A 144,179-nucleotide genomic window follows, 5' to 3' on the forward strand; every position below is an offset into this window, starting at 1 on the left:
GGTCCCATAGGTCATATTTGACCTCAGAGAACGATAAGAAAATCAATCTCTCTCTCTCTCTCTCTCTCTCTCTCTCTCTCTCTCTCTCTCTCTCTCTCTCTCTCTCTCTCGTGTGTTTAGTGGGCGGGTAGCGCCCACTAAACGCACTTTGACAGGCTAGAGTAAGCTGATTTATCATACTTACCATACGCACAATGCTCACATGGTTAAATTTTGAAAAGTTGAAGATATGCCAGCTAAGCTACCCAAACAAGAAAGATCTTTCATTCTGTTCTAGCTCAAATGGCCAAATCGGCTATGCCTCAAAGAATTATTCCGTTGCTCGGTTGTGTAAACAACATTATCTTGGGTTGTAGACACATATGAGGGCTAAAGAGTACCACCATTGTATGCTCTAGTCAAGATCAAAGAGCCCTTCTGAATCTTCCAAGTGGCATTGTCAAAGCATGTATGATAGCCACAATCATCTAACGACCAAATGAAAATTAAACTCTTGGTGAGAATAGGCACATGTCTCACATTCTTGAGCACAAATGGAGAACCATTAGCAAGATTCAAATGTATGTTATCCTTATCAGCAATATCAGAAGAAAAATTATTTCCCAAATGTATGCATCCACTTCAAAAACCACACCTAATGAGAAATAACATGAAAGGATGCAGCACAATACAAGATCCAAACTTGGCAAACTGAGCCATCTTCAAAAAACATGCAAGTAAAGGAGACACAAATATAATGTCATCATCACTACCGGCAACTTTGAACTCCTCTATCTTTGCTTTGTCCCTTCCCTTTTTCTTGCACGCTTGTCCTTCTTCTTATCTTTCCATGAGTTTTACTTATTCCTAAACTGCTTTTTTCCTCTATCAACATTGTGGATGGCACTTTGCTTGCCTTGATCCATAGGCTTCCATTTTATCTCCTAAGAAAGCAAGCTACTAACTACATATTCAATCTTTAGGGAACTAGTAGCCCGAATAGAGTTACTAATAGCGCTTGCATGTGTTCCATGACGAAGGTAATAAGCATAAAAGAAATATGTCTTTTCCTTCATCATCCAACCTCAAATTTTGACCCTAAAAATGACATTAACTCATTCAATGAGAAACAAAATAAGTGCCTTTTTTCATCCTCAAATCAAAAAGTTTTTCATAAGATAGATCTTATTCATTGCAGTTTCCTTCTCTTGAATACTACAGAAACTTTTCCATAAATATGGTCTTCTCATTGATCACAGTAAATTAAACAAAATCTTCCAACTGAAACCTAATTCTTAACTCAAACCATTCTTCATCAGACATGGTAGCAAGCTTTCACTCAATGCCAAAAAAATGGCTTTAGCTTCTTTTTTTGGACAAGAACATCTTGAATTTCTCTTTCTAAAAAGAGGATTCTACCATTATCAAGCACAATACTATGGCAAACTCACAAGAAGATTTTGATAGTGTTGTCGGTAGTAACTAGATAACATGTCAATCAAAAACAAAGAGAGAGAACTCAATACCCAATGTCAAAACTATGGTGAGAAAGACTAGTTAAATCTCAGTGGGGTTTTGGCACAAAATAGACAAGTCAATCAAAAATTGTGAACAAAGATGTATAAGTTGAATCACTAACTGACAAAAAACAAACAATCTCCTTTGCACAAAGAAAAAATATCAACCCAATACAATCAAATAAATAGCATGTAAATAACACGGATCACAATCGGTAGCAACATCAATAAACCTGACCAATCTCTGATCGCATAAGGAAGTATACTCAATGCATGAGTGTCAAATGCCAACTAGGCTATAATGAGACCTATAACCACTATCATGCATAGCCTATGACAGAGTGTTAAGTTTTTTGATCCTAAATGGGTGCTCTATTGGGTCTACGGTCTGATTAACCGGAATCTCGCCAGATCCTTCAACAAACAAAAAGATGTAAAATAATCTCTCTCTCTCCTCTCTCTCTTCCATCTTTCCTCTGTCTTCCTCTGCGTGGTTCGCCATCGCTCCCTTCTGTGGTCCCGTGCTTCGCCAAGCGCTGCCTGCACAACCATCGAGAAAATCTCCATCGCAAGTGAGGGCAGCCCCCTTCCCCCCGCACAGGACCTTCTGCAACGCTGCCCGCCTCCTGCTTGAACGCAATGCCCTGCACTCGCCTTCTCTTCTTGTTCCCATGGTGCTAGGGCATGCCATCACCTTCCTTGGCTGCCTCACACCTTCTTGCCTCTATGCCACTGTCTCCCATGCATGGCTTGCCCTGCGATGTCTCCTGGTTGCGAAATCTCCAGCCTCGACCATCTTGTTCCCACCTCAGTCCCCTAGCCATACCGAGTCAAGAAAAACATTCACAATGTCTACCGCACTATCTGTGAGACAGACAGACACACACACACACACACACACAATGTTGATCCATCAGCTAAGACGTCTGTCCCGGAGCCGCAGCTCGCGCTGACTGTGTCAGTGCTCTCATAGCAGAAAAATCGGCCTCGCCTCAGGACAAAACTCTCTCTCTCTCTCTCTCTCTCTCTCTCTCTCTCTCTCGCGTGCACGTGTTGGCTCCCTGTATTTTTACTTTGGAGAGATGACAACATCTCTCAATATTCTTGCTAAACAAATTGATTCAGAATTGGGAGGACCTACTGGGTGCATCTTCTACAATACAAGTTCTCAAGATGGATGTGATTGCGTTTTCAACCTTGGAGGGATCGCTCTTTCCAACGGGATGCATGATCAATCTCCCTCCCACCAACTTCTTTGGTTAAAATTGCATTGATCCACCTTTTCTTCTTTAGCGCTAACCATTTGGGCCCTTTTCATCAAGGAAAGTGTCCATGCTTCATTCGCACTTTTCGCAAGTGCTAGTGTTTTTCTTGGCGTTCTATGTGTTTGTAAATCACTTTGCACTTCCGTGCATGAAGAGAAATGCAAACCATTAATCTAGCAAGCTATACCTCCTTCGACCCCTTGGCTACACATCTGGTGCCTTGATCGACCGAGATCTCATGATTTTTCACTTATTTTTGTGTGTATTGGTGGTCTTTTTCTTTTCTTTTTTATCCCTCCTATGGCTATGCATCCAGAGATCTCCCCCACTTGGGCATAACAACTTACACTTGCCAAATTGGCTACCACAAAGCAACAATGCAGAGAGGGTTAACAATATGTTGGCATTGGTGATATTAGGCACTTCCCTTGTGGAGGGGATCTACAAATAGTTCAAAAATCTTGCTAATTTGGAAAATTCAATTAGTATTTTCGATCTGCATCATTACAGGGAGGAAAACCTAGCCGTTTAGGAAAAATGGCTTTCCTAGACATTTGGAGGGGAAGTGGATTGAGCTCACAGCTGCCTTGATGTGAAACGAACGCTCACTTAATCTACGGTGACACATGTTTTGCTTATAGGCATGAAGTTGAGCTTTACAATAGCTACTTTTGACTCCCTACGATCACATTCCACACAAAGTTCGAGCCAGGTGACCCTAATAGCACTCACAAATGTTCATTGTATCATGCAAGCGGGAATGTTGGTGCTACTGCCAAAAAAACGATTTTTACTTCTAGTTGAGAACCAATTCAAAGCTAGTTCACACCAAGCCCAATTCACACTCAATCCACACCAAGCTCGCACACAAAAGGACGTCGGTGATCTTTGTTGCCTACTTTCTCATGTCCCTTAATACTAACACAAGAAGATTTAGAAATTTTCTGATGTACAAAAAGGGAGCCTTTTTCAGTGTTTTTCATACAATACAAAACATCATGAGCTTTTGTGAGGGAGGCACGACATACCTAGCTAGGTACGATTGGGGGCAGGGGACCTAGCTAGGTATGCCGTGCCTCCCTCACAGAAGCTCATGATGTTGAGGTACGTCATAATGTGGCTTCTTGTGTAAGGTAGGGACAACTCGTTTTGCGTTTACGGTCAACCACATTCCTCAATTCAAAGAGCCAAAAGCATGTTTCTTTGTGAGCCTATGCTTTTGGGCATATGGAGAGTTTCTTCAACCTTGCAACAAGGCAAAGTTTAGTGAAGAATCAAGACCTTGGTTGTGCGAGCACACTTTGACTATTCAAGCACTTCCACCAAATTGATCTACACGTTCTAATTTCTCAAAACTCGTTTTGATGAATCTATGATTTTTTTTAAAGTCAAAGTCATTAGGTCTCTCCAATCCGGGAAAAACAAAAAACCTTTCAAAACATATAAGTGCATAAGTGCATAAGTAAAGGGTGAGTTTACCAAGTGCATAAGTCAAGGGTGAGTTTAGGAGATGAAAAGCCCCGTGCAAGTGGAAAGTCAAAAGACTTTTCATACTCATATAATCTTAATCTTATAAGAGTAGTTTAGTTTGCATTGTGTGCATTGATACATTTCTATATTCCTTCCTTACTACCGTTTCTTTAGCGCTTTAGAGTTTTCATGGTCTAAGATTTAGCCAGGGTTATGTAGCTTTGTTGTGGGGAATATTGTAGCCTAGGAGCTACGCAAGAGGCGAGCTATAGTAGGGCGGGGCTATTGGCAATGTGAGCTGATCCAACAGGTGCTCTAGGGAAAGGGAATGCCCAAGGCGTTGGGATCGCCTTGAGAGGGAGGCCTCTGCAACCCCGCCCATGACACTTGGTTGTTTCTAGTCCCCCTCTAATTTTTGCATGCCGAGAGAGGCCACCCTCCCGCCCCTCTTATGAGGGAAAGTTTGGCAGCCAAGGATCTATTCATTTGCTTTGAGGTGCTGCTTCTCGACGACAGTTCGACAAGTTGATAGCGAGTGATAGTTGCTTTCCATCTGGTGGCATCAATCGTCATCGGATGGGGGCTCGTGTGTTGCTTCTCAAGATGGTGCAAGGCTCTTCCATAAAAGCATGGTGTTTGGCGTATGTTGGTCTCTCGGCCGCCTCTCGAACTCAGCTCTTAGCAGGTGGTGTTCGGTTCGGCTTCCTGTGGCTTGCATATGGTGGATGTTGTGCGGCTTCGGCCTCGGTTGGTGATGGAGCTTCTAGGATCCCCCCATAGTGCGGTATGTTATTTTCTTGTCGAGCTCAGGTTCCATGTCATCGATTAATTTTGTAATGCTTATGGTATGCCTTGGGTCATCTTGAGGGAGGGGTGGCAACCCTATGGCAACTTCAGGATGAGCTTTGGTGGGTATGTTATTGGCCAGTTTTTTGTATGGGTGGTTCCTTGCAAAGCCGGACTTTACTAGTGTTGGTCTGGCTCCTGTTATGATTACGTGATGCCATTGCTCATGTTGAGCATGAATACCTATGCAATTCTTTTTAATATTTAATATATCTTCAACTCACAATTGCGTGTTTTTTAATTAAAAAAAAATCACAGTCAATATGATTGAAAACTTCTATCATATACAACAAATTTCTAGTATGACTTGCTTTGAAAGGTCAACAAAAAGGCTTAATATTGAATTTTGTTCCTCTCGTTTGTACTATTTTCTATAAATATACAGCTTTTTATATGGGTAAGCACTAGGAAATGCGTATTTATATAGTTTAGTATTTAAACTACATAAACTAAGCTATAACACAAACACTTCAAAAGATTACACTTTAGAAGCACCAATGAATTTGATGTCCATCTTCCCTTCTCGAGGCATTGATTTGAGTACATCTTCCATTCCTTTTCTTTATGGAGCTTGAGAATTCCTCAAGCAAAGAGATTTGCCATGCGTCAGTGTATGGAGAGTTTCACTCGATTGTCCATGCATGCGAAATAATTGCCACCGCCCCTCACTATCCTTAGGCGAATAGTAATCACTTCTCTTCCTTATGCGTGAAGAGGCTCACCTCAACCTCAACACAACCATGTGTGTATCCATGAGAGAGAGAGAGAGAGAGAGAGAGAGAGAGAGAGATTCTGTCGGTCACTTCGTACCAAAGAGAGAGAGAGACGCTCCCTAAATCAGAATGTTGATGTGGTGTGTGTGTTTGTGCACACATGAAAGAGAGAGAGATTTAACAATTTTCATCGTTTGCTCAACCAAAACACTCAGACCCGTGTGTGTGGGTGTGTGTGTGTGTGTGCGTGTCTGTGTGTAGCTGGTTTTACTTAAATAATAATACATAATTGAACTTTAACATTCAAAAGGCAGCTGGCTTTAGAAAAAAGGCAATGATAAGTATAAAAACAACTCAGTCTTAGAGTTATCTTTGTACAAAGCTTATGAGCATGAAGCTTCATTCCAGTATAAACTGATATTAGAAGTACTTCCCAAGCAATAGGAGCAAGTGTAATCATGGATAGACATTTGCTTTAAGCCAAAAAAAAAATCCAAAAAAGGATAGAGTCCTCACCTGCATCCATCCAAGCCTTGGATGTGTTTAACATGTGTCAATGGACTATATCTGTTATCCATGTCCAATTACAACCTTTTTAACTTAAAAACCAATCTCCAGAGTTTTTTTGGATTTTCCAGATTAGTTTGTAAGAAAGTTTTATTTATAAGTTTGGTTCCTATCTTTTAGTTGTATCTTAAACAAAACATATTACCAGAAGGTCACCAACCTTTCCAATCCAAGCAACTCAGTATTTAATATCAGATTTTGCCACATTTGTCAGGTACTAATTCTTTTATTTTTTTAAAGTATTATGAAGCTATGAAGTAACAAAAAAAAGTGCCTCTTATCAACTCAAACTTCTTATCGGCAGTAAAAGGTAACCGACTCCGCCATGTTTATCTAACTCAAAAATATATAAGTCCCCTTGGGCTAACTAAATCGTTCTTCTCAAGTTTGTACGTCCCAAGTTTTTTTAACAAAAATTATACCAATCTTTCCATCAAGTATATTGTATCAACCTATTGAACGAGGTGTCAATCCTTCCCAAAGACAAAAACCAACCCAGTACCACATCTTTCTATGTCAAAAACGAGCCAGAGCTAAGATGTTAGTGCATATAAAAAAACCTATTTACAGCTTGTCTAAAAAAAATACCCATATTTGTTTATAGTATTGTCATCGTATATTTCAGATGTTACGCTATATAAGACAGTAAGCGAGTTTTGTGGTATATACAATAATCCCAAAATGGCACAAGGAAAAAACCCATTATACCACGCAGTAGTAGGCAAAGTAATCCTTGTGTCAGATACATAGTTCGGAAATCAGACAGAAAATGCATCATTAGTGTTTTTGTTGTATCAAAAGGTTTGAGGTCCTACTAAAATACCTAGTATCAAAGATGTGTATAGTATTGTCATAGTTCAAGCCATATGAAGAGTTCCCTTCTAAAGTACAGGCATATCATATCAGTCGCGAGTAATGAAACACTCCCCCACCATGTGTGATTCCTCCATTAGGGTAAGAAGGTTACCTAATCAAACTAAGAATATGCAGTACGTTTCTTTTACGCAGGGCTACGTAACAAGCCATAGTAAGTTTCAATTATGCATGGCTCAGACCAAAGTACATAGCAATGTCAAAAAGTGGGTAAGGAACAGAACAACCCTACCTAGTTTTTCCATTAACCCAACGCCTTTTAAGGCAAGGAATCAACCTCAGCGCTATTAAATCAGCCTTAACAATCAACCATTCCAAGTGTTTATTGCATATATACAGAGCTAAAGATACCCATTTATGCCATTCAATGTCGGAAATTTCTGTCAACCACACACACAATGGGCCTTACCAAGCCATGCCATTATCACAAATGTTTCATTAATGTATACGAGAAGAGGTGATTACATCACCTTAGAACCACCCTTTCAAAGAGAGATTACCATACTATAATGCAAGAGTGATTTTGAGTCAGTTACCAACCTGCGTGGGCTGCACTGTGAGCTCCATACCACCACGAAAAATAGTACAGCACACAGTCCTCTCTTTTAGTTTCTTACACAAGCCAACACACACAAGGCTAAGTGAGAGGCAAAATGCACCCTCACCTGTTTAAATAGAAACAGGTTGATCATGAAAAACCATGGCGTGTAACGAGAAGTATACTCCATTATTCCAAGCTCGAGTTGGCAAGGTGCCACTTTTATTAGGGAATCAAATGTAGCCGCCTCTGATGAGAGAGAGAGAGAGAGAGAGAGAGAGAGAGAGAGAGAGAGAGAGAGAGAGAGAGAGAGAGAGAGAGAGACGTTCTCTAAGCAAGAACGTTGCCAATGGAGAGGGAGAGATAATTGTACACTACCTAGCTGAGAAAGAGCTACCAAATACATATGAGAGAGAGAGAGAGAGAGAGAGAGAGAGAGAGAGCCATTGCCAGAAACAAAAGGAGCTTCTCATTCACAATAGAGATTGAAGGGTGCATCCATAAATCCCTGTGGACAAGTTGTTGGCCTCCGCACACACACACACACACACACACACACACACACACACACACACACACACACACACACACACACACACACACACACACACACACAGAGTTACTAACAACCATCCATGATCGAGTCTCGAAAGATAAGCTATCATAGCGTGTGCGTGTGAGCCTCGTCGAAACCCATTGACCAATTTCGCATGGGCAAAGTCAGACTCCTACTCGGAATTTTATTTGCTTTACAGTGGTCTGTGGCTCCATGCTGCCTCACAACATTCATTACCCCAGAAAACGATAATATTTAAAATTGCGAAGAAGATTGTTTTCTTCTTCAGGTTGATACCACTTCTATTCCTTCTTTTATGGAGCTAGAGAACTTCTAAAGTGATGAGCACTCCCAAGTTCTTCTCTAGACTGCCACTTGGAGGAGCTCTGCAAAGGAGAACATTATGGGCGATTTAGCAACAATGCAAGTGCACCCACGTATTGCGAAGAAGATTGTTTTCTTCTTCAGGTTGATACCACTTCTATTCCTTCTTTTATGGAGCTAGAGAAATTCTAAAGTGATGAGCACTCCCAAGTTCTTCTCTAGACTGCCACTTGGAGGAGCTCTGCAAAGGAGAACATTATGGGCGATTTAGCAACAATGCAAGTGCACCCACGTGTGTGTGTGTGTGTTATGGAATTGATATTTTACTATTTATTGCAGCTGACAGGTGGAAAAGGCTTGACCGATCTAGGCCTATGCGAACGGATATATATATTTTATGTACATTCCATTATTCACGTGCTCTTTTATGAGCTTTGGCCATTTACGATCGGCCGGCCAGTTTGTACTCACTTTGACCATTCAAGAAATCTATAAAGCAAATATGTGTAAGAAGGAAATGGTCACTCTTGCACGGGGGAGATTGCACCCAGTGTCTGCGTTATTCTCCTCTCCTCTCCTCTCTTATTTCTTGTTGTGCCAACGTAGCACTCTACTCTAGGAGGTGCGTTTGCACGTGCTCGCTACTCTCTCTCGCTCTTTGTCTCTCTCTCTGCTCACGTATCATTCAATTATGTGCTAGCTGCAATTGTCCAGGTATGTAAATCTATCGTTTTATGTACGTGCATTATGTTATTTTTCTATTGTGCAAGGCCATCGCGCTTTCATTTGTAGTAGTGGTATCAGAGCCAACAAAAACATTCCTAGTAGTGTCAGAAACGAGGCAACAATGACATTCCTAATCAATCAAATTCCATGGCTAAATAAAGCTAAGTACAATCCTATCGTATCAAATAACCTCCATGTATGAAAATTCTCAATGCATTTTGATAGGATACATCTACCAACATAATTACCTCTCATGAATGTTTTCACAAGGCTATATCCAAGCAATTTTTCAATAAGTAAAAAAATCATTGGACGCTAACACATTTTGGATCTATTAGCTATATTTTGGTGTAAGTTTGCTAGTTGCAGCACTTGTGCCTCTCCCCATATGCCAACAATGGTATATATATTTTCAAATACAGTACACCCTCCTGGTTTGTACATCAAATATGTCATTCCTCTTTTCATATATCATTTCTCTGCATTGTGTTCTAAGCTGAATACTTTGCCTGGGTCATGGCTTTTAATTGTATTGAAAGGAATTTTGATTCAGATTATTTGTCAATAAGCGATGTAGCTACTCATGTGAGCTAAGGTGCTCTTGGATAGTGAACATTGACAGAGAATACTAATCACTGTGTTTGACAAGTATCGTTTGCAGATTCATACATTGCAACTAAGGACAATTGCTTTCCAACGGAGAGGTATGTTATGGGATATTTTACTATTTATTGCAGCAAACAGGTGGAAAAGGCTTGATTGAATGGATATATATTTTTTATGTACATTCTATTATTCAAGTGCTCTTTATGAGCTTTGGCCATTTATGACTGACCGGCTAGTTTGTACACTTTGACCATTCAAGAAATCTATAAAGTAAATACGTGCAAGAGGGAAATGGTCACTCTTGCACGGGGGGAGATTGCACCCAATGTCTTCGTTATTCTTCTCTCCTCTCCTGTCTTCTTTCTCGTCATGCCGACATAGCACTCCTCTCTAGGAGGTGTGTCTGCACGTGCTCGCTACTCTCTCTCACTCTCTGTCACTCTACTCGCGTATCGTTCGATTATGTGCTAGTTGCAGTTGTCCAGGCATGTAAATCTATCGTTTTATGTACATGCAGCATGTTATTTTGCTATTTCGCAGGGTCATCGCACTTTTTTTAATAGCACGAGAGAGAGAGAGAGAGAGAGAGAGAGAGAGAGAGAGAGAGAGAGAGAGAGAGAGAGAGAGAGAGAGAGAGAGAGAGAGAGAGAGAGAGAGAGAGAGAGAGAGAGAGAGAGAGAGAGAGAGAGAGAGAGAGAGAGAGAGAGAGAGACTTATGGCACCTGTGGTTGGGAAGAGACATTGAGGGCCATGTTCACTTGATTGAGTGTGTGTGTGTGTGTGTGTGTGTGTGTGTGTGTGTGTGTGTGTGTGAGAGAGAGAGAGAGAGAGAGAGAGAGAGAGGGAGGGAGAGAGAGAGAGAGAGAGAGAGAAGAAAAGAAAAGAGAAATTTTTAATGTCGTAAAAGCAATTTCAATAGACCTCAAAGATCTTTCTAGCAAGTTTGAAGTAAGAAGAAGAAGAAGAGAATTTAACGTCGTAGGAAACTGAAACAGTCTACCACACTTGGGTGATCGGAGTCAGAGAGAGAGAGAGAGAGAGAGAGAGAGAGAGAGAGAGAGAGAGAGAGAGAGAGAGAGAGAGAGAGAGAGAGAGAGAGAGAGAGAGGAGGGGGGGGAGAGAGAAGGTTTTACAATCCCAATAGACCTCCAAGATGTTAACCAAGCTACCACACTTTGAGGGAGAAGAAGAAGAAGAGAACAAGATAAGTTTTGATGTCATAGAAACAATTATACGGAGATGAGAGAGAGAGAGAGAGAGAGAGAGAGAGAGAGAGAGAGAGAGAGAGAGAAGAAGAAGAAGAAGAAAAATAAGGTGAGTACTCATGTTGTAGGAACAATCCACACACACGTAGAGAGAGAGAGAGAGAGAGAGAGAGAGAGAGAGAGAGAGAGAGAGAGCGGGGGGGGAGAGAGAGAAGAAAAGAGAAGAGAAGTTTTTAATATCATAAAAGCAATTTCAATAGATCTCAAAGATCTTTCTGGCAAGTTTGAAGTAAGAAGAAGAAGAAGAAGAAGAGAATTTAACGTCGTAGGAAACTGAAACAGTCTACCACACTTGGGTGATGAGAGAGAGAAGAGGAGAAGAGTAATGCCCATGAGAATGTGTGTGTGTGTGTGTGTGTGTGTGTGTGTGTGAGAGAGAGAGAGAGAGAGAGAGAGAGAGAGAGGAGGGGGGGGGGGGGGTAGAGAGAAGGTTTTACAATGCCAATAGACCTCCAAGATGTTTCCCACAGGGCTTGAAGTAAGATAACCAATCTACCACACTTTGAGGGAGAAGAAGAAGAAGAGAACAAGATAAGTTTTGATGTCGTAGCAACAATTCTAGGGAGATGAGAGAGAGAGAGAGAGAGAGAGAGAGAGAAGAAGAAGAAGAAGAAGGTAAGTTTTCATGTTGTAGAAACAATACACACACACACACACACACACACAGAGAGAGAGAGAGAGAGAGAGAGAGAGAGAGAGAGAGAGAGAGAGAGAGGAACAAGAAGATAAGTTTTAATATAGTAGGAACAATCCAAAGGACCTCAAACATCTATTCCACTAGTCTTAAACTCAAGAGTTGGTATTCATTAGGGGAATTGAGGAAGAGAAAAGACAACTTTTAACTTAATTGGAACAAAGCCACAAAACCTTAAATATCTATCTGGCAAGTCATGAACTTTAGAGCTTTGACCATAACATAGATTTTTTGGCCCTGAGAAGGAGGTGTTTCCATAGTTCCATGGCCATTTCACAAGCTTAAATATCAACATATATATGTAGATAGACATGAGTTACAAGAGTGTATCCAATAGTTTGTAGGTTTGTCTTAATTTCCTTGCCGTATTGGTGTTACCGCATACGTTAATGCAACATTGATTGTATAGTTTGATATTAAATGATGGGAGCAGAATGAAAGCATAGACACTTTTACAAATATAAGTAGATAAGAGCTTTGTAAGATTAAAAACCATGTTCTTTTTAGCCGTAGGAATGCGCAAGCCACACACTAGTCTGCTCTTAAAGGAATTTTTTTTTGTCGTGTGAGTCCATCATTACAAGGGCTTGCCCTTCTATATGGAAGGGGAGCATTGCTAAAAAATAAATAAAAAGACTAATTGTCAATGGAAAGGGAATATGTTAAGTTACTGAACACAAGCATGTTATAGCATTGAAATTGAGAAATGAGTATGCAGAATAGAGTCTATCTAATCTTCTTGTTTTGTTCAACAGACATGTTGCCTTACGACATTCTTCACCAAAGATGCCGCTAAGTTACAAAAACTAATGTGTAATTTCATGATATTTTGTCTTGAGAAGGCGAATATGAAAAAATACATTTCCATATGGAAGTGTATTGCTAGGAGGATGTACACCCTGGGCTATACATAAAAATTCACCACACCATACCAGGGGATCTCTTACAAAAAGCCTGAGCACAAGCAACTCATTTAGGGTACAACATCGATCAAGGCTTGTACTGAGTTTTTAAACACATTTGCTTTCACATTGCTCAAGCCAAAGTTTAAATTGATGTGGCCATATCCCCAATCCAATCACACAGCACTAGAATAGTAGTAGCCTTCACTAAGAGTCCGGTAAGCCTTCTCAAACAAAAAATTCTTGCAAATGACCCAAAGAAATTCATTTCGACGGGTCATAGGCAAATCCAAGGAAAGAATTTGCATTAAGTCTCGTAATAAAAATTGTTTCCAATTAGTAGAAAAACCCGACTTTTTTAAGAAGACCTAATATAAGAACGGAAAAAGAAAAGTTCATAAAAAGAGGAAAAAGCAATCTTCCTAGAGCATCTACAATTCCATTGGCCTACCATGCTTGCTAGCTTCTTTCACCATACCAGAGAGCACAAACAATAATTGTATATTGCTAAGTACGAGTGCATGACTTGTCCTCCGGATGAGGGAGAGAGAGGGACACATGGAAAACAGCGAGCTATATACTAAACTCACCATTTATTATATAGGTACCCGAGTTTGAAGTAGGTTTTTACCTTGAGAGTATAAAATGGTTTACTACTCAAAAGGACTTGAAAGGTCGTAAAGCTAGATGGGCGGAGATCCTTCAAGATTATGATTGTAAGCTACGATATCACAAGGGGCGATATAATGGAGTAGCGGATGCACTAAGCCGGATGCCTCAGATTAATTCACTTACTTTCACGAAAATAAAGAGTGAATTTTTGGAGTCATTATGTGGCAAGTGTGCACAAGGTTAATCATATGCTAAAGTGTGGAGTGCAATTTTAAGAAAGGATCCCTCACACTCACATGTCTTTGCACAGCCAGATCAACATGTTTCTGCACGCGGAGATAAAAACTCCAACACACAAAGCTCCACCCCTACTCAGGAAGAGCTTAAGCGATGGAAGAATTTTTCCATTGACGATGGCTACTTACTCCACAAGGGTAGAGTATGTGTGACAAAGGACTCAGACACTACGCGCAAAGTATTATTTGAGTGTCATGATAGTCCAAGTGTTGGTCATCCAGGTCTTCGTAAGACGTATAGCTTAGTTTGACGAAAATTTTATTGGCCATGCTTACATCATGATGTTCAAGAGTACGTACTAAACTGCCAACAGTGCCAAGTTAATAAGGCAGAGCGCCTCAAGGTAGGTGGCCTTTTACATCTTTTAGAGATTCCACAAGGTAAGTGGGAGAGTATCTCTATGGATTTTGTAGTAGGACTACCTAATACAAATCGTGGCCATGATGGCATATGGGTAATTGTAGACCGTCTAACAAAGATGTGTCGGTTCATTCCCACTAAGACTACGGTTAAGACACTGAAATTAGCATAGCTATTTATAGAGCATATATATATATACTCTATAGTCTTCCAGCTAGTATCATTAGTGATAGAGATCAAAAGTTCGATAATCACTTCTGGAGAGCTGTGTTCCACAATTTGGAAACGGCTAATCATCCGAAAGCAGATGGTCAAACCAAAAGAGTTAATTTAGTGCTAGAGGATATGCTACGAGCGTACGTTAGCAAGAAGCAAACCAATTGGGAAGACTACTTGCTTAGATTGGAATTTGCTTATAATAGCTCAAAGCATGTGACTACATGGGTTAGTCTATTTATGCTTATATATGGTTTTCAACCTAGATCACCCATTACGGTGGTTTTTGGCTACGGAGAAGATACAAGCGAAGGATTTTCTCCAAGACCATTTTGATATGCTTCGAGTTGTTTGATACAATGTTAAGCAAGCTCAAGATCGATATAAAAAGTACGCAGATGAGCATCGTCGTCTTGCTACTTTTCAAGAAGGAGACAAGGTTTTCCTCAAGGTTCCGAAGTATTTAGAAAGTCTAAAGATGGAAAAAGTTGCTAAACTTTCACCAGGACCGTTTACTGTTCTCAAACCAAAAACGTAAACTATTAGGTCAAGTGGCCTATAAGTTAGCTCTTTCCGAGCACACACGAGTTCACCTTGTTTTTCATGTTAGCCATTTACGAAAATAACTAAAATAGAATGATAATGTCATTGACTCACGTGTGTTAGTTGACCTTATTGGACCGCCAAGCATTCCTCATGAATCCGAAAAGATTTTGGATTCTCATGAGCTTCGCACCAGACATCATGTCAGACGACCGATGTTGGTAAAATGGCTAAATAGACCTGAAGAAGGTTCTACATGGAAGAATGTTTCCGCACTTAAGAAACGTTTTCCTACGTTCGTTTTCGAGGACCATTGTTGAGCAATGTTAAGCAAGCTCAAGATCGATACAAAAGCACGCAGATGAGCATCGCCATGTTGCTACTTTTCAAGAAGGAGACAAGGTTTTCCTCAAGGTTCCGAAGCATTCAGAAAGTCTGAAGACGGAAAAAGTTTCTAAACTTTCACCGAGACACTGTGGACCGTTTACCGTCCTCAAACCAAAAACGTATACTATTACGTCAAGTGGCCTATAAGTTAGCTCTTTCCTAGCAAACACGAGTTCACCCTTTTTTTCCATGTTAGCCATTTACGAAAACAACTAGGATAGAATGATAATGTCATTGACACGCGTGTATTAGTTGACCTTATCGAACCGCCAAGCATCCCTCAAGAACCCAAAAAGATTATGGATTCTCATGAGCTTCGCACCAGACATCATCTCAAGCGATCGGTGTTGGTAAAATGGCTAAATAGACCTAAAGAAGATTCTACATGGGAGAATGTTTTCGCACTTCAGAAACATTTTCATACGTTTGTTTTCAAGGACCAAAACGATTCTCCAACAAGGGGGTAATGTAAGGACACGGATCCTACGGACAAGGTCACCGACACGGCCGGGCAGTGTGTATGCTAGAGGGAGGCTATAAAATAACATGGTTGGGTGGAGACTAGCACACTACATTACTCCCGTCCTTTCAGGTAGAAAAAGAAGATAAGAAATGGCTAAATAGACCTAAAGAAGATTCTACAAGCGATCGGTGTTGGTAAAATGGCTAAATAGACCTAAAGAAGATTCTACATGGGAGAATGTTTTCGCACTTCAGAAACATTTTCATACGTTCGTTTTCAAGGACCAAAACGATTCTCCAACAAGGGGGTAATGTAAGGACACGGATCCTACGGACAAGGTCACCGACACGGCCGGGCAGTGTGTATGCTAGAGGGAGGCTATAAAATAACATGGTTGGGTGGAGACTAGCACACTACATTACTCCCGTCCTTTCAGGTAGAAAAAGAAGATAAGATACAGAGAGAAGAGGTAGACTTTGAAATATATTAGAGCGCATTTGCACTGCGAAGTTCAACTCTGTCGGCTGAGCTCAACAACAAGCTCTCTCTCTTCTCAGTCCCGCTACATGAAAACTCCTCTCTCCTCGAACTGCAGCTGCTCGCGAGCATTGAGGTAGAAAAGACGACTCAACCAACGTCCTATTGAACGCTGCCTTCCTCCAGTGCAAAACCTACCTTAACACTGAGCTCATGGCACACTTATAAAACCAATAGAGACTGAAAATTGTGCCACCATCTTTGAAATACGTTAACAGTGAGCTGGCGGCTATGCACCTCATGGCACACTTACAAAACCAATAGAGACTGAAAATTGTGCCACCATCTTCATATCTACTAGCTATGAGAGAAAGAGCGCCATGCCTGCTCTTGCTGCTGCTTGTCGTGGGCGGATTGCTCATGCAGAGAGTGGCATCAGCAGCTCTCATTGCTCGAATCACATATAAGCATGGCAATGGCTACCTTCAGCCGAATATGTATGAGGTGTCCCGCTTGAGCATGGGCACCCCCAACCCCCAGCCCTTGCAGCTCCTGCTATCCACAGACGCCACTGCCTACCCTTGGCTGCAATGCTGCTCCAACAACTCCGGCGCCATGTACGACTGGAGCAAATCCACATCCAAGCGAATCGACCACAACTGCTACAAGGGCTCTCCTTGATCCTCCCCCCTCTCTCCCTTTCAAAACTACTCCACCTACATCGCCTATGACAAGCTCTCTCTGCACACTACCAATGGTCGCTTCGAGGACTCCATGGCCACGTTTCCCGAAATCGCCTTTGCCTGTGCAGACCCGCAATCCGTCACCGCCCTCAATGTGACTGGCGTTGCACCACTCTCTGCCGCCAAGCATGCTTTGCCTGCCCAGCTCTATAAGAATGGGGGTGTGCTGAGCAAGTTCGCCTACTGCTTGCCCCACTTTGAAGATGGAAACCCAGCTCCTCTGTTCTTGGGTGATGGAAATATCAGCTACATGTTTGGCCTTGAGCCCACAAAGATCAACGTGTCTGCGCTATTGGGGCTGTAAATTTTACGAACCTGTAAAATGTACGAAGCGCACTTCTGCTTCTATGTACACCAGATGGACGTCAAGACTGCATTTCTCAACGGCGACCTCGACGAGGAAATCTACATGCTTCAACCACCATTTTATATATCCAGAGAGTTTTCTTCTAAAGTTTGCAAATTACTAAAAGCTCTTTATGGTTTAAAACAATCATCGCGTCAATGACTATTACCTTCTTGTTGCTATTTATGTAGATGACATCATCCTTGAAAGCGGTTCTCTCAGTGCCATTGAAGAAGCTAAAAGAGAACTTGCCGCTGCTTTCTCTATGACGGATATGGGTGATTTGAAGTACATCCTTGGCATACAAGTCCAATATGATCGAGAAAATGGTATTCTTCGCCTCAGCCAAAGGCGATACGCAGAGCTACTATTACAACGCTTTCAAATGGAATCTTGTCGTGGCATTGAGACACCTCTACCAGTAAACACTCGCTTGTCTTCAATTACTGGTCCCGAGTCTTTATCTGAGCAACATCTCATGGAGGCCATCCCTTATAGCAATGCAATTGGTGGCGTTCGATATCTAGTTACTGGCACTTGCATTGATATCTGTCAAGCTACTAATTTCCTATCCCGCTTTATGCAACATCCAGCTCTTGCACATTGGCGTCAGGTGAAGCGGTTATTTCGCTACATAAACGGCTCCAAAGATATTAGCCTGGTGTATACAAAAACAACCAGCATCATCCCCCCTCTTCTTGGCTGGAGTGATGCCGATTGGGGGGGCGATGTAGACACCAGGCATTCTACAACAGGCTATGCTTTTACATTAGCAAGAGGAGCCATTTCTTGGCAAAGTAAACTACAAAAATCTGTGGCACAATCATCTACAGAAGCTGAGTACATGTCTCTCTCAGTTGCTGCAAAAGAAGGCATATGGATCAGACGTTTCCTTCAAGAAACTAGGATATGCTCCATCAGTTCGCTCACACTTCATTGTGACAATAAGTCAGCAATACTCATGACTCGCCAGCACAAGCAGAGTGACAGGACAAAGCATACGGATTTTAAAGTATACTTCATACGGGATCTTGTAGAGGAGAAGACTTGTGAAGTTATCTATACACCTACAGATGAGCAATGGGCAGATTTTCTTACAAAACGAATATCCAAAGACAAACATTGGAGATGTTGTAAACATCTCGGACTTTGCTGATTGCCTTCCTAAGTGATGCAGCTTAGGGGGGCGTGTTGAAGGTTATCGAACCTTTGTATAAGCCACGTCATCATTATAATTAATAATGCGCACACAATAAACAGAAAGGGTTCCGTGAAAAGACACGAACCTGTAAAATGTACAAAGCGCCCATTCGGGCATAACTGAACAAGTTTTGTAATCTGTCTCTGTGCGCTCTGTGTATCTTCTTTCTCCTTGTCCATACTGTACTGTGTGTGAGTTTCTACAAGGAGAAGGTGAAGAGGGGAAGTGGGAAGCTGTTGAAGATGAGGATAAGCACAACAGAGCCATTTACAAAGCTGTCGCACCAAGTATATGTGGTGTTGCGCGACAAATTCCGTGAGAAAGCAGAGCAGATGGGAATGCAGAGGGTGGCAAGTCCATTGCCATTTGACACATGCTACAATGAATCGAGTGTGGGTTGGGCATCAAAAGGGTACAATGTGCCCATCATCAAGCTTGGCCTTCCGGGCTCCGGTCGAACTTGGGACGTGATGGGATACAACTCCATGCTTTGGGTGTCCCCGGGTGTTCTTTGCTGGACGTTGCTCGACGCAGGCTACAACAAGACTTCTGTTTTGGGTACCTTACAGCAGCAAGACCACCTTCTTGAGTTTGATCTCTCTCTCAAGACCCTAAACTTTCTTGACTTCTACCAGAGCAGTGCCACTTCATGCTCCAATTTCTACTTCTAGCCTCTAGCTTGGAATGTGCCTGGAATATGTGGCCTAGACATATAATATGTATTTCTGATCGAATGGAATCTAAAGCTAGAAACGCTGAAAGCCTGCCTCTACCTAAATTAGTACATCCATAGTCCAAAATATACATGACATCGTCTACTCATGGAGAGATGTAAATATGCATGATTCAGATGCCTTGGCATCTTCCTTGTGTAACGCTCAATAATAGCTTTGATCCGTCGTATATGATTGGAGTGCTTGGTTCTCTTCCTGGGTGAGGATGTGCCTGAAAAACTATCACATTCAAGGGAGGTACCATTGCTTGTTCCTGTTGGGTGATGTAGGCTGGGAACTAAAGATGTTTGCATGACATTACTATGTCAAACATGGCACCCCTAGAAGATGAAGCCTCTCATCAATTTCATGCTTCTGCTAAAGTCGATAACGCTCCCATGGTACTCGTAGTTGTCCTCCTGTTTGAACATGTGGTGATAAAAAGATCAGTAATGGTGCTATCCTTTCCTATATAATGGTAGTTCAACGTCTTTGTAGTTCCTCGAGAAAAAGATGCAAACATCTTTGGTCCACAACCTACATGACCCAACAGGAACAAGCAATGGCGTCTCCCTTGAATGTCATAGTACACCTTACATTTGTAAAAGTTATGCTCTTTCTCCTCTTGCTCTCTCGCATAGAGCTGACGCATCTTACTTGTCTAGCATGGCATGCATGCCGCATGTCTGGCCTCTCTCTCACTCAATATTTTTCTAAGTATCAAGGTCTAGATGAATTCCAAAAGATAGGGGGTTTTAACAGGGGTCTTGAAAAATACTATCGTCTTCATATCAAGATCCAACATCCAAAAACTTTGGAAGAAGCCATCGGTCATGCCCAAAGATATGATGATGACCAAGAGAGAAAGGGAAATGTTCCCTACTCTAAGAATACTTTTGCTAAGAGCAATTCGGCTAAGAGCCAATGGTGAGGTAGATATCCCACACGTTCCAAGAGGAACAAGAGACAATCTACCTCTCCGCGCCCACTAGAGGCTAAGAAGCCTATGGAATCATGAGATACTCCACGTGGGTCTCTTAGCACTCCCAATTTTGAGCGTGCAAAGAAACACAATTTGTATTTCAGATGTCTTTCGGACCAGTATAACAAGAAGGATTGTCCTCTTTTGCAAGGCAAAAAAAACGCCATGCACATGGTGCAATGCCTCACATTAGATTCATCTCCTAAATATTGTGTTGTAGAGGTTCTTCACATGGAAGAAAAGCACAAGTGTTGTGTGTCTGCTTCAATGTGGCAACCCACCTTTGGCCCCCATGAGTTGATTTGCATGCATGTCACTATTAACGGACATCGTGTTTGTATTTTAGTGGATGATGGTGCAACTCATAATTTCCTTAACTATAAGATAGTCAAGAAATTGAAGCTTACACAAACTCCCTGCTCCCACAAGTATGTGGTAGAAGATGTCTAAAAATAATAAAGAAGTATGGGACATGGTAGTTCAAGGGATTGAGCTTATTGTTCAAGTCCATACGATAACCCTTGACTTTCAAGTTATGAACATGGACCGTGCTAATGTAGTTTTAGGAAGGAAGTGGCTGCATGGTTTAAGAAACACATTGCACATTAGTTATGAACACAACTTCTTATCCTTTATGGCCAATGGTAAACATGTGCTTTTTCTTGGTGAGAAAAATATACCATCTGCATCTCTTATATGTACAGCCAAGCTTTCTATTTTACAACAGAAAGCAAATTTAATAGATGAAGTCTTTTTGTGTTACTGCTTGTCTCCAAGTCTTGTGAATTCTCAAGAGCAAAGTGTTGTGGATTCTAGTTATGGTATACAAAGTGCAATAAATTTTAATGAAAAGCAGAGTGCTAACAATTCTAAAGAGAAAAGTGCTCTCAATTCTAATTATATTGAACAACGTGCAACTATTGTAAAACAAACATTAAAGGAATTACAAAATTCTCCATCCCAGCTTAACTTTAGTTTACTTTCTTCTTTTGCACGACAAAAGCTGACTCACTTACTCACGGAGTATAGTAATGTATTCTCAAGTGATTTACCGCCTGATTTGCCTAGTCCTACATGTAATGTGCAACATGGCATAGATGTCCTGCCAGGCACTAAACCAGTGAGTAAACCATCTTATCATATGAGTGCTAGTGAGGCCAAGGAGGTTGAGCGTCACTTGGCTGACTTCTTGGCCCGTGGTCTCATTAGAACTAGCAATTTTCCTTGGGCATTTCCAATTCTATTGGTAAAAACGAAAGATGATACTATGCGCATGTGCGTAGATTATCCCGGATTAAACATCAGAACCATCAAGAACAAGTATCCTCTCCCTCGAGTGGATGAGTTGTTTGATCAACTCCATGGGGTAAGATACTATACAAAGATAGATCTTCGTTCAAGATACCACTAGGTGCGTATCTTTTTGAAAGATATCTCTAAAACTGCCTTTAGAACACAGTTCGGGTATTTTGAATTTTTGGTTATGCCTTTTGGTTTAACCAATGCTCCAACTACATTTATGACACTCATGGATAGTGTCATACATCCCTATCTTGGAAAAATTGTTACAGTTTTCCTTGATGACATTCTCATTTACAGTAAGACTAAAGATGAACACATAGAACACCTATTACGATTAGTATTCGAACAGCTACAAACTCACGCCCTGTATGCTAAGCCAAGCAAGTGCGATTTCTTTAAAACAGAGATACATTACCTTGGTCACGTGATCTTATTCTGGCATCAAGATGGACATTGACAATGTCGTTGCCATTCTTCGGTGACCACATCCCAACACGGTTGAGGAGCTTCAAATCTTCTTAGGCATGGCTAGATTTTATCGACAATATATCCGTGATTATGTCAAAATTGATGTTCTGATGGATCAACTTAAAGCAAAATCTAAGAACTTTTCTTGGGAAGAAGCCCAACAACGCAGTTTTGAACAATTCAAGGTAGCTGTAGCCACTGCTCCCATCCTAGCAATCGTTGACCCACTTAAACCGTTTGTGGTAGAGGCTAATGCTAGTGATTAAGCAATTGGTGCGGTACTTCTCATGGAGGGAAGACCTATAGATAGAGCTCCATAGAATTATTATGTCTATGAGAGGGAGCTCTATGCCATAGTTCACCTTCTACGAAAGTGGCAACACTATTTATATGGTGCCGAGTTTGAAGTAGTTTTTGACCATGAGAGTATAAAATGGTTTACTACTCAAAAGGACTTGAAAGGTCGTAAAGCTAGATGGGCAGAGATCCTTCAAGGTTATGAATGTAAGCTAAGATATCGCAAGGGGCGATATAATGTAGTAGAGGATGCAATAAGACGGATGCCTCAGAATAATTCACTTACTTTCACGAAAATAAAGAGTGAATTTTTGGAGTCATTATGTAGTAAATGTGCACAAGATAATTCATAGGCTAAAGTGTGGAGTGTAGTTTTAAGAAAGGATCCCTCACACTCACATGTCTTTGCACAGCCAGATCAACATGTTTCTGCACGCACAGATAAAAACTCCAACACACAGAGTTCCACCCCTACTCGGGAAGAGCTTAAGCGATGGAACATGTTTCTGCACGCGCAGATAAAAACTCCAACACACAGAGTTCCACCCCTACTCGGGAAGAGCTTAAGCGATGGAAGAATTTTTCCATTGACGATTGCTACTTACTCCAAAAGGGTAGAGTATGTGTGACAAAGAACTCGGACACTATGCGCCAAATATTATTTGAGTGTCACGATAGTCCAAGTGCTGGTCATACAGGTCTTCGTAAGACGTATGCCTTAGTTTGACGGCAATTTTATTGGCCAGGCTTACATCAGGATGTTCAAGAGTATGTACTAAACTGCCAAGAGTGCCAAGTTAATAAGGCAGAGCGCCTCAAGGTAGGTGGCCTTTTACATCCTTTAGCGATTCCACAAGGTAAGTGGGAGACTATCTCTATGGATTTTGTAGGACTACCTAATACAAATCGTGGCCATGATACCATATAGGTAATTGTAGACCGTCTAACAAAGCTGTGTCGGTTCATTCCCACTAAGACTACGGTTAAGACACCAAAATTAGCACAGCTATTTATAGAGAATATATATATATACTCTACGGTCTTCTAGCTAGTATCATAAGTGATAGAGATCGAAAGTTTGATAATCACTTTTGGAGAGTTGTGTTCCAAAAGTTGGAAACTACACTTAATCTTAGTACGGCTAATCATCCAGAAACAGATGGTCAAACCGAAAGAGTTAATCTAGTTGTAGAGGATATGCTACGAGCGTACGTTAACAAGAAGCAAACCAATTGGGAAGACTACTTGCTTATATTGGAATTTCCTTATAATAGTTCAAAGCATGTGACTACATGGTTTAGTCTATTTATGCTTTTATATGGTTTTCAACCTAGATCACCCATTACGATGGGGTTGGCTATGGAGAAGATACAACAAGCGAAGGATTTTCTCCAAGATCATTTTGATATGCTTCGAGTTGCTTGACTCAATGTTAAGCAAGCTCAAGATCAATATAAAAAGTACGCAGATGAGCATCCCCGTCTTGCTACTTTTCAAGAAGGAGACAAGGTTTTCCTCACGGTTTCGAAGCATTCAGAAAGTCTGAAGACAGGAAAAGTTGCTAAACTTTCACCAGGACCGTTTTTCGTTCTCAAACCAAAAACGTATACTATTAGGTCAAGTATCCTATAAGTTAGCTATTTCCAAGCATACACGAGTTCACCTTGTTTTTCATGTTAGCCATTTACGAAAACAGCTAGGATAGAATGATAATGTCATTGACACACGTGTGTTAGTTGACCTTATCGAATTGCCAAGCATCCCTCATGAATCCGAAAAGATTTTGGATTCTCATGAGCTTTGTACCAGACATCATGTCAGACGACTGGTGTTGGTAAATTGGCTAAATAGACCTGAAGAAGGTTCTACATGGAAGAATGTTTCTGCACTTAAGAAAGGTTTTCCTACGTTCGTTTTCAAGGACCAAAACGATTCTCCAAGAGGGGGGGGGGGGGGGGGGGGGGGGGGGGGGGGGGTAATAATGTAAGGACACGGATCCTAAGGACAAGGTCACCGACAGGGCCGGACAGAGTGTATGCTAGGGGGAGGCTATAAGATAGCATGGTTGGGTGGAGACTAGCACACGACATCACTCTCGTCCTTTCACGTAGTAGAAGAAGAAAATGAAGATAAGAGATAGAGAGAAGAGGTAGACTTTGAAATATATTAGAGCGTATTCGCATATCAAAGTTCAACTCTGTTGGTTGAGCTCAACATCAAGCTCTCTCTCTTCTCAGTCCCACTACATGACAACTCCTCTCTCCTCGAACTACAGCTGCTCGCGAGCATTGAGGTAGAAACTAGTTTGCCTTGATTGTTTCACTGTATATATATTAAGAAGTAAAAAGGTGATAGTGTTGTGGATTTTACCGCATGGCATAGCTCATGATGATGACTCCATAGCATATCTCTTCGAAGCTTTCGCCAAAAGCTCTATGACCTCGCAACACAAATGAGTTTTTGCATGAAACGATGTATGAACGTAAACAGTTCCACATTATAATAAAGACGAAATGAGATGCATTTTGTGCATTTTACAATGCTTGTGCCCATTAAAAAAAGAAAAAAACCATACATATGTATGGTGTGGAGTTGGCACCGTTCTCCACATTTATAATAATACGGTAGGGAACGTGCCTTTCCCCCGCCACTTTTATCCCCTTCAGTGTTGAAGGGGGACTTATGCTTCTTCTCCAGTGTTGGAGGGACTTTTTTATTGTAAAAAAACTACGGCCGTGATTTACGAAGACATTACCGATGTTTTATGAAGACATGTATCATTCCACGTTGCCTTGCCGTGGTGTATTGTCTATGTGTTCCTTTGTTGGGCATCACAAAAATTCTTCAGCCTTTGTCACCTTCATCTACAATCTTCTGAATAAAAATGATGTAAATTTATTGCTTTAATGTGTACATGATTTAATCTAAGTACTTTTGACATCACATAAAGGAAATGAAAATACAGAATATAAGTGTACCTTTGGTATTGGTCCTATCGATCAACGCACAATCTTGAATGGAGTCGCTTCTAGACCTTCCTTACATTGTTTCGCCACCTTCCCACCAGTCTACCACATTTGAGTGATTTCAACTGGGAGGCCGCATTTTGTGCAACACGACTGAGGTGTTTGAGTGATTTTTAAGGAGGTCACTTCACTACTACTAAGGGGGGTGCCATCCTCACATCAGTGAAGAAGAGTGATGATTTGTCCTTCTCTTACTGGTAATGTCACATGCCTTCAAGTCAAAAGTATAGTTGACTGAATGGTGAGAGATACTCTCGCTTGCATTTGCTAAAAACAGCCTAGAGCTTTCTGTCCCTGCTCCTGTTGCACATATCCCGTAATTAGTGCATGCCAAGAGACAACATTCTGGACAAGAAGCTCATCAAGCACTTTTTATTCTTTCTGAAGCATACCACATTTGACATACATATCGACCAAGGGAGTGCCAACCACAACCTCTATTTTCAAAAGCCTCTGACAAACAAAGAAATTGTGAATTTTTGTGCCCATATCAGCATCTTACATAGAGCCACATGCCTTCAAGATGCATGCATAGGTGATTGCATCTGGACAAAGGCCCTCACTATGCATCTACTAAAAATAGCCTAGAGCTTTCTAGCCCTACTCCCGTTGTTCATATCCTGCAATCAATGCATTCAAAGAGATGTTGTTTCGAACAAAAAGCTCCTCGAGCACTATTTGTGCTTTCTCAAGTGCACCACATTGGGCATACACATCGACCAAGGGAATGTCAGCATGACATCTCTTTGCAATAACAATATCATCGTGAATTTCTATGTCCATATCAGCATCTTGCAAAGAGACACACGCCTTTAAGATATACACGTAGGCGACTACGTCTGGATATAGCTCTCGCTTCACATCTACTGGAAACGGTCCACTGCTATCATCATGAATTTTTGTGTCCATACCAGCATCTGCTGAAAAGAGTCCGCAGCTTCCTAGCCCTACAGCAGTCAGTGCATTCGAAGAGATGCCACTCCGAACAGTAAGCTCCTCAAGCACTTTTCTGTGCTTTCTCAAGTGCACCACAGCATCTGCTAAAAAAAGTCCGCAGCTTCCTAGCCCTGCAATAGTCAGTGCATTCGAACAGATGCCACTCCGAACAGTAAGCTCCTCAAGCACTTTTCTGTGCTTTCTCAAGTGCACCACATTTGGTATACATGCCAAGACAGTGCCAAGTACCTCGTTTTTTTCCGACAACCTCTGGCTAACAACATCATCGTGAATTCTTTTGCCCATATCAGCATCTGCAAAATGCCACATGCCTTGAAGATACAAGCCTAGGTGATTGCATTTGGGAGAGCTGCCCTCTCTTTGCATCTGTTGAAAAAAGCCCAGTGCTTCCTGGCCCTGCCTTTGTTGGGCATATCCCGCGATCAGAGCATTCCAAGAGACAGCATTCGAGACAGGAAGCTCATCGAGCACTTTTTGGGCTTTATGAAGAACACCGCATTTGAGTGATTTCTGCCTCCCAGCACCGCATTTGATTGATTTCAACTGGGAGGCCGCATTTTGTGCAACACGACTGAGGTGTTTGAGTGATTTTTAAGTAGGTCACTTCACTACTAGTAAGGGGGGTGACATCCTCACGTCAGTGAAGAAGAGTGATGATCTGTCCTTCTCTTACTGGAAATGTCACATGCCTTCAAGACAAAAGTATAGTTGATTGAATGGTGAGAGATACTCTCGCTTTACATCTGCTAAAAATAGCCTAGAGCTTTCTGTCCCTGCTCCTGTTGCACATGTCCCGTAATCAGTGCGTGCCAAGAGACGACATTCCGGACAAGAAGCTCCTCAAGCACTTTTTATGATTTCTGAAGCATGCCACATTTGACATACATATCGAGCAAGGGAGGGCCAACCACAACCTCTATTTTCAAAAGCCTCTAACGAACAAAGAAATTGTGATTTTTTGTGCCCACATCAGCATCTTACATAGAGCCACATGCCTTCAAGATGCACGCGTAGGTGATTGCATCTAGAATAAGGCCCTCACTATGCATCTACTGAAAATAGCCTAGAGCTTTCTAGCCCTACTCCCGTTGTTCATATCCTGCAATCAATGCATTCCAAGAGATGTTGTTCCAAACAAAAAGCTCCTGGAGCACTATTTGTGCTTTCTCAAGTGCACCACATTTGGCATACACATCGACCAAGGGAGTGTCAGTATGACATCTCTTTGCAATAGCATCTGAGTAACAATATCATCATGAATTTCTATGTCCATATCAGCATCTTGCAAAGAGCCACATGCCTTTAAGATATACAGGTAGGCAGTTGCGTCTGGATAAAGCTCTCGCTTCACATCTGCTGAAAACAGTCCACAGCTATCATCATGAATTTTTGGGTCTATATCAGCATCTGCTGAAAACAGTCCACAGCTTCCTAGCCCTACTCCTCTTGTGCATATCCTGTAGTCAGAGCATTCAAAGAGATGCCACTCCTAACAGTAAGCTCCTCAAGCACTTTCTGTTCTTTCTCAAGCGCACCACATTTGGTATACATGCGAAGACAGTGCCAAGTACCTCGTTTTTTCCAACAACCCTGCAACAGCAGTCAGTGCATTCGAAGAGATGCCGCTCCGAACAATAAGCTCCTCAAGCACTTTTCTGTGCTTTCTCAAGTGCACCACATTGGTATACATGCCAAGACAGTGCCAAGTACCTCGTTTTTTTTCGACAACCTCTGGCTAACAATATCACCGTGAATTCTTTTGCCCATATCAGCATCTGCATAATGCCACATGCCTTGAAGATACAAGCCTAGGTGATTGCATTTGGGAGATCTGCCCTCTCTTTGCATCTGCTGAAAAAAGCCCAGCGCTTCGTGGCCGTGCCTTTGTTGGGCATATCCCACGATTAGAGCATTCCAAGAGACAACATTCCAGACAGAAAGCTCATTGAGCACTTTTTGGGCTTTATAAAGAACACCGCATTTGAGTGATTTTCGCCTCCCAACACTGCATTTGAGTGATTTCAACTGGGAGGCCGCATTTTGTGCAACACGACTGAGGTGTTTGAGTGATTTTTAAGGAGGTCACTTCACTACTAGTAAGGGGGGTGACATCCTCACGTCGGTGAAGAAGAGTGATGGTTTGTCCTTCTCTTACTGGTAATGTCACATGCCTTCAAGACAAAAGTATAGTTGACTGAATGGTGAGAGATACTCTCGCTTTGCATCTGCTAAAAACAGCCTAGAGCTTTTTGTCCCTGCTCCTGTTGCTAATATCCTGTAATCATTGCATGCCAAGAGACAACATTCCGGACAAGAAGCTCCTGAAGCACTTTTTATGCTTTCTGAAGCATACCACATTTGACATACATATCGACCGAGGAAGTGCCAACCACAACCTCTATTTTCAAAAGCCTCTGACGAACAAAGAAATTGTGAATTTTTGTGCCCATATTAGCATCTTACATAGAGCCACATGCCTTCAAGATGCATGCGTAGGTGATTGCATTTGGACAAAGGCCCTCACTGTGCATCTGCTGAAAATAGCCTTGAGCTTTCTAGCCCTACTCCTGTTGTGTGTATCCTACAATCAGTGAATTCCAAGAGATGTTGTTCCGATTATTTGTGCTTTCTCAAGTGCACCACATTGGGCATACACATCGACCAAGGGAGTGTCAGCATGACATCTCTTTGCAATAGCATCTGAGTAACAATATCATCGTGAATTTTTATGTCCATAACAGCATCTTGGGAAGAGCCACATGCCTTTAAGATATACAGGTAGGCAACTGCGTGTGGATATAGCTCTCGCTTCACATCTGCTGAAAACAGTCCACAGCTATCATCATGAATTTCTGTGTCCATATCAACATCAGCTGAAAAAAGTTCACAGCTTCTTAGCCCCACTCCTCTTGTGCATATCCTATAGTCAGAGCATTTGAAGAGATGCCACTCCGAACAATAAGCTCCTCAAGCACTTTCTGTGCTTTCTCAAGCGCACCACATTTGGTATACATGCCAAGACAATGCCAAGTACCTCGTTTTTTTTTTACGACCCTGCAGTAGTCAGTGCATTCGAAGAGATGCTGCTTCGAACAATAAGCTCCTCAAGCACTTTTTTGTGCTTTCGCAAGTGCACCACATTTGGTATACATGCCAAGACAGTGCCAAGTACCTCGTTTTTTTTCGACAACCTCTGGCTAACAATATCATCGTGAATTCTTTTGCCCATATCAGCATCTGCATAATGCCACATGCCTTGAAGATACAAGCCTAGGTGATTGCATTTTGGAGAGCTGCCCTCTCTTTGTATCTGCTGAAAATAGCCCAGCACTTCCTGGTCCTCCCTTTGTTGGGCATATCCCGCGATCACAGCATTGCAAGAGACAGCATTCCAGAAAGGAAGCTCATCGAGCACTTTTTGGGCTTTATGAAGAACACGGCATTTGAGTGATTTTCACCTCCCAATATCGCATTTGAGTGATTTCAGCTGAGAGGCCGCATATTGTACAACACAACTGAGGTGTTTGAATGATTTTTAAGGAGGTCACTTCACTACTAGTAAGGGGTGGTGACATCCTCACGTCAGTGGCATCGGGCATATTTGGAATTTTGAGCAGTAGCATAATTCAACATTGGTATGCCAAAGTAGGTGATTGCATTTGGAAAGTTTCCCTCTCTTTGCATATGCTGAAAACAATCCAAGCGTAGGTGATTGCATTTGGAGAGTTGCCCTCTCTTTGCATTTGCTCAAAACAGACTAGCACTTCTTGGCCCTGCCTCTGTTGGGCATATCCCGTGATCAGAGCATTCAAAGAGACGACATTCTGGACAGGAAGATAGTCGAGCACTTTTTGTGCTTTATGAAGTACACCGCATTTGGCATACATGTCGAGCAAGGCATACTTGAGGCCCTCTCTTCGCATATGATGAAAACATTCCAGAGGTTCCTGGCCCTGCCTCCCTCTCTCTCTCTCTCTCTCTCTCTCTCTCTCTCTCTCTCTCTCTCTCTCTCTCTCTCTCTCTCTCTCTCTCTGTGGCATGATGTAACGATTGTAGAAGCATGTATGCAAAGTGAACAAATTACCTCCGTCAAACAGCTATGCTCTGCAATGCTTGCTGCTAATGTCCGGCTCTCTTTACTGCAGAGTTCTCTATCTTTCTCTCTCTCTTTACCGATAGTTTTGTCCGCTGTTGTCCGGCTCTGCAATTGCGTTCTCTGTGAAGTACTCACAACCCACCAGCACCAGCAGAGGCATAGCTTGTCTGGTATGCTTTGCTGCTTTCATGCGCTAAAATTTCGGCCGCTCATTCATGCAATTTTTTACCTTGTTTTTTTTAAAACCAACAATTTCCCCACTTTTTGCATAGACCAACCCTTTTCCCAATGTCTCTGGCCAATCAAGGGAAGCCAAGTGGCCCCCTCTTCTTTCTCATTCCTCCAAATTGCTCTTAGATAATCAAGGTAAAGACGACTCAACCAACGTCCTATTGAACGCTGCCTTCCTCCAGTGTGAAACCTACCTTAACAGTGAGCTCATGGCACAGTTATAAAACCAATAGAGACTGAAAATCGTGCCACCATCTTTGAAATACGTTAACAGTGAGCTGGCGGCTATGCACCTCATGGCACACTTACAAAACCAATAGAGACTGAAAATTGTGCCACCATCTTCATATCTACTAGCTATGAGTAAAAGAGCGCCATGCCTGCTCTTGCTGCTGCTTGTCGTGGGCGGATTGCTCATGCAGAGAGTGGCATCAGCAGCTCTCATTGCTCGAATCACATATAAGCATGGCAATGGCTACCTTCAGCCGAATATGTATGAGGTGTCCAGCTTGAGCATGGGCACCCCCAACCCCCAGCCCTTGCAGCTCCTGCTATCCACAGACGCCACTGCTTACCCTTGGCTGCAATGCGGCTCCAACAACTCCGGCGCCATGTACGACTGGAGCAAATCCACATCCATACGAATCGACCACAACTGCTACAAGGGCTCTCCTTGCTCCTCCCCCCTCTCTCCCTTTCAAAACTACTCCGCCTACATCGCCTATGACAAGCTCTCTCTGCACACTACCAATGGTCGCTTCGAGGACTCCATGGCCACGTTTCCCGAAATCGCCTTTGCCTGTGCAGACCCGCAATCCGTCGCCGCCCTCAATGTGACTGGCGTTGCACCACTCTCTGCCGCCAAGCATGCTTTGCCTGCCCAGCTCTATAAGAATGGGGGTGTGCTGAGGAAGTTCGCCTACTGCTTGCCCCACTTTGAAGATGGAAACCCAGCTCCTCTGTTCTTGGGTGATGGAATCAGCTACATGTTTGGCCTTGAGCCCACAAAGATCAACGTGTCTGCGCTATTGGGGCAACCATTTCCACTCAAGTTCGACAGGGAGGGGAGGCTGTACATGGGAGTGACAGATATACGCATAAGCAAGGAGAAGGTGAAGAGGGGAAGTGGGAAGCTGTTGAAGATGAGGGTAAGCACAACAGAGCCATTTACAAAGCTGTCGCACCAAGTATATGTGGTGTTGCGGGACAAATTCCGTGAGAAAGCAGAGCAGATGGGAATGCAGAGGGTGGCAAGTCCATTGCCATTTGACACATGCTACAATGAATCGAGTGTGGGTTGGGCATCAAAAGGGTACAATGTGCCCATCATCAAGCTTGGCCTTCTGGGCTCCGGTCGAACTTGGGACGTGATGGGATACAACTCCATGCTTTGGGTGTCCCCGGGTGTTCTTTGCTGGACGTTGCTCGACGCAGGCTACAACAAGACTTCTGTTTTGGGTACCTTCCAGCAGCAAGACCACCTTCTTGAGTTTGATCTGTCTCTCAAGACCCTAAACTTTCTTGACTTCTACCAGAGCAGTGCCACTTCATGCTCCAATTTCTACTTCTAGCCTCTAGCTTGGAATGTGCCTGGAATATGTGGCCTAGACATATAGTATGTATTTCTGATCGAATGGAATCTAAAGCTAGAAAGGCTGAAAACCTGCCTCTACCTAAATTAGTACATCCATAGTCCAAAATATACATGACATCGTCTACTCATGGAGAGATGTAAATCTGCATGATTCAGATGCCTTGGCATCTTCCTTGTGTAACGCTCAATAATAGCTTTGATCCGTCGTATATGATTTGAGTGCTTGGTTCTCTTCCTGGGTGAGGATGTGCCTGAAAAACTATCACATTCAAGGGAGATACCATTGCTTGTTCCTGTTGGGTGATGTAGGCTGGGGACTAAAGATGTTTGCATGCCACTACTGTGTCAATTTCATGCTTGCCTGAAAGACTATCACATTCAAGGGAGATACCATTGCTTGTTCCTGTTGGGTGATGTAGGCTGGGGACTAAAGATGTTTGCATGCCACTACATGGCACCCCTAGAAGATGAAGCCTCTCATCAATTTCATGCTTGTGCTAAAGTCGATAACGCTCCCATGGTACTTGTAGCTGTCCTTCTGTTTGAACATGTGGTGATAATAAGATCAGTAATGGTGCTATCCTTTCCTATATAATGGTAGTTCAGCGTCTTTGCAGTTCCTCGAGAAAAAGATGCAAACATCTTTGGTCCACAACCTACATGACCCAACAGGAACAAGCAATGGCGTCTCCCTTGAATGTCATAGTACACCTTACATTTGTAGAAGTTATGCTCTTTCTCCTCTCGCTCTTGCACAACAGAGCTGACACATCCTACTTGTCCCCATCCTCAGATCATGTGATGACGTACATAATATGACCAATTGCTATGCAATGTTCATGTGATAACTAGGGGTAAAGGGGCCAAGTTAAGGCACCTAAGCTATGGAGCCTAGATCTCCTGTCTCCTAGCTCAATTATAATGAGCCGGTAGCCCGTTTGTTTCCTCTCGTCAAGAGCTTTCCGAAAAATTTGATCTCAGTTTTTCTGGAGCCGGAAGTTACAGTTCCATTTGTGCAATCCCGTGTAACAAAAATGGGTGTGAAAAGGGACACGCACCAAAGCCAAAAGAGAGACATGGGTGCCAACGAGGCTTGAACTCACCCATTACCCAATGAAAAGGCTTCAATTCAAATAAATTGATTGTTCAACATCCTTTTGAAATGCACAAACTAGGTCCAACTTTGTCCTATTAAGGGGGGTACCATTGTCCTCTTTGGGGGGTGGCTTTTTATTGGCCCCTTTACCCTAAGTATCCATGTAATTGGGCAACTCATGAAGCCAACAACTCATGAAGCCAATTGCAGAGAGACAAAGAAAGTGACTTTGGTAATGTTCCATGCTCAAGCCGTGAGGAACAGAAGTCTAATCTAGGTCCTCTCTATATCCCATTTTGGTAATGTGATTGCCACTCCATGCAAGAGTGTGGATGTAACTATAGTATCAAAACGACACAATTTTGTACAATGTCCAATTGTTGTTCACATGGAACCTTTCTCCTGCTCATAAAATTCCACATGTATACACCGCCTCTCTGATGCACCAAGTGTTGCATCTCCTCGTGCAATTCGAGCCTTTGATGTTTCGAATTGCCTAAAACCAACCTAAGCCACTGATCTCATGACGTGCAAACACAACCCGTGAAAAAAGTAATATGCGGCCCAAGAAAATACTAACACATTCACATTTTGTCATAAAATCTAATATATAACCAACTCAAATGATTTTCTCATATTAAACTGATCATTAAATGTGGGATAATAAACGGGAACAAGCGTTAGGATATAGACATGTGCTTATGGATCTATCTCAACACGGGGCCAATGGTAAATGGGCCCAAATGGGAGATGGTCTATCAAAGAGCAAGGCTATCCAATGGAGCATAAAGACCTTAGGGTTGGCTTCATTGAAGACCTCCAATAGTTAGTGTTAAAAGTCCTTTGACCTTAGGTAAGCTAGGGATGTGCTTCAGATGGGAACCCGGCCCAAGCTTGAGGTGCTTGAGATGTTAGGGATGTACTTGAGGTGGGAACCCAACCCATGCTTGAGGGGCTTAAGGACCAAGCTTGTGGTGAGAAATAGGCCCAAGGTTGAGGGGCTTGAGGTGGCACAAAAATCAAAGCAAATCCCTACAAGCGAGCCATGCAAGAAGGGGGGGTGGTTGCTTGACCACTCTCTCTCCCAAACGGCACCCCTTGCCCAAGAGGCAAGTAGGACACATGTCAAGCCCCTAGCTAGGTTACCCTCATGGTGTGCCTAAAGCCTATTGGTTGGCCACCCAAGGGGTTCAATGATAATTTAGTGGCTTTATGTAATTGATTTAGTATTTACCAAGCCCTCTCTCTCAAAGGGGAAAGGAAGACACTTGTCCCAAGGCTACCTTTGTTGCTTGGTACGACTCTTGCTTGTGATTCGCTAGGCCTGGAGGGGTCCAATGAGTTTCAAGCATGAGCTACAAGGAGGGGTCGACCAAAGCAAGTAGGGGGCCTACTTGAGGGGTGTACTCTACTACACACACTCACACACACTCTCATTGTGTGAAGTGAAAATTGCGAGAGCTCCCTCTCCATCTCCAAGCAAGTACAGAGGTTGAGAGCCTACACCAACACTTGGCTATGGAATGCAAATCCAACCAATAGCCATCCTTCAATGCTTAAGCTTGCCATCTTCATTACTATGCTATTATGTATGCTAGCAAGAAGAGTGATGATAAGTGAGGAACTAGTTCTTTCTCCTATGAAATGTTTCTTCTTTTTCTTCCCTACCCTCATTCCTTGCTAGCTCTCTCCACCTTCGACGGTGTTTGAGGTCTTGGGACTAAGGCTTGGGATAGTTAATGCTTTCCACAAAGTTTATGTTATGCTCGTGATGCATGAAGCTTTCCATGTTCATTGCATCACCTACGTCACAAGGAGCACACAAATTGTATTGTAACAAGTCTCTCTTGATGGGAGAAACTATAATACAAATGCCTACTGGAGGGGGGACCGGCTCCACATAAATCCGGTCCTCAACTGTTGTCATGTTCTCTAAACTCTCTCTCTTGCAAAAGTATTGTTCATGCTAAGTTAACTAAAATCTATGTTTATGTTGCTACCATCAATTATGTTCGCCTACTATGCTCACAAAGTAATTTCACAAAAGTACTCTCTCTAATTTTCACTACTCTCAAGTTAATAGGCCAATTCTATTACATTGGTATCAGAGCATTTGGTTTCTCTTTTCTTGCTTAATAAGAGAGGTCCTTAAGTAGCCTATAAATGGTTGATTTTGTTAATTATATTAGGGTAAGTGGGACTAGGATCTATTATCGGTTTTGTTGAGCCCATTATGTGAGATATGGTGCACACCTCAGGAGCTTTGGAATTAATAATGGAGTCTTTTTAGGCTTGCCTGCGACTTTACCATTATTGAGCCATAAGAGGTCCAAAAGGAGCTAGCCCTCGACAATTCTGCAATATTAAACCCACTCCACTACTCTCTATAATTAACCACTTCGAGCCGTGGATGTAGAAACTTAAGAGCCAATTTTCAAAGGCTAAGAGGAGTGGAAACTAAGGTTTTGAATTGCCAAAGCATACACTAAGTACATACACAAATTTTGTTAACATGGCTGACAATAACCAAGAGAGTAGAATGAACATTGATAGCTTTGATTTTGCACATGAAGGTGCTAATGATGATGTCCCCCATGTTTGCCAATTATCTCGTTACTTGGTTGCAGCAAGCTATGGGCAACCCTGCTTTGCAAGCCGATACTCAATAACTTCGCGCTTATGGTATTTCCCTTCCTCTCCAAGAGAAGAGAGAGCTTAGGAGGCCTCTTGAAGAGACCCCCAAAAGAAGACTCTCTCCCATACAAGAGGAGGAATCCAAAGAGCAAGAAAGCAATGAAACTTTAAGTTCCTTTGAAGATGTGGCTCTACAAATACGATAGTCTAGACGATCTCCAACTCCTCCCAAGAGAAAAAGATCAACACATAGTCCTTCTCCTTGTCATACCGAAAGGGAAGAGAGGAAAAAAAGGAAGAAAATGGCAAGACAGAGGTCACCTCTTCTCCTTCTTCTTCACCTTCCTCCTCTTCCGACGAAATCTATGGATCCTAGAGAATACAAGAGGGGAAGACATCGTAAATCATACCCTGCATGGCAAAGGTCACAAAAGCTCAAGAAGTTCAAGGAGGGAGGAAAGAGTATTTCTTTTATCACCTATGATGGCACCTTTGGTGCTACCGACAAACTGTTGGCCTTCATCCATCAATTTGATGCGGCCTTTTGAGACGAGGGCTTTATGGAGTCCTCCAAACTATGCCACATAGCTATGCATTTCAAAAATCGTCTCATCAATGGTGGGCTAGCCTTTGTGACAATGACAAAGTCCCATAAGACATGGAAAAATCTACGAGTTTCCATCATGAAGCAATTCCTTGCAAGCGATGCAAAGGACAAAGTGTTCATTGAATGGCGCAGTTTGAAGCTTCTCTCCCATGAGTCTATCCACAAATATGTAGACAAGTTTTGGGATTTACATCTCAAGGCTACTAGTAGTCTTCCAACAGATAAGCTACTGTCTACTCTCAACAGCCTGGTCCTATCACCGAAGTAGTCCATCACACCATGGTTGCTTCATGCATCAATTTCCTACATTCGGCTTGACGGAATGTCAAGCCCATGGAAAACAAAGATAAAAATGATGCAAAAGGGAAAACCAATCCCCAAAATTCTTCCCAATGCAATTCCAACAACAACAACAAAAACAATCGGTCCAAGAAGAAGGGAGTTGACAAAGGCAAAAACAATTTCTCTCCTGAAGAGCTTGAAGCCTTTCGCAAGGACCATAGGTGTTTTAAGTGTGAGGAGAAGGGACATGGCTACTGTTCTTACCCCAAGAAAAATGTTCGCAATAAGACTCCTAGGGCTTCCACTATAGAAGCTCCAAAAGAGGATGCTCATTTGCAAAGGATCATCTCTCTCCTACACTTGGGGAAAGGTAAGGGAGCATGATGCCTTCATCTTGTTTGACCGTGGCTCTACTCACAACTTCATATCAACGGAGCTTGCCACCAAGTTGGGCATTCAAGCCTTTGAGATGGGAGATATTGTAACGGCTGACACAGCTTTCAAGGGATAGCAAGCCTCCGTTATTCCCTTGAGTGCGAGGATGAGGCTTCATGTCCAAAGCTTTGTCGACAAAGAAGACTTTTTCATCTCTCCTCTCAACATGAGGATTCTATCCTAAGGGCACCATGGTTTAATCGCATGGCTATGAACATGAAGTTCCCTGAAAGGAAAATCTACTTCATCTCTACAGGGGAAAGAACATGTTTATAGATGCTAGTGAGTGTGGTCGTACTATACCACTTGTAAATCCTTCTGTTTTTGATAAATCAATGAAGAGCTATGTTTTTGTGTACATGATTTTTGTCAAAGAGTCTCTAAAAGATCCTAATGTTTTATCAAATGTAAATGGAAGGAATCAAGAATACTTAGACTTGTCTAATTTTCTAAAAGGATTCCAAGATGTGTTCATCGATGATATCCCTTTGGACTTACCTCCAAAAGGAGGGGATGATGACCATCGCATTGAGCAACTTCCAGAAAGCTCACTGCCTAACAAGCCTCCCTATCGAGTTTCTCAAGCTCAACAAGAGGAGATCATGAGACAAGTATAGGAATTGGTAGACAAAGGGATGATGAGGCCTAACTCCTCTCCCTTTTGTTCTCCAATCCTTTTAGTGCAAAAGAAAGATGATACATATCGTATGTGTGTGGAATATCGAGCACTAAACCATATCACTATCAAAAACAAATTTTTTGTGCCTCAGGTAGAAGATTTGTTTGATAAGCTACAAGGATCTACCTACTTCAGTAGGATTGACCTTAAAAGTGGTTATCATTAAATAAGGATAGTGGATGAAGATATCCTAAAGACCACATTTTGTACAACGTTTGGACTTTATGAATATCTAGTCATGCCTTTTGGCTTGATTAATGCACCAGCCACGTTCAATCATCTAACGGGGAGAATTTTTAGACTATACCGCAAATTCATTGGAGTGTTCTTTGATGATATTATCATCTACTCCATGTCTTTGGAGGAACATTAGCAACATCTCCAAGTTATTTTTCAAGAATTAAGGGAGAACAAGCTTTTTCTCAACCAAAAGAAAAGAGAATTTTTTCTCCAATATATTCGATACTTAGGTCATATTATCTCTCAAGATGGTATCCGTATGGATCCATCAAAGTTAGAGGTAATAAAAGCATGGCCTAATCCAAGAAATCTACATGAGCTAAGAAGCTATATTGGTAGGTGTGCATACTATAGACACTTCATAGGAAAATTCTCTCAAATAGGAGGACCATTACATGATTTAACAAAGAATAACGTTAAGTATTTATGGACTGCTAAGGAGCAAAGTGCTTTTGACAATCTCAAAGAGAAGCTTACCTCCCAACCAGTCCTCGTGCTTCCAGATCTCTCAAAGCCATTTGAGGTCCAATCTGATGCTTGTGGTGATTGCCTTGGAGCAGTTTTGCTTCAAAAAGGGCATGCGATAGCATATGAGAGCCAAAGGCTCAATACGGATGAACGTGTCTTGAGCATTTATAAGAAAGAACTTTTAGTTGTTCTACATGCCCTAGACACATGGAAGCATTACTTATCAGGGACTCCATTTATTCTACGAACCGACCACCATGACGCAAACCTAGCTTTCCGACAAACAAATGAGGTAGGTAAATTTTCTTTCGCAATTTAATTTCCATATTGCTCACGTTGCTGGTAAGCACAATCAAGTGGCCAATGCACTCTCACTATGACGAAAAGTTAATGCGGTGTCTATATCTACTCACAATGATCTATCTTCTATGATAGATGAGTATGCTACTGACCCTAACTTTAGAGACATAATGTCAGGCCTTTCTTTAGGGAAGAAAGAGGAACCATTCACCTTGCAGGATGGTTATCTTCTCCACGGCAATAGGCTATGTGTTACCCATTCCCTTCGTGGGAAAGTTAGGTATGAATCCCATGCTCCTTCCTATGCGGGGCATAGAGGCATTCAACCTACTCTCCGAGGAGTAGAAACGTACTTCTATTGGCCTACCATGAAAGTGAACATACAAGAGTATGTTTCAAAATGTGTAGTATGCCAAAAGACCAAGTATGATAGAGGGAAGCAACCTGGATTACTCCAGCCATTGCCTATCCCAAATTCACCATGGGAGAGTATATCAATGGATTTCATCTTTGGATTATCCAAGTCTATCCATGGGAATACGAGAATATGGACGATAGTCGACAGGTTTAACAAGCAAGCACACTTTATTCCTCTTAAAAATACTATTAAGGCACACCAAATGGCAACTCTCTTCATATCACAGATTTTCAAACACCATGGATTACCAACATCCATCGTGTCAGATAGAGATCCTAGAATGACCATTAATTTTTGGAAAGGTCTCTTTGAAAATCTAGGAACAAGGTTGAATTTCTCTTTGGCCTATCACCCACAAACGGATGGCCAAACTAAGATAGCCAATCTTACGATACTCAATCTACTAAAGACTTATGTTACAGAAGTAGATCAACACTCACAATGGAAAAAGTACTTACCTCTTGTAGAGTATGCTTACAATAATACCGTACATACTTCTACGAGAAAATCACCTTTTGAGATCATTGAGGGAAGACCTAGAAGTCCCTTGCTACTCAAAGTACATGGGAAGATCTTTGTTGCCGATGAGTGTAGCCGTGACCTACAAGAATCTTTTCAAAAGAATAAGGAGGCTATATCCATCTCTCAACAAAGCCAAAAAGTTGTTGCTAACAAGCACAGTAGGGCCTTAACGTTCAAAGAAAATGGTTGGGTCTTACTTAAGTTTCCTGAGGCTCGATTAAAGCAAACGACGGGCAAAAATCCTACGGGCCATCAAAAGTATTATGCGAAACTAGCAAAAAGATACTATGGTCCTTTCCAAATCTTGAAGCCTATCAATGAGACGGCTTACCAACTCCAGTTGCCCATCCATTGGCTCATATACAATGCTTTTCATGTGAGCCTACTCAAGCCCTACAAAGGAGCGCCACCAAGTGAACCTGTAATGGAAATGCCTATGAACTTTGAGAGTAGCGGAGTTAGGAAATTAAGTGAAGCACTTTTGAGAGATTACTTTGTGAGCATAGCGGGTGAACTTAATTGATGGTAGCAACATAAATGGTACTTAGTTTAGTTGGCATGAATAATACTTTTGCAAGAGAGAGAGTTTAGAGAACATGACAATAGTTGAGGACCGGATTCATATGGAGCCGGCGGTCCCCCCTCCAATAGGCATTTGTATTAAAGTTTTTTCTATCAAGAAAGACTTGGTACAATACAATCTTTGTGTTCCTTGTGACCTACGTGATGCAATGAAGATGGGAAGCTTCATGCATCACAAGCATAATAACATAAACTTGTAGAAAGCATTAACTATCCCAAGCCTCAGTCCCAAGGCCTCAAACACCTTCAAAGGTGGAGAGAGCTAGCAGGGAATGAAGGTAGGGAAGAGGAAGAAGAAAAATTCCATAGGAGAAAGAAATAGTTCCTCACTTATCATCACTCTTCTTGCTAGCATACATAATAGCATAGTAATGAAGATGGAGAAGATGGAAACCTTAAGCATTGAAGCATGGCTCTTGGTTGGATTTGCATCCCATAGCCAAGAGTGTTGGTGTAGGCTCTTACTTCTCACAAGGTTGGAGAAGGAGGTGGAGTTCCTCTTCTTTCACCAAGTGAGAATGAATCCACAAATTGTGTGTGTGTGTGTGTGTGTGTGTGTGTGTGTGTGTGTGTGTGTGTGTGTGTGTGTGTATCCCCCCAGCAACCCCCTTGCTTGCTTGGGGTGAGTTGCAACTTTTCCACATGTTGCTAGCTCATTGGACCCCTCTCCCCCTAGCCAATCACATGCAGCATGCATTCAAGTACATGGGTAGTCTTTTGACAAGTGTCCTCCTTACCCCTTAGAGAGGTAGAGAGCTTGAAAATATCTAGATACTTGTTGGATGGAACTAGAAGCTCATTGGACCCCTCTTTAGCCCAACCAATAGCATTCAAGCACACCCTGTGGTTAAGCTTAGTGAGAGTCTGAGATGTGTCCCATGTACCGTTTTAGAAAAGGGGTGCCCCTTGGGTGAGTGGAAGGTTAGGTCAAAGATTCCCCTAACTTTGGGAATTTTACGCATAGGAAACTTCTCAAGCAACTTCCTCATTAAGTGTGTAGGGTCTCAGTTTGACTCAATCATCTTACTCCCCATGCATAGGAAGCTTCTCAAGCAACTTCCTCATTAAGTGTGTAGGGTCTCTTTTTGACTCAAGCATCTTACCCCCCATGCATAGGAAGCTTCTCAAGCAACTTCCTAATTAAGTGTGTAGGGTCTCTTTTTGACTCAAGCATCTTACTCCCCATGCATAGGAAGCTTCTAAAGCAACTTCCTCATTAAGTGTGTAGGGTCTCTTTTTGACTCAAGCATCCTACCCCCCATGCATAGGAAGCTTCTCAAGCAACTTCCTCATTAAGTGTGTAGGGTCTCTTTTTTACTCAAGCATCTTACCCCCCCATGCATAGAAAGCTTCTCAAGCAACTTTCTCATTAAATTTGACAAGTACCTCAAGTACCTTAGTCATCAAGCATGACAAGCACCTTATGTGGAGTTCCCACCTCAAGCTCAGCCCTAGCTTGCCTAAGGTCAAAGGCAAGTTTAGGTCGGGTTTCCACCTAAGCTCAGCCCTATCTTACCTAAGGTCAAAGGTATGTTTAGGTTGGGTTCCCACCGCAAGCTCAGCCCTAGCTTGCCTAAGGTCAAAGGACTTTTAACACTAACCATTGGAGGTCTTTAATGAAGCTAACCCTAAGGTCTTTAAGCTCCATAAGCTGCACATTGCTCTTTGATAGACTACCTCCTTTTGGACCCCTATTGAGATGTAACCATCTCTCCTCTTGGTCCCCTGCTGAAGTAAGTCTAGAAGCACTTATTACACATTGCTCTTTGATAGACCATCTCCTTTTGGATCCCTATTGAGATGCACCCATCTCTCCTTTTGGTCACGTGTTGAGATAGGTTTAGAAGCACATATCTCTATTCTAACTCTTGTTCCCGTTTATTCTCCCACATTAAATGATCAGTTTAATATGAGAAAATAATTTGGTAAAGTTAGAGGTTATATTTTATGACAGAACCAATCATTCAAGACCCTCCCGAGGTTGAAGACCAAGAAGAGGTGCTACAACTCGAAGCTATTCTTCGGCATGAAGATAAGGTACTACCACATGGTAAGATTATTCAACGGTATCTTATTAAGTTCATAAATTATCTATTTGAAGATGCTAGATGGATGCAAGGAATACAGTTGAACGATAGTATGAACCTTGTCAATGCTTACAATGCTACATTAGAGTAAGCACATGTAAAAATTTCTTTTAAATGACCAATGTTTTTGTCTTATACGACTAGTTCTCCTTTTATTTTGCACAAATTTAAATACTTTGCATGCTTAGAATCGTGTTTGTGATGACGATGTCTCTCAAACACCAAGTAGAATTTGTCACTCTACTTCGGAGAATGAAATGAACTAAAGAGCAGACATGCTTACGACAACTATGTCTCCCAAGCACCAAATGGATTAGTCATCCATCTTGGAAAGATATCGTAGTATAAAAAGAGATCCTCTATCCGCTAAGTAAGATTGACTAATGACTAAGGCTTTATCTCTTCTACCTCATAGTCCAGGATAACTATGATTCCAAGAGAGAGGTAATGTCATAAAATCTAATATATAACCAACCCAAATGATTTTCTCATAATAAACTGATCGTTTAATGTGGGAGAATAAATGGGAACAAGGGTTAGAATATAGACATTATAGATCTATCTCAACACGGGACCAATGATAAAGGGGCCCAAATGAGAGATGGTCTATCAAAGAGCAAGGCTAACCAATAGAGCATAAAGACCTTAGGGTTAGCTTCATTAAAGACCTCCACCAATAGTAAGTGTTAAAAGTCCTTTGACCTTAGGTAAGCTAGGGATGTGCTTGAGGTGAGAACCCGGTCGAAGCTTGAGATGCTTGTCATGCCTGATGACTAAGATGCTTGAGATGCTTGAAGTGCTTGATGATTGAGATGCTTGAGGTGCTTGTCATGCTTGAGATGCTAGGGCTATACTTGAGGTGGGAACCTAGCCCAAGCTTGAGGGGCTTAAGAACCAAGCTTGTGGTGAGAACTAGGCCCAAGGTTGAGGGGCTTGAGGTGGCACAAAAGTCAACAGCAAATCCCTACAAGGAGGGGGCAAGCCATGCAAGAAGGAGGGGTGGTTTCTTGACCACTCTCTCTCCCAAAGGGCACCCCTTGCCCAAGAGGCAAGTAGGACACATGTCAAGCCCCAAGCTACCCTCATCCTGTGCCTAAAGCCTATTGGTTGGCCATCCAAGGGGTCCAATGATAATTTAGTGGATTTACTTAATTGATTTGGCATTTATCAAGCCCTCTCTCTCAAAGGGGAAAGGGGGACACTTGTCCCAAGGCTACCCTTGTTGCTTAGTGTGACTCTTGCTTGTGATTGGCTAGGGCTTGGAGAGGTCCAATGAGCTTCAAGCATGAGCTACAAGGGGGGGTCGACCAAAGCAAGTGAGGGGTCTACTTGAGGGGTATACTCTACCACACACACTCTCATTGTGTAAAATGAGAATTGCAAGAGCTCCCTCTCCATCTCTAAGCAAGTAAAGAGAGGTTGAGAGTCTACACCAACACTCTTGGCTATGGAATGCAAATCCAACCAAAAACCATGCTTGAATGCTTAAGCTTGCCACCTTCTCCATCTTCATTACTATGCTATTATGTATGCTAGCAAGAAGAGTGATGATAAGTGAGGAACTAGTTCTTTCTCCTCTGAAATGTTTCTTCTTTTTCTTGGGATAGTTAATCCTTACACAAAGTTTATGTTATGCTCCTGATGCATAAAGCTTTCCATCTTCATTGGTCACAATCAGCACAAAGATTGTATTGTAACGAGTCTCTCTTGATGGGAGAAACTATAATACAAATGGGGGGACTCGCTCCACATAAATCCACTCTTCAATTGTTATCATGTTCTCTAAACTCTCTCTCTTGCAAAAGTATTATTCATGCCAAGTTAACTATATGCTATGTTTATGTTGCTACCATCAATTATGTTACCCGCTATGCTCACAAAATAATTTCACAAAAATACTTTCTAACTTCTACTACTCTCAAGTTAATAGGCCAATTCCATTACACATTTTGTCAAATATTATACAAATTCCTTTCTAGGGGAGGTTAAGGTTTGATGGTAGAGTACAGTAACAAAATGTAGGACGACTTTTCTCTGCAATATACGACTTTTTCCCAGATACTGATATTTTGAAATACCCTCTTGTACATTTGTCTTCGTCCTTGAAACTTCAATTATGGACCATTGAATTATTACAGTGTAAGTACACTAATCATCATAAAATCTATTGAACTAATTGATAACTATGGAGTTGTACCAAAGACCCAATGAGTTTTCCAAGCAAAGCAAAGACCGAGCAAAGCCTATCAACATATAAGAGAATGATGTTTACAATTGTGAGAAAACAATAGTTTCAATAAGTGATGTCTATTGACCATCGAAAAGCATTGGGAAGCGTCCCTTGATGTTTGTTGGCTATTTTCTCTACTTGATCTCAATGTCAAAGGGTCGACGGGGCAAGGTTCAACAACACCACTTGGGAGGTAGTTGTCAAGCTCCTTACGAACACTGCCCATTATATATCGGTTGAGACATTGACTGTTCCAATTGTATCAAGAGTTGCCCCCCCCCCCCCCCCCTCTCCTCCACCCCCTAAAAACCTTCTTCCTATGTGGTCTCAAGGAAGATAAGCATGACTTGCATAAAACCTGTCTCTTTCTCTCTCTCTCTCTCTCTCTCTCTCTCTCTCTCTCACACACACACACACACACACACACACACTCTACTTTTGAGCCTCAATCCCAGTAAACTAGTATTTTGATTTTCTTATAAATGTAACTCTTTACAAGGGAAACTCATTTGCAAGACAGGCAGCTATTGATCTTCCTTTTATATTTGAATGGTTCACAATGAACAACAAACTCATCAATTGCCTTTGCACGTTGTCATAAAGTTAGCAATGACATATTAATAAGAATATTTTTAACAAAGGAACTCATTAGGACTTCCCAATCTCAGAAAAATAAAAGTTCTTTCAGAACATATTAAGTGCATAAGTGAATACTTTAAGGAACTCAATAGAGAACAAAGGTGGAAATTAACGTAGGTAGTGTAGAGCAAAATTGATGTGTAAATTAACGTGGGTAGTGTAGAGGGCAACAATTAAAGTGGAAATTACTAACGCTATAGACTTACGATATTCTTAATTGATAATTCTCTCACAAAAGCATGTATAAAGCACTCATGCACCCAAGTATGTAAATTACTACTCACCAATATCACAGTCTCCTCTTCATGTAGCAACAGGATGCAACTCAACAGTGCCCGTAGGCAAGACCAAAGAGTGTCTGAGTGAGTGTGTGTGTGTGTGTGTGTGTGTGTGTGTGTGTGTGTGTGTGTGTGTGTGTGTGTGTGCGTGCGTGCGTGTGTGTGTGTGTGTGTGTAGCTTTGCATACAAAACTTGTTGCCGGCACCCTTAGCTGTCAAAGATGCAATGTGATCTTGTTCATGACGGCTGTGCCTGTTTACAATGCCTAGTAGGCAACATCAACATGGAAATCGGTGAGGTATGTTCGCAGGTAGAAACTTGGTGGACCGTGGTGGTATCGAGGATGTTGAAGGGCTTCATGCCAAGCAACAAAAATGATAGATCAATCGAGGAGAAGACATGTTCTCCTCCAAAATATGAATCTCAAACACCCCTTTTAAACAGGTCACGGTGACAGGATAGTTTTGAGCTGTTTCTAACTTGTCACTTTTAACCTCATAACCTTTCTAAAGAATCCAAGAATTGGGTTTTTAAAGAAATTGTTAGCACACGAGTAGAATGCACGCTTTTGTAACTACGTTAGACTGAGGTGCATTTGACACCCGATGCAAAAATGAAGGTCTAACAGTACAATATAGCACATTTTCCTGATTAAGCCCATTAAAAGTTAGTGCCAGCTTAAGTTATCATTGCTCCACCTATTCCCACATATCAATATATCGGAAATACTCTCTTGTACGTTGTCCTTGTCCTTGAAACTTTAGGTATTGACATTAAAATTATTATACAGTGTTGAAGTACACTAATCATAATAAAATCTATTGAACTAATTGATAACTATGCACCTGCATTTTCTCTACAGCCAATCTCTTTCACAGGCGCCTTCCCACAAAACTGCTCCTCAGGTCAAAATAAGGCAGGGGCAAAGTCTCTGAAAATAAGGCGGCACTATTGAGAAGTATACATCCCACCCTACCCTAACACCTCACTGCACCCAAATCAATTCCGGTGAATATGAACGCATGCATGCACAGTGTATGTGCTGTTTGGAAGTGCCGCACAAAAAAAAACATGATAAGTGTGCAATTCCACGATCTCCTGTCACCTACCTTCTGTTTTTTTATTAGTCACTCTCGATAGTTTCATCCTGAAGGAGACCATTAAACCACTGAAAGAATGGCATAGCAATTCTGCCACAAAAAAAACAAACACACGTCCCTTACCTGAAGGGACCTCAAAACAATTACTGAGGCCCTCTTCAGGCTGGACACAACAGTTTATTGATTTTAGGTGGACAACCGTACACTCGCAAGATTTATGAACCTTATTTTGTCGCAAAGCCATAAAGAATAAGAGCAGCAAACCAAAATGAAAACAGTAAAAGTCTACATGATGGCACAAAAATCTCCATATCATTTGCGAGAACAACAAGGACTGACTCCTGACGCCCCATTTAGAAACAAATTTCAAATGTAGACATTAGCTTGCAACAGGCATAGAAGTAAAGCTGACGGTACGCCAGAGAATTAAGACACCAAGCTCCAGTGCCCTCATTAAGAGACAACAGAGCTTTTAAGATCCTAAAGCACATTTTTCTGTGATGTCCAACATGTGATTTCACATGAAGTCTGAACATCTGACCGTTTCTGTACAGCTATCCTTACCAAGTTGGACCTTGTATCATTGTTTCTTGACAACCTGTGCTCTGGCAATAGGCCAGCTTTCAAGACCCAAATCACTGACATACTGGGTTAAATGTGTGGTGGGGAAACTTGAGGCAATGACATGAAGTGTACATTTGTTATATTAACACAACACATCAGGAAATCTGGTGGATACTACATAGCAAAGAGACTAGAGTATGCAGCAAGAACAAGACGACTTTCTTGGTGAGTCCGGAGGCAGCTTTTCTGCAAACAAAGAACAGCAATAAATCAGGAAAAGCTAGCTCTCTCTCTCTCTCTGTTTTGTACTGTTGTTAGGTTATTTTGTTACTCTGACTTTGTATCAGATCCACCACTTTGTAACTTTCAGGTCTCATAGGTCATTGTGGCCTTTTGAAGACGTTAATATAACATTTCATTTCTCTCTCTCTCACTCATATAGGTCACTTTGGCCTTTTGAAGACGTTAATATAACATTTCTCTCTCTCTCTCAAGAATCTTAAATCTTGACGGCATAATCCCCAGAATGAAATATACAAAAGATACTATATAGGATTCCCCTGTCCACTTGTTATTGCCTTGACATTTGGTTGTTTTCAAGCGCTCTTGCAAATATATGAACTTGCGCGTTGCCCCTCACTCGTGTACCTCGTTTTTGTCCCTCATTTCTTGCAAGAGTGTATGTACGTTTTCTCCAAAAATTGAGATTTTCAGGCTTCCGCGGCCGGGAGCGAATGTTTGGCACTATCTAACACGTATATTAAATGAAGCCAAGGCGGTGGATCAACGGCGGAGAAGTGCGGACACAAAACCAGAGGTGCGCAGACATCGAATGCGAAAAAACAAACAAGGACAAAAAAAGTAAACACGGATACAAAAAGTAAAAAAGGACATGTAGGGGGGGGGGGGGGGGGTAAACAACGACCAGCTTTATAACAATGTGAATTCACTTGGGTATCAACAAGTCTCATGCACCTGCGTGGTTAGCTCACCGGGCTTCCAACCCCGAGGTCCTGGGTTCAAACCTCCGGCCGCCGCCACCGCCGACTTTTTTATGCGCCTTTCCTCTGCCTTGAGATCCGCGCGCTTCAGCTCCGGCCGTCGATCCCACCGCTTTGGGGTCATGAAGACCCCATGTCAATTAGTGTTGTGGGGGAGGCTGATCATAACAGAGGGCTAATCCTCCAAATTTAAAATATTATGACTATTTCTTGGGTCTTGATCTCTTAAATCTCCATATGAATTTTTATAGAATGCACGAGATGAAAATTTCTCCTCTACTGCGTCTTAAGTAGAGCAAGAGGAATATCATCCCTATTTAAAGTACATAAAAGGAACAATATTCTCAAAAGCCTCCTGCGCTTGTAAACATGTATAGCCGGAGCAGCCTCTACCTTGCCTCCCTTTTCCTAGCTCTCTCTCCATCTGATCTTCTATTTGGAATATCTATACACTCCTGCGGAGTCTCCTTCCTCTCCTGAACATTGTCTGCCCTGGACATTCTACACGACGTCATTGCAATGCAGATTTTTCTCCGAGCAATGGCGTATGTCCATCCTTCTCAAACTTGTAAATGAAAACCTTTGAGATTAAGAGACTTAATATAAGATAGAAGGTCCTCCAAGTTCAACTTTATATATAAAGTTGTGAAGTCAAAAGTTTGAGGCATGAAGGAGGTGATTTCTCATTTATGCTTCTCGAAGAATTCAAACAGTTGATACTAAGGATTAAACTCCAGACATTTCCAGCTTGAGTTGGTAGTACATCTGCCTCGTTACAAAGATTTTCTCAAAGTTCATAAACGCAAGGCAAAATGACTTTGAAAAACGAACTAAGCCATTTGGAGACTTCAGTTAAAGAGGTTTTACAAGCAGCAGCTAATTTTAGGTTTGATAGGACTTTTGGGGAATTTTCAGTGTACAAGCAGGCTAATTCAATATGCCACTTGAAAGTTGAAACCAAAAGACTTACAACAGTCTTGCTGTTTCAAGATAACCTCTTGCAGAGACCGCAATGACTGTAAGTTGGGGAGTTTTCTATACATAACAGGCACTCTAAATTGTATGCTTTGCACATTACAACAAAGTTATTGGAGCACTTATATACATAAGAGAGAACACAAATCACAATGCGATTCCTAAGAGATGCAATAGCGCAGATCCTAGTCCACAGTCGACTTTGGCTAGCATTCTTCAATCACATTCTTATCCCATGAGTCCTCAAATGGCTGTCGTGACCTGCACTGGGCCTATCTAATCATCACATCCAACGCCACAATGACCTGTTTACACACATCTTGGATGCACTAGAGTTGTCTAATGTGCAATTCACAGGATCAAACAAAAATGCTTCCACAAATGTCATGCAATCCACTTGATAAAATCTATGCAATGCACATATGCAATTACTAAACAACAAAACCTGAAGTGTCGCATATACTGTGTAGAGTGGGTCCCAGGGATGTGTGTCCAACCGCTCGGTGAAAACCATCATAAAGGATCCTTCACATATGCCCAACCATCAAGCCGGGTCTGTTGGAACTTGGAATGGGTCCTGGGATATAATCAAATCGTTCAGTGAGACCATCTGAACCGGTCTTGGGATGACATCCAACCGTAAACACGGATTTTGGGATGCCTTCAGACCATTAAGCCAAGACCAGAGTAACCATCGTAACAGGTTTTGGACTCTATCCAAACGGTACGTCAGGTCTAGTGTATGGGTCGAGGGACTCTGCCCCACTGTACAAATAGCTGTTACAACAAGGCTTGGGACTCTATCCAACTATTATAGTGCAGCTAAACCACTTGAAGCAGATCTGAGATTCAAACTAGTCAAAACCAGTTAAAACAAAGTCAAACAGGTTCATACGAACTTCCACTTATCCAAACTTGTTCAATCAGCATCAACCAAGTTAAGCCATATTCTAGCACGACAAACACGTGCAATTAGGATCAAACAAATTTACCGAAACCAAATCTATGGTGTGATCTTCAGGTGGCTTATTCTGAGGAAGCTCGCTTGGAAGTGTTTCAGAAGTCAGAACAACAATCTTCGTGAGACTCTAGAAAAACTAGACACTCTGACTCTAACATAGACACATTCGAAGCACTCTTACATTCACTCCTCTCTCTCATGCAGATGGTGTAAATGTGTGAATTCATTAATTCAGAAATGAATGAATTCAGAAATGGCAGACGCCATGTAACCAGCAAGCCATGTGATATCATTGTAACCGGCAACATCATGACGAACATACTAAAAACTTGAACTGAAAGAGACAAGGGATGAGACACAGTGGGCCAGAGTTCTCCACTCACATGTATTGGCCTCTAACGTAGGTGCCCCTTGTAGTAATTTTTTCTGGCTCAATGTTGTGATGATTACAAGTGAGCCCAATCTCCAATAGTAGAGTGCCTTGGCTCACCCCTGGCCACTAATTTATAGACATTGGACCTCTTGCTTTGCAAAGCGCTGAAAGCACAAAGGTCAACTGCTTTCAATAAATTGGACGCCCAAAAGCTCCAAGCGTCAATGCCTTCATAACTAACACCCAAACTCTCCCAGCATAGGATGTTCCAGGTCACCCGCCTATGTACATGCCAGCACCAGTGTGTGGTGCCATGCCAGCACCTATATGCTGTCGCAAAATGTGCCACGATTAACGCTGTCACAAACTGCTGACGTGTCAAGCCACTAAAGAACGGAGCCAACGTGCAGATCCCCGTTCAAAGGGCTAAACCCTAAGTGAAGAAGCTGGAGCAGGAAAAGAAGTTTTACCGACTCACAAAGTCTTGTCGACTGGCCTATTTTTAAAGAAGAGTTCCCACCAACTTATGGGACCCCGTCCAAAAGGGGGGGGCCCAAGTGGCATAAAGGCATTATAATAATGCTCGACCCACACACACACAAAGCGTTTAAAAACTGATGACATGGCGGCTGTATGGACGCCCATCATTTGTGTTGGCAGTGCCACGTGGCAGCCTATTGAAATTCGCCACTCCGTGTCGCGTGTGCTCTCTCTCTCTCTCTTTCAGTTCGGTTGTTACTGAAGTGCTAAAAGTCTGTTCAGTCTGTTCTTTTTTATTGGCACGTGGTGCCCGTCTTGTGACGGTGGTATCAGAGCTTCAAGCGTGTGCTTTCTGCAAGCATACCGATCCTACCAACAAACAAACAAACTAAATCACTTTGTTTGCTTCGAAACAAAACATTATTAATTAAAAAATGTTTTTAGAAAAGGCATGTGTAAAATAAACTGACGCAACTTACTTGGCTTAAAACAAGTACTCAACTTAAAGCAAAAAAAGGATAAGACATCTTAAAAACTTAATCCTAGAAATCAAACTTCACACAACAACTTACAGAGCATAAGCCATGGTGAATTAATCAGAAGAATCAAAGATATCTCAAGCCACCGTTTTTTTTTCCTTCAGAGGCAGTGCCATGTAGTAGTGGATGTCTATAGCTACCAAGCCACTCTCACAAAAAGGAGCGCATAACAATATAAAATATACTCGGATAAATAGAATTTATCACTTAATACTGAAGCCAAAGGATATAGAGAGAAATAAATAGAGAGAGAGAGAGAGATAGTGTGAGAAGATAGACACAGTACTGGGGACCAGAAGATGGGTTGGTCCCCCCCCCCCCCCCCCCCCCCCCCTTAAAGAGAATCCTTTTATTAGGGAGAATCTTTTTACAAGCACAAGAACCGGAGAAAACCCCTCCATTCTAATTATCTGACTCGATGGTCGTTCCTTCCCGTAAGGGGAATCCGAGAGACGAGCTCTCAATCCTTTTTCCATCTGCACTCGGAGTTGAGAATCCGCAGACAATTTCCGAATTCCGTTTCCAGAATCCCCAAGCGTAGGCCGAAGCCTTCTCGCTTCTCCTTCGCAATGAAGTACCCACAAACACACGCGCAAACACACGACAACAATTCGTATAGCGAATCCACAATAGATACCTGTCGCGGCGCGGGAAAAGCGACTTCCGTGCTTCGTAGTCTCGCGATCTCTTGCATTATCTCACGGCACAGTCTTCTCTTGCTGACGTTGGTAACTCCCTTTCAGTGCGGGCATGTGATGCTTTTATAGCTCCTTGGCCACAGCACGAATAGCTGCTCGCGTAGAGATTGCGGCCGTTTTTTTTTTTCTTTTTTTTCTTTTCTTTTTTTTGTTGGTGTTCTACCTGAAATAGGGAGAGAGCATTCGCCGGCTGGTTTTGTTGCTTTATTTTCTAAGCGGCTGCCCACTTATTAAGTGGGCGGCCGGCATATTTTATAATTGGTCTGAACCTGCCCAAAAACTCAATAAAACCTTATAAGTTTAAAACAATGCTTTTCACAACACTTTCCAGGCGTCCCTGGATGCAACCACATACACAAATGCAATGCAGACATAGATTCCTCGCGGGAAAGCGTTTGCTCTTCCCGGAAAACTCGTTAAAATTTTTCGCTTTTTAAGAAAAGCTTCTCAAACCCATCTTTATTCTTGTGCTTGCGTCTTTACGCATATTCCTCCTTTCCAATTCGGATTTCCTCTCGACTATGGATATCCCCTTTCCAATGCACCCGTCACCCACCTTGTGACGCATCAGGAATACCCATCACCTAGTCCTTTCCTACCGAACTTACGGTACAATCCCCTTCACGAAGCTCTATGTCACCCATCCTATGACACATCAGAGATGTCCGTTCCCGGATGATCGGATACTTCTTACTAATGCTCCCTGTCACCCATCCGTTGTGACGCATCACAAGTACCAGTTCCTGGTAGCCTTACAGATATTCCCTTTCACAGTGCTCCTCTCATTACTTTGAATGACACACTAGGCATACTCTGTACTCGGATGTCTTTAGTGAGAAAAACCCTCACTTAAAATTCCAATAATTCAATTAGAATTATTTTTCCTTGATGTTCAAAGCGAGAAAACCCTCACTTATAAATCCAATAATTCATTTAGAATTATTTTTCTATCAGATAAAGCCAATTTAGCAACATCCCTCTCACTTATAAATAGTTGTCCTCAATTGTAGAGGTCCAACTTCACTACCGGGGAGAAACCAGAATCTTTCAAATCTTGCTCAATGGTGAGTTGAGCTAGTCCTTTCTCAAAAGAGAACTTAGAAATTAAATTCAATAATTCAATACTTACCTTACCGGTTCATGTCCTTCCTCTAGTACCTCGAGGATATCCTTCACCAATCATAAACTTACGAGTCACGTAAGAACTCACCATTCACGTCTTTCCGAGAATCTGTTAACTCACTTTCACCTTCTCAACCTCGAGAAGAATATTCCTCCTAGAAATCAATCTAGGTATCTGTTCTTCCGCATAATCCTGCGCTGTTAGTCCAAAGGGTAATAAACCTCTTGTGTCCTCTCACATAGGCAATGCCCAAGTCTTTCTTTCACAAACAGAGTTCGCTAAAGAAGGTTCTTGTTTTGGGCCGTCGCTCAACGTAGGCAGACGGTCCTTATCCGAAAATTTCTTGTGCACGGCGACACTTCTTTCCAATCTTTTCCTCTTCCGAGTTATTACCACCAGCAGTGTTTTCCACTACTTGCTTTGACTCGCTCGTGTTCCTATTGGGCAAAACGATCCCAATCTTCTTAGATGCCTTCCTCAAAGCGTAGAGGGAAAAAAAAAATTTGTCCGAAAATTCAACCTTGAATTGAATCCAAGTCTTGTATTAAGTTCCTTGCAAAGCTTTGGTATACCACCAAGTACTTGCAATCCCCCTTAAGGTGTTTGGTTACATGCCTCACCTTCGACACTTCTAAAAAATTTCCGTTTGCAAAGACAACTTCAAACTGTCGAATGAAAGCAGTAGCTTTCAAGACATCTTCCCTTCCGTCAAAAGTATCAAACTTGACCGGAGTGTTCTCAGGTCTAAAGACCTTCTTCATATCCTTCCCGAAATGACGGGATTTCTTGGCTATGGTTCTGAATTGATGGTCATGGATATTTTCTGGATTCTGAAGGATCTTGAGCATTCCGCTCCTTGGATTCTCTAGGTTCTTGAGCATCATGCTCTTGTCGCCTTCTCAGAGCCCAAGTCTTGTGTCGACTTCTTCCAGAAAGAAAAAAATTTCCCAACTCTGCAAGCTTTTCTTGCAGGGCTTAGCGTTCCGTCTGCTTACTTCTCTCTTGGCTTGTCATGGCTTCTTCCCGTATCTTTGGTCTCACTATTTGTCCACTATGAGCTGCAAAGAGGGTGTTAAAAGTCATAGCATCTCAAGCTAATAGCCCAATGTCATCCCAATATTTATTTTGGCTTCAGGTATTTATTTTACTTATTTTGTCAAATCTGGAGATACTCTATTTCGGCCATATAGTCTCACACAACCAAGTCAGTATTGATCCCGCAAAGATCCAAGTGGTACAAGGTTGGCCAACTCCCACTACGGTGCATGATGACGTGGCAATGTCACAAATTGATGACATGGCAATGTCCATCAGTTGTCCCAACTTACAGGGCACCTTCCCCCCTAGGGACACTAGGCTAAAAGAAAACTAGCTTGCGGCTGCTGTACGAAAACCCGCAAATCGCCTTGCAATGCTTACGTGGCTAGCCGTACGGATTCTCGCAAAACGCATTGTTGTACTGACCTGGCAGGTCGTACAGAATAACCCGAATTGTGATGGCTGTTTTGGCGCTAGCTTTTGGGGACACAAGTGCTTTTGAGTTTCAAGGCTTTTCATGTACTGCTTTTTATGGCCGAGGACCTTCAAATAAGACCCTTGGGCTCTCTCTGGCATACAAGAGCTCACAAGCCAATGAGTAGAGGAGACCCCAGGGCATTTGTACTTTGCTCAAGCATTAATACAGAAAGAAATACCGAAAGGGGCGCCAGTCTTTGGGGCCAATCTCTCTAAGCACGGAACTATGCAGGGCCGTGTCGACTAAATTGAACTGTGAATTAAGTGTGAAGTAATTTAAAGTGATTCTCTCTCGTGTGTCGCACCCTTTAAAACAGTTCACAAAAGACGACACGGCCCGGCGTAGTTCCGAGCCAAGAGGTATTGGCCCCAAAGACTGGCGCCCCTTTCGGCATTTCTTTTTTATATTAATCTGTGTGCAAAGTACAAGGGAGTCTGTGTCCATAGTACAAGGGAGTCTGTGAGAACTCACACTCAGACTCTGCGTCCATATGCTCTTAGTAATGAGGCCCAAAAGACCTTTTTATTCAAGGGTTGCCCAAAAAGCAAGGCCCCAAAATCTCAACTCAAAAGCAATTATCCCCAAAAGCTTTGCTCCAAAATCTGCCAAAAATCAGCCAGCGCAAATGGCAAAGGTCCGTACTGCCTGCCATGTCAACCTGTCAGCAGGATTTGCGGCGGGATTTCTGACTGCTGTTGCCACATCAGCAGGGGATGTGTATATCCAAGAGCACTGCCACGTCACCAATTTGTGACATATCCCCCTTTTGAAAGAATTGTAATCTGCCCTCGATTACGCCTGCAAAACAGACACAAGCCATAAACTGTCTTAGTAGACACTGACTGTTAGTACCGACGCACTACAACCAACACATCTAGCACTTTTACAAATCGACAGTCACATCACCGGACATCACTTGACATCACATGACAAATCACATACAAATTCATTCCAAATCTCAGACCATGATTAATCGGTAACGTATTTAGTAATCGCATCTAGATCCAATTGGGACCTCACAGATGCCCGATTAACTAATCCTTATTGCAATCATGTCTATAGAAATTTATGAGACCAAAATGTTGCAATCGTTTGGTCTTTCAGTTCCTGCACTCAAACAAGTCAAGTACAAATCAATCATTTTCATTTTCATTTTTGGGAATTAAAGTCATACAGCAGAATACTGTCAACCCATCAGTATCCCTGAAACCCAAAGGAACATCAATGACTCTATTCAAAATCGGAGTAATCCATTGACAAAGGAGCGGAGTGACTCCCCTCTTGTGCAAACCCGCTGCACTAGATTCACCCATGATGAAATCAGGGTTCTATCGGAGTAGACTATGCTAAACCGAATGCTTCAAGGTAAAATTCCAAAATCTGAGGAGTATCTACTAGGTCATCCTGCTCCATCCACTTCGCATCCAATGCAGGATAGTTCTTGAATTTAACCAAGAACCACATAATCACTTTACCTTTAATCTTTCTATCCTTGTGTGCCAATATCTATTCTGAAACGAGTATCTCCTCGCTTTCCTCCACTTCGGATTGCTCATCTGGCTCCCCATCACTGGGCACATTGCCTTTAGAAGGCTTCAATAGACTCACATGAAAAGCATTGTGAATCTTCCAAGTATCGGGCAACTTCACGCTAAAGGAGACATCATTCATCTTTTCTTCTATCTGGAAAGGGCCATAGTACCTCATGTGAAGCTTTGAAAAAAGCCACCTTTTTCTCTTTTTCTTTCTCAGGCGTGCCTTTTCAAAACGTAAGAGCACCCAATCGTCTTCCTTTAATTTCAAATCGCGGCGGTGCCGATCTGCTGCCTTCTTGTGACTTTCCTGAGATTTCGCTAAAGCCTCCAGGACCTTGGTAAATGCAGTGTCCAAGTCCCTCGTGTATTGGTCGACTTCAAAAATCTTACACTTCGTGCTAAGGAAGGGTGGAACCTTCGGAGCACCTTCAATGATCTCAAATGGCGCCTTCCCCATCGAAGAGTGAATCTTGTTATTGTAGGCAAATTCCACCAAGGGCAAAAAAAAATACCATTGAGTCTTCTGATCAGAAATGTAAGACATCAATAAATCGAGTACGACTGAATTTGCAATCTTAGATTGTCCATCTGTCTACGGCTAGAATGATGACGAGAATTGCAATTGTGCGCCAATGTTCTCCCAAATAGCCTTCCAAAACAACTCATGAATCGAGGATCTTTGTCAGAGACTATTGTCTCAGGCATGCCATGTAATCTGAAAATCTGAGCAATGCACGATCTCCCTAAATGATCACACTTGACTGTTTTCTTTACTTGAATGAGTGAGCTTGCTAGCTAAATCTGTCGATGACAGATTTAGCAGTCGATGACAGTCCAAGTACCATCATGCCCACTCTGTGTCTTTGGGAGATTAAAAATGAAATCCATAGCAATACTTTCCCAGGGGCGGGTGGGAAAGGGTAAAGGCTGTAACAATCCCTGTGCTTTATGGCTGTCAAACTTGACCTTTTGGCATACCAAGCAACTACGCGCAAAGTCGTCCACATCCTTCTTGAGTCTCAACCAAAAGAAGTAACGCTCCACACCTTTCAAGGTGGCGTCAACGCCACGGTGACCCGTAAAAGGTGGACAATGGCACTGTCAAAACCTTTTCCCTCAACAGCTGTATAACACACAACATCGTTTTCTTCATCAAGTAGCCATCCCGTATGGAATATCCCGCTACTACCTTCCCATTCTGTATTGGAGTAATGTCACAAAGTGATGACGTGGCGGACAGCAGAAACCCTAATTTCTGCCAGAAACCCTAAAATTCCTGCAAACCCTAAAAACTGCCAGAAACCCTAATTCGCAGCAAACCCTAATTTCTGAAAACCCTAACTGCTGGCTGAAACCCTAATTTCTGGCGCCAGTGCCACGTGGCAGGGTTGTACGGATTTTCCGAAAATTGCGCCGCAATTTGCGCTAGCAGCTTTTGGGCGTTGCTTTTGCATGAAAGAGAGAGAACTTGCTTTTTTTTAAATTAAAAAAAAAGAGACTCTCTCTAAGAGAGAGAACTGATGCTTTTGATTTTGAAAGCTTTTGGGGCTCTGCTTTTGGGCATCCCTTGTAACCTTTAAATTAGTGGTGAGGGCCTCACTCCTCAGAGCATCTGGACGCAGAGTCTGAGAGTGAAACCCTAACCGCTCTCTTGTACTTTGATGATTGATTAATACAAAAAGAAATACCGAAAGGGGCGCCAGTCTTTGGGGCCAATATCTCTAGGCACGGAACTCCGACGGGCCAGTGCAAATCTATTGTGATCTGTGAATTGTTTTGAAGTGGTTATTTGGTGCTATCGCGGTTGATTCTTGACTTGGAGTGTCCAAGTTTGTTACAGTGGTATCAAAGCCCGGCCGATTTCTCTTCTACGAGAAATCCGATCCCCGAATTTTTTTTTCCGCGGCACCTATGGCTTCAGGCAATGATCAGTCGACTCCCTCAACATCTGGAGATGCGGGCTGGGATCACAACGAAGATTCAGACAGAGAGTATGGCCCGCCTCGGCCTACTCAGGCGGAGCAAAGAGAGATGGAGCGTCGTCAATTGATTGGCGATGCAACAAAGATGATGCTCAATTTTGCCAAGGACCCGAAGATGGCAAAATATATGAACCAGACCTCTTTGGAAGAGGTACAAAGGGAGTGGCAGAGAACCACAACACCACTCCCGAAACCCGCTCTCAAGAAACCTTCTGCCGCCAAGAAATATACAGAGAAGGAACTGGAGAACTTGGTTGATGCACGGATTGCTCAGCTTTTCGACGCGCCAAAGAAAGGCAAAAAGCACGGCAAAAAGCAAAACAAAGGTACTGACTTCCCGGGATATTTGGGTCGTCAGTCGACATTCGACAAAGCAAAGAAACTGAAGAAGCGCGTCAAGTTTGAAGGCCTACCCAGTTCTTGTTCTTCTTCTGACAATTCTTCTAGCTCTTCAGACTCGAGCGAAGAAGACGGGAAAAGCAAAAAGCGAAGCAAGAAACAACGCTTCGGAAAGGGCAAGAAAAAGGCAAGGAAATCTAGGTCTCGCCCAGTGAGTGACACTTCTACAGAGGACTCGTCTACGGACAGTTCAGACTCTGACAACGGAAACTTTTATGCAAACAAGAGGAATTTTTACAAAGCCAACCAGTATGACTTTCTCGAAGATAAAAGCAAGAAAGTCCGAGAGTTTAAGGAAGGTGGCCAAGCACTTAAGTTTGATACTTTTTCGGGATACTCCGATGCTTCAAAGGCTTTGTCTTTTATACAGCAGTTTGACATCGCTTTCGCGGGAGGACGCTATTCAGAGCACTCCAAGATTCGGAGAGCTGCCTCTTATTTTAAGGGGAATGCTCGCACTTGGTGGTCCACGCTTCTATTAAGCAAGACTGTGCCAATTACATGGCTGAAATTCAAGAGGCTTTTTATTTCTTCTTGGTTGACTCAAGAGTTTGAGCGAGATATACAAGCTGCTTGGAACCATCTCCGGATGACCAACAGCGATACAGTGAATTCTTACTGTGAAAGATTTTGGAACTCTTTTCTATCTGCCTCTTCATTCGTGAAGATCTCGTTCAGAGAACAGATTGAGCGGTTTACATTGGGTCTACCTACAGAGATCCGAGACCACTGCCTTGAACAGAAGTCAGCTTCTATTCAGGAGTTGATGAGTCATGCGAAGCGGGGCTTTGCAATTCACTCTCGCAGTCTGACCTACCCCACAGATGAGGTCACGACACAACGAACCGGACAGACTTCTGGGAATGAAAGTAGAAAAAGAAAGAGCAACCCAGAGAAAAAGGATGCACGACCCAGACTTACTCCTCAGGAGCAGACTCACTACATCAGGGAGGGGAAGTGCTTTGGATGCGGGGAAACTGGACATATCTCCGCAAAGTGCCCTAAAAAGGCACAGAAAGAACAGAATGACAAGGACGACGAAAGGCCTGAGAGTTCGAGAGCAGCTGAGGACCGTGTACGAAAAGGCAAGATGAAAACGGGACTGGTTCCAGATTGTGTGGGTACTGATCCCGACACCATGGATGAGAGTACAGAACTTTGCCGAGCTTGGGGCAAAGTGAAAGATCAAGAGGCCCTGATTTTCTTTGATGGAGGAGCCAAGGCCAACTTCATTTCACCGGAATTGGCGGCGCGGCTCGAGATTACTCCCGATCAGATGGGACCACTTGCAGAGGCAGTTCTAGCGGCACCCAGCAGGGACGTAGCCATTACACCTGTCATTGGCAAACTTCGGTTGCATTGTCAGGGGTATTTGGGGCATGAGGACTTCTTCATAATGCCTTTGGAGGGTTGTGATGTTCTCTTAGGGATTCCCTGGTACCACAAGAACAACGCCGTGGTCGATTATCGAGCGAGAAAAGCGACTTTGACTACAGAAAAGGGCAGAACGATTGTACTTGATATTAAACTGAAGGGCGAGTCTGTCCCTATTATATCGGCTTCGGCCATTTCAAAATTAATGAAATCCAGTCTGTTTGTTTACTCGATCTTTATGAAAGAGTTGAGTGATGATGATAGGACAAATATGTCTAAACTTGATAAAGAACGCCAAGATTTTCTACACTCTCACGCCGATTGCTTCTCAGAAGGCCTGCCAGGAGAGTTACCACCTGCTCCTCCTGAAGATCATACCATTGATCTGATACCTGGTAGTACACCACCGAACCGGCCACCCTACCGTGTGAGCCGAGCACAAAATGAAGAGATTATGAACCAAGTGAAAGACCTCTTGGAAAAGGGTCTTGTCCAGCCTAGTACTTCACCGTATTGCTCTCCAGTATTGTTGGTTTTGAAGAAAGACGGATCTTGGAGAATGTGCATCGATTATAGAGCTCTCAACAAAATCACCATCAAGAACAGATTTCCGATTCCTAGGATCGATGATATACTCGACAGGTTACAGGGATCCTCATGCTTTAGCAGGATTGACTTGAAGAGTGGACATCATCAGATCATAATAGCACCGGGAGACGTCTACAACACAGCTTTTCGGACGACTTTTGGGTTATTTGAGTTTTTGGTGATGCCTTTTGGCTTAACCAATGCTCCTGCGACATTTAACCGGATGATGGATAGGATTTTTCGAGAGTACAGGCTATTTGTTTTCTCCAAGAATGAGGCAGAACACAGAATTCATCTGCTTCAGGTCTTTCAGGCATTACGAGATCACAAGTTAGTGATTAATGCAAAGAAAAGTGAATTTTTCCTACCAGAGATACACTTTTTGGGACACATTGTGTCAGCCGCAGGAGTGCAAATGGATCCGGCCAAGATAGAGACTATCCGTAATTGGCCCGACTTGAAGAATGTCCATGAAGTTAAAAGCTTCTTGGGACTGTGTTCGTACTACAGGCGGTTCATACGAAAGTTTGCAGAGGTTGCTTCCCCTTTGCATATCTTGACACAGAAAGGAGTACCTTTTTCGTGGGGACCCCCAGAGGTGACTACCTTTCAGACATTGAAAGAGAAATTGACTACGGGACCTATTTTGACTTTGCCGAACTTGCAGAAGTCATTTGAAGTATTTTGTGATGCTTGTGGTCGTAGTCTAGGTGCGGTCTTGATGCAAGAAGGCCATGTCATAGCTTACGAGAGCCGTTTGTTCTCTAGGCCGGAGATGACAGCACAGATCTTTGAGAAAGAGCTTTTGGCGGTTATCCATCCTCTTACTCAGTGGCGGCATTACCTACTCGGAGCGGATTTTACTGTCTTTACAGACCATCAGAGTTTGCGGTACTTCTTGTCACAGAAGCAGCTTTCGGAAAAACAGATGCGGTGGGCGAACATCTTGTCACAGTTCCACTTCCAGATTGTCCATGTGCAGGGACAGAAGAATGTGGTGGCAGATGCTTTGTCTCGGAAACCGTTGGTTCTGGCTATTTCCGCGATACATCATAGGAGCTTCAAGGATATGGTCGATCAGTATGCCACAGATACAGATTTTGCAGATATTTTCACACGGATACGGGATGGGGAGATAGTAGCTGGATACTCCCTTCGGGAAGGCTACTTGATGAAAAAGACTATGTTGTGCGTTACACAGCCGTTGAGGGAAAAGGTTATGACTGAATGCCATTGTCCACCTTTTACGGGTCACCGCGGCATTGCTACCACCATGAAAGGGGTAGAGAGATATTTCTTTTGGCCGAGACTCAAGAGAGATGTGGAAGAGTTTGTGCGCAGTTGCTTGGTATGCCAGAAGGTCAAGTTTAACAGGCATAAAGCACAGGGATTGTTACGCCTTTACCCATACCCACCCGCCCCTGGGAAAGTATAGCGATGGATTTCATTTTTGATCTCCCGAGAACACAGAGTGGTCACGATGGTATCTGGACAGTTATTGATAGATTTAGCAAATAGGCTCATTTCATTCCAGTGAAGAAAACAGTCAAGCCAGATCACTTAGCGAGACTATTTGTGGCCCAGATTTTCAGATTACATGGCATGCCTGAGACAATTGTCTCCGACAGAAACCCCAGATTTACGAGTTTGTTTTGGAAGGCAATTTGTGAGAACATTGGCACGCGGTTGCAGTTCTCGTCATCGTTCCACCCGCAGACTGATGGGCAATCCGAGATTGCCAATTCAGTGGTTCTAGATTTATTGAAGTCTTATATCTCAGATCAAAAGACTCAATGGGAAAGATATTTACCTTTGGTGGAATTTGCCTACAATAACAAGATACACTCGTCGACGGGGAAGGCGCCATTTGAGATTGTTGAAGGTGCTGCAAAGGTTCCACCCTTCCTGAGCACGAAAGATAAGATCTTTGAAGCAGATGAATATACGCGAGATCTGGATACGGCTTTTGCCAAGGTTCGCGAGACTTTGCAAAAGTCTCAAGAACGACAGAAAAAGGCAGCGGATCGCCATCGTCGCGACATGAAATTGAAGGAGGATGATTGGGTGCTCTTACGTTTTGAGAAGGCACGCCTACGAAAGAACAAGGGAAAGGAGAGGCTTTTTCCAAAGCTTAGTATGCGATACTACGGCCCTTTCCAGATTACTGAAAAGATAAATGAAGTCTCCTTCCGACTGAAACTGCCAGATACTTGGAGGATTCACAATGCATTTCATGTGAATCTCTTGAAACCTTTTAAAGGTGATGTGCCTGATGATGGGGAGCCTGATGAGCAACCCGAAGTGGAAGAAAACGAGGAGATCCTTGTTCCTGAACAGATTTTGGCACATAAGGATACGAAGAATAAGGGTAAAGTCCGAAGGCCGTTCTTGGTTAAGTTCAAGAATTATCCTGCACTTGATGCGTAGTGGATGGAGGAGGAGGACCTAGCAGATACTCCTCAGATTGTGAAACTTTACCTCGATGCTTCTGGTTTAGCATAGTCTACTCCAAATGGAACCCAGAATTCAGCTTGGCCGAAGATCTGGTGCAGTGGGATGCACAAGAGGGGAGTTACTCCACTCCTTTGTCAACAGATGCCTCGATTTTGATACTAAAGTCACTGATGTCTCTTTGAGCTTCAGGGATACTGAGAGCTGACACTATTCTGCTGGATGACTTTATGAAAGGGAATTCCTGATAATGATACTGATTTGTTCTTGACTTCTTGTGAGTGCAGGAACTGATAGCCGAAATGACTCCAGCATTTTGGTCTGATTGATCTCGAATAGACATGGTTGCAATAGGGGTTAGTCAATCGGACATCGATGAGGTCCCGATTGGACCTAGATGTGATTGCTAGCTACATTGCCGATAAATCATAGTCTAAGATCCGAATGAATGTTGAATGTCATGTGATGTCCTGTGATGTCTAGTGATGTCCTGTGATGTCGTGTGATGTGACTGTCGATTTTGTACATGTGCTAGATGTGTGTTTCTAGTATGTAGGTACTAACAGTCAGTGTCTGCTAAGACGGTTTATGGCTTTTGTCGGTTTTGCAGGCGTAATCGCGGTCGATTACAATGTTTTCAAGAGGGGGGTATGTCACAAAGTGATGACGTGGAGGACAGCAGAAACCCTAAAATTCCTGCAAACCCTAAAAACTGCCAGAAACCCTGATTCGCAGCAAACCCTAATTTCTGGAAACCCTAACTGCTGGCTGAAACCCTAATTTCTGGCGCCAGTGCCACGTGGCAGGGTTGTACAGATTTTCCGGAAATTGCGCCGCAATTTGCGCTGGCAGCTTTTGGGCGTTGCTTTTTGCATGAAAGAGAGAGAACTTGCTTTTTTTTAAATTAAAAAAAAAAGAGACTCTCTCTAAGAGAGAGAACTGATGCTTTTGATTTTGAAAGCTTTTGGGGCTCTGCTTTTGGGCATCCCTTGTAACCTTTAAATTAGTGGTGAGGGCCTCACTCCTCAGAGCATTTGGACGCAGAGTCTGAGAGTGAAACCCTAACCGCTCTCTTGTACTTTGATGATTGATTAATACAAAAAGAAATACCGAAAGGGGCACCAGTCTTTGGGGCCAATATCTCTAGGCACGGAACTCCGCCGGGCCAGTGCAAATCTATTGTGATGTGTGAATTGTTTTGAAGTGGTTATTTGGTGTTGTCGCGGTTGATTCTTGACTTGGAGTGTCCAAGTTTGTTACAAGTAAATACATCCAAAAAATCTGGATCTGTGATGTACTGATCAACCATGTCCTCGAAGCTTCTATGATGAATCGCGAAAATAGCCAAGACTAACGGCTTCCGAGGCAAACCATCGGCCACCAAGTTCTTTTGTCCCTGAAAATGGACAATCTGGAAGTGAAACTGTGACAAGATGTTAGCCCACCGCATCTGCTTTTCCGAAAGCTGCTTCCATAGTTTTTTCCAGACGCGTCCGATTGCCCAATCGGGCTTCCTCACGCGTGCGCGCATGGTTGCTCTTTTCGGACGCGAGCAGGGCAGCTTTTGACGAGCTGGCAAAAAAACCCCAATTTGTCAAATGTGGCCCAAAACGCCTCTGCACGATTTATTAAAAACCTGCAGCGTTCCCGTTTCTGCATAGAGAGCCTCCATCGGAGCTTGAGAGTCGAGAGGACTCGAGACCGCGAGCCGGGAGCCCTACCCAGTGCCCACACACTCCCACGTGCGGCTGATTCTTCACCTACGCCGTCCGTTACTCATGAGGCCTCCACTTTGCAAAGGTTTGCAGTGTGCACCTTGCAAGTTTGCAGAATCCATATGGGCCGAGTGAAGCGTCCCGAATGGCAGTATGTAGAACAATTGAAGCCTCAAAAGAAAGGGCAATTTACATGTAAATGCAAGTATTGTGGGCATACTTGGGACGGCGGTCCCTCCCGTATTCGTGCACATTTATTGTCCCTCTCTGGCTATGGTGTAGGCCCATGTGGACTGGTGCCAGAGGACGTAAAAGAGGTGGTCACAAGATTGCATGTAGATGTACAGAATGATGGGAAGGACCCAAATGCATTTGTAGATACCTTGGTGGATGATTTGGGAGCTAATGCCTCTGCCTCAGGCTCAATGAGTACACATGCATCAGGGAGTGCTCATGTAAGTGCCACTGGGACTTCGGCTTCCAAATCAAATGTGGGGTCCTCGAGCAAGAAGAGGAAGGTTGCACAAGGGCCCTTGGCAAGTGCATTTAGCTTGCAAGCACGCAAGCAAGCAGATCAAGCCTTGCGCAGTTTTTTTATACAGAGGACATTCCTGAATGGAAAGTACGGAGTCCTTTCTTTTTAGAAATGGTCAAGGCAATTGGACAAGTTGGTCCATCTTATGTGCCTCCCACATACAATGCTTTGCGCACCACAGAGTTAAATGATGAGGTCAAATGCATTGGTCATGAGATCATGGGTGTGCGCGAAAAATGGAAAAAACATGGATGCACAATTGTATGTGATGGATGGTCCGACACTAGACGTAGGTCTATCATTAACTTTCTTGCATGCTCTATACATGGTTCTGTGTTTTTGAAATCTGTGGACACATCTGGGGAGACAAAGACATCAGAATTTATTTTCAAGCAGCTTAAGGATGTGATTATTGGGATAGGACCCTCCAATGTTGTGAAGGTATGCATGGACAATGCAACTAATTGTGTTGGGGCCGGGCAAATGGTGGAAGAGAAATGGAAACACATTTTTTTCATGAGGTGTGCATGCCATTGCTTGGACCTCTTGTTTGAGGATATTGGGAAGCTCCCTTGGATTGCAAAAATTCTTGAAGATGCAACAAAGGTTGTCACATTTGTCACAAGGAAGTCCACTATCTTGGCATTGTTTCGAATGCTTAGCAAGAAGGAATTGTTGAAGCCATCGGCCACTCGATTTGCCTACTACTTCATCATGTTGGCTAGTCTTGTGGATGAGAGATGTATGCAAGGTGTGCGTAGGCTTATGATTGATGCAAAATATGTGAAAATGAAGCATCCAGGACTGCAAAGGCCATAGTGGTCTCGGACATTGTGTTTAATGCATCCTTTTGGCAAGAGGTCAAGTTGATTTTGAAGATTTGTGCTCCCATCTTGAAGATACTTCGTTTGGCTGATAGGGAAGGAGCCACCATGGGGCTTGTGTATGAGCTTACGGATCGCATGGTTGAGCAAATTCAAAACATGCAAGGTATTGATGCGGCAAGGATGTAAGAGATCAAGGACCTATGCGTTGATAGATGGAATATGATGCACACACCATTGCATGCTACGGGATACTTGTTGCATCCTATATGGCGAGGAAGAGGGCAATTCAATGACAGTGAGGTTCATGATGGGTGGATGACATTTTTGGACAGGTATACCAAGGGTGATTTGACCATGCAGGGTACCCTCATTGATGAGTTGGACACTTTCCTCACTGAAAGAAAGTCATTTTCTCATCCTATTGCAAAGGATCCAAAGAGAATGCAAGAGGGTGTAAAATGGTGGGAGACTTTTGGGGCTTGCACGCCCACATTGCAGACTCTTGCACTTAAGGTGCTTTCTCAAGGGACATGTGCCTCTCCATGTGAGAGAAATTGGAGCACCTTCTCTCTCATTCACACCAAGAGAAGAAATAGGTTACTTCCTGCTCATATCGAGAAGCTTGTCTACATACACACCAACTTGAGGCTCTTATGCAAGATCAAAGAGCGCGGCTATGAGAGAATGAAGGTGACATTGGAGATGCTTAACAAAGAGAAGGATGAGGAGCGCTTGCTTGAGTTGCAAGAGATTCAGGAGGCTATTGCACAGAGCACTGCTGATGTTATGGAGTCTCTTCCGATTAGCATGCCCAGTGATATTGGGACTTCATGCTCCGTTGCTGAGGATGAGGCTTGGGATGAGGATGAGGATGAGGATGATGAGGGTGATGATGAGGAGGTGGCCTTTGATGAGAGTTAGAGCTCATTGCATTTTGCTCTAGCCTCGGTCCTGACTCCTCTTAGATCTACTTATGTTTTGGATTCACTATTTAGCATCGAGCAGCTGGACTCCACCCTCTAGGCTCTATTTATGTTTTGTCATTTGAATTTTGGAGTACTCGGGAGTCAGTACACAGTCTTGTTGGTTTTGGAGGCTCCATATTTTGCCATCTAGTATGATCATGATTCATTGATGTATCTATTGATCAAAGATCTTGATCTGTTTCTCGACTCCCGACTCCTTGATTTAGCTAGATTCTACATTTTCTATGATGTTTTAATGCATTATGTGGCTTTGGGCTACTCTCTAGAGTCTAGTGTTTTAATTTTAATTGCTATTTGTTATGAGATATATATATATACACTATTTTTTTAGTGTCGTATGGTATTCCACGTATGGAATCTTCGGGGGGTCTAAATCGGGCTTATATCGGGCTTCCATACCCGCCCGAGTGAGACGCATGGTTGCCGCATGAAAAAACTATGACTGCTTCTATGACAAGAAGTAGCGTAAACTCTGATGATTAGTGAAGACCGTAAAATCGGCTCCGAGTAGATAATGTCACCACTGAGTAAGAGCATGGATAACTGCCAAAAGCTCTTTCTCATAAATCTCTGCTGTCAATTCCGGCCTTGAAAACAATCGGCTTTCATAGGCAATCACATGGCCTTCTTGCATTAAGACCGTTCCCAGACTACGACCACAAGCATTACAATATACTTTGAATGGCTTTTGCAAGTTCGGCAAAGCCAACACTGGTCCAGTAGTCAATTTCTCTTTCAATGTCTGAAAGGCAGTAATCTTTGTGGGTCCCCATGCGAAAGGAACTACTTTCTGTGTCAAAATGTGCAAAGAGAAAGCTACCTTTGCAAACGTTCGAATGAACCGCCGGTAGTAAGATCATAAGCCCAAGAAGCTTCTAACTTCATGACCATTCTTCAAATCGGGCCAATCACGTATAGTCTCAATCTTGGGCGAGTCCATCTGTACTCCTGCTGCTGAGACGATGTGTCCCAAAAAGTGTATCTCTGGCAAAAAAAATTCACTCTTTTTGGCATTGATAACTAACTGGTGATCTCACAATGCCTGAAAGACATGTAGCAGATGGTGTCTATATTCTGCTTCATCCTTGAAGAAGACTATAATGTCATGAAAGAAAGTGCCGACAAATGATCTATACTCACTGAAAATCCTATCAATCATTTGATTGAAAGTCGCTGGAGCATTGGTAAGGCCAAAAGGCATCACCAAAAATTCACACAAACCGAAGCTCGTCCGAAAGGCTGTCTTGTAGACATCTTCTGGTGCAATTTTGATATAATGATATCTCCTTTTCAAATCAATCCTACTAAAACAAGAGGATCCTTGTAGTCGGTCAAGAATATCATCGATCCTTGGAATCGGAAATCTGTTCTTGATGGTGATTTTATTGGGAGCTCTGTAATCAATGCACATTCTCCAAGATCCGTCTTTCTTTAAAACCAACAACACCGGAGAGCAATAGAGTAAAGTACTCGGTTGGATAAAACCCTTTTCCAAAAGGTCTTTTACTTGGTTCATAATCTCTTCATTCTGGGCTCCGCTAACACGGTAAGGTGGCCGGTTCGGTGGTGTGCTTCCAGGTATCAAATCAATAGTGTGATCCTCAAGACGAGATGGTGGCAACTCGCTGGGCAGGCCCTCAGAGAAGCAATTGGCATGAGTGTGGAGGAAATCTTGGCGTTTTTTATCAAGTTCGAACATGTTCATTCTCTGTTCATCATTTAACTCTTTCAAGTAGATCGAGTAAACAAGACTGGATTTCATTAATTTGGAAATGGCCGAAGCCAATACAATAGGGACAGACTCACCCTTCAGTTTTACATAAAGTACAATTTTTCGGCCCTTTTCATTTGTCAAAGTCGCTTTCTTTTCCCGATAATCGACCACGGCGTTGTTCTTATGGTACCAAGGGACTCCTAGGAGGACGTCACAACCTTCCAAGGGCATTATGTAAAAGTTCTCGTGCCCCAAATACCCTTGACAAGGCAACCGAAGTTTGCCAATGACAGGTGTAATGGCTATGTCCCATCCGGGTGCCGCTAGAACTGCCTCTGTTGGTGGTCCCATCCTATCGGGTGTAATCTCGAGCCGCGCCGCCAATTCAGGTGAAATGAAGTTTGCCTTGGCTCCTCCATCGAAGAAAATCAAACACTTCTTGATCTTTCACTTCGCCCCAAGCTCAGCAAAGTTTTGTACTTTCATCAATCATGCTTGGATCAGTACCCACGCAATCTAGTATCAGTCGTGCTTTCATCTTGCCTTTTCTGCCACGTTCCTCTGCTGCTCTCGAACTCTCTGGCCTGTCTTCATTTTGTTCTTGCTGTGCCTTTTGGGGGCACTTTGCGTAGACGTGCCCATGTTCCCCACAACCAAAACACTTCCCTTCTTTGATCTAATTGGCCCTCTCTCGAAGAGTGAGCAAGGTCATGTATCCTTATCTTTCTTTTCTTGGGACCTCTTTCTCTTTCTACTTTCATTGTTACAGGTTTGTTGGGTTCTCGAAGTCAAGATCTCGTCAGTGGGGTAAGTCAAATTTCCCGAATGTATCGCAAACTCTGTTTCGCACGACCCATCAATTCTTGAATAGAATTCGACTTTTGTTCCAGGCAATAGTCTCGGATCTCTGTAGGGAGCTCGCAGCAAAACAGCTCAATCTATTCCTTAAAAGAGACCTTCTTAAATGAAGAGGTTGGTAGAAAAGAGTTCCAAAATCTCTTGCAATAAGCGTCCAAAGAATCTCCCTTGGTCATCCGAAGATGATTCCAAGCGGTTTGTATATCTCGTTCATACTCTCGTGTCAGCCAAGAAGAAATAAAGAGCCTTCTGAATTTCAACCACTTGACTGGAGCTTCCTTTCTCAGAAGAAGAGTGAACCACCATGTTCGAGCATTTCCTTTGAAGAAAGATGTAGCCCTCCTAATCTTGGAGTGCTCTAAGTAATGCCCTCCAGAGAAGGCTATGTCAAACTGTTGAATGAAGGCCAAAGCCCTCGGAGCATCTCGGAACCCAGAAAATGATTCAAATTTAATTGATTGTCCACCTTCTTTGAATTCTTTTACTTTCTTGCTTTTGTCTTCAAGGAAGTCATATTGGTTGGCTCTATAAAAATGCTTCTTCTTTGCATAATACATGTGGTCATCGGAGTCCGAACTCTCAGAGGATGACTCCTCTGTAGAACTGTCATAAACCGGGTGAAATTTGGGTTTCTTTGCCTTTTTCTTGCCTTTGGAGTGATTGTTCGCGTCCAAAAGCCGACTAATCTGTGTCTGAACCACCTCTTGTAATTCTTGCTCTGTAAACATCCTCAAAGAAGGAGGTTTCTTGATTGCCGGTTTGATGGGTGGTTCGGTGGCTTTCTGCCACCGGGTGTGCACTTCTGTGATGGATTGTTGAGTCAAAATATTTGCAAACTGCGGATCCTTCATAAATTTAATCATCTGCTTTGTGCACTCGTCAACCTACTGTTGACGTTCCATCTCTTGAAGTTCGTATTGAGTAGGCCGAGGTGGCCCGTACTCTTCCTCTGTTAAATCATCAAAATTGTCTTCGTGATCTCCTCCCGCATTGGCAAATGCAGAAGAAGTCAATTGATTCTTGTTGGAATCCAAATGTGTCGTGAGAAAAGGATCGGATTTCCCGGTAGATTGGTCGCGCTCTGATACCACTGTAACAGACTTGGACACCCCAAGTCAAGACTCTACCGCGACACAGCAGACATTCACTTTAAAACAATTCACAAAAGACGACACGGCCCGCGGCGTAATTCCGGCCCAAGAGGTATTGGCCCCAAAGACTGGCGCCCCTTTCGGTATTTCTTGTTTATATTGATCTGTGTGCAAAGTACAAGGGAGTCTGCGGGAACTCACACTCAGACTCTGCGTCTAGATGCTCTAAGTAATGAGGCCCAACAGACCTTTTTATTGTTACAAGGGTTGCTCAAAAAGCAAAGCCCCAAAATCTCAGCTCAGAAGCTTACTAACTCAAAAGCAATTATCCCCAAAAGCTTTGCTCCAAAATCTGCCAAAAATCAGCCAGCCTAAAGCAGCCAGTGCAAATGGCTGAGGTCCGTACTGCCTGCCACGTCAGCCTGTTAGCAGGATTTCCAGCGCGATTTCTGACTAATGCTGCCACGTCAACAAGGACTGTGTATATCCAGGAGCACTGCCACGTCACCAATTTGTGACACTTTCTTTAAGTTGATTCTCTTGGAGGATCCATACGAGCAATAAATCATTGGGCTGCCATCACCGTTGCAGGAATATCGTTTGTCCAAGCAAGTGTCAACCATGCAAGAGCTTATGGACCATGCTACAGTCGGCTACAAACTTATGAAAGAAAAGCTCTAGTTCACTACAGAAGCAACTCTGGCAAACAATAAAAACTCCCGGCTACAACAAACAAATCCCCGAGAATCCAGTGAAAGTCAGCCTCAAAGGCCTCGTCTAACACAGTGTCAACGAGAAACCCTATTACAAGAAGGCCGATGTTTTGAGTGTTTTCAATATACGAGCCTCGACGTCTTCAAAGCAACGTTCCGCTTCGACAACAGAAATATCCCGAGGGCCAACTCCAGCTAAGAGAGCTAGACCTGCTATTGAACTAGTACTTGAAATTTATGGCATAAACCTCGAGAGTTCCAATGAATTGTGCAGAAAACCCTGATTTTGTCAAAGGCTTCACAGAAATCCACAAAGCTACAATAAATTCTCCTCCATGTGCTATGCCCTCCTTAATGACATCGCTCTAAGCGTGAATGTATGATCAAGTGTAGAGAATCCCCTCCCAAATGCAACCTGCACTAAAGCTCGTAATCCAACCTGTCCTCAAGCTCGTACACCCTCTCCAAGGTTGCAACCATACCTACGTACGGATTCTATCCGTACAGTACAACCCTACAATACGGATTCGAACGCTTTTTTTTTTTTTTTTGGGTGGTTTTGGGGGGGCGGGGGGGGGGGTTGCTGCTCTATTTCAGGCGATTAGGCCTCTCTTTTTTATCGATGTTGTATTTATGCCTGTCCGAAACGTAAAAACGCCTTGTTGCAGCTGAGGACGACTGGTTTTAGCAGAGATACAAGTATAGTGCAGTGTGTGCTCCTCTCTTGCAAGTGCCAGCTTTGAGTGCAATGTGCAGTTTGTAGTATTTACTACTTATTAGAGTCAGGACTTGAGACTTCACTCTTGGATTATCATGATTCATTATAAATTTATTTTGATGCTCTTATATTTATGTGACCATGACAGCAGACATTTGACACTATTTGGTTGGCTAAGCTCAGCTTTGTGTTTTCATTGTTCGGTTAGAGTCATGGACTCTAGTTTTTGGCATTTGCAATGGTCTAATGTTGATTTGCTAGTCTTTATTAGAAGTCTTGGTGAATGCATATATAAATGCCTGAAGTACTCTCAGTTTTAGGCTTTGTGAAAAAAAAAGTAGAAATTTTTATGTACCTAAAAACTCAATTCATTCTATACTACGTACCTTACGAACCAAATTTGTACCGAACACTACGTACCTAACTACCTTGACCCTCTCTCTCTACCTATCTGTTCGAGCTCATAGATGTATATAGCTTGCCCAATGAGTTGCCAATCATGATAGTCTCATAATTAGTTGGCAGGGTACAATCATAGACGTACTCCAAGTCTCAAGAAACCCCATGTGGCCCTATTGAACATGAAGGCCAACAAACCATCCATATGATCTCTAGCATGTATGAAATCTTCTGCCATTATACCACCATGATCCTGTGCCTTCCCTGTGTGCAATCTGTCAATGGCTCATCTCACCATCTCTAAGTAGAAGTGAGAGGACAGGGCTCCGACGAATCTGGCAGACGAATCTGGCGATGGTAACTCCTCTGCTACTATATATAGAGAGGATGCATATTGTAGCAGTAATGACTGGAGAGGGTGCGTGCTCTCTAAAGAGTCACCAAGCAGCCCTGGAGTCCTTGCTCAAGAGCATCAGATAAATATCTCTCTCAAGGTGAGCTAAGAAATCTCTCTCCTTTTGTTATGTTAGGCATCGAAAGAGTATACATGACTGCCAATGTGTGATGTCTCCCAAAGCCAATTCTCTCCATAGCCGGGCTCTCATCTCTCGGCACTCATCATCATACAACTATTCTAAGACATGCTCCCAAACTGTGGTCTCCCAGCAAGCTGAGAGAGGGGAAAAGTTGTGGCTGCCGTTGTGTATCATCCTTTATCAATATCTAGGTGAGCTTGACAGGGTCTATGGGGGGCAGCTATGCTGTATAAACGCCATCTATCTCTATGCAAAAGTGGTACCTTGGCAACGTGTTGCATGATGAAAGCCACCAATAGTAAAAGCTACTACAAAAGATATATAAGCATAATCTACAGCCACTCCAACACGTCTAGGTGAGATTAATAAGCCCTGACTGCATGGTATAAGCGATGTGGGAGCCAAAACATAATCCACAGTGCTAGCACCATGTCTATGAGGGAAGCAAGTGAATCTACTTCAAGATGAGTATCTGAAGGGGATCGGGGAGCACTACAGACGGAGAGTGAGAGACAGAGAGAAGGAGACACACACGATGTGGGTGGGGAGACTCCAAGAGTGAGCAGCCCCCTATACACTTATGCTATGTATAAGGTATACAAGTCAGTGGGCGCCCAGACTCTGGGCGGCCGGGCAAGGCACAGGCGCCTATACCCCAACAACCTCCCACTTAAAGGCGACTGTGCCTTTAAGCAAGGGAACCTAGTCTAAAGACTACAAAAGGTGAGAGAAAACCGCTCTCAACCGATGCCCACTGGCTGGCTGTGATCGTGTGCATCCGGCTATCCTACTTCCGTGTAAGTCCATACACCACCAGACGTACCGCACACGTACTGCAAGTATGTACGCAATACCTGCATATCTCCCTCATGCACTATGCCATCATCAGTCAACAAACGACTGACAACCCCAACTGCAAATGCTCCCACTGCAGCTGCGATATCTGGTCTCAAGATCAGCATCTCATACATGAGACCACCGAATGCCGATGCAATGCTAGCGGGCCCTGCTAGCTCTACGGAGCATGCATCAACATATATATCCCTGGCAATAGGCATCTCTGACTGACGAGGCGTGTCAGCCACATGCATCTCCTGACTGTCCGCAAAAGGCGCATCAACCTGTCGTGCAACCTCAAAGCAAACCAGCTGCTCTAGGTGTCTGCTGGAAGACATATCCTGCACAACTATATCCCCATGCTCACTGTCGAGCATAGAAAAGAATGACTGCATAATCGCTGACATCTCAGCCTCCTCTGCAATCATCCACTGCAAACATGACCACTCAATCTGCTGTGACTCACTAGAGCTCTCATGCTCTAACTCCATATGCATAGACTCTTGCACAACGTCCTCCTGTTGTGACTCACTAGAGCAAGACCGCTCTACCTGTCTATCCTGCATAGAAGTATCTCGCACAACTGACTCTCTGCTTTGCTCAGTCACTAGCAAAGCATGCATGTCTGACTCTGTCACCTCTCTGTGTGACTGCTCAAGTCGTGCCCCAATTGTGTGCACAACGAGCTCACTACTCTGCACTCAATGCAAAGTACCCTGCAACCCATGAGCAAAAGAGACTCGCCTGCTCTCTCGCTCTCTACCTGGCTGCGTGATCACAGAGCCAACACCGTCTCTCGCGTGATCCACATGCAATGGGTAACCTGTACCACTCCTGGCACCTCTCGCAATCACTAGCGAACCCAAATGCATCACAAAATCTCGCTCTCGTAGCGAAATCTGACATCCACAATCTCTAAGCTGACCAATCGAGATCAAACTCACTGTCAAATCTGGTACATAGCGCACATGTCGTAACAAGTAAGATGCACCACTCAGTAATGACAGTCTCACATCTCCTGCACCTACTATCGCATGCACCGATCCATCGGTCAAACGTACACTGCCAAGCATCCCGCTAGAATAGCTACAAAACCATGCACGATGCGGCGTGACATGAAACATAGCATCTGCGTCTAGCAACCACTGCGAAGGGAGTGCACTGTCCACATGTATAGCATCTCGTGCATAGCTCGAGGTAAAAGTGACATCCCCGTCACTAGTATACTCCGACACTACATGTGCCTCAACTGTCAAAGCAACTGAGTCCATGGCATCACTACATACATCTCTGAGACTGCCATGTCTCCTACGATGTCGCATACGACGAAAACAGCGCCGTCTAACGTGTCCAGAATGACCACAATACCAACATGTCACCTGTCGGCGTGCTCGTGAATGTACATGTCTCACACGAGTCCGTGATGACTCAGATCTATCATACATATCATGTAATCTACGTCAAAGTGCTCTCGAAGTAGTCTCATGCATAACAAGAGCATATACAGATTCCGCAAGGTGCAAAGAGAGTGTAGCTAGTGCCATCTCCTCTAGCTCCTGCCACTGATCGTCAGACATGTTTGAAGGTCTACCTGCATCACCACTCAATGGTCGATGCAACCCTCGCTGTGTCAATGCATCAAGCATACACTCTCTCCATGCTGAAAAGTCTGACCCATCAAACACGCGCATCTGTGAGAGGTCACAATCTGATCGATCATCTGTCTCTGCCATGAGCACAAGTAGCAAGCTAGATAGCAAAACCACCTCACCAACAACACCTGGAAACTGTCTACCAATATGGCTAGAAACACAATGTAAAACCTGTGAGACACACTCCAAAATAGAGCTCCCGCAATGTCAATACAAGCCTCGCATGCTCTAGTATCACACTGCAATCTGTGAGCTAATCACCAAGCCCACATTGTGCGGTATCGATGCATACACATGCACAAATCTCCCACCTGCAGAGAACACCGCACGCAAATGCTGAGTGCAACCCGCAATCTCTACCTAGATCGCATAAATGATACGCATAAAACTCCTGGGAAAATTTCGCCAAAGTTTTGACGCACAATGGCTATCAACACAAAATAACCATTGTCCTGCAAGCTCAATACAATGAGCAATCAATGCGCATCAAACTACACTCAATATACATGCATAAGCTCTCCAAAACTATGGCAAACAATGCTCGAGATCACAAGACTCTCCCACCCGAGAGCAAACCACTGTCTCAAGCAAAGAAAGATACACAACTCACTCTTGCGAGAGTGGATACAAAAACACAAAACTGTGTCCAAACTGACAAAACCTGTCAAAGTGAGAGTAAACACTCGATCACAAACTATGGCGAGAATCTGGAAAAATCAGACAGAATTTCACCTGAAAACTGAGCAAAAACTCAAGTACAATCTCTACCATAAACCATAACACTACTCAATGTCAATGAGTAAGAATGCCAAAATGGATCCACATTTTCACATACAATGACAATCCGCACTCAACGTACATCAACGGAGTGACCGCGCATAAGCAAGCGCCAAAAGATTTGCAATCCGGAAACTTGATCAATGCGAAAACAATACTCTCAAGAGAGTTCACCAGCACTTGAAAGTGCTCGCCAAAATGCATGTATAATGGGCATCAACCATGCGCCATAACCATATGCAAACCATCCGCAAAGACCATGAATCCAAGCACAAAATCACTGCCAAAGTATTCTGTGAAAACCAGTGAAAGAAGCTCCACCTGTGTGCTCCAAAAACCTGCGTCTCTCAAGAGACCGCTTCGGTGGTGTGTAAACGCCTCCGTACTTCGTTGCCCAAGTATACCAAAAACCCTCAAACCACAAGCTTAACACAAGCTGCAATTGCATCTTCAGCTCAGAATTTATGCACTCAATTTCAAGCATCTCGCGTGCTTCCAAAAGTGCATCAAACTCGCACACAATGCGACAACAGAAAATCTGGAATTTCTGTATACAATCAATCTGAGCTGAATATCAGCAAAACGGTGAGGAATTTGCAAAAAGTTTCTTCTACAAAGTTGTAGACCACGTCGGAACGGATGGGCAAAATGGACAGAATTCTCAGATCTGCATTCTACAAGGAGAAAAACGAATCTGAAAATAGTGATGCTGCGCACACAGTTTTTAGGGCAGCACCTTCACTTACACACAATCTTCCACACTCCTTTTTGAGCTTCCACAAGAGCATACATCACTCTCAATTGAGCTCACAAGCTCCCATTGCATTCTCACAAAGCTTCCAAGCTTTCTTAATCTCTCTACCATCGAGAGAGAGCGAGCTATCGCCTCGAAGCTCTCAAAGCCGTCGTGCTCTCCGCTGTCACCATAGCTCTGATACCAATTGAAGGGGATCGGGAAGCACCACAGACGGAGAGTGAGAGAGAGAGAGAGAGAAGGAGACACACACGATGTGGGTGGGGAGACTCCAAGAGTGAGCAGCCCCCTATACACTTATGCTATGTATAAGGTATACAAGTCAGTGGGCGCCCAGACTCTGGGCGGCCAGGCAAGGCACAGGCGCCTATACCCCAACAGTATCTATCAAAGCCATTCAAAATGGCCAATCCATATGTGGTGCCCATCTCAATCAAGTATCTCCCATACTCTATATACTCCTTAGCATCCTCTAAGGTCCTAGCGAGCCCCATCTCTCTGGAGTCCAACTCTCCCAACACCTCCTAGGAAGTAACAAAGAACGATGCTTGACGATATGTTGTCCTAGCATCGAAATCCCCAAGTAGGATGACATCTCCATCCTTAAAGAAGTTCCAAATATCCTCATCGAGTATCATGTATGGCGATTGCGCCTTAGGCGAGGGATAATGAGATGTATACATGGCAATGTAGAGAGATCTACCCTCCTCCGCTCTAACTCTAATCCACATATAGCAGGCACTCTCATCTCTACGAATCACCCAAATGATAGGATGTAACTCCTCCCTAAATAACACTACTACTACTCTTTGATTCTCTTTCTCTGCTACTATGCTCATTACGAGCCACCTGTCTACATGTGCTCTCCCATCCATATTCAATCAGCTTCAGGAGTGTGCTCTTTGGGCTCTTGATGCATCTTTGAATAGAAAATGATGTCCCTCGAATTCTCCGACGTCCAATCGTAACTGGTAATTCCATACCGCAAGCTTTAGGTGGGCCCCATAGGTCTCCCACCATCATGCGGTGCATCTGTCAAGTACTACCACTTTGGCTTCCTATAGAAGGCAAGTTTCCCCTTCTCTCTGGCAGCCATGATCTTGGGCATGCATTCTTTCATGTGTGCTAGTTGAGACACTGTAAGATCATCTCCCAAGAAAATCCCTATCTGCTTTAGTGTAGGCCTCTTTTGAGGAAGTCCTTCCTCTCTTCCATTTCAATGAATCAAATCCTTAGAGCACATGCACATTCCTCGGAGGTTCCCCCATCACCTCCTCCTTTCTTGCCCACTATCCATACTCCAATGTGTTTTGGCTCCATGATTCCCATACGTGCATGGAGACTTTTCATTTCCTCTTCCACATTGTTGGTGTCCTTGATACCCATGACTCGCATATGTAGAGCGTGTGCCTTCCTCGCTTGCTCTTCCTCAGTTGTCACATTGATGATAGAGGTGGGAGTGCAGGTTTCATGTTTACCTTTTTTTACCACTTGGATCCATTGGTCTGCTTACTGCACTTAAAACAAAACATACTATCAATGTCAGTCCAACAAATTACAACCATCCAATACGTGAAACAGCTGTCACGGGAAAACACTACACACCAAAATAACTTTGTTGCAGATCTTTAAACAATAAAAAGAGGAGCGATGGTAATGTGGTATCCGGCAAGCTTATAGATCGAAAACAAAAAAGCAACAAGCCCAAACACCTACTGCCACCCCAAAGCGGTACAAGGTTCACTAAAACACGTAAACTTAACACTACAGAAGCTTAGCTTGTATAATTGGGGTAAAGGGAAAGGGCTTCTGTAGGTTCTGCACAAAAAACACACTATATGTGTCACAATCTGGAAGCCAGGACACCTCCACAAAAGGATTTTGCACCATAATGTGGCTTGACCTGTGTTTTTTGTGCTGCAATCAGCTCCTGGCACTGCAACATGAGTCCCTGCTGCTCTGGTAGGCACTGCCAAATCAGCATACAACATGGAAGCCTGTAAGATCAGCTTCTGCCGCACCAGCTGATGCCATCATCACACTCAAATGTTTGCATCACGCAAGGAGATTTCTCACCTCTCCGACAGCATTTTGTATCGTTATGCGACTTCGCCACAAGAAATGGCTTCATCCTGTGACTTACCACCTGCAAGTAGCTGTTTTACGGAATCCTTTGCAGCATTGGCAGTGTTTTCTCTCCGTACATGTGGTGAGGGTGTGACCACCATCTTCACCGTAGAGTGAGAAAAATTACCTTACAGGAATAATATAACGCGATAGCTTTTATCACCAAGTCTAGGGGTCCAAGAAAGTCACATCTCAAAGTTAGTACAATAAGGATCAGCCTCATACGAAAAACTGCATTTGAAGGCCCCATACCAGCTCGGGCAGGCAAGACACCTGGAATGGAGAAAGAGAGCAAGCTCAGGCTACATAGGGCTGCAGAATCTGCTGAAAAGAGGAAAACTAAAAGCATTCTCACATTGGGGTTCACCTGCATGAACGAGACATTTTCAAATACAAAGGTGTAGCCGTGTTTCTCTGCATATGGCTTGTCAATTTTTTCCATGCTACATCCCCGACCTCTAAGTACAGGCTTCTAATTGCCGATACTAAGGAAGGCTCTGGGTGTCTCTTGTACTTTGAAAGTCGCAAAACCTTGACATGCCTCGGCGATCAAAATTTCAAAATCAAGTAATGACTAGTATCATGCTTGTAAATAATAGCAAAGATTGTCTACAAAACTGAAATAATATAGTATGTCCCATATCCCACGGGTGCTACTTACGGTGCAGGAAGACAAAAGTCAGTTAGAAAATACATTATTAACAAATTTGCACTTACAGCAAATGGACAGAAAAAGAACAAAAAATACCAGCTTTTATTGATGGTTTTACCAACACATGCATGGTGATGACGCCTTCTGGAAGCTCCCCAACAGGCACGCTTGATTCAGCAAGAGTTTTATTGTTCTCTAAAATCTTACCAGCATTAATCAGCGTCATGTTGCTAATTGTTTTGGGACCATTTGCATTATCTGTTAAAAACAAAAACAACATGCTTTCTTATCCATACCTTCATAAGGTCATCAAACCTGCACTCGTAGAATTGTGAACAGGAACAACCAAAGTGAGACAGAACAAAAAAACAAGTCTACGTAACAAAATGGACCCAAGAAAAATATAATACACAACTTCAAAGTCCAAACTCTTGATGGTCATTAAATTAAGTTTACACGATCATCTTCTTTCTTGCATAGTTTCATTTGTCTTCATTTTGTGTTTGCATGAGTTGTTCATGCTACTCTTAGAGTTTGTAGGTTCTCTGACCTTTTTTCAAGAAGACATATAAATTGCATTGCAAAGTCACCAAGCTTGTCCGAGCTATGGATGGTAAAGCCAATGCACCTGATCTGACACAGGTCTTGAAGTCAAGGTTGCAATATAAGGCTCAAAGCCAAGGTTGCAATATAAAGCTCAAAGCCACGTGTTCTTTTTTTTAAATTTGTTGCGTTCTAGGTCTTTGAAGCTCAATCCTTTGTTAGAAATCAAAACTATTGGAATTTGTCAATTCCTCCCTGTTGTTGAAGAATTTCAGGCGGCATAAATATAACCTTCAGTGGGTTGACTTTAAAAAAATGAATGCAGAGCAACAGCTACTTAAAATCAATGAAGTTAAATGAACTTTGAACCGGACCTCGACCCTCAAAGTCATTCGCATCCAAGGACAAGATAGTGTAAAGACAGTGGACACAAACATAAGACACAACAGAAAATATCGATTCTTATGTAAGATATGAACCAAAATGAGATTCTACAACGTATAGATGTGAAAGGAAGCTATACATAACTAGCTTAAACACAATCTTGAAACCTTGACAAACATGCCACCTTAACTTCACTACTTGTTCAGACAGGCAGTGCTTGGTCAATGCTTTCACAAAATGGTGGTGTGGCAATAGCCCACCGAACCAGACTACCTGGAGCAGATGTCAGAGAGCCGGAGAGACTGATGTACAGCCCGTGAACCCGGCGCAGATTGGGGACCAGGGTAGGAACGGTTTTCATGGCGTCTGTAAGGCTTCTGACGTGGCATTGACCCTATGAAAGCTTTTAACGCAAACCTCTGCCTGAGTTATTTTTAGGGCTGCTTTTGAGGCCATTTGTAATTATCAGAATGCTTTTCTAGTGAGCTCAAGTGCCTATAAATTAGAGGCTGGGCCATCAAATTTTGGTAGATCGTTGTGAATGGGTTCCCAAAATAGTTGTTACTGTGACTACTCATCAAATGTCACACGAGGCGCCTATTGAGGGGCCAATATCACTGAGAGGGAAAGCCAGCCCCAGTCCCCCTCTGTGTGTCTTGACTCAAAAGTTAATTCAAGTTTGATCTGTTGTTTTCCGATCAATTATGGCATTGATGCGGTATTTTACACCTTGTCAGGTAACCAGCCAGTTTTAGTTCTAGTGTTGTTGCAGTGTTTTACACCATGTCGGGTGGGTAACCAGCTGGATTCAGTGGTATCAGAGCTGTTACTAGAAGGCACTACATGCCAACGCAAAAGACCGACTAGAACACAACTTAACACAATCGGAACTAATCCCCAACACTCAAAATGCTTGAACTGAAAAGAGAATTTTAGACTTGACTCTTGAGACGAGAGAGAGTGAGGCGGAGTTCCCAACTTAAATGCACTGGCCCCTAATGTAGGCGCCCCTTGTGGTACTACTAAGTTTTTTTTATCAGCTCCGAGTATGATACAACTGCTGGTGCAAGCTTTGATCCCCAACTGATGATTTAAGAACTCCCACAAAGCCTTTATTGAAAGGCACCTTGGCCTCACTTTACAAAGTTCTCAAAAGCACTAAAACAACTGCTTTTACAAGATAGTGCTCCAAAAGCTCACAACAATGCTTTCAATAAATCTGACCCAAAAAGCTTCACAAGTTGGTGATGTGGCGAGCCCAACTGAGAACATGGCCAAGAGGACAAGGGGTCACAGATTCCAAAAGGAACTGAACCCAGAAAGATGGGGAGAGGGGCCAAAGTGTCTTGGGGGTTGAATAGTTTGGACCTTCGACGCCATGCATTGGCAAGGAAGGCTATGTTATTGCCTACTCTTGCGCGACAATCTCAGCCATGGACAGTGATGGCTGCTGATCTATGTCAGCACGTTACCACTCCTGCTCTTGGTCATTGGCAGACTTCCCTTTGGGAGATTGTGTTTGGCAAGATGGTTGGTTATGTTCCTGGTTGCTTAATCACCTCTGGCTTGTTCTCTGCTTGGAAAGTTGTTATGGATCATCTCTACTGGCATGGTAGGTAGCAAGCAGATGGGAATTCGTTGCGTTTTGGAAAGCATTTTCTGGAGTAAGGTGTTCTCTCTTACCCTGGTTGATCGATCGCCTCATCAGGCCTACTTCCTCTCTGGTCGTGGCATACGCACGGTGGATGGTGTTGTAGATTCATTTGGGAATTTGCTAACTTTTTCTCAAGCAACAGGACGCTATTGGGTTGGGCATGCATTATCGTCAGATTTGGAGCCTGCTTCAGGCTGATTTCCTCCCTATTCTGCTGCTGACAAGTGGATGTCGTATGCAGGATTGGAATTTATGGGACAATCCTGTGGATGCGATTTCTGCCCGCCATATCTATGCTTCTCTTGTGCAAGACTCTTGGCTGGCTGATCATTGTAATGCGCTCTAGGCTTTGCACAAATCTGACCGATGGTGGGGACAGGCTCTCACTGCAATTTGGAAGTCTCATTTGCCTCTTAAGGAGCGTTTGTTTCTTTGGCATTGTTTGTTGGGAGTTCTTCCGGTTGGAACTCTCCTTGAGGCGCGTCACATTAGCTCCTCTCGTTGTGTCAGTTGCTCCGCTGCTGATGAGAATGTCAGTCGTCTGCTTTGGGATTGTCGCTGCACCAAGGCATTTCTTCGCCACGTTTCTGCTTGTATGCATCTTCAATTTCCCTCAGTGGTTTCCACAAACGATTCTAGCTTTTTGGCATTCTTCCGACTTCCCTCCATCGCACAAGGCACCATCGCAATCTCCACATGGTTCACCGACATGAGGCGGATCCTTTTCCATCGTTCAAGATTTCGTTAAGGCAATCGTTACATTTTGCCTTTGACACTAGGGACATATCCTTGGAATTCTTGCAACTCTTCTATGTTTGCTTTTAGCGATTTTGCATCGCAGAACACTTCCGTGTTCTTCCCCTTGTATCTGATCTTTTTGGTTCGCTTTGAGGTTTCCCACTTGTAAAATAAACAAGTCAGATTTACAAAAAAGTTAGGGATTAAAATCCTATACCCCTACCAGCTTATAAGCACCAGCCAAGGGGCCTAAAACTAATTTATCAATAGCTTGAACTCTCAAGTTGATTTTCATAAATTACGCTAGCTAGCCACCACGTGGCGATCTGTACAGCTTTCTGCGATTTGGGCTGCTGATTTCTGGCAGTTTTAAGTGAGGCTTTGGGAATCAGATGCTTTTAGATTGGAAGCTTTTAGAACTGATCCTTTTGGGGCTCTGCTTCGGGGCATCCCTTGTATTGTTTATAAGTGCCCAAAGGGCGCAAAGTCTCGGGAGAGCTGGAAATCTACGAAGCAATAATAAGAAAATACCAAAAGGGGCGCCAGTCTTTGGGGCCAATGCCTCTTGGCTCATAATTCCGTTGTGCCATGTAGACTCTCCTCTTCTCTCCCTCTCTCTATTCAAGTTCAGTTATTTGCAGATTCTGTTCGTGTGGTGCTATTGATTTCTCATGTCACAAACGAGAGTGCACACGAATAATCAACAAGCTGAAACTTAATAATCTTTCGACAAAGAGAGTGGAAAGAGAAGATCGACACAGTATTTGCGACCAGAAGATGGGCTGGTCCCCCCCCCCCCCCCCCCCTAAAGAGAATCTTTTTACAAGCACAAGAACCGGAGTAAACCCCTCCGTTCTAACTCTCAAACTCGATGGTTGTTCCTTCCCATGAGGGAAATCCGAGAGACCAGCTCTCAATCCTTTTTCCGTCTCTACTCGAAGTCGAGGCTCCGCAAACAATTTTCCGAATTTCGTTCCCAAAATTTCCAAGCGTAGGCCAAGGCTTTCCCGCTTCTTCTTCGCGATGAAGTACCTGCCAAAACACACACAAACACGAGACAACAATTCATATGGCAAATTTACAATTGATACATGTCGCTCTTTGCACGGAAAGCGACCTTCGTGCTCTTTAGTCCCGCGATCACTTGCATCTTCTTCCCGGCCGAGTCACCTTCCCAACTAGCGCTGCCATAAATTTGCCCCAGAGGGGGGGGCAAGTGTTGCTTTTATACGTTCCGAGAACCGACAAGAAAAGCTGGTCCGCACCTGGCCAAAGATTACAGAGAGAGAGAGAGAGAGAGAGAGAGAGAGAGAGAGAGAGAGAGAGAAAGAGAGAGAGTGAGGGCTGGCGGCAGATTTTAGAGAGAGGAGAGAGAGAGAGGTTGGCGCTGGCAACTAGAGAGAGGAGAGAGAAACAAAGCTGGCTGTTTTTTGCTACGTATAGAGATTGTTGGTGCTTTTCTTATAAGCTCTTGCTTTATTTTTAATGGGCTGCCCACTTATTAAGTGGGCGGCCGGTCACTTTTAACAATAAAATGTGAACCTGGGCAAAACTCAATAAAAATGAGCTGAAAATTGATGCTACACAAGCACATTCCAGGCGTCCCCAAGTGCAGTCCTCAGGCACAGATGCAATACAAACACAAATTTCTCCCGAGAGAGCATTTGCTCTTCCCGAAAACACTTAAAAATATTCCGCTTTTAAGGAAAAGCTTCTCAGAACCCATCTTTATTCTTGTGCTTGCGTCTTTACGCATATTCCTTTTTCCAGTTCGGGTTTCATGCCATACCAACGGAATATCCCTATCCAATGCTCCCGTCCGGTGTCACCCATCACGTGACGCATCAAGGATATTCGTTTCCCGATCTTTCCTAGCGAACTAATAGTACAACCCCTTTGCGATGGCTTAATGTCACCCATCATATGACGCATCAGAGTTGTCCGTTCCTAATGGCTTTAAATAATTCCAGTAGATCCACAGTTCCTAACCTTTCGGTTCAAGTGCACATATTTAAATATCCTAATTACAATAAAAAGAAATTACTCGAGAAAATAAGAAAATAGTCCATTTAGCAATGACACACATGGGTTCTCATGGAGAATCTGATAAAAACGGCACCCCTCTGACCTTTGGTTTGCAGGGAGATGAAGAAAAGCGGAGTCCAATCATGGGAACAGCAGAAACCAACGGAGATTTTGGCAAATTTCTAGAGAGGAATCTCGACAAAATAGAGTACAAACATCAACTGCAAGTTCACACGTGTATAAAAAGATTGATCAAGTACTCCAGGGACTCGATATATGTGAATCACCTGAAGAATTACCCGCTTGACGAGGTTCACTCCTGATGGCATTTTCCTATCAAATCAATAATGAATTAGAAAAACAAAGCCGAGTGTAGAAAAGCAACAACTATACTCACAGAGTTTGACAAAGCTCTTGAAAAGAAGACGAAATAGTTGATGAAAGGCTTAAAGCTCTCTCAAAAGGAGAGGAAATCAGCTTTCCCCTATCGTTTGGACCGACAGTCCACTTTCGAGGTGGTAAAAAGCAAAAATTCTCTCTCTCTCTCTCAGAGAAATTAGGATTTCCACCACATTTACGGTTTCAGCCAGCAGTTAGGGTTAGGGTTTCCAAAAATTAGGGTTTCTAGCAGAAATTAGGGTTTGCAAGAGTTAGGGTTTCTTGCAGTTTCTACTCTCGGTAGCCACGTCATCACTTTGTGACAACAAGGATCCTCTTGTTTCCGCAGGATCGATTTGAAGAGCGGATATCATCAGATCTAAATCGCGCCGGGAGACGTCTACAAGACAACCTTTCGAACAAGCTTCGGTTTATATGAATTTTTGGTGATGCCTTCTGGCCTTACCAATGCTCTAGCGACTTTCAACCGAATGATGGATAGGATTTTCAGAGAGTATAGATCTTTTGTTGGCACTGTTCTTTGATGACATTATAGTCTTCTTCAAGGATGAGACAGAACATAGACAACATCTGCTACATGTCTTTCAGGCAGCATTGCGAGATCACAAGTGGTGATCAATGCAAAGAAGAGTGAATTTTTCTTATCGGAGATACACTTTTTGGGACACATCGTCTCAGCAGCAACAGGAGTACAGATGGGCCCAGCCAAGATTGAAACTATACGTGATTGGCTCGATTTGAAGAATGTTGTAAGGTGCAGCGGAAGTGAATGTTGAACTTTGCTCAAGATCAATGCTCCGAACTGTGCTCAAGGTTCCTTTTACTTACGAAAGGCTCTTTCGTTCCTTTAGTGAGAGAGTGCAAGTGATCACAAACAGAGTGGATAAACACTGTGAGTGAAGGTGTTGAGACTGAGAGATAAGAGAGAGAAGAATACGACACCAGAATGTTGTCAAACCCTCCTCCGAAGGCCCCACTCTATGGCGAGAGCGGTCTACTATTGATTGCACAAATCTCTACAATGCTTGGACTTGCCGACAATGTCGACGATGATGAGGACGACGACGAGACGGGCTGAAATCTGCAAATCTTGTATCTGCTGAATTCTGACTCTATGTCGGTGACGAGTCGATGACGACGATGAGACAATGATGCGCTGCAAACGCAGATGCTGAAATCTGCTGCAAGTCTTGGCTGAAAACGCTGGTTTGATGGGGCTGAAAAACTTGCTTGAAAACGCTGAATTTGCTGATCTTCGTACTGCTGAATTGTGTCCCTAAAAACGCTGGTCTGCAGTCCTTAAAACGGTGGGGTGCTCAGGCTTAAACTGACATTCACTGGGTTCCCATGCTGAAAACGCTAGGGCTTCTGGGCTGGAACCGCCAGGGTTCTTGTGGTAGTCTTGCTTGAGAAGGTGCATGTTGAGCAACGCTCCTGCTGCCTCTTCTACCAGAACTGCTAGCGCTAGGTTTCCTTATATATTTCAATACTCAAATTGCCCTTCCCAGTTTCCCAACAAAAGTCACTTAATAAATAAGTGAAAAATGTCAAAAATAGGAAAAATAGGTTTTGTGCACTGGAAAATGCTCTTGATGGATTCTGATGGTAATGTTGATGGTAATGCTATGTGCAACCAGAGGATATGCATCTACTCTAAGTGTCTGGACATGCACGGTCTGCGAACAGACTCACAAAAGTGCCAGATCACTTCCTATTCTAGACTGATTTGACTGAACTGAACCCTGGTCATGTTGTAGCTTGTCCACGGACACATAGGGTTGGATGTGTCACGTGACAAATGTTCATGAAGTTAGAAGCTTTTTGGGCTTATGTTCTTACTACCGACGGTTCATTAGAAAGTCTGCAGAGGTTGCTTCCCCTTTGCATATTTTGACACAGAAAGGAGTCCCTTTCTCGTGAAAACCCACAAGGTGACTCCCTTTCAAACTTTGAAAGAGAAATTGACTACGGGACCAGTTTTGACTTTGCCGGATTTGCAAAAGCCATTCAAAGTATATTGCGATGCTTGTGGTCGTACTCTGGGTGCGGTCTTAATGCAAGAAGGCCACGTCATTGCCTATGAGAGCCGATTGTTTTCAAGGCCGGAATTGACATCATAGATTTATGAGAAAGAGTTACTCAGTGGCGACATTACCTACTCGGAGCCGTTTTTACAGTCTTCACTGATCATCAAAGTTTACGCTACTTCTTGTCACAGAAGCAGCTTTCGGAAAAGCGGATACGGTGGGTTAACATCTTGTCACAGTTTCACTTCCAAATTGTCCATATACAGGGACAAAAGAACTTGGTGGCAGATGCTTTGTCCCAGAAGCCGTTGGTCTTGGTTTTTTCCGCGAATCATCATAGAAGCTTCAAGGATACGGGGATACGGTCGATTAGTACGGCACAGATCCAGATTTTTCTGATGTATTCAGTCGAATATAGAATGGGGAGGTAGTAGCGGGATATTCCATACGGGATGGCTACTTGATGAAGAAAACGATGTTCTGCGTTACCCAACCGTTGAAGGAAAAGATTCTAATCGAATGCCACTGCCCACCATTTACGAGACTGTGTTGGAATTGTGCACAAGGAAAAGCAAGCACTTGAATAAAGATGAGTTCAGAGAAAACTTTGAGGAAAAACAGATGCTTTCTGAGAAAGCGAGATTGCTTTTCGACAAAGCAGATGCTTTTTCCGCAAGGAAGTCTATGTCTGCATTGCAATTGTGCATGTGATTGCATCCAGGGACGCCTGGGAAGTGCTGTGAAAGCATTGTTTTTAACTTATAAGGTTTTATTGAGTTTTTGGGCAGATTCATACTATTTTTAAAATAAGCCGGCCGTCCATTTAATAAGTGGGCAGCCATTTGATGAATAAGGCAACAGATCAGCCAACGTTTTCTCCCTCTCTTTTTCTGGCAAAACAGCGAAAGAAAAAATGAAAAAAAAAAGGCTGCGATCTCCACACGAGCAGCTATTCGTGCCCGTGGCCAGGAGCTATAAAAGCATCACATGCCCTCACTCAGAGAGGAGGATTAGTTTTTGCAAGAAGGAGATGCTGCTGCAGAGTTCACTTGCAAAGAAGACGTTTGCCAATGATGCCCATGACTGTCCCAAGTGTACCCAATGTCGCCAAGACCCAGTGCGCGAGTTCCCTCGCGAAGAAGTTCCTACGGAGCGTGTTTTCATCGCAACAAGCTGCTGTTTTTCTCTGTTTTCAGCCCATAAACGTCGTAGACAGGGCTGATTTACAAGAAGGAACCCGAGAACACACCTCTTTTGTGTGTAGGATTGGAAGAGAGGATTTTCTATGTAGAGATCTCTTCCGGGGAATTGCTTTTCGAGAACCGAGTTGCGTTTCGAGCGTCAAGACTTTGAAGTTAACAATTTTCATGTTATGATCTCTGAGTATTTGATTGCAGGTGTACTTCCTCTTCGTGAGGGAGTAGGAGCAAAGGAAGGCATGAGCCTCTGCAAGAGAAAAGCGATCTGAGGAACTAGAGCCAAATCAGCCCAAAGGTTTCGTACCCAAGTTTGGGAAGCAGATCCACGGATCGAAGAGAGGTAGACTCTCGAGATGTGATCTGGAAGTTGAAATTCCCAAGGGAAGGACTTCGTGTCCAAGAAAGAGGAGTTAATCTGCAGGAAAAGGACTCGGGAAATAGAGTCAGAAAAGAGTTGCAGGGATGTCATGCTGAAACCGGCCTGTTAATCCAAAAAGGGCGGTAGACCCTAGACTTAAACCTTATTTGCTTTCACCCATTTAATTTGTCGCCCACTTTACCTGTACTTTCAAGACACAACAAATGGGAAAGGGATACAAGCTGCTAGACTGCACCTGTATGAGAAGACCGACACCAGACTGGCCCCCTAAATTAGGCGCCCCTTTTGGTATTTCTTTATTCTTTAAAAGAGGGAATAAAAGCTGTGGTACCCTACAGGCTGCCCCGCACAATCTGGGCTGAATACCATCTGTTATGGCCCGATTTTGGCAGCATAACTGTACTAGGACCCTTCACAGTCAGTATCCCCACGCATTAGATGACTTTCCCGACGCATACGGACACTTTGCAAACCCTGACGAGAATCTGCAGCACGCTGAATTCTCTGTTTTCTGCCCCGAAAATGCGCCAGATCACCTGTACAACGGTCCCCTCGCGTCCCCAAACCTGTTGGGGGTATTACGGTCCGTTTAGGGCCAAAACCCTAAACCTGAAAAAATACACAGCAGGCTGTAATTCACTGTTTCGGGCTCCGTTTTGCGTGCCGATCGCATCCGTAGCAAGTCCTCGAGCTCCCGCACCTGTAGGGCTACTTGCCCTTTGAATCGGACGAGATTTCGCACGTGAAACCTCTCCGAATCACCTGTACCTGCGGGGGATTAGCCGCTAGCTAATCCAGTACATGTGCAAGAGGCTCTTGCCTCGGCAATCGCGCATGAACCCACACAGCTGTACATTGGTCAAATGAAAAGCCCACTAGAGGGGCATAACATACTGCCATAGGGGAGAGAGAGGGCAATGCGTAGCGTGCAGGGCATCACTCCTGACACCGCACTGTACATAAGAGGGAAAGGAAGCACTCCATAGCTCTCAACCTGTGACAGAAGCTACAAAAATGAGCCTCCCTTCTCTAAATTCAGCGCCACTTCTTCCTGCACGAGGAAAGTGCACAGAAATGTGCACAGAAATGTGCCACTTGGCACATTTACAGGCTATTTCCTGTTTCGGGGTTGCCGCCTAAAAATCTTCCGACCGGTTGCCCAGTTGACTTCACGGCAGAGTAATAAAATGTTCCCCTTGTCATTCCGGAGGTAATGACGCGAATACATTCTCAGGTCCCAAAATAGCAGTTCCCTAAATTTTAGGAGATGCTGCCATTGTATCTTTCTAGGTCATTTGACCCTCTTTGTACACTGGAGCCACACCAAGAACTGAAATGTAGCCTCTGTAGCAAAGGATTTGACTTTGGCTAGTCAATGACCCCACTTTGGCTAATTATAGTCCTTGTCCAACCTTAGTGCTCTCTTGCCCTCAGGCCTCGACTCCCTCTCAACAGTTCCACACTAGCTATGCAATGCAGGGCAGTTAGACTTCCCGAGGGGTGTTTCGAAAAAGTGAAAATGAATAAATAATAAGAAAGAAATCAACAAAAAGGATAGATAGTAGTCACACGCTAGTGACACATGCCCTGAGTTTGGAAGGTGAGATCCAGAACCTTGATTCTCAAGGATTTGGAATAAGGAACGGAAGTTCCCCTGAATAGGGTTTTGCCCTAGGAATAGGAAGCCGAGGCTTCCAAGAACCATCGTCTTATTCTAGAACGAACGTGGTAATACGTTCGGTTCAAGTGCTTGTATAGACTTCTCCTCAGTAATAAAGATACTATTACGGGGGGGGGGACTAGCCCATCTTCTGGTCCCCAATACTGTGTCAATCTTCTCACTCTATATCTCTCTCTCTATCTATTTCTCTCTATACCTTTGGCTTCAATATTAAGTGATAAATTCTATTATCCGAGTATATTTTATATTGTTATGCGCTCCCGTTTGTGACAGTGGTATCAGAGCATGGTCTCCTCTCTTTCTCTGTAAAGGAGGACGACTCTGGGAAGATACGGGAAGAAGCCATGACAAGCCAAGAGAGAAGTAAGCAGGCGGAAACCTAAGTCCTGCAGGAAAAGCTCGCAGAGTTGGAAATTTTTTCTCCCTCTGCAAGAAGTCGACACAAGACTTAGGATTCTTTGAGAAGGCGACAAGAGCATGATGCTTAAGAACCTAGAGAATCCAAGGAGCGGAATTCTCAAGATCGTTCAGAACCCAGAAGATATCCATGAACATCAATCCAGAACCATAGCCAAGAAATCCCGTCATCTCGGGAAGGGTATGAAGAAGGTCTCTAGACCTAGGAACACTGCGGTCAAGTTTGATACTTTTGACGGAACGGAAGATGCCTTTCATTCGACAGTTTGAAGTTGCCTTTGCAAACGGCAATTTATGAGAAGCGTCGAAGGTGAGGCATGTGACCAAACACCTCAAGGGGATTGCAAGTATTTGGTAGTATACCAAAGCTCTGCAACTTACAACAAGACTTGGATTCAATTCAAGGCTGAATTTTTCGACAATTTTTTTCCTCTACACTTTGAGGAAGGCATCCAAGAAGATTGGGATCGGTTTGCCCAATAGGAACACGATCGAGTCAAAGCAAGTAGTGGTTCACTCTTGCCAAGGTAACTCCATTCTTGATCCTCTCTAAGGAAGGAAAAATGAACAAATTTAACGGGACTTTTGCCCGAATTTTGTAAACCCATCTGCAAGATACATTGCAGCAGATGGTGGAGTCAGCAATAAAAGCTAAAAATGTACACCTTAGTATACATAGAATCTAATCCCTGCAGTGGGACGAGAACCATTCAACACAGAAACAATGAATTTTTATTATATCTCCTCGAAGGATACGTTGCTATCGAGAGAAAGTTTGGAGTAAGGGAATTCGATCTAACTCCTAAGTTTTTGAATAGAACACCCTCAAACTTCAAGTGAGAGGGCAGGTCTGATCAAAGTTACATCTTTGAGGAAGTTACAAAGCGCGTTTTCTTTTTCTCACGAGGAATGCATAAATCTAACCAGAACTGATCACTCTTGAGTGCTTATGAGAGTAGGGTTGAGTCAAAACATTGTTTTACACGATGAACTACTTTGCTTAACCATCCGGAAGGTCCATAATTGATCTGGTATCCGGTAATTCTCGAACAGATTACCTATTAATGCGGGTAGGAAATTATGAAGGAACCATTCTGAGCTTACAAGCAAAGAAAAGCTTTCATTAAGCTTGAGTTCTCTTTAAGCCTACACCCCTTACCCGGTAAGGGAAGATATAGTAGTGCTTTTCGCACAAATGAAGGAATACTCTCTTTACGAGGGAAGGAACAAGCGACGACTACGGCCTATGATCAAGGAATCCAAGGAATAAAATGCTAGTTTATTTGATGAGCGGGTTTTGCTCTGAGATTGAGCCAAGGGATCATCAGGTTGAGCGTCTTCGCTCTAAGGATCTTAAGAAGGGAAGGTAATTTCCCAGGCTCACTAAAACTTAGGTATACCTTTGGATATATGGAGAGATGCAAACCTATGCTAAGGTGGGTCATCTACCAAACAAATTTTTTCTGCTGAACGGAATGAGATGAACCAACTTCCTTTTCAAGAACAGGACCGGAGTTTGTTATACTCTCTTGAGCGCCTTTTTGCGCGCAAGGATACTCCGACACAAGAATCTCTATTTGAGATGTGTTCGGTAGAAGGACTTTGAGTCTCTACGGAGATTTTCTGATGATCGTTGATCATTGAGTACGCTATGTGCTTTTACCATTACAGAAGCAACTTTTGGTTGCGGTATATGTTTCTCCATAAGCAGGTCAAGTAGCATTTACACGAGGTCAAGTAGCATTTACACGCTGCTGGAATAAATTCGAACTATTATGTTCGTAAGAATATAGTTCGCCAACCGTTTCAAAATGGTAAGAATTACACATCCATGAGAATCAAAGAGGGTTCGCTCTATTGTGAACCGGGTTTGAACTACGTTCAGAAAATGCTATGGCTAGAATCCTATCTGCCTGAGATTTTGAAAAGGAGTCATTGATGCTCGCAAGGTGAATCATTTTTTTTATGATTCTGTAAAGAAGAGACTCTAATGGGCATCTAGAAAACACTGCTGGTGGTAATAACTCGCAGGAGGAAAAGATTGGAAGGAAGTGCCGCCGTGCACAAGGAATCTTCGGATTCGAACCGTCCGCCTACGTTGAGCGACGGCCCGAAACAAGAACCTTCTTTAAGGTGATCGGAAATTGTGAAAGAAAGACATCGAGCTTAATGCTCTATGACTTGGGCATTCCCTATGTGAGAGGACACAAGAGGTTTAATACCCTTTGGGCTAACAGCGCAGGATTATGCGCAAGGACAAATACCTAGATTGATTTCTAGGAAGATTATTCTTCTCGAATTTGAGAAGACGGAATCAAATTAACAGAGTCTCGGATAAGGAAACTTTGGATCAGAACAATTGGCCTACCCAAAGCAAAGGCCCGGCATAAGAACTTACTTTGGTAAGATGACCCACTTTGTCTGCCACAGGAAGATTCACATGAGCTTAATGCTCTCAACATGCCCTATGCAGGAGGACAGAAGAGGTTTAATATCCTCAGGAATAATAACGCAAGGTTATGCGCAAGGACATAGACCTAAATTGATTTTAGGAGGATTATTCTTCTCGGGATTGAGAAGGTGGAATTGAGTTAACAGATTCTCGGAAAGACGCGAATGACGAGTTCTTACATGGCTCGTAAGTTTGGTGAATGGTGAAGGATATCCTCGAGGTACTAGAGGAAGGACATGAAATGGTAAGGTAAGTATTGAATTATGAAATTTTTTCGTTTAATTTACTTTTTAAGTTCTCTACTGAGAAAGGACCAGCTCAACTCACCGCAGGGCAAGATTTGGAATTTTTTTCTGGTTTCTCCCCGGCAGTTTAGTTGGACCTCTACAGTTGAGGACAACTGTTTATAAGTGAGAGGGATGTTGCTAAATTGGCTTTATCTGACATAAAAAACAATTCTAAATGAATTATTGGATTTATAAGTGAGAGGGTTTTCTGGAGACATCTGAGTACAGAGTATTTCTAATGCGTCATTCAAAGTAATGACGGGAGCACTGAGAATGGGAATATCTGTAAGGCCACCAAGAACGGGTACTTCTGATGCATCACATCGGATGGGTGACAGGGAGCATCGGAAAGAAGAATCCGACCATCCGAGAACAAACATCTCTAATGCGCCATAGGATGGGTGATATAGAGCATCGTGAAGGAGATTGTACCGTAAGTTCGGTAGGAAAGGACTAGGTGATGGGTATTCCTGACGCGTCACAAGGTGGGTGACGGGTGCATCGGAAAGGGGATATCCATAGTCAAGAGGAAATTCCGAACTGTGTTGGAATTGTGCACAAGGAAAAGCAAGCACTTGAATGAAGATGGGTTCAAAGGAAACTTTGAGGAAAAACAGATGCTTTCTGAGAAAGCGAGATTGCTTTTCGGGAAAGCAGATGCTTTTTCCGCGAGGAAATCTATGTCTGCATTGCAATTGTGCATGTGATTGCATCCAGGGATGCCTGGGAAGTGCTGTGAAAGCATTGTTTTTAACTTATAAGATTTTATTCAGTTTTTGGGCAGATTCATACTATTTTTAAAATAAGCCGGCCGTCCATTTAATAAGTGGGCAGCCATCTGATAAATAAGGCAACAGATCAACCAACGTTTTCTCTCTCTCTTTTTCTGGCAGAACAACGGAAAAAAAAAAATGAAAAAAAGAAAAAACGGCCACGATCTCTACACGAGCAGCTGTTCGTGCCTGTGGCCAGGAGCTATAAAAGCATCACATGCCCTCACTCAGAGAGGAGGATCAGTTTTTGCAAGAAGGAGATGCTGCTGCAGAGTTCACTTGCAAAGAAGACGTTTGCCAATGATGCCCATGACTGTCCCAAGTGTACCCGATGTCGCCAAGACCCAGTGCGCGAGTTCCCTCGCGAAGAAGTTCCTACGGAGCGTGTTTCCATCGCGACAAGCTGCTGTTTTTCTCTGTTTTCAGCCCATAAACGTCGTAGACGGGGCTGATTTACGAGAAGGAACCCGAGAACACACCTCTTTTGTGTGTAGGATTGGAAGAGAGGATTTTCTATGTAGAGATCTCTTCCGGGGAGTTGCTTTTCGAGAACCAAGTTGCATTTCGAGCGTCGAGACTTTGAAGGTAACGATTTTCATGTTATGATCTCCGAGTATTGCAGGTGTACTTCCTCTTCGTGAGGGAATAGGAGCACAGGAAGGCATGAGCCTCTGCAGCTGAGGAACTAGAGCCAGATCAGCCCAAGGGTTTCGTACCCAAGTTTGGGAAGCACATCCACGGATTGAAGAGAGGTAAGACTCTCGAGATGTGATCCGGAAGTTAAAATTCCCAAGGGAAGGACTTCGTGTCCAGGAAAGCGGAGTTAATCTGCATGAAGAGGACTCTGAAAACAGAGTTAGAAAAGAGTTGCAAGGATGTCATGCCCTGAGTTTGGAAGGTGAGATGCAGAGGCGAGAACCTTGATTCTCGAGGATTTGGAATAAGGAACGGAAGTTCCTTGGAATAGGGTTTTGCCCTAGGAATAGGAAGCGAGGCTTCCAGGAACCATCAAGTCTTATTCTAGAATGAACGTGGTAATACGTTCGGTTCAAGAACTTGTATAGACTTCTCCTCAGTAATAAAGATACTATTACGGGGGGGGGGGGGACAACCCATCTTCTGATCCCTAGTACTGTGTCGATCTTCTCACTATATTGTTATGCGCTCCCGTTTGTGACATTACATGGCATGCCTAAGACAATAGTTTCTGACAGAGATCCCCGATTCACGAGTTTGTTTTGGAAGGCTATTTGGGAGAACATTGGCATATGGTTGCAGTCCTCGTCATCTTTGCACCCACAGACAGATAGGCAATCTGAGATTGCAAATTCAGTTGTACTGGATTTATTGAAATCTTACATTACTGATCAGAAGACTCAATGGGAAAAGTTTTTGCCCTTGGTGGAATTTGCCTACAATAACACGATCCACTCTTCGACGGGAAAGGCGCCATTTGAGATTATTGAAGGTGCTACAAAGGTTCCACCCTTCCTTAGCACGAAAGATAAGATTTTTGAAGCCGACCAGTACACGAGGGACTTGGACACTGCTTTTGCCAAGGTCCGGGAGGCTTTAGCAAATTCTCAGGAAAGACACAAGAAGGCAACAGATCGACTCCGTCGCGATTTGAAATTAAAGGAAGACGATTGGGTGCTCTTATGTTTTGAGAAGGCACGCCTGAGAAAGAAAAAAGGAAAGGAGCGGCTTTTTCCAAAGCTTAGTATGAGATACTATGGACCTTTCCAGATAAAAGAAAAGATAAATGATGTCTCCTTTGGACTGAAGCTGCCCGATACTTGGAGAATTCACAATGCTTTTTGTGTGTCTCTTGAAGCCTTTTAAAGGCGATGTGCCCAATGATGGGGAGCTAGATGAGCAACCCGAAGTGGAGGAAAGCGAGGAGATTAAAGGTAAAGTGATTAGGCGGTTCTTGGTTAAATTCAAGAACTATCCTGCATTGGATGCGAAGTGGATGGAGGAGGAGGACCTAGCAGATACTCCTCAAATTGTGGAACTTCTTTACCTTGAAGCATTCAGTTTAGCATAGTCTACTTCGATAGAACCCCGATTTCAGCATGGGCGAATCTAGTGGAGCGGGTTTGCACAAGAGGGAAGTCACTCTGCTCCTTTGTCAACAGATTGCCCCGATTTTTGATATAGAGTCACTGATGTCCCTTTGGGTTTCAAGGATACTGCTTGGTTGACAGTATTCTGCTGTATGACTTTATGAACTAGAATTTTCAAAAATGAATATGACGCTGATTGATTTGTACTTGACTTGTTTGAGTGCAGGAACTGACAGACGAAATGACTGCAACATTTCGGTCTCATAAATCTCTATAGACATGATTGCAATATGGATTGGTTAATCGGGCATCTGTGAGGTCCCGATTGGATCTAGATGCGATTGCTAAATACGTTGCCGATTAATCATGGTCTGAGATTTGGAATGATTTTTGAATGTGATTTGTCATGTGATGTCCTGTGATGTCAAGTGATGTCAAGTGATGTCCTGTGATGTGACTGTCGATTGGTACATGTGCTAGATGTGTTGTACCTACGTCGGTACTAAAAGTTAGCGTCTGCTAAGACAGATTATGGCCTCTCTCTGTTTTGCAGGCATAATTGAGGGCGATTACAATGCTTTCAAGAGGGGGGTATGTCACAAACTCGTGACGTGGCATGCCCGGACACATAGGCAACAGGGTACAGTCTCATAAAGTGCGGCGGCAGGCTGACGTGGGAGTACCATACGGAGCTCCGCTTTTCACGCTGATTGCTGTACGGAAGATCCCGCTTTTTGCATTGACTTGCTGACATGGCAAAGCGTATGGATTTTCGCTTTTTATGCTACTGTACGAAATTTGCACTAGCTGAGTTTTTGGGACAGCTTTTGGAATTTGATGCTTTAATTTTGGAAAGCTTTTGATTACTACTTTTGGGGCTCTATTTTTGGGCATCCCTTGTAACCTCAGCAAAGATGGTTAAGAAGGCCATTCACCGCCTCTACAGCACCGCCGGTGATCAGATCATACAAGATTATAGAGTGAGCACCTCATTTACACAGCCACTACGATAGCCCTGTTGATTGCACATGTATTCAACCGAGCTATAGGGGAAGGCTTCCCAGAGGAGTGGACCAGGCACACCATTGTGTCGATCCACAAATCTAGAAACACCTTGGACCCAAGGAATTACAAGACTATCACGATTAGCCATACAATGGAGAAACTATATGGGGTTGTACTTGAGGCTCGGCTTGGTTCATACGGGGAGATTGAGGGCCTACGTAGTACGAGCTCCTGGCAAGGTTCAGGCGGACCTTCTCCACCATCGACCACATCTTCGTTCTGCGCTACCTCATTGATGAGGCAAGGTGCGGAAGAAGAAGCTTAGTCTATTGCTAGCATCGTTGGTGTTAAGCGAGGATGCCCCCTCTCCCTGACCCTCTTTGGACTCTACATTGACAAGATCTCCGACTACATCCTGCGAGCAGGAGGGGTGGGAGCTGACCTAGCAGGTATTCCATTCCACATTATGCTATTTCAGAGTCACTAGAGGGCCTATAGAGCCATTTGAGCGCCTTAAATGAGTTTTATACAAACATGGGACTGACAAGGAACCTTGGGAAGACCAAGGTCATGATCTTCCACATCTCCAAATCAGTCCGGCGAGCAACCACATTTACAGCAGGAGAAGGCCCACTAAAGGTGGTCACCTCCTACGTCTATCAGGGAGTCACTTTCACTAGCAGACAGGGACCCTTCTCCATGGCACAAGCCACCAGTGGCCATTGACAGACTCACCCGAGGATATGCAGCATTGGCCATGCTAGAGCGGAGATGACATCACGCACACTTTCAGAAGCCCCGCACAAAGGGGTGGCTCTTTGATACATTAGTCACTCCAACCCTTATGTATGCAATAGCAGTGTGGGCACCGGATTGACAGACAGCCAGTGGGCACAGATCAAGAGACCACAGATCTACATGATTTCTCGCCTGTTTCGAGGCAAGCACACAATGCCACAGGGCAAAGCATGCTACCCCCCCCCCCCCCCCCCCCCCCCCATGGTAGTGGAGGCACTCTTTCAGACGGTCTACTTTATCGAAAGAGTGAGAGAGCTCCCGGCTCACGACGAGCATTTGAGTCAGCTATACAAATAGCAAAGTCTGGGTATGACAGAGCATGGTATACATAGGTGAGCATGGTTCGGAGCACACGGCCCTGATCTTGAGAGCTTGCCACCTTTCCAGTAAGAACCCCCCCCCCCCCCCCCCCCCGACTCACCCTAGCTTCATCTCACGTAGTGAGAGAAACATAGTGCTCCGACAGGATCACTCGCAACTCTATATCAGACACACTTGGATCACATCTCCCTTTGAGCGGAAGATGTCACACTACAGATATCATTTTCTTACCATACTAGAGGACGGGTTCATACAGCGACGACATGCAATTCATATACTCAAGAGAATTTGGAAGAGAGAGAGAAGCTTGACACATCATTGGGGACCTGAAGATGGGCTGGTCCTCCCCCATAAAGAGAATCTCTCTATTACTAAGGGAAAATCTTTACAAGCACACAAACAGGATAAAAGCCCGTCCTCTATTCTTTCTTTGTTCCTTTTCTGCTTCTAACTGAGAGAGAGAGAAAACTGCTCTCTGATTGCTGAGAGGATTTTCCCTCTGCTGTAAGATTTTGGGAAGCTCTCGTAAACGGGAGTCTATCTTCCACAAAACTCCTCGGAAGCTCTCAAAAATGAGAGTCTACCTTCCGCTAACTGTGTCCCTTCATGCATAATGATTCCTGCAATAAAAACAAAGGAGAAACACACAAAATGCACGCACATATGCTTGCTGTAATATTCTGCACATAATCTGAAAATGTTACCTGAGCACGTTCCAATGTCAAAATAGAGACCTTTTTTCCCGATGGAATAGCATCAAACTTTGTGTACGTGCAAAGTAGATAGAGAAGAACTAGATTCTATGAGTACTTTGCTGAAATTCACCCTAATAGAGGTGGTTAAGGACTGAAAACAGAAAATTTGCAACACCTAGGAGTGAAGAGAAAGAGAGTTTTTCTTTTACTTTTTGCGATGAATCTTCCCCCACAACAGCCTATGATCAAGAGAAACCTTGGTCTAGGTGTGGAAGCTCCAGGACTCCACATACACCACAAGGGCTAATTCTCAAGCTTCAATAGAGAGCTCTGGTGCGTAGAGCACGCTCATTTTAGGGGGGGCTAGGTGCACTACCAACCTGTGAAGAGGGGGTGCTAGAGCACGAGGGAGGGTGAGAGTGACAGTGAGAGAGTCACTTTGCATTGGTAAGTGTGCCGAGTGGCACACTTTATTACTTAAAAATCGTTCAACTTTCACATTTGAAAGTTCCTAAGCTGCAACTAATCAGATAACTAATTTCTCGTAAATAAATTAATTATTTACAAAGTCTGACACAGTTACAATTGGTCAGCTCAGAGTATCATCACACAGACTAGAGATTGACCTGGGACGAGCTCATGACATTCCCAAGGAGGAAAGAGTTTGTCGAGTATGCAAGGAGGAGGTGGAGAGTGAGGAGCATTTTGTTTGCAGATGTAGAGCTTATGTTGATATTAGAGGTCGATATGAGTCACTGCTCAAAGGGCAACCTACCCTCCACAAGATCATGCTCTCGAGATCAGAGACAATTGGGGCGCTACTTGCTAGAGATACAGTGTAACCTGTAAAATCCAAACAGGGCGGTAAACCTTAGAATTAAACTTTATTTGCTTTCACCCATTTAATTTGTTGCCCACTTTACCTGTACTTTCAAGACACAACAAAGGGGAAAGGGATACAGGTTGCTAGATTGCACCTGTATGAGAAGACCGACACCAGATTGGCCCCTAAATAGGCGCCCCTTTCCGTATTTCTTTATTCTTTAAAAGAGGGAATACAAGCTGTGGTTCCCTACAAGCTGCCCCGCACAATCTGGGCTGAATTTCATTTGTTTTGGCCCAATTTCGGCAGCATAAGTGTACTAGGACTCTTCACAGTCAGTATCCCCACGCATTAGATGACTTTCCCGACGAATACGAATACATTAGATGACTTTCCTGGCGAGAATCTGTAGCACGCTAAATTCTCTGTTTTCTGCTCCGAAAATGCGCCAGATCACCTGTACAGTGGTCCCCTCACGTCCCGAACCTCCTGGGGGTATTAAGGTCCGTTTAGGGCCGAAACCCTAAACCTGCAAAAATACACAGCAGGCTGTAATTTACTGTTTCGGGCTCCATTTCGTGTGCCGGTCGCATCTGTAGCAAGTCCTCGAGCTCCCGCACCTGTAGGGCTACTTGCCCTTGAATCGGACGAGATTTCGCACATGAGACCTCTCCGAATTCACCTGTACTTGCGGGGGATTAGCCGCTAGCTAATCCAGTACCTGTGCAAGAGGCTCTTGCCTCGCAATCGCGCATGAACCCACATGACTGTACATTGGTCAAATGAAAAGCCCACTAGAGGGGCATTACATACTGCTCATAGGGGGAGAGAGAGAGAGAGAGAGAGAGAGAGAGAGAGAGAGAGAGAGCAGTGCGTAGCGTGCAGGGCATCACTCCTGGTACCGCACTGTACATAAGAGGGAAAGGAAGCACTCCATAGCTCTTGCAACCTGTTGCAATCCACTTACAATGGCGCCCCCTTCCTCTTGTAGACTCCCCTCAAAGTGGCAAAAGTGCTCACAGAGTGACACCTCGCCCAGTTTCCAATTTTGGCCAACTTGGCTAAAAATTACTCAACTGGTGCGTCAATTGACTTGACAACAAAGCAATAAAATGTTCCTGTTGTGATTTCACAGCTAATGACGCGAACACATTTTCAGGTCCAAAATAGCAGTTCCCTAAATTTTAGGAGATGCTGCCATTGTATCTTTGTAGGTCATCTGACCCTCTTTGTACACTGCAGCCACACCAAGAATTGAAATGTAGCCTATGTAGCAAAGGATTCCACTTTGGCTAGTCAATGACCCCACTTTGGCTAACCATAGTCCTTGTCCAACCTTAGTGCTCTCTTGCCCTCAGGCCTGGACTCCCTCTGAACAGTTCCACACTAGCGATGCAATGCAAGGCAGTTAGATTTCTAGAGGGGTGTTTCCAAAAAGTGAAAATAAATAAATAATAAGAAAGAAATCAACAAAAAGGGTAGATAGTAGTCACATACTGGTGACATACAGAGGCACAGGGATACACTTCTGCCGCCACCTACAAAGCCCAGGTGGGGGGGAGACAGTCACAGCTTACAGATTTCTTCCAAAGGGCTACAGTGTACACCTCCTCCACTCCCTGATCCACCAGGAGTGACTTCAACGGGCTGAGACAAGCTGGGCTAGACGACGCCCGCGTGTTACGGATGTCAAGCCCCACGACTCCACAGCAGACAGATCGAGGACATCGGGCCCGAGAGCATCGAGCCGCTGAGGAGAGACGAGCCCAGATGATGGCTCATAGAGCTGCGTTCATTAGGGTAGTCCTTCCTCCTAACCCTCCCATGTACCACATTTTACATCCCCCTACATTAGCACAGGATGGAGCTAGCTAGATTGATGCATTAGCATGGTTGTACTACCATGAGCATATAGACATGCACATATCCCTAGTACTAGAGCTCCACCCACCCCCATGGATCCCATCATCCACCAAAAGTTTTTTCTTTTATTCAGTACCAGTTTGAATTGTTTTGTCTTTTCCGATAGACGAAGGACATACACATGTATACTTGATTTGTCTCATAGGCCGACTTCAGCCTCACATAAGACGTTAAAAATGCTCTCTCAAAGCTCTCTCTCTCTCACATGGTATGAGAGCCCAGCAAGGCCTTCCTTCCTGACTGTCAAGTGTCTCCCCCTCCCCGTTGGCACATGCAAACAACTCCAAGCAGCAGTGTTTTCCTAGTGGTGTTTTTTTTACGTAGGCTGCTAGATGTGTTTATGACAAACATGAACGTCAGGTTTTTATTACGTAAAAGACTTTACAATGTTTGTTAAAACGGTAAGGGCTGTTTTTTAAAACGCCTTGCCTGCTTTTTTTGGATCGCTTTAAGTTGTCAGCCAGCGTGATTAAAGTAGAATCTCCATTGAATCGATCGATGGCACCTCTGTCTACAGCAGTTTCTACACCAATTTGACAACCACCTCAACACTACGGTAATTCTTCTCAAGCCATACGCTTATGGCTTTCAACACAGAGACCTACCCATCTTGGACCTCTGCAACACTTCAATACGGTGAAGGAGCATACGAGCACGCTGATTTTGGCTAGAAAAGGCATTTTCAGCCCCTCACAAGCGTGTTTTTGGGTGGATAACAGGACACCGTCCAATGGTGGTCCGTGCAGTCTATCGGTGGCTACTGCAACTTGCGATATCCTCGACATCAGCTTGATCATTTCTTTGAGCATGAGATCTACAGGGGCCGTTCATTATTTATACACCTAGATGAATCCGAGATAAGCCCAGATTCACCCTTTAAGGAAAGTGAAAGGTGGAGTCACCCACAAGACAATGTATCCATCAGCTCCATCATGCATAGTATTGACTAAATACCACGACATCCCCACTAATGTCGTCGGTGCCCAATAGTGGGTGTAGAACTAGGTACTGACATGCTCCCAACACAACACACAATATACACACGCACACATGAGCATACATCAACACAAAGTTCAGCGTACTGAGTTTCTGTCATGACTCCAGACATCAAGGGCAAACTCAGCCATAATGAAGCCTAGCACTAAAAGAAGCATTAAATGGGAAAAATTAGCACAAAAATGAGGTACTTGATAGGGCATACGCACCACAAAATATAGAAAGAATTGGCACAATATCAATCAGTAATAACTCGGACAACAACTTCGCTATGTGAAGTCTGCATGTCCGCTATACTACTAAAAACATACCTAGATGAATCCCGGATACCCTTAAAGGAAAGGGCAAGGTATAGACTCATGGCCGTTCATTATTGTTCAGCATCAATGGTTGTGACAGGTTTGATTGGTATATATTGTACGAGTGAATTTACATGAGATATGTTCTCAAAGCATATAAAACATCAGCTTTCCAGAGAATAAACCACCATTCACTGGTGGACAAAGATTTCCTTTGGAATTGGTACGATAAATACTTTGCCTTGGAGGAGTATTTTCTTGGCTGTGATCTACATTGTACAGACTAGAGTGGAGTTTCAGTGCTTTGGGCTTCCTTGGGGAGTTTACCCGCGAGATGTGAGGGGATCCTACATGACTGCTTGATTGGCCATACAGCTGCTCTCCTCATCAGTTAGATTCTGACCTTCAGAGTTGACTAGAGTTGACTACACTCACCCTCAGTAACCTTACAGCATACACATCCCTCAAACTAGGCAAATGTGATCTCCCAGCTAGAAGAAGGATAGTCACACTTACTTGCAGTCTCAAGGCTTGTTGCGTGGATCATGCTTTGGTCGATATTGGAGGATTGTATAGGCATTTCTGTTCAAACAGGTGGGTCAGGGCACTTCTCAAAGGATCTTGACGTTGAAGACTACTCAGTCTAGCTTACCCCTCTTCTCAAAGGACGTCCACGGTGCAGACACCTTGGTTTAGCTATCCCTCTTCTCAACAGACGACCACAGCAAAGACTACTTAACTTGGAAGACCCTTTGAAGCTATTCAGTTATTTCAAGTTAAGTTCCAATTCCTTAGGTTTTGCAATTTTGGTAGCATACAACTATCTTCCTCTTTATCTTAAGAAGTTGGTAATTATGGTTATCCCCTCTTATTTTCAAGAAGAGCCTCTCATAGAGCAGTAACCTTGTCAACATGGAGGAGAGCACCTGAGTAGACCATCTACATTGAAGGTGCCATTGCTTGAGCATCCGAGTATTCAATTTGTGTACATTTAAAAGTAAACAGCACAAAGAAGGAGGGAACTCTTATCTTGGCGGCTTTGTTTTTAAAGTCTCACTCATGAGGAAGCTAATTCATCAGCAAAGGAGCCATTGACAAGCACCCTTCACCAAAAATGCTAGATTGCAAACTTTCCTTCCTAAGTTCCAAACAATGTAGCATACAAAAGACTGAAGCCTTTTCTTGGCACTTGCAGATGCTTGTTTCTGGTCTCATGAAGCAAGCACACCAAAATAAGCTAGACACTATCTCAAAAAGCAGGGGCAGCTGGAGAAATTTAATTCTTGCCCTTCAGGCTTTCATCTTCCAAACAAGAATAGTAGAACTTGACAACATTCTACTCCTCGCCCTTTGAGATCATGTTGTCCTCAGGAATTTTCAACAAAAGCTGTAGTTAGGATTTTTAATTGAATTGACCTGCTTTCAGTATATCCAGGCTCCAGCTGAAATACAAGAGACATGCCTAAAATCATGAAATCGTGCATATAACACCCAACAGATAAAGAATGGATTGTGTTAAACATGGAATGCTGGCAACATAAACATGACTCTAATTTTACCTCTTGGCCACTGAGCAAGGATGCTTTCCTTCAAAGTGGCGACAGTAGTCGCAGGTGGATAGCTGCTAGGTCCAATATCTGTGCCATCGATCAGTCGAAACTTAAGCTCAAGCTGATCTTGTGCTGCCATTTACAACCAAAATGTTGACCTGTCTAGTGCGTTGGGATTATCAATCTCATCAATGTGAAGACCTCAAACCATTATTCTGAATCAATATTCCAGTTCTGCAAGCTTTTCACTTAGAGGAACGGAGGGTATCCAAATTGAAATCCCTCCAGCACTTGAGGTTGACAATTGTGAATAACTGGACAGTGCCTAGCAGAGTGAAGCTGTAATGATCAACTTAATGGCTCAAACTCTTTTGGCATTGGTTAACTGCGAATAACTTGACAGTTTGATGGCGAGGGCTTGCTTTCTACAATCTGCCGCACAACCCAGGATTAAACTTGTTAGTGTAATTCAAGATGACCAAAGTCGTCACAGGTATCAATGTACAAAATTATTTTGAACGGACTTTCGCATAACAAAAAACTTGATATAAATGTGCAGGCATGTTCATTCAATGTCCGACGCCATGTTTTAAGGTCATGGAAGTGATCTACACATTGATGATTCCAAGAAATGGTCCTTGGAGAGTCGAGACCCTTCAACCAAAGTTTATCACCTTCAAAGCCCTCGTTCCGCTCTTATGGGTCACATACGGCATGCCCATGGAACAATACCGATGAGACAGCGGAGGCTACTTCATGCCATCCTCTCTCTCTCTCTCTCTCTCTCTCTCTCTCTCTCTCTCTCTCTCTCTCTCTCTCTCTCTCTCTCTCTCTCTGTGTGTGTGTGTGTGTGTGTGTGTGTGAGACAGAGAGAAGAATACCTTCGATACGTTAGCGCCCGACAAACATACTGTGCAGATCGGAAATCGCGTAGCCGTAGAAATGAGACAAGATGAACAGGACCTCTCTGCAAACTTCTACGCACAGAAATTGTCTCCTCCTCCGTTTTGAATTCTTATAAGAGGATTTGTGATGGTCGTTCTTTTTTTTTTTTTGGGAAACATGCGAAAGTTATATTAGAGTCATGGTTGTTCATATTTAGAGGGGGGTCACGCGAGGCTTAGTTTCCAGTTATTGGAAACTAAGCCCACAAAGGGGATACCCCAATAATTGGCATGTCAGAAACCCTTTGCACGGTCACGCGCTGGGAACTAACCCAATTTCAGTGCCGTTGACTGGAAGCTTTCAGTGCATGCGCACCATTTTGCATGTTGTACACCTCCCAAGGAAAGGAATAGAGCCAGCCCACGTCCATTTCTCGACATATGCACAATGACACCACTCTCTCCCTCTATTATGAACCTTTTTCGGGACCCTCATCTCCCTCCCCAAGGTCTCTCTCCTTCTGCCCGCAGATCATCTCTCTCTCTCTCTCTCTCTCTCTCTCTCTCTCTCTCTCTCTCTCTCTCTCTCTCTCTCTCTCTCTCTCTCTCTCTCTCTCTCTCTCTCTCTCTCTCTCTCTCTCTCTCTCTCTCACACACACACACACACACACACACAAGCACCCTCAACCATCCCTCCGCTTCTCTCCCTCTCCCTCTCTCTCACGCAGAACGGCTTTCTCTCTCACTCTCTCTCTTTCTCTCACGCACTTGAAATCTTTCCCTCTCTCTCTCTCTCTCTCTCTCTCTCTCTCTCTCTCTCTCTCTCTCTCTCTCTCTCTCTCTCTCTCTCTCTCTCTCTCTCTCTCTCTCTCACACACACACACACACACACACACACATCAGGTATGCAAAATTTGGTACACATCGTGTACACAGCTGAAATATAAACCCTACTGAATTGCGATCATAGGTGTTACTTTCATGGATGATCAAGATGTTATCTTCGTCATCCTCATCGTCTACATCGTTCTCCTCCAACAAATGTTGCTTTGTGCGAGGACAACTTTGCAAAATTTGCACTCATCGACGGCGATGCTCGCTCTTTCATTGACTCATGAAGTATTCCTCGAGGGAGATGCTTTGACCATGAGTATGGTTGCCAATTGCATTCTTCTTAGGTGCAAGTGGTTTCATTTTGGGATTGTCGTGCTTGTGCTGGCATGAAACCAATCCACGCCTATGGTATGTGAAGCCTCAGTCTCTTCATTGGTGGTCGTGCTATAAAGCATGGTGTGCAGCAAGACGATCCTCGGTTTTGAAGCTACTTTTGCCTTCCCTCGGGCCTCTACCCTCTTCGACCAACTATCAGAGCTCCTTCATGCATCGATTGTGCAAGGCAACATTCCAAGTTCACTACTCCAACTGCAAAGCCGAGAATTCCTCATGGAAAGAAAGGTTGCCATTGCCCTCATGTGGTTGGCAAAACGTTGCTCAATGAGGATTGTCGCCGAGAAATTCGGATGTGGCCACTCCACAGTTGTTAAAGTAGTGGATGTGTTTGTGGATGGTCTGCTTCTCCACATGGATAACATCATAAAGTGGCCATCAACTCCCTTAGAGATGCAATCAGTGAATATCGGCATGCAAAAGGCACATGGTTTTCCCTATTGTTATGGAGCTATTGATTGCACCCACATTGAGATGGAGGCCCTTGAGGTAATTATTCTCTGATTTTGCAGGCAATAGTGGACTCGACCATGCGGTTTTGGGATATTTATGTGGGTTTTCCTGGCCTTACAAATGACAAAAGAGTGCTTCAGAACTCTTCATTTTTGCGCCTTGCTCAAGCCAACCAAATTTTGAATGGGCCAAGCTTCATAGGGAGGGGATACAATTTTACAGAGTACATTATTGGAGATGGGGGCTATTATGAGCTTCCATGGCTACTAATACCTTTTCAAGAGCCTTTGTCTCCCATGCAAGCTATGTACAACTATCTCTTGTCTTCTACACGTACGGTTGTGGAGAGAGCATTTGGCCGGCTGAAAACCATATGGTGCATTTTGCATGGCACAATCCGCAAACCAGATATCACTCACTTGCCGAAAGTCATTGCAGCTTGTTGTATTTTACACAATATGGCAATTGACCATGGTTTGGCAAATACAAATGAGGTAGATGAAGCACTCAACATGTACAATTTTGCAGATTGTCATGAGTATGTCCCTCTCCATGCAATAAATATGGAAAGTGTAGCCATGTATCTTAAGGAGGTTCATCCCACCCATTGCGGAGTGTAGGCGCATGGAAATATGGAGGATTTTTGGGTCATGTATATCTCATTGATCATGTGATTTGCTTTTGATTACCTAGTCTTTGAGTTGTTTCTGTCATTCAGAAATTTTTATTGCTCATGTTGAGATTATCTTTAGTAATTTACTTAGTTTCTTTTTAGATTGTGCTTCAATCTTCAAGGCACAAGTTGGAGTGTTCCAGAAACTTCACTCCCTTGAAAGCGATCTACACATTTACTTAGAGAAGCTACCGTTAGGTGCATATGCTCAATTTTGTCTTCAATCTTACTCTTGGGGGGGGGGGGGGTTCATTTATATCTCATCTTCAACCCTAAAACAAGATGGTTTAGTCTTTCACAATGCTCTTGTGTTATTAATGTAATCGTTATGCTCTAGGGGATTAGGAGATTTATTATTATGACAAGCAAGGATGATACTTGTAATTGTTGTTGAATCTTTAGTCGTATGAAAGAGATACTTTCAGCTCTTATGGAATTTTTAATTTTAATTCCACCTTAAAGCATCACTTATGAGCATACCACTCAACAAGAACGACTTCAATATTAGTGTTAATGTGTGCTACCTTAACCATAGTTGTGTGTGTGTGTGTGTGTGTGTGTGTGAGAGAGAGAGAGAGAGAGAGATATTTGAGGACATTACATACACAATATGTGTCATAATAATCAATATCTAATTCTCCTAAATGATTTTCTCATGTTAAACTGATCATTTAATATGGGGAAGTGTCAGGGGAGAAAAAGATAGAATATTGGTTACGCTAGCAAACCGGCCATAGTAGGGATCCAAAGAGTGAAAATAGGGATCAAAAGGGGGGGCCATCTGAAAAAGAGCCATGTGCAACAATGGGCTAAAAAGACCCTAAGGTTCAGCCCATTAAGACTTCCAAAATGCTAAGGTTCCAAAATTCAAAGGTTGTGTCCAAAGGTCAACCTTAAGGGAATTGGATGCTTTGTGTGTGTACAAAAAAGTCTTTGCAATCCCTACTTGGGAGGGGGCGAGCCTTGCATGTAGGGGATGAGAGAGAAAGCCACACACACACACACACACACACACAAGCTCCCTTTACACAAAGGGAATGAGGGACACATGTCAGCTCCCTAGGCCAGATGCCCACAAGGTGTACCCAATTCCTATTGGATGGCCTTGGAGGTGGACCAATGAGAATTAGGCTAGAGTTAATCTAGTTTAATTAATCTAAAAAACACTTAATAAAAGATCCAATGAGAATTAAGTCCTCTAGAAGACTATTGGACAGTCTCCCAAGGGGTCCAATGAGCATTCAGCAGCCCAATGGCTTGCCTGATTCCTATTGGCCAGGAGGCAAAGGGGTCCAATGAGAGTTTAGTTGAATTATTAAATTACCTAAAGCTCCCACAAAAGGGGAAAGGGGGACACATGTCAGAAGGCTATCACTTATGCTGCTTAATAGTCATTGGCTAGCCCTAGGGAGGTCCAATGGGAGGATAGCAAGAGCAATTAGCAAGAGGGCTCACCCAAGAGAGAGAGGGGGCTGATCTTTGCAAGGCATTATCACACACACTCTCACACGGTCTATGTGAGAAGCAAGAAAAAGACTATCTCTTCCCAAGCTTTAATGGAGAGCTCATCACCTACTCCAAGCTTGTGAGATAGAAGCCTACATCGACACACTCTTGGCATGTGGATGCAAATCCAACCAAGAGCCAAGCTTCAATGCATGCTCATCTCCTCTACCATGCTAATTACTAAGCTAAGCTATGCTAATATCAGTGATTATGTGAGGAGATGTACATCTTTCTCGTAAGATACTCCTTCTTCCTCTCAATCTACTCTCATACCCTGCTAGCTCTCACCATCTTCGAAGGCGTGTGAGGTCTTGGATCTAAGAACGGGGATAATTAATGTTGTGTTTACTAAGTGTTTTGCTTAGTGCATGAAGCTTTCATCTTCATTGCACTAGCTAGTCTTGAAGGAACACAAAGAATTGTATTGTACAATGTCTCTCTTGATGGGAGAAACCATAATACAAAGCCTTTTGTGGAGGGGGGACCGGCTCCATGCAAATCCGGTCCTCAACTGTTGTCAATAGCTTAATTTCTCTCTCTTTTGAAAGTATTGTTCATGCTATCTAACTAGGTGTTATGCTTTTTGTTGCTCTCTCCACCCAAGCACTCTTGTAATTCTCATTAGGAATCTATTCTAATGAAATGCCCACTACGTTCATGCTAAATTTCCGCTACACACAAGTTTTTAGGCCATTAAATGTTACATTGGTATCAGAGCACAAGGTTTCTCTTTTCTTGCTCAAGAAGGGAGGTCCTCAAGCTAGCTATAAATGGTTGGTATTATTAATTGCCTGTGAGTAAGTAGAATAGGGATTTTTCAGCCTTGTAGTGCGCCTGCTTTCGTGCAGTTAACGGGGCATCACCGTCGAGAGCTATGGTTTTAATAGTGGAGTCCTATGGGGCTTGCCTACGGCTTAACCACTATTGAGCTATTAGAAGCTTGACAGGAGCCGGTGTTGTTTTGGTGTTGAAAGACCCTCTCTTCTATTCCTTGCAATTAATGGTATTCGAGCCACGGGTACAGTAGCTTGAGTGCCTTTTTAAAGGAGTAAAGAGGACTAGCAACTAGGGCTTGAAGTGCCAAAGTACACCTAAAAGTTGTTAGAATGGCTGACAATAGTAAAGAGAGTGAAATTAATGTTTGATAACTTTGATTTTGCTAATGAGCAAGCTACTAATGATGCTCCGATGCTTGTTAACTATCTTGTTTCTAGGCTTCAACAAGCCATGGGCAATCCATCTCTCCAAAGTGAAGTGCAACGGTAGCTCCGTGCTCACGGGATTCTCCAAGCTCATCACCATGACGAGAGAACACCTAGGAAGCCTCCTTGTGAGAATCCCAAAAGGTCTCTCTCCGATTCGGGAAGAAGAAGAGAATCCATACGAAGGGCTCAAGAATTTACTTCTTGATGATGCATCTCCTTCCCAAAGGAGAACTCAAGAGCCTCCACTGAAGGAACGAGAAAGAAGTGAGTCTCCCGCCACCTCGGCGGAGATGGCTCCACGAAGACGGCGGGCTAAACGCTCTCCATCGCCACCAAAGCGGAGAACACCATCACACTCTTCTCCACACCATAATTCAAAGAGGGATGATAAAAAGCAAGAGAAGAAAAAGGCGAGAAAGAGGACACTCTCTTCTCCATCTTCTTCATCCTCTTCCTCTGGTGAAGACGACGAAGATCAAGACAAGAAAAAGGCGAGAAAGAGGTCACCCTCTTCTCCACCTTCTTCAAAATTCTTCACCTTCTGAAGAAAGTGATGGTGCAACCTTTGAACCATCAAAAAGAAGAGGCCATAGGAAATCCTATGGCGCATGGAAGAGGTCGTCCAAGCTGAAGAAATTCAAAGAGCGAAGGAAGAGCATCTCTTTCCTTACCTATGATGGTACCTTTGGTGCTACGGACAAAGTCTTGGCCTTTATCCAGCAATTTGATGCGGCGTTTGGAGATGAGGGCTTCACGGAGTCCTCTAAGCTACGCCATGTAGCTATGCACTTTCAAAAGTCCGCTAGGCAATGGTGGTCTAGCCTACGAGCCAATGGTGAAGCTCTACGAACATGGAAAGCTTTAAGAGCTTCCATTATGAAGCAATTTTTGGCCACCGATGCCAAAGACAAAGTACTCACCGAATGGCGAAGCTTAAAGCTCTCTCCCTATGAATCCATCCACAAATATGTAGACAAGTTTTGGGACCTACAACTCAAAGCCACTGTCTTCAAAAAGTTGGATTTTGGAGAGCAAAAGCAACAATTTTGTGCTGGCTTAACCGAAGAAATGGCGGAGTATGTCAACTCCCAAAGGCCACGTACCATATCGGCGGTAATACACCATACTATGGTGGCCTCTCGAATCAATTTCCAAACGGGGGCTAAAAGAAATAATAAGCCCATGGAAAACAAGGGTTCCAACGAGCCAAAGGGGAAGGACAATGTCCAAAAGTCTCCTAAGGGCAATTCCAACAAAGCTAAAGAGAAGGGAGTTTACAAAGGTAAAAACAAACTCTCTCTTGAAGAGCTTGAGCGTTATCGCAAGGATAACCGGTGTTTCAAGTGCGGTGAACAAGGGCATGCGTACCGCGCTTGTCCCCAAAAGAACAACTGCCAAGATCCTCTTAGAGCTTCTTTGGTTGAAATCCAAGAGGAGGAGACTCACCAAACTCATCACAAAGGATCTCCTCTATGCCATGCTTGGGGAAAGGTAAGAGAACATGATGCTTTTATTCTCTTTGACCCTGGTTCTACTCACAATTTTATATCTATAGAGTTGGCCACCAAACTAGGCATACAAGCTTACGAGATGGGAGATGTCCTACCCGCAGACAGTGCCTTCAAGGGGCAAGAAGCTTCAGTCACTCCCTTAATCGAGAAATTGAGGCTTCATGTCCAAGGCTATGTGGACAAAGAGGACTTCTTTATCTCTCCTCTCAAGCATGAGGATGTAATCCTAGGGGCACCATGGTTTCATCGCCTGGCTGCCAATGTTAAATTTCTTGAAAGGAGAATCTCCTTTAAGTTTAGGGAAAAAGACATGTATATAAATGCTAAGGAAATGGATAACACTATCCCCATTGTACATACACCAGCTTTCAACAAGTCAATAAAGAGCTCTATTTCCGTGCACATGATTTTTGTTAAAGATTCTCAAAATGAACCTAATGCTTTAGCAAAAGAAAATAAAAGCAACCAAAAGGAATTAGAGTTATCCAATTTTCTCAAGGGGTTTCAAGATGTTTTTATTGACGACATCCCTTGTGAGCTACCTCCTAAACGAGGTAATGATGACCATGCAATTCAACTTCTTCCAAGAAGTTCACCACCTAACAAACCTCCTTATAGAGTTTCTCAAGCTCAACAAGAGGAGATTATGTGGCAAGTGCATAAGTTAGTTGAGAAGGGCATGGTTAGGCCTAGCTCATATCCATTTTGCTCACATGTGCTATTATTGCAAAAGAAAGACGGCACATATCGTATGTGTGTCGACTATAGAGCACTAAATAGGATCACTATCAAGAATAGGTTTCCCGTTCCACGGGTAGAAGACCTCTTTGATAAGCTACAAGGATCGACCTACTTCAGTAGGATTGACCTAAAAAGTGGCTATCATCAAATAAGGATAGTTGATCAAGACATTGTAAAGACCGCATTTCGCACCACATTTGGTCTTTATGAATACATTGTCACGCCTTTTGGCTTGACCAATGCACCAGCCACATTCAACCGCTTGATGGAGAAGCTGTTCAGGCCTCATCGAACCTTGACTGGAGTGTTCTTTGATGATATTATCATCTACTTTAATTCATTAGACGAACACAAGCAACACCTCCAGGTAATATTTCAAGTTTTAAGAGAGAATAAACTTTATGTTAATCGAAAGAAAAGTGAATTTTTCTTGCAAGAGATTCAGCATTTAGGTCACATTATCTCTCAAGATGGCATCCAAATGATCCATCAAAGTTGGAGGTAATAAAAGGATGGCCTAAACCAAAGAATCTTCATGAACTAAGAAGCTTTATAGGTATGTGTGCATACTATAGACGCTTCATAGAAAAGTTCTCACAAATTGCGTGACCATTACATGACCTAACAAAGAAAAGTGTTAGGTATATATGGTCTGCTAAGGAGAACAATGCTTTCGAAAAGCTTATCTCTTAACCTGTGCTTACACTACAGGACCTCTCAAAACCATTTGAGGTCCAATGTGATGCTTGTGGTGATTGCCTTGGAGCTGTTTTGCTTCAAGAAGGGCACACCATAGGCTATGAGAGTCGAAGGCTCGACCCGGTTGAGCAAGCTCTAGGCATATATGAAAAGGAACTCCTTGCAGTTCTACATGCCTTAGACTCATGGAAGCACTATTTATTGGGGACTCCTTTCATTTTGCGAACGGATCACCAAAGTCTTAAGTACTTCATGACGCTGACCAAGCTCTCCGACAAACAAATGAGGTGGACAAATTTCCTTTCGCAATTTCATTTTCATATTGCTCACATTGCTGGCAAGCATAATCAAGTAGCTGATGCACTCTCAAGATGGCTGAGAGTGAATGCGGTTTCCATATCAACTCACAATCTATCTTTAATGATAGATGAGTATGCTATTGATTCTGATTTTAGAGATGTGATTTCAGTCCTTGCATTAGGGAAGAAAAAAGAACCATTTACTTTACAAGATGGTTATCTTCTCTACGGCAATAGACTATGTGTTACTAACTCACTACGTGAGAAAGTAATGTATGAATCACATGCTCCACCTTATGCGGGGCATAGAGGGATTCAGTCTACCTTAAAGGGAATTGAAACATATTTCTATTGGCCTACCATGAAAGTGAACATACAAGAGTATGTTTCTAAATGTGTGGTATGCCAAAAGACAAAATTTGATAGAGGGAAGAAACTTGGATTGCTTCAACCCTTGCCAATCCCTAATTCACCATGGGAGAGCATATCCATGGATTTTATCTTTGGAATGCCTAAGTCTATCCATGGGAATACGGGAATATGGATGATAGTAGACAGGTTCAGTAAACAAGCTCATTTTATACCTGTCAAAAAGACTATCAAAGCCCATCAAATGGCAACCCTCTTCATTTCACAAATTTTCAAGTACCATGGCTTGCCAATGTCCATAGTGTCGGATAGAGATCCTAGAATGACCAATAATTTTTGGAAGGGTCTCTTTGAGAATTTAGGGACAAGGCTAAACTTCTCTTCGGCCTATCATCCACAAACGGATGGCCAAAGTGAAATAGCTAACCTAACAATTCTCGATCTACTAAAAGCCTATGTAACGGAAGTAGATCAAAGATCCCAATGGGAGAAGTACTTACCCTTAGTGGAGTATGCTTGCAATAACATTGTACATACTTCCACGGGAAAAGCACCTTTCGAGGTAATTGAGGGAAGATCAAAAAGTCCCTTGCTACTTAAGGTACATGGGAAGATCTTCGCTGCAGATGAGTATAGCCGAGACCTACAAGAATCTTTTCAAAAGATTAAGGATGCTATCTCTATCTCACAGCAAAGGCAAAATGCTGCTGACAAGCACAGAAGAGCCCAAGCCTTTAAAGAAAATGATTGGGTCTTATTAAAGTTTCCCAAGGCTCGATTAAGGCACACGACGGGCAAGAATCCTACGGGACACCAAAAGTACTATGCTAAACTAGCAAAAAGGTACTATGGTCCCTTCAAGATTCTTAGGCCAATCAATGAGATGGCCTATTAACTCAAATTGCCCAATCATTGGCTCATACACAATGCTTTCCATGTGAGCCTATTAAAGCCTTACAAAGGAGAGCCACCTCAAGAACCAATTATTGAAGACCCACCGGAGATCGAGGATCAAGAGGAGGTGCTGCAGCCTGAGTCCATTCTCCGACATGAAGACAAGGTATTAAGAGGCGGTAAGACTATCCGACGATATCTTATTAAGTTTAAGAATTATCCTTTTGAAGATGCTAGATGGATGCAAGGCATACAATTAAAGGATAACCTAAACCTTGTCAATGCTTTGAGGACATTACATACACAATATGTGTCATAATAATCAATATCTAATTCTCCTAAATGATTTTCTCATGTTAAACTGATCATTTAATATGGGGAAGTGTCAGGGGAGAAAAAGCTAGAATATTGGTTACGCTAGCAGACCGGCCACAGTAGGGATCCAAAGGAGGGAAAATAGGGATCCAAAGGGGGGGCCATCTGAAAAAGAGCCATGTGCAACAATGGGCTAAAAAGACCCTAAGGTTCAGCCCATTAAGACTTCCAAAATGCTAAGGTTCCAAAATTCAAAGGTTGTGTCCAAAGGTCAACCTTAAGGGAATTGGATGCTTTGTGTGTGTACAAAAAAGTCTTTGCAATCCCTACTTGGGAGGGGGTGAGCCTTGCATGTAGGGGATGAGAGAGAAAGCCACACACACACACACACACACACAAGCTCCCTTTACACAAAGGGAATGAGGGACACATGTCAGCTCCCTAGGCCAGATGCCCACAAGGTGTACCCAATTCCTATTGGATGGCCTTGGAGGTGGACCAATGAGAATTAGGCTAGAGTAAATCTAGTTTAATTAATCTAAAAAACACTTAATAAAAGATCCAATGAGAATTAAGTCCTCTAGAAGACTATTGGGGACAATCTCCCAAGGGGTCGAATGAGCATTCAGCAGCCCAATGGCTTGCCTGATTCCTATTGGCCAGGAGGCAAAGGGGTGCAATGAGAGTTTAGTTGAATTATTAAATTACCTAAAGCTCTCATAAAAGGGGAAAGGGGGACACATGTCAGAAGGCTATCACTTATGCTGCTTAATAGTCATTGGCTAGCCCTGGGGAGGTCCAATGGGAGGATAGCAAGAGAAATTAGCAAGAGGGCTCGCCCAAGAGAGAGAGGGGGCTGATTTTTGCAAGGCATTATCACACACACTCTCACACAGTCTATGTGAGAAGCAAGAAAAAGACTATCTCTTCCCAAGCTTTAATGGAGAGCTCATCACCTACTCCAAGCTTGTGAGATAGAAGCCTACATCGACACACTCTTGGCATGTGGATGCAAATCCAACCAAGAGCCAAGCTTCAATGCATGCTCATCTCCTCTACCATGCTAATTACTAAGCTAAGCTATGCTAATATCAGTGATTATGTGAGGAGATGTACATCTTTCTCGTAAGATACTCCTTCTTCCTCTCAATCTACTCTCATACCCTGCTAGCTCTCACCATCTTCGAAGGCGTGTGAGGTCTTGGATCTAAGAACGGGGATAATTAATGTTGTGTTTACTAAGTGTTTTGCTTAGTGCATGAAGCTTTCATCTTCATTGCACTAGCTAGTCTTGAAGGAACACAAAGAATTGTATTGTACAATGTCTCTCTTGATGGGAGAAACCATAATACAAAGCCTTTTGTGGAGGGGGGACCGGCTCCATGCAAATCCGGTCCTCAACTGTTGTCAATAGCTTAATTTCTCTCTCTTTTGAAAGTATTGTTCATGCTATCTAACTAGGTGTTATGCTTTTTGTTGCTCTCTCCACCCAAGCACTCTTGTAATTCTCATTAGGAATCTATTCTAATGAAATGCCCACTATGTTCATGCTAATTTCCGCTACACACAAGTTTTTAGGCCATTAAATGTTACAATATGGACATTTTTAAAAGAAGAAATTATAGTGTTCTAGCCAAAGGACAAGAGTTAGATTACAACAATAATTTCTTCCATGCTTAGAAACCAAGGAAACATCACTAATGTGAGGGAACTAAATCCCTCATGGTTGCCACCATATGCTCTGAAGCATGGATGGAGCTCTGAAGCACCACCATATGCTTCTCTACGGCTTTGTTATGGTGCTCTTGCAAAGCAAGAAGCTCTCCGATTTGTTGCTTTTGCTCCATCAATCGTTGTTGAGCTGACTTCTACATGCTCTCTACTAGATTCTTGGATATCTCCTGAAATTCACGCTTTATTCCAGCCACCCTGCCCTGCTTTTGCCCTTGTTTCTTATCGCTTGAACTAGGGTCGTCACATGGAGCTGATGATGAGTCCTCACCTTGGGTGGTTGGTGGATTGCAATTATTTATAGAACACAAAAAATAAGTAGACATTCCATTATACACAAATAAGACCAAAAGATAGAAAACACATATTACATCTTGCCTTGCATTTTATACAAAAACTTACCATAGTTTTTCTTTGAGCTATCAATAGTCCTTTGAGAGCCTTTGATCAAGGATTGTGTATATCTGGGAAAGCTGCTACTCACTCCTCGAGATCCATTTGGCCCTAAGAGCTCATTCATGAAGGCATAGCCATGTCCCAATCCCGAATCATCCTAAACTTTGGAAGATATTCTCCCATTTGCCCATGCATTTTAATGGCATTCTTGTGACTCCCCCTCCTTGCACCATTCTGCTACCTTGCACCAATGGTCATTCAAGGACAAGACACGCTCTCTACCTGTGCATAGACCAAGAACTCATGGAGACAGTGTTTCGCATCTGCTAAGATACGAACCTCCTCCAAGGTCCAATTGCCGTGATTAGCATCTAAGTCATTTGAAGAAAGCTTATTAGGGCGCGCATTTTGCATTGCATTCTTTGAATTCTTCTTGCCACACTCATTGCGAGATGGCTCGCATGCCTTCTTGGCAGTCGATGTCTTTCCGGTAGCATTCTTATCGGTTGAAGGTGTCACCACAACTTTGTTAGTTGGTGTTGGAGTGGGTGGAGTTGGGCAAAGGTGGTGGATTAGGCAAGCATGGCGGAGGTCCAAAAGATGAATCTCCAATGAGCATGACTCCATATGTGGATGGAAGAAACCGCTTCAAAGGTAAGGACATGTGAGAGGCGTAGGTTGACACTATTGATGGAGAAAGCTAAAACGCAATTGGGGGAGAAGGTAAGCCTTGAAGTTTAATTATATAGCAAGTTTATGAGTACAAATTTGTTGGATTATCAATGACAATATGGCAAATTGATCAATCCCTTTCAGTGATATTATTTATGTTTTTACATCTGTTAACCCCAATGGGATTTGAACCCATATCTCCCTATACAACACAGGAGCACGACCATTTGTGCTTTGGAGTTTCAAGCATAAAAATTGAGTCATGTAGCATGAAGCGGCACATGCATGCAAACACGGCCGACTAACACTTTTTGCATAACACTAGATCCCTCGAGGCTCCGTGAAAATGGCGGGGTAGATAACACAAGGAAGTGATGGCGCTGCCCACCCTCGACCCCCACACGCATGCCTGCACTATCTTCCCACGATGAGGTCTTCCCTCATGCACACAACAATGCCCGAATGAGGGGCTTGTGGCAGTCTAGGACCCATCCAACCCATGGCGCCCTGCTCCTTCTTCTCCCCCACATGGCATGCCACCCCACACAGTATGCAATGCGGCCTCAGCAAGGGACCTGGCAGCCCATGTAGCAAGCACAACCAATACCCTACCCACCCTCCTACAAGGAGTGTCCAACCACCCTTTTTTACTGTAGTGCCTGTGCATACAGGCGCCATGCACCACATTGTCCCCTAATTGTTTTTGGGATATGTACCCCCCCCCCCCCCCCCAATTTTTAGAACTACTTTCAACACTCGCCACTGGTTTACTGTCCCTCATCTGTGGCTGTGCGTGCATGGAATACCTCCTCCCACTTACCCTATTCCTTCTTTCACTCCTACTTCGGCGCCTTCCCTTTTCACTTTCTGCCCCTCTTTTGACGATTCCCAACCAGCCCTCACTGCGGCACTCCTCACTCTAGCCGCCTCTAGCCACCAACCAACCCCGCCGTCAACCTTTTCCCTCTCATGCTCTCGTGCATGACCAGTGCCTCTCCCTCTCCACTGGTGGTTCCCTCCTTCCCTCCCGTCCTTGTCTCCCATAGCCCCCCACCTGCATGCGCCCCACGTGCGTTATTTTCTCCTCTCGCCACCTTGGCTCCTACACACACACACACACACACACACACACACACACACACACACACACACACACACACACACCCTTCAATGCCCTGCAGCATGACTTGCACGTCACAAAAACCAGAGACACCATTTACATAAAAATCAAATCCCACACACACACATATCCTTCTCCCTTGGGCTATGCAACAATAGTCGATCTAGCTTCTTCTTCTTCTTCTTCAACCTCAAGCATCTCTTTGAAGATCTGATGGATTACCCCTATTTAATCACCACTAATTGATGCAAATTGAAGATGACACTTGCTCCATCGAAACTAATCACCGCAAATTCAAGTAGAAGCAAGTTGCTTTGCAGCTACTCGCAGAAGAGGAAAATTTACCTTGCCTCGCATACGACTAAGGTGACATGCATACCATCACGCACTTTTGACATGCTGCATCATGCTGACGGATGATTCTCTTCTACTTGACCCACTTTCTACCGATCAATAGATTGAGCTTCTCCAACAAGATGTCCAAGAGCTCCAGTATCAACTTGCTAAACGTGACAAACGCGACCGCGACGCCAACCTTAGCGACGAGAGACTTGCCAAAATTCTCAAGGCCACCTTTGACAACCAAGTCAATTGTAAAGAATAGAAAATCAGTCATCGTGCCTTCACTTCTTCGAGAAGGACAAAATCAAGTGTGCTACAAACCACATGATCGGTAAGGCTTCGCTTTGGTGGAACGTCACCCGCAACAGCGCACAACGCCCAGCCACTTGGCTCAAATTTCAAAACCAAATCAAGCACAACGTTTTCCCACCCCAATCTTACTTAAAGGCTTGACGTGCTTGGTTCACTTTCTCTTGGATAGAAGGTGAGACAGTGAGCCGGTACATTGACAGATTTTTTGCAACGCCTACTGCTCTTGTAACATTTAATGGCCTAGTAACTTGTGTGTAGCGGAAAATAGCATGAACATAGTGAGAATTTCATTAGAATAGATTCCCGATGAGAATAACAAGAGTGCTTGGGTGGAGAGAGAAACAAAAAGTATAACACCTAGTTAGATAGCATGAACAATACTTCAAAAGAGAGAGAAACTAAGCAATTGACAACAGTTGAGGACCAAATTTGCATGGAGCCGGTCCCCCCTCCAGAAGGCTTTGTATTATGGTTTCTCCCATCAAGAGAGACATTTTACAATACATTTCTTTGTGTTCCTTCAATACTAGCTAGTGCAACGAAGATGGAAACTTCAAGCACTAAGCGAAACACTTATCAAACACAACATCAATTCCCTCACGGTCTCAGACCCAAGACCTCACACACCTTCGAAGATGGTGAGAGCTAGCGGGGTATGAGAGTAGATTGAGAGGAAGAAGGAGTAGTCTTACGAAAAAGCTGTACATCTCCTCACATAATCACTCATATTAGCGTAGCTTAGCTCAGTAATTAGCATGGTAGAGGAGATGAGCATGCATTGAAGCTTGGCTCTTGGTTGGATTTGCATCACAAAGCCAAGAGTTGTTGGTGTAGGCCTCCCTTCTCACAAGCTTGGAGTAGGTGGTAAGCTTTCCATTAAAGCTTGAGAAGGAGAGAGAGAGTCTTCTTGCTTCACACATGAGTTTGTGTGAGTGTGTGTGGATGATTCCTTGAGAAAATCAACCCCCTCTCTCTCTTGGTCGGCCCCTCTTGCTATTTGCTCATGCTGCAACACTATTGGCCCTTTCTAGGCTTAGCCAATGAGTATTAAGAAGCATAAGTGACAGCCTTCTGACATGTGTCCCCCTTTCCCCTTTTGTGAGAGCTTTAGGTAATTAATAAATGCAACTAAACTCTCATCGGACCCCTTTGCCTCCTGGCCAATAGGAATCAGGCAAGCCATTGGGCTGTTGAATGCTCATTGGACCCTTGCGAGACTGTCCAATAATCTTCTAGAGGGCTTAATTCCTATTGGTTAAAAAGCTCGCTCCGTTGATCTCGCTCGAAGACCTAACTCCTTGTGGGCATCTGGGCTAGGGAGTTGACATGTGTCCCTCTTTCCCCTTGTGTACAAAGGAAGCTTGTGAGTGTGTGTGTGTGTGTGTGTGTGTGTGTGTGTGTGTGTGTATGTGTGTGTGTGTGTGTGTGTGTGTGTGTGTGTGTGTGTTTCTTTCTCATCCCCTACTTCTTGGGCTCGCCCCCTCCTATGTAGGAGTTGTGAAAACTTTTTGGGACACACACAAAGCATCCGATTTCCTAAGCTTTTGACAATTGGACACAACCTTTGAATTTTGGAACCTTAGCATTTTGGAAGTCTTAATGGGCTGAACCTTAGGGTCTTTTAAGCCCATTGTTGCACATTGCTCTTTTGCAGATGGACCCCCCTTTGGATCCCTATTTTCCCTCCTTTGGATCCCTACTATGGCCGGGCTGCTAGCTTAACCAATATTCTAGCTTTTTCTCCCCTGGCACTTTCTTATATTAAATGATCAGTTTAACATGAGAAAATCATTTAGGAGAATTAGATATTAGTTATTATGACATTACCTCTCTCTTGAAATCATAGTCGTCCTCGACTATGGGGTAGAGAAGATAAAGCATATTCATTAATCCTTTTCCTAGTGGGTAGAGGATCCCTATGTTACCCTACGACATCGTTCCAGAATGGATGGCTAGTCCATTTGGTGCTTGAGAGCCTAAGCTGCCGCAAGCATGTCTGTGCATTAGTCCTATCAATCTTCCATAATAGAGTGACAAGCTCTACTTGGTATTTGGGAGACGTCGTCTCCGCAAACTGGATCTAAGCATGCATACTACTTCAATTTTGTGCACAAATAAAGGAAAAGAGAGTCTTATAAGACAAAAACTTTGTTCATTTTTAACATTTGTACATTTGCTTACTCTTGGCAAGCATTGTAAGCATTGACAAGGTTTAGATTATCCTTTAATTGTATGCCTTGCATCCATCTAGCATCTTCAAAAGGATAATTCTTAAACTTAATAAGATATCGTCGGATAGTCTTACCACCTCTTAGTACCTTGTCTTCATGTCGGAGAATGGACTCGGGCTGCAGCACCTCTTCTTGGTTCTCGATCTCCGGTGGGTCTTCAATAGTTGGTTCCTGAGGTGGCTCTCCTTTGTAAGGCTTTACTAGGCTCACATGGAAAGCATTGTGTATGAGCCAATGGCTGGGCAACTTGAGTTGATAGGCCATCTCATTGATTGGCCTAAGAATCTGAAAGGGACCATAGTACCTTTTTGCTAACTTAGCATAGTACTTTTGGTGTCATGTGGGATTCTTGCCCGTCGTGTGCCTTAATCGAGCCTTGGGAAATTTGAATAAGACCCAATCATTTTCTTTAAAGGCTTGGGCTCTTCTGTGCTTGTCAACAACAGCCTTTTGCCTTTGTTGTTGTGAGATAGAGATATCATCCTTAATCTTTTGGAAAGATTCTTGTAGGTCTCGGCTGTACTCATTTGCAGCAAAGATCTTCCCGTGTACCTTAAGTAGCAGGGGACTTTTTTATCTTCCCTCTATTAACCTCGAAAGGTGCTTTTCCCTTGGAAGTATGTACAATGTTGTTGTAGGCATACGCCACTAAGGGAAAGTACTTCTCCCGTTGGGACCTTTGATCTACTTCTGTTACATAGGCTTTTTCTGTTACATAGGCTTTAGTAGATCAAGAATTGTTAGGTTAGCTATTTCACTTTGGCCATCCGTTTGCGGGTGATAAGCCGAAGAGAAATTTAGCCTTGTCCCTAAATTCTCAAAGAGACCCTTCTAGAAATTACTGGTACTATTTTTTCTTGACAAAGTGCCATTCATTAATGTTTTCTCTATGTGCCTAGTTTCATGTGGATTTACCTAGAGAGAGAGAGAGAGAGAGAGAGAGAGAGAGAGAGAGAGAGAGAGAGAGAGAGAGAGAGAGAGAGAGATTATAGTCTTGCAAGGCAATGTCTAGAACAAAGGTGACTGCTAGGAAGGCTAAAAAAGGTCCAGGTTTGGCTGCTAAAGTAGGGGGCAGGTTGGCTAGCAAAAAGAAGATACCTGGAAAGCCTATGAAAATTTTGAAGGCTCCAAGCATGAAGAGGATACAAAGGCACCTAAAGCTACTGAAAGAAATTAGGAAGGCATAGAAATGCATTGAGCTTCTTGTACCTAAGCTTCCCTTTCAGAGGCTAGTCAGGTCAATATGTGAAGAGGCATGTTTTAGCACAATGAGGTGGAAGCGTGTTGCACTGTTGGCTCTCCAAGAGCCAGCAAAATGTTTCTTGCTTGAATCCTTCAATGATATAACTATTGTTGCAGCACATGCACATAGGGAAACCGTTATGGACAAGGACAACGAAACCTTGAAGAGATTTAGATGGAGATATGACAAACTGCTTGTACTGAACGAATTTATAGACAAGAAAATGATGGACATTTTGCTTATACCGCCATCAAAGCCACAGACAGAGGTCTCAATTGTGGAGATCACCCATGATGAGAATACCAAGGCCATAGCTGAGTAGGAAAATTGTCGTGCAGAGGAAAGGAAGAAGCTAAAAGATAAAGAAAAGGTAGCAATTGCTTTTGAAGAAGAGATTAAAAGCTACGACAGAGTAATCCATGAAATGGCCGTGAGCAACAATGAAATTTTATCATCAATGAAAGATAGACTGATAGCATGTACCACTAGAAGATGACACAAGGAGATTGTCACTTGATCCTATGGATATTAATATATTGTAGGATCTAGATGCTCAAATAATACATTCAATTGTCTATATATGCCTAAAGTAAGACATGTTCACATCCTTTAACATACTTGGCTTTAGGCTTTAGAATAGAGAATAACTTTCATTAAGTGTCTTGTAGTTTGATCAAGAGCCAGCTTCCTGAACAAAGTCAGCAAAATATATATATCATGGATCCTCAACTGTCAGTCCTTATCAAAATGAGAAATACCCCTCATAGCTCACTATCCAATATGCTGTAAGTCACAACAATACTTTTTCCATACCAGAGCAACCATCACTGGAGCTTGATCTGCATTGAGCTTGACAAGCCAGTTGTTTGGACTCTCAAGTCAACTTGAGGAACCCATCCAAAATTAAGATTGTTAGTATTTTGACTTTTTGAATTAGAATTAATGTGGAGTAAGATGTGCATGTAGTGATTGTTTAGTTTTCATGCCAAACTTATCTGCTTGCAACTGCATGAAAAGACTGTTGCATGCATATGGAAAGTTGTGTGGAAGTTACGAACTGTACAAGGCGGCCATAAAAGAAGTCATAGTTCCCAATAAAACGGATGTCAACTTGTGTGAATGGAGATGCCTCCTACATTCTTAGTACATACTGTAGAGCTTCTTTGCACTACATCCATTCATGTGAAAGGTAGGAATTTTGCAAAACATTACTATAACATGGTGATTGTTGCAATAAAAAACTCTCTCAGATCCTTTTTGTTTTTATTTTTCTTTTGCAGAGTGCATTGGAGAAGTACACAATACAATATTTGCATCCATACTGTGCGACTCTTATCAGGCGTCTGCTTTCTATTTCACATCATGTAAGTATGGATGTAAAAGACACTCAGTTGGATGACCATGTTTTAGAGATAACAATGACCGTTGAGGGACTCAAGCAAGCGGACATTCATGAGTTGTCAAATTTTGTAAGATCGATTGAGAAGGGACAGGGGAAGAGGGGGTGACTGAACAGTCACATGGACGGACTGAGGAAAGGAGTAATCAAATAGAGGGACCTGTTGAGAGGGAAGAGATACATGATGAGGAGGCGGATAGTGCAAGTGTTGAGGAACCAAATCATGCACCGGGAGGGTTTTCAATTGAATCTCACTTTGCAGATGAAGTTCTTCAGATGGAAGAAGTTACTGCAGATCATGCACCAGAAGGGACTGAAGGAGAAACTCATATTGAAACTCCCAACCCTCGAGCAAAGCCCTCCACCATTCCATTGGTAGATCATGTAGAGCATGTAGATGGAGGGGCTTAGGAAGAAACTCCCATCCCTCAAGGAGAGCCCTTGACCATTCCATTGGTAGATCATGCAGATCATGTAGATGGAGGGGCCAAGGAAGTTTGGGCTTGAAGAGCTGGAGGGCGATGATGGAGATGGCTTGCAGCAGTGACAATGGCAACATACTTCGTCAGCAAGTTTGGGTTGTCGCCGAGTTGTCTCCAGGGTTGTCGCCATCTACAGGGTTGTAATGGAAATTTCCTATGAACTTTGAGAGTAGTGGAATTAGGAAACTTAGAAAAAACATTTTTGTGAGGTTACTGTGAGAGCATAGAGTGTGAACTTAATTGATGGTAGCAACATAAACATAGTACCTAGTTCACTTGGCATGAACAATACTTTTACAAGAGGGAGAGTTTAGAGAACATGACAACAATTGAGGACCGGATTTATGTGGAGCCAGTCTCCCCTCCAATAGGCATTTGTATTATAGATTCTCCCATCAAGATTGGTACAATACAATCTTTGTGTTCCTTGTGACCTAGGTGATGCAATGAAGATGGAAAGCTTCATGCATAATGAGCATAACATAAACTTTGTACAAAGCATTAACTATCGCAAGCCTCAGTCCCAAGGCCTCAAACACCTTCGAAGGTGGAGAGAGCTAGCGAGGAATGAGGGCAGGGAAGAGGAAGAAGGAACATTCTATAGGAGAAAGAAGTAGTTCCTCACTTATCATCACTCTTCTTACTAGCATACATAATAGTACAGTAATGAAGATGGAGAAGATAGCAAGCTTAAGCATTGAAGCATGGCTCTTGGTTGGATTTTCATTCCATAGCCAAGAGTGTTGGTGTAGGCTCTCAACTTCTCTACTAGCTTGGAGAAGGAGATGGAGATCTTGCACTTTGCACTTCAGACAATGAGAGTGTGTGGAAGAGTATATCCCCCAAGCAGCCCCCCCTCTTGCTTTGGTCACCCCCCCCCCCCCCCCCCCCCCCCCCCCCCCCCCCCCTTGTAGCTCATGCTTGAAGCTCATTGGACCCTTCCAAGCCTAGCCAATCGCATGCAAGAAGCATATCAAGCAACAAGGGTAGCATTGGACAAGTGTGCCCCTTTCCCCTTTGAGAGAGAGGACTTGATAAATGCAAAAACAATTAGTTAAATTAACTAATTTATCAGTGGACCCCTTGGGAGGCCAACCAATAGGCTTTAGGCACACCATGAGGGCAACATGGGTATGGGCTTGACATGCGTCCTTGCTGTCTCTTGAGGCTTGGGCATTCTTTGTGTGTGTGTGTGTGTGTGTGTTCTCTCACATCCCACTAGCTTTAGGGCTCGCCCCCTCGAGTAGGGACTGGATTTGACTTTTAGAACACCTTACCCTCAAGCACCTTAGTCAGCAAGCATGACAAAGCACCTCAAGCTTGGGTAGTGTTCCCACAAGCACCTCAAGCATCTTAGTTAGCAAGCACGACAAGTACCTCAAGCACCTTAGTCATCAAGCACGACAAGCACCTCAAGCTTGGGCCGGGTTCCCACCTCAAGTTCAACCCTAGGTTACTTAAGGGCAAAGGAGTTTTAACACTAACCTTTGGAGGTATTCAATGAAGCTAACCCCAAGGTCTTTAAGCTCCATTGGCTAGCCTTGCTCTTTGATAGATCCTCTCTCATTTGGACCCCTTTACCATTGGCCCCGTGTTGAGATAGAATCGTAAGCACGTGTCTATATTATAATCCTTTTTCCCGTCTTCTCCCACATTAAATGATCATTTAAAATAAAAAAAACCATTTGGGTTGGTTAGATATTATATTTTATGACATTACCTCTCTCTTGAAATCATAGTCGTCCTCGACTATGAGGTAGAAGAGATAAAGTCTTAGTCATTAGTTAATGTTTCCTAGTGGGTAGAGGATTCCTTTTTACGCTACGATATCATTCCAAGATGGACGACTAATTCACTCAGTGCTTGGAAGACATAGTTGCCGCAAGCATGTCTACTCTTTAGTCCATTTCATTCTCCCAAGTAGAGTGACAAATTCTACTTGGTGTTTGAGAGACTTCGTCATCACAAACATGATTCTAAGTATGCATACTACTTAAATATGTGCACAATAGAAGAGAACTAGTCTTACAAGACAAAAATATTGGTCATTTAAAAGAAATTTGTACATTTTCTTACTCTAATGTAGCATTGTAATCATTGACAAGGTTCATACTATCCTTAAGCTGTATTCCTTGCATCCATCTAGCATCTTCAAAAGGATAATTTTTGAATTTAATAAGATACCGTCGGATCATCTTACCATGTCATAGTACCTTGTCTCCATGCCGAAGGATAGCTTCGGGTTGTGACACCTCTTCTTGGTCTTCAATTTTGGGAGGGTCTTCAATAATTGGTTCACTTGGTGGCTCTCCTTTATAGGGTTTAAGTAGGCTCACATGAATAGCATTGTGTATGAGCCAATGGTTGGGTAACTTGAGTCGATAAGCCATATCATTGATAGGCTTCAAGATTTGAAAGGGACCATAGTATCTTTTTGCTAGTTTGGCATAATACTTTTGATGGCCCATAGGATTTTTGCCAGTCATTTGCCTCAATCAAGCCTTGGGAAACTTAAGTAAGACCCAATCATTTTTCTTTGAACATTAAGGCCCTTATGTGCTTGTTAGCAAATAGCTTTTTGCCTCTGTTGAGAGATGGATATACCCTCCTTAATCTTTTGAAAAGATTCTTGTAGGTCACGGTTATACTTATTGGCAACGAAGATCTATCCATGTACCTTAAGTAGCAAGGGACTTTAGGTCTTCCCTCAATGATTTCAAAAGGTGTTTTTCCCGCAGAAGTATGGACAATATTATTGTTACTCATACTCTATTAGAGGTTAGTACTTTCTCCATTGTGAGCGTTGATCTACTTTTGTAATATAAGTCTTTAGTTGATCGGGTATCGTAAGACTGGATATCTCACTTTGGCCATCCGTTTGTGGGTGATAGGCCAAAGAAAAATTCAATCTTGTACCTATATTTTCAAAGAGACCTTTCAAGAAATTACTGGTCATTCTAGGGTCTCTATCTGACACGATGGATGTTGTCAATCCATGGTGTCAGATATGAAAGAGACCTTTCAAGAAATTACTGGTCATTCTAGGGTCTCTATCTGACACGATGGATGTTGTCAATCCATGGTGTTTGAAAATTTGAGATATGAAGAGAGTTGCCATTTGGTGTGCCTTAATAGTCTTTTTGACAGGAATAAAGTGTGCTTGCTTTCTAAACCTGTCAAATATTCTCATATTCCCATGGATAGACTTGGGTAATTGAAAGATAAAATCCATGGATATAATCTCCCATGGTGAGTAATCCAGGTTGCTTGCCTTTATCGTACTTAGTCTTTTGGCATACTACACATTTTCAAACATACTCTTGTATGTCCACTTTCATGGTAGCCCAATAGAAGTACGTCTCTACTCCTCGGAGAGTAGGTTGAATGCCTCTATGCCCCGCATAAGGAGGAGCATGGGATTCATACATGACTTTCTCACGAAGGGAGTGGGTAATACATAGCCTATTACCATGGAGAAGTTAACCATCCTGCAAGGTGAATGCTTCCTCTTTCTTCCCCAAAGCAAGGGCTGACATTACATCTTTAAAATGAGGGTCAGTAGCATACTCATCTATCATTGAAGATAGATCATTGTTAGTTGCTATAGACACGACATTAACTTTTGGTCGTCGTGAAAGTGCATTGGCCACTTGACTGTGCTTACCAGCAACGTGAGCAATATAAAAATAAAATTGTGAAAGAAAAATTTACCACCTCATTTGTTTGTCGGAAAGCGGTTTACATCATGAAGTACTTGAGACTTTGGTGGTTGGTTTGTAGAATAAATGGAATCCCCAATGGATAGCGCTTCCATGTGTCTAGGGCATGTAGAACAACTAAAATATCATAAATGCTTAAGACCCGTTCATCCGTATTGAGCCTTCGACTCTCATAAGCTATGGCATGCCCTTCATGAAGCAAGACTGCTCCAATGCAATCACTAGAAGCATCACATTGGACCTCAAATGACTTTGAGAGATCGGGAAGCATGAGGACTGGTTGGGAGGTAAGCTTCTCTTTGAGCTTGTCAAAAGCGTTTTGCTCCTTAGCAGTCCATGAATACTTAACATTATTCTTTGTTAAGTCATGTAATGGTCCTGCTATTTGAGAGAATTTTTCGAAGCGTCTATAGTATGCACACATACCAATAAAGCTTCTTAGCTCATGTAGATTCCTTGGATAAGGCCATGCTTTTATTACCTCCAACTTTGATGGATCCATTCGAATGCCATCTTGGGAGATAATATGAGCTAAGTAATGAATCTCTTGAAGGAGAAACTGACTTTCTTTTGATTGAGAAAAAGCTTGTTGTCCCTCAATGCTTGAAAAATCACTTGGTGATGTTGCTTGTGTTCCTCCAAGGACTTGGAATAGATGATGCTATCATCAAGAAACACTCCAGTGAATTTGCGGTAGGGTCTAAAGATTTTCTCCATAAGACAATTGAATGTGGCTGGTGCATTAGTCAAGCCAAAAGGCATGACTAGATATTCATAAAGGCCAAACGTTGTACGAAACGCTGTCTTTAGGATATCTTCATTCACTATCCTTATTTGATAGCCACTTTTAAGTTTAATCCTACTGAAGTAGGTAGAGCCTTGTAGCTTATCAAACAGATCTTCTACCCGAGGCACGGGAAATCTCTTTCTGATAGTGATATGGTTTAGTGCTCGATAGTCCACACACACACACACACACTGTATGTACCATCTTTCTTTTGAACTAAATGGACTGGAGAACAAAAGGGAGAGGAGCTAGGCCTCACCATCCCTTTGTCTACCAATTCTTGTAATTGCCTCATGATCTCCTCTTGTTGAGCTTGGGAAACTCGATAAGGAGGCTTGTTAGGCGGTGAGTTTCCTAGTAGGAGCTCAATTTGATGGTCATCATCCCCTCGTTTTGGAGGTAAGTCCATAGCGATATCATCGATGAACACATCTTGAAATCCTTTTAGAAAAGTAGACAAGTCTACCTCTTCTTGATTCCTACCATTTACATTTGATGAAACATTAGGATCTTTTAAGGACTCTTTGACAAAAATCATGTACGTACAAACTCAGCTCCTCATTGATTTATTAAAAGCAAGAGGATTTACAAGTGGTATAGTACGACCAGACTCACTAGCATCTATATACATGCTCTTTCCCCTGTAGGTGAAGTAGATTCTCCTTTCAGGGAACTTCATGTTGGCAGCCATGCGGCTGAACCGTGGTGCCCTTAGGATAGCATCCTCATGTTCGAGAGGAGAGATAAAGAAGTCTTCTTTGTCGACATAGTTTTGGACATGAAGCCTCAACTTCCCAATCAAGGGAATAATGGAGGCTTGCTATTCCTTGAAAGTGGTATCGGTAGTTACAGTATCTCCCATCCCAAAATCTTGAATGCCCAACTTGGTGGCCAACTGCATTGATATGAAGTTGTGACTAGATCCAGGGTCAAACAAGATGAAGGCATCATGCTCCCTTACCTTTCCCCAAGCATAAGACAGAGGTGATCCTTTGCAATGAGCATCCTCTTTTGGAGCTTCGATGGTGGAAGCTCTAGGAGTCATTGCCGGCATTTCTCTTGGGGCAAGAACCATAGTGGCATGTCCTTGCTCCCCACACTTAAAACATTTATGATATTTGCAAAAATCATTAAGCTCTTCAGGAGAGAGTTTGTTTTTACCTTTGTAAACTCCTTTCTCCTTGGACCGATTGTTGTTGTTGTTGGAATTGCCTTGGGAATAACTTTGGGCATTGGTTTTCCCCTTTGCATCACTCTTGTCTTTGTTTTCTATGGGCTTGACATTTTGTCTAGCCCCTTGTTGGAAATTAATGCGCGAAGAAACCATGGTGTGGTGGATTACTTCGGTGATAGAACTAGGCCATTGAGAGTTGACATACTCTGCCTTCTCTTCAGGTGATCTCACACAAAATTGTTGCTTTTGCTCGGCGAAGACTATCTTTTGAAAGATAGTAGCCTTGAGATGTAAATTCCAAAACTTGTCTACATATTTGTGGATAGACTCATGAGAGAGAAGCTTCAAACTGTGCCATTTGGTAAGCACTTTGTCCGTTGCATCGCTTGCAAGGAATTGCTTCATGATGGAAAATTGTAGAGTGTTCCATGTCTTTGGGCTTTACCGTCGCCACGAAGGCTAGCCCACCATTGATGAGCCTTCTGGAAGTGCATAGCTACGTGGTGTAGCTTGGAAAACTCCGTGAAGTCCTCGTCTCCAAAGGCTGCATCAAATTGCTAGATGAAGGCCAAGACTTTGTTGGTAGCACCAAAGGTGCCATCATAGCTGAGGAAAGAGATACTCTTTCCTCCCTCTTTGAACTTCTTGAGCTTTTGTGACCTTCGCCATGCAGGGTATGATTTGCAACGTCCTCCCTTCTTGTATTCTCTAGGAGAATAGCCATAGCTTTCGTCGAAGAGGAGGAAGGTGAAGAAGAAGGAGAAGAGGGTGACCGATTTCTTGACCTTTTCTTCCTTTGTTTCCTCTCTTCCCTTTCGGAGTGACAAGAAGAAGGATTGTGGGTTGAACGTTTCCTCTTGGGACAAGTTTGCGATCGTCTAGACCGCCATCTTCATGGAGCAACATCTTCAGAGGAACTTAAAGATTCATTACTTTCTTGCTCTTTGGATTCTTCCTCTCGTATGGGAGAGAGTCTTCTTTTGGGAGTCTCCTCAAGAGGCTTCCTAAGCTCTCTCTCCGCTTGGAGATGAAGGGAAATCCCATAAGCGTGAAGTTGTTGAGTAACTTTGGATTGCAAAGCAGGGTTGCCCATAGCTTGCTGCAAGTTAGTAACAAGATAATTGTCAAACCTGGGGGCATCATCATTAGCACCTTCATGTGCAAAACCAAAGTTATCAATGTTCATTCTACTCTCTTGGTTATTGTCAGCCATGTTAATTAAACTTATGTGTTTACTTAGTGTATTCTTTGGAAATTCAAAACCTTAGTTGCTACTTCTCTTAGCCTTTGAAAATCAGCACTTAAGTATCTACACCCATGGCTCGAATTGGTTTATTATAGAGAGTAGTAGAGTGGGTCTAATATTGCAGAATTGCCAAGGGCTAGCTCCTTTTGGACTTCTTATGGCTCAATAATGGTAAAGCCGTAGGCAAGTCTAAAAATACTCCATTATTAAGACCAAATCTCTCGAGGTGTGCACCATATCCCACATGGTGGGCTCAACAAAATCGATAATAGATCCAAGTCCCACTCACCCTAATATAATTAACAAAATCAACCATTAATAGGCTACTTAAGAACCTCTCTTCTTAAGCAAGAAAAGAGAAACCAAATTCTCTGATACCAATGTAATGGAAATGGCCTATGAACTTTGAGAGTAGAAAAACTAGTAAAGGCTTAGAAAAAGCATTTTTGTGAGGTTACCGTGAGAGCATAGAGGATGAACTTAATTGATGGTAGCAACATAAACATAGTACTTAGTTAACTTGGCATGAGCAATACTTTTACAAAAGAGAAAGTTTAAAAAACATGATAACAATTGAGGACCAGATTTACATGGAGCCGGTCCACCCTCCAATAGGAATTTGTATTAAAGATTCTCCCATCAAGAGAGACTTGGTACAATACAATCTTTGCGTTCCTTGTGACCTAGGTGATGCAATGAAGATGGAAAGCTTCATGCATCATGAGCATAACAAAAACTTTTTAAAAAGCGTTAACTATCCCAAGCAGTCCCAAGGCCTCAAACACCTTTGAACCTGGAGAGAGCTAGCGGGGAATGAGGGTAGGGAAGAGGAAGAAGAACATTCCATAGGAGAAAGAAGTAGTTCCTCTTTTTTCATCACTCTTCTTGCTAGCGTACATAATATCATAGTAATGAAGATGGAGAAGATGGAAAGCATAAGCATTGAAGCATGGCTCTTGGTTGGATTTGCATTCCATAGCCATGAGTATTGGTGTAGGCTCTCAACTTCTCTACTAGCTTGGAGAAGGAGATGAAGCTCTTGCACTTTGCACTTCACACAATGAGAGTGTGTGTGAGTGTGTGGGGGAGAGTATATCCCCCAAGCAGCTTCCTTCTTGCTTTGGTCAACCCCCCCTTGTAGCTCATGCTTGAAACTCATTGGACCCTTCCAGACCTAGCCAATCACATGCAAGAGGCATATCAAGCAACAAGGGTAGCCTTGGGACAAGTGTCCCCCTTTCCCCTTTGAGTTAGAGGACTTGATAAATGAAAAAAACAATTAATTAAATTAAGTAATTTATCATTGGATCCCTTGGGAGGCCAACCAATAGGCTTTAGGCACAACATGGGTATGGGCTTGACATGTGTCCTTGCTACCTCTTGAGGCTTGAGCTTCCTTTGTGTGTGTGTGTGTTCTCTCTCATTCCCCTAGCTTTAGGGCTCGCCCCCTGAGTAGGGATTGGATTTGACTTTTAGAACACCTTATCCTCAAGCACCATAGTCAGCAAGCATGACAACGCACCTCAATCTTGTTATAGAATTATATTTTATTATTTATTGCAGCTGATAGGTGGAAAAGACTAGGCCGAGCTAGGCCTATGCAAATGGAAATATATATATGTTGTACATTTTTTTTTAATTCAAGTGCTCTTTATGAGCTTTGGCCATTTATGACCGGCCGGCCAGTTTGTAATCACTTTGACCATTCAAGAAATCTATAAATGAAATACGTGCAAGAGGGAAATGGTCACTCTTGCACAGGGGGGGATTGCACCTAGTGTCTGTGTTATTCTCCTCTCCTCTCTTCTCTCTCTCTCGCCGTGTGGGCATAGCACTCCGCTCTAGGAGGTGCGCCTGCACGTGCGCTGTTACGCTGTCTCGCTCTTGCTCTCTCTCTTTTCGCTAACGACTTTGATTATGTGCTACGAGATCTGCCAGGTATGTCGATTATTCTTGTTTTATGGTTTGCAATGTGCTATTTTAGGTATTATGTAGGGCAACCAGGCTTCCAGCTGTAGCAGTGGTATCAGAGCTGTGGCTTTGCTCGTGGACTTGGAGATTATGGTGAACAAAGATAAGTCATGCTTACTTACACTTAATTTTTCTTGTTTAAAAGTAGAGGTACGTGATGATGGCTATGGAGATTATGGTGAACAAAGATAAGTTATGCTTACTTACACTTAATTTTTCTTGTTTAAAAGTAGAGGTACGTGATCATTACGAACCTCCTCGCATCATATTTCAAATTGTTTAAAGTATTGAATTTTTTTGTGATTAATCAAATATCTCTAAAGGTAAGGATAATTGGTTGTACGATAAGTACAATCTAGAGCATAATATCCGTTAATATGATGCATGCAATCGAATTCAAGTACGGACAAAAAGAGATTCGGCTATCGTATTGTCTATGTAGGTTAAACCTAAGGTGGTCGAGTTGTAAGTAATGGAGGTTTGATTAGTTTCTTTCGGGCTATGAGAAGAAGACGTTGACAAAGAATTTAAGGTAGATTGTTGTAGGAATAAATCCGAGAGACCTTGGGGAGTATCTGAGTGAAGATGTACAAGGGAGGAGACGCGGAACTCGATTGACAAATCCACCATCTCTCCGCTTAGTGGGAACGACCCTCAAGTTATTTTTGTGGGAATTGTTGAATGCCCTAATCATGTTTTATTTTAATTAAAGCACACTGTGGAGGCATACTCCACAGAAGGTGGCGCAAGAGGGCACGAAAAATCACCGACCAGATATGCAGGTGCCGCCCAACTTCACCACCCATTTCCAAGTTTTTCCCATCACAAAGCAAGGGCAACAACGACAATGCCCATGGCGACATGGGCAACATTTACAACACAGTCAGTGCGTGTCGTGTCAACTGGGGGCTCAACGACCGCTGACGTGAAGTGTTGGCTGTGGTTTGAGACCCCAATTCAAACTCCCAACTCCTTGCCATGCAGACTCCAACAGCACTCCCCTCCCTCCCCTTCTTTCCTCTTCCCCTTCTCTTCCCACTCATCTCCTACCTCCTTCCCTCTCTCTCTCCCTCTTCTCTCTCTCTCTCTCTCTTCTCTCTCTATCTCTCTCTCTCTCTCTCTCTCCTCTCTCCTCTTTTTTTGTTGGCGCCAGCACCCCATCTAATCTTTCTCTATTTCTCTACCACCCCCATTACGTCTTGCATGCAACCATAACCGTCACTTTTTCGCATACCAGATCAGGAGCACCACCAGTTAACTGCAGCCTCTGCCTGCCGTCGTGCAACTTTGCACCGGCCACATCCCTGTGCCTCAACTCTCAACTACTCTCTAGGTTTGCATGGCACGCTCTCTAACGTAGCTCTCAAGAGATTAACACTGTGTAGGCACAAACCTATATCCGCTACAACCACCCCCTGTGCATCACACACATACAGCGCAGCCTCAACAACTAAAGTCATCTCTACATGACGCTTGCTTATGCTATGGATCCCAGCCATTTTGGCCCCATATTTTCACCCACCGCTATGTCTCTTTATCTATGAACTTGCATCGTCTGCAAGTATTGACACGTTGTTTTCGGCTGCCCACTTCTTCTTTTTTATTGCAAGTCTCGCCTTGAGAGCCCGCAAGAGGTTATACAAGTTGTGACAAAGCAAGGATCCGAGGTAGAAGCCCTACATAGCTTAAAGAAGTGTGCTGTGTGCTCGTACTGCATCAAAGTGGAGTACTCCTTATGAAAAATATTACATTTTGTCATGTATGTGGTTCGCTCAACTACCACGCCACCCTTCTCTCTCGTGAGGTGACAAACTCTCTCTCTCTCTCTCTCTCTCACACACACACACACACACACACACACACACACACACACACACACGATTACCTACAACGGGGATATTGACAATGTTCTTCATCGATCAATGCAATACATCCTCTGACAGCACCCGACATTTGCCATCCTTAGAGTTCATTTTATTTTATACCCAAAAATTGTATTAGATCCATAAAGAGTGTATCATTGGTCCATAGGCCTTTGGAAGACAACATTTCCTTTCATTTTTCTCTCTCTTTTACCCCTCCCAAGTCAACTCCTTGCCGCCCTATAGCGACCGTTATCACACTTTCTCAGACGATGCCCAATACCGGGGCCCCTCGGGCATTCACGATGATGGTGCATTTCCTGCGATGCTTTCAGACTTTTAGTTTTAATCTTTCAGTGTAACTTATTTTAATTTTGTACGCAAGCATTAGACTAGATTCACAAGGATTGTATTAGTTTGGTCTCATATTTCGTTTTGGCATTTGAGATGTTAATAGACTTTTGTTATTTTCTTTTCGTTTATCTCCTCCTCTCCTCCCACTCCCCCCCCCCCCCCCCGCTTGCCCTTCTCTATTTCCGTTTCTTTTTCCCAATCAAGCCATGGGATTATTTCCCATGAAGAGAAGGTTAAAAAAAATTCTAGCAAAACTTGACGTCGAAGACAATATTGAATTGTAAGTACACCTTCAAGGACTCTTGGTTGTTTTCTACAATTGTATCTCCTTGTGTAATTATTGGCTTGGTAGTAGTAAACTCCTCCTCATTGATTTTTGGGTAATATATTTGTTATTGGTCTTTATTCTCGCAAAAAGTTAGTCTCAAATAGTTAAATCTAACTTTTTAATGGCCTCAGCTCAAGATGCGACCAATCGTTCTTGTACATTGGTAATAGGTCAAGTTTATGTCGTTTGCCCATTGACATTCACAAGTAAACTATTGATCTGTCTCCTTCAAACCACCCTAATTAAGACCTATCAATTTTCAAGGGAAAGTGTGCCTATTAACTAACCCTAAGTTGATATTTAATGGCTCTTGACATGATGAGTCCAAAATTTATGTGTATCTTGACCGATGGACTATAAATATTATTGATGTTGCCAACAATGGGTGGTAGTTCATGTCAATTATTTACAGCATCATTCTAAGTTACTTGGAGACTCATTAGAGACCTATGTTTAGCCCACCCCAACCGTTATTGGTTACACTTGGTACCACTTCGAAGCAAGACCAATATTGATCCTCCCCGCCCCACAAATCATTCTACAAATTTATATAACACCTTCGTATCTGCTCAAAGCTGACTGCTCTCATTCTCTTTTACTGACAGCCAATACCACTTTTTACATCAATTTGTTTTTGCCTTTTAAATGTCAATGTACTACTATCCGGTTGAATTTTTGTTGAATTTAATAGACAATCACCTTTAGTATTTTTTTTTCTCTTTGAGTAACACTTTTGCCGTTAAAGCTCAATACAATGCTATCACATCAGAAACCTCCATTAACTATGTTTTGGTCTTAGTTTGTTAGTTGCAACTCTCTCTAGATTATACAAACATTCTATTTGCAACATCCCCTCATCCAAATTATGAATCCTTCAATTATAGCTCACTCCACACGCAGACACATAGGTACATACATTTTTCGATGCAGAATATTCTCCAGGTATGTCCCTCCAGTACGTCACTCCCTTTTTCCTACTTTATTTATCTGCATTGTCTTGTCAACTGAATACTCCAACACTGCTACGATCATGGCTTACTACTTGCACTGTATGAAATTTCTTTTATTGCCATGATTATTCATTAGCTATGCAGCTACTCATGTGAGCTAAGGCGCTCTGGGATCGTGAACAACAGTTTGTAAGTACCCTCCTACTCAACCATGCTCCAAATTGGTCTCACAAATGTGATAAATGTTATACTTTTTATGCCTAGCCTAGTCCATTGGTCACGGACACACAGATTCGCCGATTTAGGCAGTGTGTAGATACTCATATTGGTGCAGATTCGCCGATTTAAGCAACACATTGATAAATTGCAATTCATGATTTTTAAACAATATCAAATACAGATTCGCCAATTTAGGCAGCATTAGTGCAGATTTGCCGATTTAGGCAGCACTTCTGGTGTAGATTCGCCGATTTAGGCAGCATTAGTCACAAAATCATGCTGCAATGGCTGGCCACCACTGTAACTGGTATGATTTTGTTGCCTGGGTACATAATGAAAGTGATTTGGATTTGGATTTATATTGTGAAATTGGAATTGGATTGGGATTTGCTGTATGATGATTTTTTGTCACGACAGTGTTTATGTGATTGGACTTCACATTTATGAGATTGATGATGAGTGTGACCAATGATATCCCGATTCATCAGTGTATGACATATACTGCTTATTCTAGTGGTATGGGACACTAGAATAGGTAGTATGTGGATGACGGTAGGCATAAGCAATGTTGTCTAATTTTATGGATTTTTCTTTTACTATTTGATACAGATTTCTAATCATTGTTTTTGACAAGTATTGTTTGCAGATTTTTATCTTCGCAACTGAGGACAATTGCTTTCCAACGGAGAGGTATGCTATAAAATTATACTTTATTATTTATTATAGCTGACAGGTGGAAAAGACTAGGCCGAGCTAGGCCTATGCGAATGGAAATATATATATATTGTACATTTTATTATTCAAGTGCTCTTTATGAGCTTTGGCCATTTATGACCGGCCGGCCAGTTTGTAATCACTTTGACCATTCAAGAAATCTATAAATGAAATGTGTGCAAGAGGGAAATGGTCACTCTTGCACGGGGGGAGATTGCATCCAGTGTCTGCGTTATTCTCCTCTCCTCTCTTCTCTCTCTCGCCGTGCCGACGTAGCACTCTGCTCTACGAGATGCGCCTACACGTGCGTTGTTACACTGTCTCGCTCTTTCTCTCTCTCTCTTTGCTTACGACTTCAATTTTGTGCTACGAGATCTGCCAGGTATGTCGATTATTCTATTTTATGGTTTGCAGTGTGCTATTTCAGGTATTATGCAGGGCAGCCAGGCTTCCTGCTGTAGCAAATCTTGGGTAGTGTTCCCACAAGCACCTCAAGTTCCCTAGTAGGCAAGCACGACAAGCACCTCAAGCTTGGGTCGGGTTCCCACCTCAAGCTTAGCCCTAGCTCACCTAAGGTCAAAAGACTTTTAACACTAACCTTTGGAGGTCTTCAATGAAGCTAACCCTAAGGTCTTTAAGCTCCATTGGCTAGCCTTGCTGTTTGACATATCATCTCTCATTTGGACCCCTTTACCATTGGCCCCGTGTTGAGATAGACCCGTAAGGACATGTCTAGATTCTAACCCTTGTTCTCGTCTATTCTCCCACATTAAATGATTAGTTTAATATGAGAAAATCATTTGGGTTGGTTAGATATTAGATTTTATGACAGGATTATTACTGTATGCGGCATGGGATGATCAGGAGCATGCAGGTACGCACACCGTGTTGCAGGCTCGACACACCGTGTTGCAGCTTGCCTAATTCCATGCGTGGCGCTCCTGAGTTGCTCCTTCTCATTGGTTGATACATCAACGGGGCTAGAGGTAGGTGGAGTTTGGGATTGAAGAGCTAAAGGGTACCTTCCATGTCCCCTTCTCACTGTCCGGGGAAGCCCTTGCTCCAGTTTTACATTCCCCTCAATAAACAACAACAATGATAACCCCCTCACACAGCAGCACCTAGCCCTCAATTGCAAAGAAAAATAGATAGATAGATAGACACACACACATATATAAATAAATAAATAAATAAATAAATAAATAAATAAATAAATATATATATAGAGAGAGAGAGAGAGAGAGAGAGAGAGAGAGAGAACCTGGGTAGCTACAATGTAGATTTAATTGGTTGCAATGGAGAGAATCGCGTGGCAGCTACAACGATCATTGGGGCATTGTCGAGAGTGATGGGGAGGAGCTAGGAGCACAACGGAAGAAGAATACGCACGCACACACTCATACACACACCACCATAGCTACACACAGGTTGAAGGGGGAGAGCCAACGTACTGTGTGTCCCCTTTCTTTCTTCTCTTATCTTATGCACTAAGGCACAATACACATTGTACTTAGTGTTAGTGGCTCACACAAGTGTAAAGCTGTACACTTAGGGTTAGCGGCAATTAGTGATGGGCGGTCGGCCACATGGCCATTAAACCTAACATTCTCCCACTTGATGGCCAATGTGGGAGACTATAAAAATGAAAGAGCACCACTCTTCACCCAATGCCCATCAACTCACGACAGTGTTGAAACTGATGGCTGGAGAGACTCTTAGTGAGTGCATCTGATGTGTTCTTTGACGTAGGAATCTTCACTAAATCAAGGCTCTTGTTTGCCAGGCATTCACGATTGAAGTGATAGCGCACATCAATGTGTTTCGTTCTGGAATGAAACACTGGATTGTTAGCCAAGGCAATAGCACTTTGACTGTCACAATGAAGAACTGGTGTACACTGCTCCAATCCAAGATCTTTCACTAGGCAAGCAAGCCAAATAGCTTCTTTGCATGCTTCACTCAATGCAACATACTCTGCCTCTGTGGTAGAAATGGATGTACAATCTTGAAGAACAGATCTCCAAGAAATAGCAGAACCAGCAAATGTGTAAATCCAACCTGTTGTTGATTTACGACTGTCAACACAGCCTGCATAGTCACTGTCTACAAATCCCTGAATGGATGACTCTCCACGACCATAGCATAACTGTCTATCTGCAGTGCCACTCAAGTATCTGAGAATCGACTTGACATCATCCCAATGCTTTTTACCAGGGTTAGACATAAATCTGCTAACAACTCCCAATGCATGTGCAATGTCAGGTCTTGTAGCCACCATGGCATACATGAGACTACCACAAGCTGAAGCATAAGGAATTTTAGCCATCGCAACTTTTTCCTCAGCAGATTTGGGACAATCGTTCTTGCTAAGTTTCAAATATGCAGGCAATGGAGTACTCAATGCCTTCCCCTTCTGCATGTTGAAACGATCAAGGACCTTGTGCACATATTCTTTTTGAGAAAGGTACAAGAACCTCTTCTTACGATCATGAGTAATGCGCATACCCAAAATGTGATTGGCTTCACCCAAATATTTCATGTCGAATTGACTTTTCAGCTTGGTTTTCAAGTCAGCAATGTCCTTCTTAGAATGACTAGCAATAAGCATGTCATCTACATAAAGGATAAGCATAATAAGCTGTCCATTTGGTTGTCTTTTATGTAAAGACATGGATCCTCATTACTACTCTTATAGCTTAGGGAATGCATAAATGCATCAAACTTTTGATACCATTGTCTGGACGATTGCTTCAAGCCATAGAGACTTTTCAGAAGCTTACAGACCAAATGTTCCTTGCCCTTGAGCACAAACCCTTCAGGTTGCTGCATATAAATCTCTTCCTCAAGATCACCATGTAAGAAAGCTGTAATGACATCCATTTGATCAAGCTCCATATCTTCAATGGCAACCAAAGCAAGCAACATTCTTAGTGTCGTCATCTTGACCACTGGAGAAAATATTTCCTGGAAATCTACACCATATTCTTGCTTGAAACCTTTGGCCACTAAACGAGCTTTGTAATTCTCAACATTGGATGCAATCTTCTTCTTGTAAACCCATTTACAAGGCAAAGCTTTCCTACCTTTTGGCAATGGAACAAGTTCCCATGTTTTGTTCTTTGCAATACTGGATAGCTCCCTCTTCATAGCATGTTCCCAATGAACCTTATCATTGGCTAGCATAGCCTCTTTGTAACAAGAAGGCTCACCACTATCTATCAACAACACAAAGTCCACGCCTGGAACAAACCGTTATGGTGGATGTGAGACTCTTTGAGATCTCCTCGGTTGATCAAAGCTTGTACTAGCCTGTGTAGTAATTCGCTCTGGAGCTATCTGTACAGGAGGTGATACATCGAAAAACGTCACTTTCTGGAATTCAACCTCTTTCGTTGGCTGCCTATGCTTCTTGGTCTCATTGAAGACAACATCACTGCTACGGATTACTGATCGACTTTCTGGATCCCATAAATGATAGCCAAATTGACCATCTACACCATAGCCAATAAAGATGCATTTCTTGGACTTAGGATCAAGCTTAGCACGCAACTCCTTGGGTACATGTGCATAAGCTTCGCAGCCAAATATACGGAGTTTTTCATAAGACAACTTATGTCCTGATCATAACTCCAAAGGTACACGAAACTGTAATGAAGCATGTGGTGATCTATTGATCAAATACACAGCAGTGTATAATGCTTCAGCCCAAAATGCTTGCGGTAAATTAGCTTGTGATAGCATAGACATAATCCTCTCTTGGATGGTCCTATTCATTCGTTCGGCAACACCATTTTGTGCAGGGGTATAAGGAGCTGTAAACTCGCTCTTAATTCCCCTACTTGAACAGAAGTCTGCAAACTCTTTGGAGACATATTGTTCACCATTGTCTGAGCGTAAAGCTTTCAACTTATGTTCAGACTGAGTTTCCACACTAAATAAGAAACTTTTGAAACAAGAAAAAGTCTCATCTTTAGACTTCATGGCATAAACCCAAACATGTTGTGTTGTATCGTCAATGAATGTAACATAATAAGATGCACCACCATGGGATTTAGAAGGCACAGGCCCACATAAATCACTATGCACAAGCTCTAAGTGCTTTCTTTCTTTGTCAAAAGACTGTGTACGATGTGCTCGTGTTTGCTTACCATATTGACAGTGTTCACAAAAGGGAAAATTAGAAAATGATAAAGACGGTAAGTAGCCCAAACGAGAAAGAGTTTCCATTCCCTTCTTTGACATATGACCTAACCGGCTATGCCACAAAGCAACAGTTGGCAGCTCGGTTACAGAAAGAACACTGTTCTTGTTAGATACATAAAGAGGATAAAGTGTACCAACTTTAGAACCATGGGCTAAAATAAGATGACCTTTCGCAATACGCTAAGACTGCTGATGAAAAGTGACTTTGTAACCCAAGTCATCAAGACGTCCAACCGAAATCAAATTTCGTGTCAAAGCTGGAACATGACTCACATTATGTATGGTAAACCTCACCCCATTTGCCATAACCATAA

At 43.1% G+C, this 144,179-nt stretch overlaps 3 protein-coding genes and 1 pseudogene across 3 annotated transcripts; 3 read left to right on the top strand and 1 right to left on the bottom strand.

The window, feature by feature from the left end:
* The first annotated feature begins 30,949 nt into the window (after window positions 1-30,949).
* LOC147435392 (gamma conglutin 1-like) lies at window positions 30,950-32,350 on the top strand. The gene has a single exon (XM_086487952.1). It carries the CDS (start codon window positions 30,975-30,977, stop codon window positions 32,127-32,129), a length of 1,155 nt encoding a protein of 384 aa, XP_086344078.1. The 5' UTR covers window positions 30,950-30,974; the 3' UTR covers window positions 32,130-32,350.
* Window positions 32,351-47,043: 14,693 nt separating this feature from the next.
* Window positions 47,044-106,673, bottom strand: LOC147435393 (uncharacterized). The gene is made up of 8 exons (XM_086488467.1): window positions 106,516-106,673; window positions 105,644-106,066; window positions 80,319-80,458; window positions 79,801-79,915; window positions 79,676-79,716; window positions 79,498-79,567; window positions 79,325-79,390; window positions 47,044-47,560 (listed from the first exon to the last, which is right to left on the bottom strand). Exons 2-8 carry the CDS (start codon window positions 105,771-105,773, stop codon window positions 47,505-47,507), a joined length of 618 nt encoding a protein of 205 aa, XP_086344593.1. The 5' UTR covers window positions 105,774-106,066; window positions 106,516-106,673; the 3' UTR covers window positions 47,044-47,504.
* On the top strand, window positions 65,671-66,572 carry LOC147435394 (uncharacterized; annotated as a pseudogene).
* On the top strand, window positions 66,606-69,354 carry LOC147435395 (uncharacterized). The gene has a single exon (XM_086488466.1). It carries the CDS (start codon window positions 66,606-66,608, stop codon window positions 67,305-67,307), a length of 702 nt encoding a protein of 233 aa, XP_086344592.1. The 3' UTR covers window positions 67,308-69,354.
* Window positions 106,674-144,179: the final 37,506 nt, after the last annotated feature.

This window comes from Adiantum capillus-veneris, chromosome 18 (assembly GCF_014529385.1).
Source record: "Adiantum capillus-veneris isolate H3 chromosome 18, ASM1452938v2, whole genome shotgun sequence".
NCBI lineage: Eukaryota > Viridiplantae > Streptophyta > Polypodiopsida > Polypodiales > Pteridaceae > Adiantum > Adiantum capillus-veneris.

Excerpts from the sequence above, each read along its gene's own strand:
- LOC147435395 (XM_086488466.1), top strand. The coding sequence starts at position 66,606 with ATGATGCACACACCATTGCATGCTACGGGATACTTGTTGCATCCTATA.
- LOC147435393 (XM_086488467.1), bottom strand. The coding sequence starts at position 105,773 with ATGGCAGCACAAGATCAGCTTGAGCTTAAGTTTCGACTGATCGATGGC. Across the intron at positions 80,459-105,643 it reads CCTTGCTCAGTGGCCAAGAG|ATAATGCAAATGGTCCCAAA; the intron begins GTAAAATTAGAG and ends TGTTTTTAACAG. Across the intron at positions 79,391-79,497 it reads TACAAAATGCTGTCGGAGAG|TGCCTACCAGAGCAGCAGGG; the intron begins GTGAGAAATCTC and ends CTGATTTGGCAG.
- LOC147435392 (XM_086487952.1), top strand. The coding sequence starts at position 30,975 with ATGCAGAGAGTGGCATCAGCAGCTCTCATTGCTCGAATCACATATAAG.